Source organism: Phoenix dactylifera, chromosome 15, assembly GCF_051530095.1.
Source record: "Phoenix dactylifera cultivar Ajwa chromosome 15, Ajwa_hap1_PhDact_Kaust_v1.1, whole genome shotgun sequence".
Lineage (NCBI taxonomy): Eukaryota > Viridiplantae > Streptophyta > Magnoliopsida > Arecales > Arecaceae > Phoenix > Phoenix dactylifera.
Genome location: NC_143204.1, coordinates 18,251,403 through 18,376,351, shown reverse-complemented (window position 1 = coordinate 18,376,351; position 124,949 = coordinate 18,251,403). Strand labels below are relative to the sequence as shown.

The 124,949-nt window shown below is 39.6% G+C and overlaps 9 protein-coding genes and 2 long non-coding RNA genes across 15 annotated transcripts; 4 read left to right on the top strand and 7 right to left on the bottom strand.

The window, feature by feature from the left end:
- Positions 1 to 4,324: 4,324 nt before the first annotated feature.
- LOC103712549 (uncharacterized) lies at positions 4,325 to 5,926 on the top strand. Its single transcript, XM_008799100.5, has 5 exons — positions 4,325 to 4,540; positions 4,645 to 4,869; positions 5,075 to 5,293; positions 5,379 to 5,468; positions 5,573 to 5,926. Exons 1-5 carry the CDS (start codon positions 4,325 to 4,327, stop codon positions 5,786 to 5,788), a joined length of 966 nt encoding a protein of 321 aa, XP_008797322.1. The 3' UTR covers positions 5,789 to 5,926.
- A 1,126-nt stretch (positions 5,927 to 7,052) lies between these two features.
- LOC103712550 (uncharacterized) lies at positions 7,053 to 18,413 on the bottom strand. 2 transcript variants are annotated; one of them, XM_026806713.4, is made up of 4 exons: positions 17,499 to 18,413; positions 13,460 to 14,392; positions 7,492 to 7,568; positions 7,053 to 7,405 (listed from the first exon to the last, which is right to left on the bottom strand). In XM_026806713.4, the coding sequence occupies exons 2-4, from the start codon at positions 14,159 to 14,161 to the stop codon at positions 7,249 to 7,251; spliced, it is 936 nt and encodes a 311-aa protein (XP_026662514.2). In that variant the 5' UTR covers positions 14,162 to 14,392; positions 17,499 to 18,413; the 3' UTR covers positions 7,053 to 7,248. The 2 variants fall into 2 exon arrangements, with proteins under 2 accessions (XP_026662514.2, XP_088567789.1); XM_088711663.2 differs by lacking the exons at positions 7,053 to 7,405; positions 7,492 to 7,568 and having other exon boundaries at positions 7,940 to 14,392.
- Positions 18,414 to 18,547: 134 nt separating this feature from the next.
- LOC103704316 (WAT1-related protein At1g21890-like) lies at positions 18,548 to 20,837 on the bottom strand. The gene is made up of 7 exons (XM_039134164.3): positions 20,552 to 20,837; positions 20,158 to 20,220; positions 19,945 to 20,061; positions 19,626 to 19,863; positions 19,377 to 19,538; positions 19,107 to 19,258; positions 18,548 to 18,968 (listed from the first exon to the last, which is right to left on the bottom strand). The coding sequence occupies exons 1-7, from the start codon at positions 20,740 to 20,742 to the stop codon at positions 18,785 to 18,787; spliced, it is 1,107 nt and encodes a 368-aa protein (XP_038990092.3). The 5' UTR covers positions 20,743 to 20,837; the 3' UTR covers positions 18,548 to 18,784.
- A 9,093-nt stretch (positions 20,838 to 29,930) lies between these two features.
- On the bottom strand, positions 29,931 to 34,611 carry LOC103699148 (transmembrane emp24 domain-containing protein p24delta4-like). Its single transcript, XM_008781200.4, has 4 exons — positions 34,217 to 34,611; positions 30,481 to 30,690; positions 30,290 to 30,366; positions 29,931 to 30,203 (listed from the first exon to the last, which is right to left on the bottom strand). Exons 1-4 carry the CDS (start codon positions 34,442 to 34,444, stop codon positions 30,059 to 30,061), a joined length of 660 nt encoding a protein of 219 aa, XP_008779422.1. The 5' UTR covers positions 34,445 to 34,611; the 3' UTR covers positions 29,931 to 30,058.
- Positions 34,612 to 36,339: 1,728 nt separating this feature from the next.
- Positions 36,340 to 48,236, bottom strand: LOC120113329 (WAT1-related protein At1g21890-like). The gene is made up of 9 exons (XM_089927420.1): positions 47,231 to 48,236; positions 43,768 to 43,931; positions 43,385 to 43,447; positions 43,172 to 43,288; positions 42,941 to 43,093; positions 37,283 to 37,373; positions 37,031 to 37,192; positions 36,761 to 36,912; positions 36,340 to 36,622 (listed from the first exon to the last, which is right to left on the bottom strand). Exons 1-9 carry the CDS (start codon positions 47,735 to 47,737, stop codon positions 36,340 to 36,342), a joined length of 1,692 nt encoding a protein of 563 aa, XP_089783546.1. The 5' UTR covers positions 47,738 to 48,236.
- Positions 48,237 to 51,688: 3,452 nt separating this feature from the next.
- On the bottom strand, positions 51,689 to 56,371 carry LOC120113261 (transmembrane emp24 domain-containing protein p24delta4-like). The gene is made up of 4 exons (XM_039134163.3): positions 55,975 to 56,371; positions 52,239 to 52,448; positions 52,048 to 52,124; positions 51,689 to 51,961 (listed from the first exon to the last, which is right to left on the bottom strand). The coding sequence occupies exons 1-4, from the start codon at positions 56,200 to 56,202 to the stop codon at positions 51,817 to 51,819; spliced, it is 660 nt and encodes a 219-aa protein (XP_038990091.1). The 5' UTR covers positions 56,203 to 56,371; the 3' UTR covers positions 51,689 to 51,816.
- Positions 56,372 to 58,228: 1,857 nt separating this feature from the next.
- On the bottom strand, positions 58,229 to 60,143 carry LOC103704286 (WAT1-related protein At1g21890-like). Its single transcript, XM_089927437.1, has 7 exons — positions 59,986 to 60,143; positions 59,600 to 59,662; positions 59,385 to 59,501; positions 59,069 to 59,306; positions 58,817 to 58,978; positions 58,547 to 58,698; positions 58,229 to 58,408 (listed from the first exon to the last, which is right to left on the bottom strand). The coding sequence occupies exons 1-7, from the start codon at positions 60,129 to 60,131 to the stop codon at positions 58,243 to 58,245; spliced, it is 1,044 nt and encodes a 347-aa protein (XP_089783563.1). The 5' UTR covers positions 60,132 to 60,143; the 3' UTR covers positions 58,229 to 58,242.
- Positions 60,144 to 64,814: 4,671 nt separating this feature from the next.
- On the bottom strand, positions 64,815 to 71,696 carry LOC148699907 (growth-regulating factor 6-like). The gene is made up of 4 exons (XM_088711662.2): positions 71,069 to 71,696; positions 70,167 to 70,400; positions 69,332 to 69,653; positions 64,815 to 65,983 (listed from the first exon to the last, which is right to left on the bottom strand). Exons 1-4 carry the CDS (start codon positions 71,469 to 71,471, stop codon positions 65,101 to 65,103), a joined length of 1,842 nt encoding a protein of 613 aa, XP_088567788.1. The 5' UTR covers positions 71,472 to 71,696; the 3' UTR covers positions 64,815 to 65,100.
- Positions 71,697 to 92,027: 20,331 nt separating this feature from the next.
- Positions 92,028 to 98,497, top strand: LOC103704285 (Thioredoxin superfamily protein). 4 transcript variants are annotated; one of them, XM_039134162.3, is made up of 8 exons: positions 92,028 to 92,540; positions 93,523 to 93,569; positions 93,659 to 93,773; positions 94,539 to 94,583; positions 94,701 to 94,760; positions 94,897 to 94,992; positions 95,110 to 95,262; positions 98,032 to 98,497. In XM_039134162.3, exons 1-7 carry the CDS (start codon positions 92,253 to 92,255, stop codon positions 95,227 to 95,229), a joined length of 771 nt encoding a protein of 256 aa, XP_038990090.1. In that variant the 5' UTR covers positions 92,028 to 92,252; the 3' UTR covers positions 95,230 to 95,262; positions 98,032 to 98,497. The 4 variants fall into 4 exon arrangements, with proteins under 4 accessions (XP_038990090.1, XP_089783657.1, XP_089783656.1 ...); XM_089927531.1 differs by lacking the exon at positions 98,032 to 98,497 and adding an exon at positions 95,944 to 96,277 and having other exon boundaries at positions 92,053 to 92,540; positions 94,539 to 94,584; positions 94,663 to 94,760; XM_089927530.1 differs by having other exon boundaries at positions 92,054 to 92,540; positions 94,539 to 94,584; positions 94,663 to 94,760.
- Positions 98,498 to 103,174: 4,677 nt separating this feature from the next.
- On the top strand, positions 103,175 to 103,749 carry LOC149751255 (uncharacterized). Its single transcript, XR_016398499.1, has 2 exons — positions 103,175 to 103,388; positions 103,467 to 103,749. It is a non-coding gene; the product is annotated as an uncharacterized LOC149751255 (long non-coding RNA).
- A 2,266-nt stretch (positions 103,750 to 106,015) lies between these two features.
- Positions 106,016 to 124,326, top strand: LOC103704283 (uncharacterized). Its single transcript, XR_016398494.1, has 13 exons — positions 106,016 to 114,906; positions 114,998 to 115,033; positions 115,160 to 115,893; positions 115,977 to 116,469; positions 116,561 to 116,596; positions 116,723 to 118,032; positions 118,124 to 118,159; positions 118,286 to 119,593; positions 119,685 to 119,720; positions 119,847 to 120,042; positions 120,500 to 121,154; positions 121,246 to 121,281; positions 121,408 to 124,326. It is a non-coding gene; the product is annotated as an uncharacterized LOC103704283 (long non-coding RNA).
- The last annotated feature ends 623 nt before the right edge of the window (positions 124,327 to 124,949 follow it).

Here is a 124,949-nt window from a genome sequence, read left to right as displayed (position 1 = left end):
TTCACAATGTTCAAGGGTTCAGATCCTTAGTTCTCGACGTATAGTTTAGAAAATGAGACGAAAATGTGCTTTAGTTATGTTTAAATATCAAAACTCTTTTGATAGTTGAAAGATTCCAAGTTTTTTGTTGGTTTTTTTTAATTTTTTAAATGTGTATTTTGAAATTTTTAGAACAATTTCTGGATTCTTCTTTCATAATTATGGGGGAGACTTCAGAAATTCTGGCAATGTCATATTAGGCCAATTTAAAGCCAATTTATATCCATTTTTGGTTGAGACAAATGTTCTAGTACTTTGATTGAAATTAGGCAAGCTGTTCAGATCATGTCTTTACGAAATACAACAGTCTGCAATGAAGGGTACGTAACTCAAAAACTTATGAAATTTTGAAATATATGTAGAAGAACTTTGACATCATCAGCAGACCTTAAGAAACCATCATCACCTGTTATATTTTGTTGGACTCTTGAAACAATATAGTGGGAGGTTATTAATTTTGTTTGATGGCCTTTGGGTTATCTACATGTCTTGCTTCTCTCTGGTCTCCAGGAAGCTAAAACTATCATATCCAGCCATTGTCTATACATCTTTGATTTATTAGCACCATCAGCTGCAGTGATTTCCAAGATGCAGGTTGTCTTTGTTCCTTCCATAAAACCCACTTACTTTCACCTTTTCTTTTTAATTATGTTTTATAATCCAGTATTTTCATGGTCAGCTTATGCTGCCATCCAGTGTTCAAATTTCTAGAATTCATTTAGCTTGTTAGAAAATCCTTTTTACTGTTCTCCATGATTCATATGACGTACAGGGCACTCTGAAACTCATTTGGATCTTAGTGAAGATTCAGGGTTATCTCACTTGGTCACTCAGGTGGTTGCAAATTAAATTTGTAAATTTTCATCATCTGATATATTTTTTAGACTGAACTAAGTTATTCCTATTCTAGCAGAGGCTCCAAATAACCTTATTGATGAACTGGAACATGGTGAACTAGCTTATTGTGTCCTTAAGAGTTGGATGCTTCTCAAAAGTTTCCAAACAGGAATGAAGGTTTGGTACTAAAGAAGTATATAGTCAATAAATAGAAGTCACCTCATATAAGAAGAGGGCAGAAAATGCTGGGAGAAGTTCCCATGCGGAATAAGTTTCTTTTTCTTTCTCTTATTAGTTATTTTAATTTGATTCGACTTGAGAAATATTACTGCCAAATATGGATGTTTCTTCATGAAAATTGAGTTATTATGAAGGCCAATGATGATAAATTTGAGTACACATAGCCAATGAATAGTCACCCAATATAAGAAAAAAACCAAAACAGGCAAATGCCATGGGAAGCTTCGTCATAAGATAATCTTCTGTTTTTTGCCTCTTCTTACTTATTCCAAAATTGATGGGAATTGAGGAATATTACTGCTCTGTCTCATTACAAACGGTAAAGTTTATTATAGAGGCCAATGGCAATGAATGGAACATTTGTTCATGGGGGTTCTCAGACGTGTACCTTTGCATCCTAGCCAGCAGCCATTGGGTCAGATGCCCCACTTCCATTGGGTCATGGGGGTTCTTCAGGATGACAAGAATTAATTGTTTTTGGTGAGGCAAAAGTTCATGGATTTGATATTATCAGCATTGGATTTAACTATGAAGACAAGACCTTGTGGCTGTAAGAATGAATATTGCTAATATGCCGTATATTTTTCTTTAGTATGTGTTGCATAGTCATCAAGTTTTCTGAAAGGTTTTAAAGGAATCACATAATTGTAACTGTAATCTTTCAAGGAAACCTTTTGATTATTATGAACGTATAATTTACAGTCAATTCCAAAGTGTATATCAGCAATGAGAGAACAGGTCGTCCCAGTTCATTGTAGAATTTTGAGGAGGTAATCTTTGTAAAAACCCACGGGAACACATAAGACATCTATTGTGTTGGGAGCAGGTTCGAGATGTGATTAGGCAGAGGCAAGTAAACATGTTGTAGGTTAGAAAGGGTTTGTCATAGGTTTTGAGAGGGCTTGTTGATCTGATTCAAATTTGATTTGATTTGTAGATTTGTTTGACATTTTGTGACCAAATAGTAACTTGAACTTTATTACTGAGGCTGCTAAACATACCAGATTTGCGATGGACCAATTCAGAACCATGAAGGAAGCCACTGAGTCATAGATAGGACCTACTTGTGTTATGGCAATTGGTTACAATGGATTCCTCTGGTTATCTGAAGAATTAGTGAGGATAATAATTAGTGTGAAATTTGGTCTGGGGGCTTGAGTGCAGCATGAGCTTTAAACCATTTTCATGTTTGTTGAGTATGACTTGGGGAACATGGAACCCTACATGTTCTATTGTTGTCACACGCACCAGCATCAAGCATGGATGATGCGTATGAGGATCAGGATGAATGATCATTAGTTCAGGATTAAGATTTTTAAGATGAAAGCATTCCTGCTTGTAATTGTTACACTTACTATCGTTCCTCTTTTGAATAAAAAGGGAAAAGAAAGAGCTATGCTGAGGTTGGTTTGTTTGGCAAGAATATCTGAAGACATGTGGGAGATGGACAGAGTTGAATGTCTAATGGGAGCTTGTTTTATATAATAATATGTAATAGTAAATATTTCTTCTAAATCTCCAATTCCTTTCCTGTTTTTTTACAAATAACTAGTCCGGTTCTTCTAGTTTCTGTTTTAATCTAATCTGGTGTTGGTTAGTGTGGCTCAGAAGTCAGAAGTATATTGCATTTTAGTCCTGGGGCAATATATCTTGATATAATTTTCAAAGTTTGATTATAGTTTTCTGAGACTAAAGCAAATGAGTTATAACGATAGTTATTTGCCATCATAAATGTAACTGGAAGGGACATAGAACGTAAAAGATGCTGCGTTTTCAGGTCATGAACTATCCTTCTGAGCAGTTCACAAATTCAAATATTTCTCTGAGCCAGGGAGATTTGAAGTTTAAGTATGACTTTTATCTAATGTGTAATTACAAATTCAAATAATGGCTGTTATAATGAGATAATAGCTAAATAATTATCATCATGCAAACCTTCAGTGTGTATAATATGACAAGAACCATTGAGATGAAATTTTACTTTCAGATTGAAATACCTTCCGAGTTGATCTGTCATTCTCCAATTGGCCTTCACTTGACCTCCAGTGGGGGATTCTGAAGCCATATAAAAGGTTTAGACGACTCAGCTCCGACCACAAAGTATCTGTGAAAGGTTTTTCTATTTTGCAGCTTAAATAGAGACGGGAATTCTCACTATTTAAGTTACGGTACAGATGCTTAGGTGATTTCATATATCATTACCACCAGTGGTCTCATCTTTTTTTTTATTTTTTCTTTTTTGATAAACCAGGGTTCTCATCTATCAGTTCTAGCTACACATTTGCGGTCCTTAACTAACCTTCTATTGCTTCTTATCTGAAAAAAAAGTGACAAAAATCCAACATTCCAATGAGCATCTTTGTCGAATCATGTAACTAGTTAGTGGTTCTTGTGATGTATGTGGTCCATTCAAGAAGAAAAGTGCTCGATGAATCATCGATGCCATCAATCATACGATTGCTTGGAATATGTTTTGATAGATATTTTCTTTATTTAATATGTATTTGTTTATGATATATGAAATAATTAAGAGTTAATATAGAGTGGTTTTGTTTCATAAAAAACCAACATATTTTCAGAGGGAAAGTGGGATACACCAACTCCCATGCAATATGACCAGCCACATTGAGTGTTCGCCATACCATATCGCATTGTGGATGCTGCCCTTTCGGCATGATCTTGGAGCAGTGGTGGGACCAGACCAGGGATTCTGGCTTAGGTTTAACAGGGAATCATATGAACAAGAGTTGGCAAACCCTTGTTCAGCCAAAAGTTGGAAGGTGAGTAAAGCCATGGCGGCAGTCACTTGAGAGGAAAAAAAAAGGTAGAGCACAAGAAAAGGTATGACTAAAGGGAGGGGATCATACTCAGAGCTTACTTGGAACCCATGAAAGCCATCTCATCAAAACCCACATGACCCTCGTTTCCACACTAAAAGAAAACCCCAAAGGCCACCTCATATATATAAAATAAAAGAAAACCCCAAAGGCCACCTCATATATATAAAACAAAACACAAAACAGAAGAAGACCCTTCATTTTCCAATTGTTCTCTTAGCTCCAGAGCTTCCCCACCCTTTCCTTGTCGAATTCAATTAGTGGACCCAAAGCCAATGTCCCTTCCTTGGACTTCAAGGCATTGATAAGATACATGATTGTAAGACATATATCTAGTTCTACCACTCTGAAGTCCTCTCTGAGCTCTTTAGATGGCTCTCAGTTCCCGTTCATCGATCAGCCCGAGCTGCGAGAGTGCCTGCCAAGAAATCCATGCAAAATGGAATCAACTCAAATTTCTTGGTGAGACGCTGGCAAGCCGAACTCCAGCTGAGAGGCAACAAATCAAGGAGACGTATCGCGCCATGTATCACGAGGACCTCGTCGAACACCTTCATAAGGCCTGGATGGCCAACTCAAAGGATGAGGTTAGAATCAATCCATATCATACTAACATACCATTTCAGTTCAAATTTTCATCTTGGTCTTCACCAAACAGTCTTTTATCAACTTTCTTGCCACCTTTGTTCAGATGTTCGACATATTATACATGTGGATGCTCGAGCTTCACGAGCGTGACGCCATGGTGGCAAGGGATGCAGTGGAGCGCAGCAATGTTGATTACAAGGCCCTCATCGAGATGTACACTCGTCGGAAATCAAACCAGCTCTTCTTCATCAAACAAGCTTACCTTGCAAAGTTCAAGAGGCACCTGGACCAAGATATCATCTCTGAGCCACCCCACCCATGCCAAAGGGTAGGTTGATCAAGACCTTACTTACTGTTGCCATGAATTGAACACTAGCCTCTGGAGTGGACTTTGGGTGGAGAATAAGTTATAAGAATCTACTGAAACCTTTTTTTTTTGAGTAGAGCCTTCTTGCTTAGAATTCTGCTCCATGTTTGGCATCGCTTTGATGGAGAAATGCTTGGATAGAATGATTAACAAAAATGCTGCACAGATACTATTGGCTCTCGCTGCATCCCACAAGTCCCACCATGATGATGTCAGTCCACACATCGCCAAGTGCGATGCCAAGAGGCTGTATGAAGCTGGGAAGGGGAGCATGGGATCGATCGATGAATCTGCGATCCTTGAGATGTTCAGCAAGAGGAGCATCCCACAGCTGAAGCTGGCATTCTGCTGCTACAAACATATATATGGGCATGATTACACCAAGGTAAGCAGGTGCAGAAGCTTGCTTGTATTTGTTTAATCCATCACCATCCAGTTCTTAATCAGTCCTGTGGTCGTTTAATATCCAGACGCTCAAGAGAGAGAACAGTGGAGAATTTGAGGACTCGCTTAGAGTTGTGGTCTGCTGCATATATAATCCATCCAAGTACTACTCCAAGGTATTCTTCCATCCTTTTGTTCCATCATATCATCAGCTAAGTCAGAGACTTGGTGCATCAAAGTTTCCAGGTAATGGCTCTTTGTCTGTTGGTATGTTTTTTAGATGCTGCACACAAGCTTGAAGGAGGCAGATGCTGATAAAAGATTGCTGACAAGGATGATGCTGGGTAGTGCAGAAGTGGACATGGAAGAGGTGAAGTCTGCATTTTTAAAGAGATACAGGAAGAAGCTAGAGGATGCCATTTGTGAGAGTCTTCCAGATGGGGATTACAGAGACTTCCTTGTGGCTCTAACAAATGCTCCAATCTCTGCTTCTTGATTTCTGAGTTATGGGCATCATCTTCATGTAGAATCAGCCATATGGCTTACATGGTCAAAGGTTTCACAAGGTTACATTGTCCCAATTTCATCAATTTGAATACTGGACATCAGGAAACTATTATCAATATAAAGAAAATCTTATAATTTCAAAACAACAAGCAGAACTTAGGCCGAAGGACGAGATATATATTTTGCAGTTTTTATTAGTGTATAAGCTAATGTATGATCATGTAGGGGTAGAAATCGGGCATGTTGGATCAGGTTAGAAAATAAAATATCGAGCAACATGATTGGGACAGCTGACATGTCGATCTAGTGACCACCATTCATTTTGCTCATCTTACCACTAAAACTCTTGCAACCCAAAGTTCGAGTTCGGAAAGCAGATGTTTTATTTGGCTTTAACCCGCTATAACATGATTGTCTCGGCTGGAGAAGAACAGGTAGATCAGGTAGACTGTGGTTAGCATACAATATCATCTATCATCACAGTTAACGAGCATCAACAATCTGATAATTAAACTTGTAAAAATAATATAAGGACTAGTTCTTCCATAAATTGAACCATTGAGATATCTTGCTATCTAGGGCTATTAAATGTTATTGGGGTTGTAATCATTTGACTAGAGAGCATTTGTTGACCTTTTTCATCTAACATCCGTAAAGGTTATGATAATCAACTACAAGTTTCAAAAGAACTTAAAAAATCAATACACAATACAAATTTAAAGTTTCAACAAATAAAATTTTGAAATGACCATCAGGTTTAGAACAGCAAATGACATGGAACTGAATCTTGAGCATGGACTTATTAAGACAGAAATTTAATCTTGGAAGTGCTTCAGGGTTTAGGTGCTAATTGATATTTAAAATTGAAAGCGTTACTAATATACTTAGAAATAGAAAACAAATCTTAAAACCTTAGATTTAGATTCTAAAAGGATGCAAAATCGCTTACTTCTAAAGCTAATAAAATCTACAAGATCTACCATAAGCTCCTCCTCTTCTTCTTCTTGCTTCTCTCTCTAGATGACCCCGTATTCTTTCTTTTTCTTTTTTTTTTTTTTTTTTGGTGAAAACGACAATTCATATAGCTCTAACTTGAATACCCCCACATTCTTTCCTTCCTTTGCCCTACTTATAGGCAAGAAAGATAGCTTGGAAAGGAAGTGGGGCCTGCCAGGTTTGTCCTCATGCATAGATCAATTTCCTTCAGGGTCATTTGGTAGGGTAAGATTAGTTTGTCAGTGCCAAAACCCAAATACTCAGCAAGAAAGTTTTATAGACTAATCTTCAAAGCATGCCACTAAAAATGATGGTTAACATATGTATCAGAAAAAAATGATGCAAAATGATGTTCCAATCCTGTATATGAAAAGCTTGTAACATAAAAATTGACAACTTTCTTCTCAATCCCTCTCATTTCTGAAAGTAATGCTGCACAGTAGAATACATAAATCAGGTGCTGATCTTAATAAGTTTCTTCTTTTGGAAGAACCTCTTCAGATGCCACAACTGCAAAGCAGGGACAACGATGCAAACATCAAGGGACATAATACCGAACCATGCAACCCTAGCATTTGTTCTCTCACTCACTTCTCTCATTTCTGCTTCCCTGCATCCACAAAACAAAGGAACACTCAGGCATAAGCTATTCCATTCTTAACAAAGCAGATGGATTGCCAGCCAGGGTCAGTTTACCTGGCCTTAAGATATAACAGGTTCTCATGTATTGCCTCCACAGCAGCTTCTAATTTCCTTAGCTCAAGCTCGACACCCTAAATTTATCAAACCCACAAATCATATATAGTCACAAGAAGGATACATAACAATTGTAATGAAAGTGCCGCATTCTGGCCGGAGCAGTTGATTTTGTAGTTTCAAGAGTTCACCTCAATTTTTTGTTTCCTAGCAACTGAATCCCAGTCCTTTGCTGCAATACCAATCTTCCAGTCGAGGCTAACACTAGCACCTACACCTTTATCACCGCTATCTATCTATCCAGAAACATGCTAGGTATTTGCCAGCCTCTGTGGTTGTGAATGCAAACTGACCTACAGTAGCATTTTCTTGGTGATGAAGAGTGTTTTTTTTTTGCTAAAGCGGGCATTTCATACATCACGGATACGAATACACCCTATAGAATCAGAATACAAAAGGTCCCGAAGTGCTCCGGGCATCTCTCTCTCCCCAGCCCATAGAGTGCCTCCTGAGTGGCACGCTACGTACGCTGCCACCCAGTCGGCCACCCCATTGGCCTCACGATATACATGCATAGCCTGTAATCTAACACCCTCCCTCACAATCATCCAAATGTCGCGAAGAAAGGGATGAGCACCTCCATGACTACTCGGCCCCCTACGGATCCAGCTAATCACCGTGGCCGAGTCACCCTTTAGAAAAACTGAGCTTGCTCGGAGCACCCGCCGTGCGTAGGACAGGCCCACCTAGGCCGCTCGTAACTCTACCCCTAGAACCGAAGTATCAAAAATCTGACAGTCCCTTGCTGCCACCGCATCAGAACTTGGGCTCCTAATAACGAATCCGGCCCCTCCCCTCCTGCCACCATCTAGGACAAAGCCATCAAAATTGAGCTTGAGGAAGCTCGAGGGTGGGGGCTTCTAGGTAAAGAATACTCTATGTGGAACTGCCGAAGCAATGTGAGAGCCCCAGATGTCCCGAGTTGTCAAAAGTCTATGAGCTGACTCTACATGGATAATCTCTGCAGCCTGAGCACAAGCCCGTTCTATCACAAACCACAAGGACAGTCGATGCTCACCAAACACCCGGGCGTTTCTGGCCAGCCATATCTGATACGCTGTACAAGACGCCCTAATAGCCAATCTCCACATCTGAGGAACACTAGCCCAATGCCGAATCTCCTCCAGAAAAGTATCCCTCCCACTCCAGGTGTCCCCCAGGATCCCAATCATACTCCAGACACCTTTTGCCCACACACATTGGAATAGTACATGATCCACCGACTCGGCTACCCCACAATTCGGACATAAGGGGGAAAGGCTCATACCTCGTCTACTCAACACTGAGCATGTCGGTAAATGTTCCCAAGCCACCTTCCAGAGGAAGAGAGCAACCCTCTGGTGTAGCCCAAACCTCCACACCCAACCACAGCCTAGGCCCGGCTATGAACCCGGCTGAAGAACCCGGAAAACCTCGCCAATCCCAACACTGGCTCGACAGGTAGTGCTCCAAATTCTAACGTCTGGACCTGCGGATCCCGGAAGGGAAATCGCCCAAACCCGCTCTACGAGATGCTCTCCAAACAACTGACCCAGCCTATCGCCATCCCACTCCGCCTCCCCCGGCCTGACCAGGTCAGAAACCCGAAGTCCCGCCCCCGCCTCAGCACTGAGCATCATCGGCCATAGTCTCAAAGGAAGTGCATCCACCCATGGGTCTTCCATCACATCAACGCTTTGTCCGTCGCCGATCGGCTACCTCGAATGCGCCAGGGCCATAGGCACATACCTTCCAATCTCTTGCCACATAAAGGATCTCCTCAGGCGAGCTGTCGCCTTCCCCTCGAGTCCCGCTCGGCCGTACCTGGCTATCATGACCTGGCTCCAGTGACCGTGCGGCTCCAAGACAAACTATACCGCCCTCCGTGCCAAGAGAGCCTCGCATCGCACCAGAAGTGACTATTCCCCCAGCCCACCCTCACGTAGTGGCAGGCACACTCTCTCCCAGGCCACCAGGTGTATCCCATGGCCCCCTATAGGAGCCCCAAAGAAAGCTCCGCATAAGCCGCTCAATCCCCTCCAGCACGGTCTTCGGCATCGCTGTGTGAGCCATCAAATAAATAGGCATGGAGCACAGAACTGACCTGATCAACATCAATCTCCCCATCATAGAAAGTGATGATGCCCTCCATCCCTCTAATCTGCTCTGCACCCTCTCCAATAAAGTAGAGCACTCTGCCACCCATAACCTCCTTCCTGTGATGGGAACCCCAAGGTAAACCAAGGCCCCCGTCTGCTCCTGCATCCCTAGAATCGTCCTGATCTCCTGTCGCACTCTCCTCTCAGTGCTAGGACTGAAAAAGATGGCTGACTTTTGTAGATTGACCCTCTGCCTGGACATCACACAATACTCTATCAGCACTCCCTGGAGGGCTCTGGCATCCGTCGTCCTCGCTCTAGCGAGTAAGAGGCAGTCGTCTGCACCCGAGACTGGACTATAAGGTACTAGCTTCCGGTTCCCGCAAGCAGCATGCAAAGCACAGAAAAGCACATCAAAGCAAATAATAAATAAAAACGGGGACAGAGGCATCCCTGGCGAAGTCCCATAGTAGCACGGAAGAAGGGCGATGGCGTGCCGTTGACCAAAATGGAGAAGCTAGGCCCCTGCACATATCCTAGAATCCAGTCAATCCAAGTCTGGTGGAATCCAAAGCTCTCTAGTGCCCGTCGTAGAAAGTTCCACCGGATCTAATCATAGGCACGCTCCATGTCCAGTTTCACTGCCATCAAACATCGCCTCATCGAGGCTCGCTGCGGATCCCCCATCATTTCCTGAGCCAGCAAAATGTTGTCTGAGATAGTCCTCCCCCCACAAAGGCTTCCTGCTCCTGACTGATGATCCTCGGCATCAGGTCCTTCATTCTCCCCACCATGATCCTCGCCACCACCTTGTACAAGGTAGTGCACAAACTAATGGGTCAGTAGTGACTCGGCTCCGAAGCATCCTGACGCTTCGGTATCAATGTGATGAAGGTGGCCTTCCAATCATCTGTCATCCCCGTTCGGCTGAAATAAAGATGTACTGCCTCCACCACTACCCTCCAAATAATGCACCAATATCTACGAAAGAAGAATGGTGGAAAACCATCCGGTCCAGGGGCCTTATCCTCTGCAAGACTCCAAACCGCTCCTGCACCTCCATCTTTGACACTAGCCGAATCAAAGCTGTACTCTCGGTCTCATCAACTCTAATCTCCGACCGAAAAAGCAGACCCGTCTCATATATCCCACCATCCTCCGTCTACCTAGACCTGAAAAACTCAAATAATACCTGTCTAATTGCCGAATCCTCCTCCACTCGGTGGCCCACCCTGACCCTCAAAAAGCAGATCATATTCCTCTGCCTTCTGATGACTGTCGATCGGTGAAAGAAACTAGTGTTCCGGTCGCCATCCTTGACCCACTGGATCCTGGACTTTTATCTTCAAAAGATCTCCTGCTGGCGCAATAAGGAATGGTGGAAGGCTAGTGATCGCCGTAGGTCCGCCATATCGGCCTCCGTAAGCTCCTCTCCTCGATCCTCCCACCCCTGGGCGTCCAATATCACAGCTTCCACCTTCTCTAACCTCTGGAAAAGATTGCCGACAACCTCTTGGTTCCATCGACGAAGACGACGTTCAGTGAGCTCCAACTTGCGTGACACCCTCTGCATAGCATCACCCCGTACCGTCACACTTCACGCCTCCCTGACTACATCCCAAGATTAGGGATATGACAACTACAGCTTCTCGAAGCGAAAGGTGCTATGATGTACAGATCCCAACACTGTAGATATCAAGAGAGGGCAATGATCAGAAGCAATCCGAGCTAGATGACTAACCTGGTAAGCTGGAAAATGCTGGATCTAGTCCGGAGATACAATGGCCCTGTCAATCCGCTCCCACACTCTAGCTTGCCCAGATTGATTGTTGCACCAAGTGAAACGAGGTCCAGAGAAACCGAGGTCCACTAGCCCATTCCTCCCCAAAAACTTCCGAAACTTCCTTCTATCCACCGAATCAGAGTAAGCTCTTCCTCCTCTTTTCTCATCTGGGCATAAGATACAATTAAAATCACCCACCACCATGATCGGTACTCCTTGGGTCAACAAACTAGTCAACTCGCCCCAAAGTATTCTCCTTGCCCGGTATTCGGTGCTAGCATAAACCCCACATAGCACCTACGAGGGTTCATTTGGTTCTGAAATGACCATCATCACCTACTGAGAGCAATTGTAAAATATATCCATAGAAGCCATTCTCCGCTTCCACAACATCAGGATACCTCCAGATAAACCCCGAGACTCCACTGTAAAAGATTCACAATTACATGCCAACCGCCGCTGCACACGACGTAATCCATCTCCGGACACCCGTGTTTCACAAAGAAAGCAAATTTTAGGACTATGAAGCTGAACTAACCTCTTGAATGAGGAGGAAAAGAACGGTTTGGCCGCCCCCCGCAATTCCAAGCTAGCACCTTCATTTAGTGTTATTGGATGAGTTTGTGCCGACTCTCCTCGGGCTATCCAGTCCTAGTGCCGAATTAAGTTTTCCCACTCCTGGGGCCAATTCACCTCCCTGGATTGAAGCTCTCAACAAATCAACCACCCTCCCATGTTCCAGAATTGGTGATCCCTGTCTTGAGCCACCGAACACACCCCTCATCACCACCGCCCTGACTGGCAAGGGCGATCGTGTCACTATGAACGAGCTGCCCAGTTCCTCCAACTTTTCTTTCCTCCCAGCTGGGCATGATGCAGTGGCAGACAGAGTAGGTGGTCCTCTTGCTGAAGCCCCATCAGGGAGCCACGGGACCTCCTTCTCCTAGCCCAAATCCACCATCGTATCTCCATCCTGCTTCCTTCCCTTAGCTCGAGCCTGCCCGCCTTCTTCAGTCGCAGCCGCCGGCGACATCAACATCTCGCTGGACAGCTCCTTCCCGCTCAACGTGGCACCTCCAACATTCGGAGAATAGTAGCGAGCAGCGCCTTGGCACGAGCCTGCCCACCGTCTTCAACCGCTGCCGCCGACGCCGACAGCATCCCACACGACGGTTTCATTCCGCTCGACGAGGCACCGCCATTGTCCAGTGAAAGGGTAGGGAGCAAACCTGGTGAAGACCCCACAACACTGCTGACAGCATCACCGACCGTCCTCTGTCGAGTTGGGGCCCTCACCGGAGGTAGGGAGGCGCTCTGAAAGTGTCTCCTCCTTTCCTCCCTCCGACGTCTCTCCAAGCCATCGAAGAAGGAAGAAGACACTGTTCTGGGCCGGCCCACGCACGCTTTTCTCCGCCTCCAGCAACGGACTGGACTTTGTTGGGCTCCTGGCCCGCTTCATCGGACTTGGGCCCTAGCCTCGGGCCGACCCAGAGACCGCATGGTGGACTGGCCCTTCCAGGCCCGACTTCTAGCCCATCTCCCCACCTGAGTTCGGGGCCAATCCGGTCACCGCACCGAGTTGGGTGGACTCACCGTTCATGGCCACCGAGCCAACCACCTCCCCCTTCATCGGTGATCTTCGCCTAGCCAGCTTGGTTGGCTTTTGCCACCCGTCGGTATCCATGGGCGACTCAAGAGAACTCGACGCCACACAGAGGGAACTCGGCCCCGACTCAGGTGCCGGATGTGTTTGTGATGCCTTGCCCCTTGACTTGGTCATCTTCTTCGCCGGCTTGCTCGCCCTCGACTGTCGGATTCTGGATGTCGACAGCCACAGACCAAAAGGAAGCCGGCTCACCGCCACATCCCCCTCCTTCAACTCCAGTAACGAGGCCTGCTGAGCATAGTGGTCGCCCAGAGCTCCAGACATCACCGGATCTAGAGGAAAGGGGCAAGCTTCCTCTCCATGACCAAGGCAAGCACACTTGTAACAGAAGCCCGGTAGATTTTCATAGCGGAAGATTTGCCAATGCATATCAGAGCCTACCCGGATGAAGGTCCCCGATCGGATCGGCGCCCTCGCATCTAGCTCCACTTTGACTCGTGCAAAGCCTAGCATCCGGCCGAGATCTGTGATCTTGTCCAGTGCCAGGGGCCGGCCAGCCTTCACTGCGATGTTCCAAATCAAGCCTTTCGTCCAATACTCCATTGACAAGTTAGGTAGTTTAAGCCATACAACAAGCCGGCTGAGTTGCCTGTCATCCGGAACGAAGTTCGGTCGCCACCGCTCCATAGCGAGTAGCTGGCTGGCCACCAGCCATGGTCCGGCCTCCATGGCAGCTTCCCGATCACTCCCCGTCCGGAAGCGGAAAGCAAAGGTTTCATTCGACATCAGGAACTCCTCGACGTCATAATCGAGCTTCCCAACCACCCGCACCCGGCAAATCCACTCCACTGGCACCCGACAGCCCGCACTACGCACAATCACCATGGTGTCCCTCCACGCCGCTCTAGCCAGCTCCCCCTCCTCCGACGGTATCTCCACCACATCCATGAACCGCTGTTTCAGGGCCTCCAGTTCCACTTCCGAGATCTGATGATTTGTCCAAATCGGCGGCCTCGCCGTTCCCTTCGCCACCTCCGCCCACGTCCGGCCGGTTCTAGCCGCCTTCGGTTGAGGCCGCGCCGGCTTGTCACCCTGGCCCACCGCCTCTGTCTTCCCTGATTCAACCGGTCCCGATGACACCATTCGTGTAGCCCAGGTGTTCGATCAAATAAGCCACCAGTTGCATGAAGATTGACGCGCTAACCACTCGGCTCCCCACGCCAGCCTACATACCCCAGGTGTTTGGAGGAAGTCCCCACCCGCCGCACGAAGATTGTCGCACCTGGGCATGCATCCCAAGTCACTCTCTCTCTCTCTCCTCCCCCTCTGACACCAGCCTACCCTTTGAAGAGTGTTTCCATATGATGATGTCACCTGCAAAAGAAAGTTCAATCCATCAACGAGAAAGCCCAAGCACATCCAGAAAGTACCATCCCTCTATTCTGCTGAATAGATATAAATACATTCATCTACCATCACAATTGAGCAATTGCAGTTTGCTTATTCACGCCATAGTTAAAGCTGACCTGTCATGTCTCACCAAAACCAAAGGAGCTCATTCAGAAGTAAATAAAGAATGGACAAGCCTGTTTCGATTTGCATATAAAACATAGTAGGCGGTTAAACAAGCAGTAAACATGTGGGTAACTCCTGAGCAAGAATAAATAAACCACAGCACAACAGTTAGCAGACAGTAGTTCCATTAGTTTCTCTAACACTTTCAGGTACTTCATAGAGTTCCTAATGATCTGCCATGCATTTTCAGTCATGTTTCCCAGATGTTCACCTGCTGGGGGAAAAAGAATCGCATATCTTAAGAAACTCTGATTTGACTGGGGAGCCCACATCCTCAGTAAGGCAAAAACTTCATATTACTCTGCAACCTTTGCGATGAGACTTATTACTTCTAGTCTGAGAGCACACTGGTACATAAGAGAATGAATTGACTTTGGTACCAAGCCCGTAGCAGAGCAGTTTTTCTTTTTCGATTTTTTTTTTTTAATTTAAGGGTTTCTTTGCTCCATCCCCAGATACTTGGGCTCTATGAAAACTTACTGTTTTACGCTGCTCAACATAAAATTCCAAGTCCGCTACCAGTTTAAAATCAGATTATATAATTAGTTGATACATTTAATAAGATACAGGGTACACTTTACTCTTCAACCTTTGTGATGAGACTGATTACTACTAATGTGAGAGCATGCTGGTACACAAAAGTATGACATGAATTTGGTACTAAGGGTTTTTTTAAGTGCTTATATAATCAGTCGATACATAATAAAACACAGTCTGAAAATCATTCGTTTAAGTGGTAGATAAGGTGGGAACAATTTTGTGAAGAAGGATTATTTCAGATTGTGGGAAATAGCAAAGCAGACATGCATAAGTCTGATGAATGATTGACGAGCAGAAAAACTAGTTTTGGGTCCGTACATTGCACTTACCTCTTCCTAAAGGATATCAGCTTGAGATATTTCTTATTATGACAGGTTGAGCTCCAATGAAATTCTTTTCAATTTCATCAAAATGTGGTAACCTGGTCTTGATGAAAATTCGCTCGTTAATCATCATCATCACCCAAACCATTTTACATGAAATTGATTCACTATGGAGCATAACAGAATGGCTCCATGCTAGGATCAAGGATTTCTTTTTTTTTTTTATAACTACCAATTGGAAACCCAATGGCAACTCTCTTCATTATTGGTACACGTTTTCAAATCTAGACAATCTTAGGCTAGACTGGGGATTGCCAAGAAACCTCAGGACTGCATGGTTCGGGAGTTGGTTTAAACATATGCAACCAGGGAACAACCTTCTGAAATCCCCATAATTAAAAGATCTTAGACGAACACAAACAAGTTGACATTGTTTTTTTATTGGAAATTGCATTCATCTTCTAGAAAACAGAGTCACGGACCTAAGCAGCCTATTAAGCATCTTGCAAGAAACAACAGAGTAATATTAAGTATTACCAAGTAGCATGCATTCATATAATATGAATTCACATATCTGTCACTTAAAATTTGCATGATAATCTCAACATTGGTTTTCATATGATAAGGAAGCAAGCAAACTTGTCAAGTCATTTAGGTTGTCCTAGTTGGTAGAACCCCTTTGTAAGCACTATTTCCCCATATGGCCATCTTTCCATATCCCTGCTCCCGCACCTGCACCCACTTCTGGTAACTAAGAGGCAGACTGCATGGTGGCAACATGAATGCTTAAAGTTTACTTCCTCTCCTAAAGGGTTATCCATTATACTGTCAGGAATTGCATTGAGAAACTAATGGTTTAATCCTCCACACCATCTGAGTTCACTTAATTTCCAGAGTGTTAGCTCCCTCCTTTCCACTTGAGTTTCCTCTTGCCATAGAAACTACCCTAAATAAATACTGTCAAGAAAAAAAGTACTTGATAAATAAATTACAGTAACAACCCCCCTACAGGAACCAAACTTTAAGAACTCCCTGACTAAAAACCTTGAACTCTTGAAAAATCTTATGCGAATGCCCTTGAGAGCATGCTTGGATGCACAGGCAGAAACTACCAAAAAATTTAGGAAAGGTTAGGAATATAATGATGCTCTATGCAAATCCTACCAAAATGAATTACTATAGCATTTGTTATTTGGATGGTTGCATCACACACACAACAACAAAAAAAAAAATTCCCAGAGTCCGAAGTAGCAACCAGAAAATAGATCATACAAACAGATGACAGTTGGTCATTAAGACCACAAGTTGGGGTCTTTGGGTTTTAAAAATCGGCCTCTAAAGAAGCTGCTAGAGCGATTTGGGGCTGAAACTACTACACTAAGCTTTGCGCAAGATGACAGGAACAGAAGAAGAGGAAAAGTGATTGTGTGGACAGACTACCGACAGTGGTGTCTGGCAGTGGCAGCAGCTAACAGTGAATATGATAGTCAACAACAAAGACTAATGTGTTTTTCTTTGTTCTCTCCCTTAATTTCTTTTTTTTTAGATAGCTTGGAGTTAATGACACAGACACCACCTTCAACTACGGCTGTTGCTTCTGTAGCTGCAATTACCATTGCAGTGAGATGCATGATGATGAGGCTTTTGGATGCTATGACCAAGTTTCCCTAACAGATTGACAAGATTGGTTTCTAGGGAAACTCAGGCAGGATGATAGATTTTTTTTTTTTTTGGGTACAACGGTGGCTCACACACAACGGGTGTGAGTGCAGCCAGGATGATAGATCTTTAACCTAAGAAGAAACAACGGATTCTGGAATTTGTTGGATTTTATTACAAATGACATTAGAACTCAAGTTGGAATTTGTTTGACAAGAAATCATCAAACCATATTATACTAAAAGTCAAAGGTTAGGATAATTGATATTATGCATTCAGAGCATATGAGCTCCCTATTGTAACAGGAATTTGCGTTATCAACATTTAAACAAGTATTATGAGGTCAGATCAACATCTCAATCCAAAAAAACTCTAGCCCTCACCTAGGCTTTTCTGAAAATTATTTCCGTGCATCCTTTAGAAATCCTTCTCCACTTGATCTCTAGCCTTAGTGACAGCGTAGTCAGCGAGCACGACGACGTTGGGCTGGATCTCCTCCGACACGCCGGGCAGGTTCAAGCACAACGCCGTCGCGCCGGGCGGCAGCAGGGAGATGAGGAGAAGCACAGAGCACAGCAGCCGCGCCGCGGTGGGCGCAGCTCCTATTCGATTCCCGAGAGCAAGGGTTCGGCGGCGACCGGTCGAGCCGTAGACCTTTCTGCCTCCGGTCACCGGGGTGTGGCCACCGGTTCTCGGCGGACTGACGCAGGCTTCGGCGCCTGTGGACCCGAAGAATTCCAAAGGGTCCTGTGCGCTTGACCCAAACCAGAATAAATTGGAAATCCTAAGAACAAGAGCAGAGATGACAACCGGATTGGATCGGTTAAAATACTTATTACATCCTATATATGATAGATTAAAAATTTATAATCTAAATCTAACTTATTTATTAAATAAATAAAAAATAATGATCTGAATCTGATTATTTTATCGAACCGGTAATCTAGCTCGATTTATCACCGATTGGAAAAAGTTAAACTGAGTTAATTGTTAAGCATTTGCATGTTGAAGTCACTACTTGTCCCAAAAACTCAAACTGATAGAATATGATAAGTATATTTATATATTTTATATTTTCTTACATTAGCATCTTCTCTCGATCTATCATTTTTTAATGATTCAATAGGATTATTATAACCTCTAGTTTTGGAACGAATAATCGTTCACACCCTTCTAGTTTTGGATTGTATTTACATAAAATTGATAGAATTCTCCATTTAGATCGCTTTAGCAGAAAGCTTTTAGATCGGAATGTCTCTTAAAACTTAGCTCCCAGTTGAACATGGAAGAAGAGATTGTGCGTGGAAGAACACAATCACTTTGTAGACAAAATATACAATATTAATAAGAAAATTCTTTATCAAATATGTAATTGCAGATCAAATGTTAAACTATTTTTTTTTTTTGGCCTTCTGTGGAGAATTTTGGCATCAAGTCAAGCATATTTGGCAACCAATATATTACCAGGTGTATGGTGGCATCCTGCCATTTACAATTTATTACCCAAGATGCACTATAATTATGCTCACGCTAAAATCCATCACAAAGTTCCATAACCTCAAGTTGCATGAAACACTTATTTCAATCAAAAAAAAAAAAAACAGAGGGAGAGAGACAACCACGCATATATGCAAGCATGCTATTTTCCGAGAAAGGCTTGGTTCACTGCTCAAGGAATCTCCACAGTAGTGGCCTGGTTGTTACGACCAGATTTTCCAGCGTCGGCAATAGCCGTTGGCAACTCGAACTCTCCTTTCTTCTCACTGCCCTCGGAGGGCTGGTTCAAGTGATCCTTGCTCTTGCCCCATATAAGGGAGTAGAGGCCAATAACTATGACAGCTGCACCAATAACACTGCAAGTATCCAAAGGAAGAAGGACGTTAGCGTCTGTTCTACTTTTTCTTTTGCAATTTTTCTTTGCGTTTTTTCCGTGGTGATGCGACGAACTAAAGAAAAATATAGCTGTGGTTTCCGTGCATGTTTGTACCCACCTTCCCAGAGTGATCTCCTCTGCTAGAACGATAGAGCCCAAGACAGCTGTTACAATCATGCAAAGAGGGTTGAAAGCAGTGACAAAGACTGGCCCTCTCTCTTTCATCACTTTACCTTGCACGTAATATGCGACACCAGAGCAAAGCACCCCCTGTCAAAAGAGAGATTAAAAAAGTTCTAACGTATAATTAGCCAACTTGCATTCAAGGATTTCTTAGCTCAGTAGTACGTGCTTATTAAGATGAAAGACAAGATAGCAATCATCTTACAGAATAAACAACAGCGAGGAGTCGTGTGTCCCAACCGATGATCCAAGGCTTGGCACTGCCCCGTTCCGCCACAAGAGCAACCAGGCTACTCATCAGTGTTCCCATGAGGCATATCAAGGTGGTTAAGGTGAGCGCGGCAGGGTATGACTCTAGTGTATTCGACTGCACCAAAACAAGTTTGAAACTAATTAGCATTGATCTACCGTAGCCATGTTGCTAAATTTTCAGTTGTGAAATTCTATGTATTACTTGTAGGATGAAGAAACTAGACCAACAGAAGCAACCACCCAGCAGCATGAGGGTACCCTTGAGCGAGTTGCTGCCGTTCTGACTGACCGCAGTATTATGATGGCTTCGCCCTTTGGACCATACAAAATCTAACGATGGACCTTTGTATAATATCATGAGCAAAGCGCCTGCCACCGTAACGATAGTTCCCACAAGCTTTGCTTGGCTACGTCGTCGCCTTAGATTCATGTTCTCAATCCTAATCATGCAGCAAAGTACTATAATCGGTAAAGGATATAACTTATTTTAGATAACTAGCTAGTCTTGAACTATTCTTTACCTTAGAACAATGGCCAGTAGGAAGGTGATTGCAGGGAGGATGTTAAACAATGCGGAAGCGAAGCTTGCGGAGGTTAAGTTGGCCCCCACGTAGTAGAAGTTCTGGTCAAGCACAGGCCTGGCATGGAAGATAACAGTAGTGTCTAGCGGAGTGAGAGATGAAAAATAAGTGCATATTTAATTAACTGAGATCAAGGTAGAGGTAGATCCGTACTCAAGAAGTGCCAGCGCCATTGTTTTGAGGAAGATGGAGAGGGTCATCTTGGGTCTCACTTTCCTGTTGGGGAGAGAGAAGAAAGAGACATAATAATGTTTTTATTTGATTAGCTCCTAAATAGAGAATAAAAGAATTTATCATGCTATCTAGGTCTATGTGATCAATTCTCAATGTTGATATGGGCAAAATTGGAATAGGAAGACAGAACTAGCCGTTTATGTCTTCAAAATCTCTCCTCCACTTGAGAGATTGCCAAACAAGGAAATAATTGGCTTCTTCTCTCTTTTAGTCTATCACCGAAATTAAAATTTTATATTTTCTATTTGCATTTGTGAGAACTCGTGCAAGCATGTATTTAGCGTGCGCGTGAGAAAGAGAGAGATAGAGAGACCTCTCAAACCACAGGGCAAAAGGAGCGACGACAGCCACGGCGACGGCATTCCGATACACCACAAGCACATAGTGATTCATGCCGTGCTTGAGCGACGCCACTGAGATGACAAACATCCCAGCATACCCAAACTGCAAGAACACCATAGCCAAATATGGCTTGACCTTGCTCACCACCTCACCAAATGCCATACTGATCACAATATCTGTTTCAACTCTCCTGCCAACTCCCCCTCTCCTCCCTCTCTTGCCAACCCCACAAGAATGTAAGAGGACGGAAAGGATTGTCGGGATTTAAATAGAGAAAAGCCGAAGCAGCAGTGACTCCTGGACTACAAACACGTACGGAGATATTATCTTCTTTTTGGGGTTTAAAATTCTCTCTATTGGAGGTGAGGTGAGGCGTGCGGGGATGAAAGGCCTACCTAATGAAAACTGGGATTAGTGCTTGCTGATGCTGGGCTTTGGTGAGTGGCGCTTCATGTTTGGATTTCAACTGCGTGACAGGCCACATACATTTTTTACCACCTTTAAGATGGATATTGTGGAGGTGATATGTGATGGTGGCTTGCACAAAAGTACGCGCACAAACTTTTAAACAATGCCTAAGTGCATGTACGCATGAATGTTTGGTGCATTCTCGCGCGATTTTCGGGTCTACCTTGCAAACTTTGCCCCCAACTATAATGGGCAGGTCAATGATATTTACATCTAAAAATTAAGTGGCATACACCTTGGATCCCTCTCAGCAAGCAAATCTCCTGCCTCCTCTTTGTTTGTGCACTTTTGGAGGGTTGGCATGTCCATTCACTATCTATGATGAATAGGATTACGATGGTCCGGTCAGTGCTTACTTCTATCCCCATCTATTTATTAGCCAACTCCTTCATTCCAGTGTCGCTTTTGAGGACTCTTGAGCAGCTCTTTAGAAACTTTATTTGGGGGAGGAGGAATAGTAGAGGTGGTGTTCATCTGATGGCATGAGAGGTGGTGTGTCAGTCAACCAGGTTAGGAGGTTTGGGGGTGCAGTCATTGTTGGCCAGACGGGAGGCCTTAGCGGCACGTCATGCAGCTAGATTTGTGTTGGAGCCTGATTGTATGTGGTCCTCGCTGATGAGGGCCAAGCATGGAGCTTTGTTGCCCAGGGCACGAGCTGGCCGTCGCCATTCACCGGTCTGGAGGGAGATGTGTGCCAGAGCAGCTTTGGTGATTCCAGAGATTAGATGGGCTATTGGGGATGGGCGATCCATTAATGTTTTGGAGGATAGCTAGGTGATAGAGCAGCTGATCAGTCGCTTGCCGACCCTGGTGGACTCGGCAAGGTTGGCAGGATGCAGGGTCAGTGACTTGTTGGACCCAGATGGAGGTCGGTGGAGGGACGGGGTGGTCGGTTTGGCGAGCAGCTGGCAGAGGATATTGGCTCTACCGATTTCTGCCCGAGAGGAGTCAGACAGATTAGTATGGTTGCCATCAAGGCGGTCACGAGTGCGGGCCAGGGATCTCTACACACTGATCAGCAGGGAGCTAGTTAGGCAGATTGATGGAGGCTGGATTTGGAGGATGCGGATTCACCCGCGAGTGGCGCTCTTTATCTGAAAGGTAGCATAGGGGTGCCAACCGACCAGGAGCTTGCTTGCCAGGCGAAGTGTGCGAGTTACGCAGTATTGTGAGCTGCATATGGATATTGAGGAGACCAGTGACCATGTTCTTTTGCAGTGTCCCAGCGCCACTGAAATATGGAGGTGGGTTCTTGCGCTACTTCTCCACTCGGTGGAGCCTGCGCAGGATTTGATTCAGCTGCTGAGAGCTTTCGTGCGGAGTCCCAGTTCGGCTGTTGAGGAGATCCACAGAGCATACATGGCACACTATATTTGGCTAGACAGGAACGCCGGTATTTTCGAGGGCAGGAGGTCCTCACCGAGGTTGGTGGCAGATAGAGCCATGCTGCATGCGGGGGATGTCTCCGCTGCTACTGTCACGTTTTCCTCTAGGATGACTAGGGACATCTGGGGCACTCCTACCGCTGTCACAGCGCCTAGGTTCGCGTTTGCCTTTTGGGTGCTCTCATCCCTTGGTTATCTCAAAGTGAACTTCGATGGTAGTGTGTCGGCAGATGGTGAATCAGGAGGTGTTGGTTTCGTGATCAGAGACTATCTGGGCAGGTTGGTCGTAGCAGGTGGGCGTCGTACGCCAGGCCTTATAGTTGTTGGGACGGAGCTTCGGGCGGCCTGGGAGAGTTTATCTTATGCGAGGTAGGTTCTTCGTGCTGAGCGAGTGCATTTAGAGGGGGATTCTTCCTTGGTGCTTAATTGGATTCGGGGTGTGGACAAGTATGGGGACGGTCACCCACTCATCCGGGATATCAAGGGGTTGGTTTAGGAGATGTGCGATCCTCAGATTGCACATTTGTTCTGGGAGGCAAACAGGGCTACAGACTGGATTGCCTCCTTTATGGCTCGGCATTCTGGGGAGTTTTTTTGGACATCTGCAGCAGACATTCCCCCTCCCTTGTACTCTTTACTTTCTTATAACTTGGCTGGATGTACTAATTTAAAATGTCATTTTTCAAAAAAAAAAAAAAAAGAAAACACTTGGACACATTTCATCCATGAAAAAAAAATTATTTTCTTTTTTTATTTAATGGGAAACTTCTAAAGAAATCAATCCTCGCACTATTTAACAACATGCTTAACAATGTACGTAGCTCCAATAAAACCAACATTTTAATATTCGTTGTAGTTTTTGTTTTTTTTTTAAGATGCTAGCATTTATTCTTGTAGGTGAGGACATGGTGCACGGTGAACACTGTAGCTCCGGCGAGCAATTTATAAAGGGATGTAGATTTTCTATGCGTGTTTTGAGCCAAACACTATTAAGGATCATCCTTCTGTGTTGTTCAACCTTCACTGTATGGCTCACATATAGGTCTCCAGAACCCTATTGTAAATTTGGTGGTGATGCCATGTTAACCCTAACAAATCCTTATAAGTTACAAACTAACATCTTTATGTATTGATTTACATGCAAAGTCCACATCCTGTTCTTTGGGAACGTCATATGTTCTAGTTACTGATGTTTTAATTTTTGAGAAGTACGTGCTGAGAAATGTTATATATATATGTTGCAACAAATGGAAGGTGCATCTACCAGTGATCATGATGTTAAACTTGGAATGAAGCATCATCAGTCTTTGAAATAAAGAAGGCTAACTACTTGTATTGTCGGATGAAATAAAGATTTACCATTACGGTCATACCTTTGGTCATGATACTTTTTATCGGTTGAACTTATCTAATAAATGTGAAATCATCATAGCATGACTTTTAGTGGAAAATATTCTCTCTCTTGTATACATGTTTGGATGCTTTGCATGTTGATTCATTAATTAAATAATTCAAAATTTTAACATTTTAAGAATAACCCATATTGAATGTAAAACTCAACAAAAACCTACTTTGAACATCAATTTTTATCTTAGATACCTAAATAACTTGATCTCTTGAGAAAATAAAATTTAACTTTTATCTACATTATGAGACGCTTTCTCTTTACAAGATATCATGCAACATTCGCACAAAAAGATGCATCTAGATCAACATGATCCAATGCATTAGATCTAATGATAATTCTAAAGGATACAACTCTTTATGATTGGATACATTGTGGGGTGAAGAGATGCATCCAATAAAAAATTACATCTATTTACACTCATCTTTTCATATTTATAAATAGAGAACAAGCAAATTGAGTACTAAATGAATGAACTCAACTACGTCTCTTGAGCATTCGAGAAGGGAGGATTGAATCCATATAAACAAGGATTGGATGGAATTTTCTTCAATCTATTTTGCTGATTTTTATCGCATTTGGATTTGACTGGTTTGGGTTCAACCTTAATTCTTCTTTGCTAGAATAGACTTCAAAAAGAACACAAAGCGATTAGTTGTATGTAGAAAGTAAAGAACCATCAATTGTTTGCATCTAGATAGAACGAGTTCCATTATAAAGAGAATGCCTTCCATAAGATGCCCGATATCTATAACTTAATTTATTTTATTTGCTCTGTGCACAAAAAGCTATTTATTAAATAATCAAAAAAGAATACCAATATCAAATTAAGAGAGAGAATTTCCAACAGTTTCCCCATGTAAGGTTATTTGAGCACAACGAAATAAACAAGATGTCATGTTGAAGCCTGATCCTGCGAAATTTAACACCTCCACTCATACACAGCTGCGAACAAGCACAAGCCACAAAGGCATTTCCCAGCACAACTACACTGATTTTTCACAAACCATGCATAAAAGTACGTGGACAGGGCAGAGTAAAACGGAACAAAAAGATGAAAGAACAAATAAAGAACAGGATGGATAAAATTAACAAACTCAAAAACCAAAAGGTTCGCGTTCTTGAGTTGCAAACTTAAAACCAAAACCTACATTCCACAATCCCTGCTGCATTTCCTTTTCCTAAGCCTTCTCTGTCCTCTTTTGAGTAGTTCCTTCTTGTTCCTGTCTTCTTGTACTACTTGTTTCTCGGTCAGAAGCCTACAGTGAGGAGATGTTTGGGGGATCTACAAGGTTTGAGCCAAGGAGGTCATCACACAAGCTGCCAGTGCTGTCGTGAGCCTTGTGACTCCCTGACCTGGGGCTGCTCCCAGTGCTGCTAGACAGCGAGCCAAAGTTGGTCTTCTGCAGGACACCTGTTGGCGATGACTCTAGCTGAGGACTCGAATCCCAGCCATCTGTCAAGAGGTTTAGAGACGAAGTCGAGCAGTTCTTGCTTTGGTACTTCGGAGTGCTAGATGCATTCTTGCTTTGGTACTTTGGAGTGCTAGATGCATTGGTCAAGGCCTCCCCAAGAGGTCCAGCCATGGAGGCCTCCCAGGAGATAGGTGTCCAACTTGCCTGTCGCTGGGTCACCTCATTCAGAACACCTCCTATTCCTAGACCCATATGAATGGGATCGAAATCCCGGGATAACTTAAGGGGTGAAAGCGTAAGCTTTTCCTGGTTAGGAGAAGAGGATGACGACGAGAAGCCTGAGGAAGCCATAGGCATTGAAATGGAGAGTTGGGCTCTGTCAGATTGCATTTCCTCAACATCTGGCCACATGATGGTTGAGCAGTCGGACTGGTTTTTAGGCCAGTCATCCACGAAATGCCGAAGAGGATGGGATTGGGGTCGTTGCTCACTGAGTTTTGGAGTGGGTACAAAGCTGAAGTTGTGTGTGGAACTTCTTGAAGGATTGAGAATGATTTCGGTGGTAATGTGTGCGAAGTCTCCTCGGGATGAGGCTACTTTGAAGGGATCTTGCTGTTTAGAGATGGGAAGCAAGGTATTCATAGGTTTTGGGTTCCCAGAATTTAGTGCGGAGAGGGCCTGAGAGTCCTGCAGATGATCGTTTACATTTGCTTTGCTTATCAGCATCCTGCAGGAGACCAACAATCACTGGTAAGTACTTGAAAGGGGGGTCATGCAGTCCAGCTCAAAGGTTCATTTTTTTCAGGATAATTAGCCCATATATATTCACTACAATATCATAACTATTTGAAAGGCAATCAATAATTTCGCTACCATGCTAACATTGTACACAAAATACATGACTAGAATTATTTTGTTCATTGATCTTGGAATTTAGAAGAAGAATCTGAGGCTAGGGGCGGCTCAATAAATTTGGAGGCTTAAGGCAAACTCACCGGAATAGGCTTTTTTTTTAAATAATAATAATAATAAAAATTTATTAGTGCAAAATCCTTTTTGAGAGAGCAAGCATTTGTGCAACAAGGGGGAAAAAAAAGCTATATAGTTTCAGATGAGAGATAATGCATACGAGAAAGCGCAAGTTTGCAACTGCAAAGACATTCTCACTATATTCACATGAATTATCACAGAAAAGAAAATTAAGCAAATCAAACCAAAGCCATCCTTGGAAATGGAAGAGCTGCCCATTGAGGTATTTTCATGACAATGCTCAGATTTACAACCCTAGAAGAACGATAGCTTGCTAAAAGAAACCGACAGAAACAGACGCATAACACCTTGACGTTTTCTAGAATATAAATGTCCCATAAATACAATAATAATACAGATAAATTAGAAAAGAAATATTCAGCTGCCAGGTCGGGGTGGATCGGATTGGTTGGAATAGTTCTGTCCAATTGTGGGTTAAATTTTGATTCATTATAATTCCAATTATTAAGATTCTCGAACTCCATTCGCTCCAAATTAAGCACAAAATATTCCCATTTACAAAGGCCCTTGGGTAGTCCATTCATATTTTTTGGGGGCTTTTCTTATATTATATATACAGATAAAATGTTTTGTTTTGTTTTTTATGAAAATATAAGGACAAAATATTCATTTGAGGATTAGTCTGCGAAAGAACGGAACGATTCAAATAATGAATTCATTGATGATGTTGTCTCCTTCATGTTGTGTTAAAATACATTGTTCAAATATTTGACTTTTGATTTCTAACTCTCTCACCTTGAAGTAATTAAAAATTGGTGAATCACTTTTGGAAAGGTACGTATGATGCAGATTTTATAATCCCACCATATCTCTTTGTTTGCATGCACCTGATCATTTATAAATATTATACGAATACTTTAATTGGACACTCTGGAAAAAAATAAAAGAACTTTGTAGAGAGGTAAAATTGGTCATGAAAGTAAAACCAACGTAGATAGCACTTTATCTATTACGCAATGGAAAATAAATGATATCACATGTCAATGCAAAATGATACAAACATGCGTGCAGCAAAGCGGTTTAGAATAAACATAAAACAAATATTCAATTCTGCAATCCATCTCTCTCTCTCTCTCTATCTGCGAACGTCATGAACCATTTCGTCCACCGCTTGGTCTGATAGCTCTGATTGGAATCCAAACTCCACTAATCCAGGCTCTGAGAGTCTGAGACTTCATATCAGTACCATGGAAATTATAATAAAGAAGATAAAGAGTTAGTAGTGAGCCATATGTAAGGTGGACTAACTAGATAGCTTAGGCAATTAGACAAAGTATAGGCCAATTAAACTTAACAATTGCTCAAACTAGATTTATAATATATATGTGGCCATTTTTTTTTGATAAGACGGACGGATTAATATACATGTCTAATATAAATACATCCACTCAAGTTAAAAAAATAAAATACCGAACTGTCAATCTAATGACCACCACTCATTTTGCTCATCTTTTTTTTTTTTTTTTTTTTTTTGCTAAACCGGGCGATCTATACAACACGTGTACGGATACACCCAATAAAATCGGAAAACAAGACATTCCGGAGCTCCCGAGGCAGCTCCCCGTCCCCAGCCCATAAGGTGCTCCCGGCATGGTTGGCCACATACGTGGCCACCCAATCCGCAGCCCCATTAGCTTCTCGAAACACATGCTTCGCCTGGACCACCCCTCCGTCCCTCGTCATCAACCCGATATCGCGGACCAAGGGATGGTCGGCAGCACCGGCTCTCAGACCCCCCTGGATCCAACTAATGACCGTAGCCGAGTCACCCTCCAAGATGACAGATCTAGCTGAGAGCACATGCTGAGCGTGTCGAAGACCCGCCCAGGCAGCTCTCAGCTCCGCTCCAGGGACCGTACAGTCAAATACCTGACAGCCTCCTGCCGCCACAACCCTGGAGGTAGGGTCCCGAATAACAAAACCCGCTCCACCTATCGTGCCACCATCCAGCACGGACCCATCAAAATTGACTTTGAGGAAGCTTGGGGGTGGGGGCTCCCAGGTGAAAAACACCGTGTGAGAAGCTGCCGAGGCAGAAGGGGAGCCCCAGATATCCCGAGCTATCAAAAGTCCGTCTAAGGAGACAGCACAACTAAACTTTGCCGCCTGCGCCCGCGCGCTCTCCGCCACGAGCCTTGGCGACTTGCTCTGCTCACCAAAGGTTCGAGCATTCCTAGCCAGCCATATCTGGTATACTGTGCAGGTCGCTCTAACCGCCTCTTGGCGAGTCAATGGGTTACCCGACCACCCGCGAATAGTTCGTAAGAACTGGTCCCCATGGGTCCAACCATCCCATGGCAGCCCCGCCGCACACCACGCCGCCCTCGCCCATATGCACTGAAACAGTACATGGTCCACCGACTCCTCAGCTCTGCATGCCCCGCACTCTGAGGGCAACCTCAAACCCCGTTCGCTCAATACTGCTCTTGTCGGAAGCCGAACCCAAGCAACCTTCCATAAAAACAGTGCGACCCTCGGATGGAGGCCTAGGCGCCAGACCCAGGCACAATCCGGCCCTGGCTCATGCTCGAGTACCACTAGAAGTCTTGCAACCCAAAGTTCGAGTACGGAAAGCAGATGTTTTATTTTGCTTTAACCCGCTAAAACATGAATGTCTCGGCTGGAGAAGAAAAGGTAGATGGTAAGAATGTGCGCGTGTGCAAATTCCACATGCTGGCTAAGATTTGATTATATTTTGTCTTTCTTCGCGAATAAAATTGGAACAAGATCCTGCGCGGCTCCCACACAAGGATGATCTGAACTAATCAAGAAATATGGTCCAGACAAACTTATATTTTATATTTTATGTTGATCAGTTAGACTGTGGTCAGCATACAATATCATCTATCATCACAGTTAACAAACATGGACAATCTGATAATTAAACTTGTAAAAAAAGATAAGGACTAGTTCTTCCATGAATTGAACCATTGAGATATCTTGCTATCTAGGGCTATTAAATGTTATTGGGGTTGTGACCATTTGACTAGAGAGCATTTGTTGACCTTTTTCATCTAAAATCCGCAAAGGGGATGATAATCAACTACAAGTTTCAAAAGAACTTAAAAAATCAATACACAATACAAATTTAAAGTTTCAACAAATAAAATTTTGAAATGACCATCAGGTTTAGAACAGCAAATGACATCGAACTGAATCTTGAGTATGGACTCATTAAGACACAGAAACTTAATCTTGGAAGTGCTTCAGGGTTTAGGGTGCTAATTGATATTTAAAATTGAAAGCGTTACTAATATACTTAGAAATAGAAAACAAATCTTAAAACCTTAGATTTAGATTCTAAAAGGATGCAAAATCGCTTACTTCTAAAGCTAATTAAATCTACAAGACCTACCATAAGCTCCTCCTCTTCTTCTTGATTCTCTCTAGATGACCCCACATTCTTTCCTTCCTTTGCCCTACTTACAGGCAAGAAAGGTGGCTCTGAAAGGAAGCGGGGCCTGCCAGGTTTGTCCTCATGCATAGATCAATTTCCCTCAGGGTCACTTGGTAGGGTAAGATTAGTTTGTCAGTGCCAAAACCCAAATACTCAGCAAGAAAGTTTTAAAGACTAATCTTCAAAGCACGCCACTAAAAGTGATGCTTAACATATGTATCAGAAAAAAATGATGCAAAACGATGTTTCCATTCTGTATATGAAAAGCTTGTAACATAAAAATTGACAACTTTCTTCTCAATCCCTCTCATTTCCGAAAGTAATGTTGCGCAGTAGAATACATAAATCAGGTGCTGATCTAAATAAGTTTCTTCTTTTGGAAGAACCTCTTCAGATGCCACAACTGCAAAGCAGAGACAACGATGCAAACACCAAGGGACATAATACTGAACCATGCAACCCTAGCATTTGTTCTCTCACTCACTACTCTCATTTCTGCTTCCCTGCATCCACAAAACAAAGGAACACTCAGGCATAAGCTATTCCATTATTAACAAAGCAGATGGATTGCCAGCCAGGGTCAGTTTACCTGGCCTTGAGATATAACAGGTTCTCATGTATTGCCTCCACAGCAGCTTCTAATTTCCTTAGCTCAAGCTCAACACCCTAAATTTATCAAACCCACAAATCATATATAGTCACAAGAAGGATACGTAACAATTGTAATGAAAGGCCCGCATTCTGGCCAGAGCAGTTGATTTTGTAGTTTCAAGAGTTCACCTCAATTTTTTCTTTCCTAGCAACTGAATCCCAGTCCTTTGCTGCAATACCAATCTTCCAGTCGAGGCTAACACTTGCACCTACACCTTTATCACCACCATCCATCCAGAAACATGCTAGGTAGTTGCCAGCCTCTGTGGTTGTGAATGCAAACTGACCTACAGTAGCATTTTCTTGGTGATGAAGAGTGTTTCCATATGGTGATGTCACCTGCAAAAGAAATTTCAATCCATCAACGAGAAAAGCCCAAGCACATCCAGAAAGTACCATCCCACTATTCCGCTGAATAAATACATTCATCTACCATCACAATTGAGCAATTGCAGTTTGCTTATTCACGCCATAGTTAAAGCTGACCTGTCATGTCTCACCAAAACCAAATGAGCTCATTCAGAAGTAAATAAAGAATGGACAAGCCTGTTTCGATTTGCATATAAAACATAGTAGGCAGATCAGATGCAGAAATGAAAAAAGTTAGGGTTAAACAAGCAGTAAACATGCAGGTAACTCCTGAGCGAGAATAAATAAACCACAGCACAACAGTTAGCAGACAGTAGTTCCATTAGTTTCTCTAACACTTTCAGGTACTTCATAGAGTTCCTAATGATCTGCCATGCATTTTCAGTCATGTTTCCCAGATGTTCGCCTGCTGGGGGAAAAAGAATCACATATCTTAAGAAACTCTGATTTGATTTGGGAGCCCATATCCTTAGCAAGGCAAAAACTACAAATTACTCTGCAACCTTCGCGATGAGACTCATTACTTCTAATCTGAGAGCACACTGGTACATAAAAGAATGAAATGACTTTGGTACCAAGCCAGTAGCAGAGCAGTTTTTCTTTTTTGTTTTTTTTTATTTAAGGGTTTCTTTGCTCCATCCCCAGATACTTGGGCTCTATGAAAACTTACTGTTTTACTCTGCTCAACATAAAATTCCAAGTCCGCTACCAGTTTAAAATCAGATTATATAATTAGTTGATACATTTAATAAGATAGAGGGTACACTTTACTCTTCAACCTTAGTGATGAGATTGATTACTACTAATGTGAGAGCACACTGGTACACAAAAATATGAAATGAATTTGGTACTAAGGGTTTTTTTAGGTGCTTATATAATCAGTCGATACATAATAAAACACACTGTGAAAATCATTCGTTTAAGTGGTAGATAAGGTGGGAACAATTTTATGAAGAAGGATTATTTCAGATTGTGGGAAATAGCGAAGCAGACATGTATAAGTCAGATGAATGATTGACAAGCAGAAAAACTAGTTTTGGGTCCGTACATTGCACTTACCTCTTCCTAAAGGATATCAGGTCAAGACATTTCTTATTATGACAGGTTGAGCTCTAATGAGATCTTTTCAATTTCATCAAAATGAGGTTACCTGGTCTCGAGGAAAATTCGCTCGTTAATCATCATCATCACCCAAACCATTTTACATGAAATGGATTCACTATGGAGCATAACAAAATGGCTTCATGCTAGGATCAAGCATTTCTTTTTCGTTATCTTTTTTTTTTATAACTACCAATTGGAAACCCAATGGCAACTCTCTTGATAATTGGTACATGTTTTCAAATCTAGACAATCTTAGGCTAGACTGGGGACTGCCAAGAAACCTCAGGTCTGCATGGTGGGGTAGTTGGTTTAAACATATGCAAGCAGGAAACAACCTTCTGGAATCCCCATAATTAAAGGACCTTAGACGAACAAGGTGACATGGTTTTTTTTATTGGAAATTGCATTCATCTTCTAGAAAACAGAGTCAGGGACCTAAGCAGCCTATTAAGCATCTTGCAAGCAACAACAGAGTAATATCAAGTATTACCAAGTAGCATGCATTCATATAATATGAATTCATATATCTGTCACTTAAAATTCACATGATAATCTCAACATTGGTTTTCAAATTCTAAGGAAGCAAGCAAGCTTGTTAAGTCATTTAGGTTGTCCTAGTTGGTAGAACCCCTTTGTAAGCACTGTTTCCCCGTATGGCCATTTTTCCATATCCCTGCTCCCACACCTGCAGCCACTTCTGGTAACGAAGAGGCAGACTGCGTGGTGGCAACATGAATGCTTAAAGTTTACTTCCTCTCCTAAAGGGTTATCCATTATACTGTCAGGAATTGCGTTGAGAAACTAATGGCTTAATCCTCCGCACCATCTGAGTTCACTTAATTTCCAGAGTGTTAGCTCCATCCCGTCCACTGGAGTTTCCTCTTGCCATAGAAACTACCCTAAATAAATACTGATAAGGAAACAAAAAATTGATAAATAAATTACAGTAACAATCCCCCTACAGGAGCCAAAATTTAAGAACTCCTTGACTAAAAACCTTGAACTCTTGAAAAATGCCCTTGAGAGCATGCTTGGATGCACAGGCAGAAACTACCAAAAAATTTAGGAAAGGTAAGGAATATAATGATGTTCTATGCAAAGCCTACCAAAATGAATTACTATAGCATTTGTTATTTGGATGATTACATCACACACACAACAACAACAAAAAACTCCCACAGTCAGAAGTAGCAACCAGAAAATAGATCATACAAACAGGTAACAGTTGGTCATTGCGACCACAAGTTGGGGTCTTTGGGTTTTAAAAATCTGCCTCTAAAGAAGCTGCTATAGCGATTTGGGGATGAAACTACTACACTAAGCTTTGCGCAAGATGACAGGAACAGAAGAAGAGGAAAAGTGATTGTGTGGACAGACTACTGACAGTGGTGTCTGGCAGTGGCAGCAGCTAACAGTGAATATGATAGTCAACAACGAAGACTTATGTCCTTTTCTTTGTTCTCTCCCTTAATTTCTTTTTTTTCAGATAGCTTGGAGTTAATGACACAGACACGACCTTCAGCTGCGGCTGTTGCTGCTGTAGCTGCAATTATCATTGCAGTGAGATGCATGATGATGAGGCTTTTGGATGCTAAGACCAAATTTCCCCAACAAATTGACAAGATTGGTTTCCAGGAAAACTCAGGCAGGATGATAGATCTTTAACCTAAGAATTAGGGGCTAGGGTCTAGCCGAGAAGAAACAAAGGATTCTGGAATTTGTTGGATTGGAACTCAAGTTGGAATTTGTTTGACAAGAAATCATCATACCATATTATACTAAAAGCCAAAGGTTCAGATAATCGACATTATGTATTCAGAGCATATGAGTTCCCTATTGTAACAGGAATTTGCGCTATCAACATTTAAATAAGTATTGTGAGGTCAGATCAACATCACAATCCAAAAAAACTCTAGCCTTCACCCAGGCTTTTCTGAAAATTATTTCCATGCATCCTTTAAAAATCCTTCTCCACTTGATCTCTAGCCTCAGTGAAAAGTTTTAACAATTCATCAAGCACATAACGAAACTAAAATAACAAGACAAACCATATTCGTTTTCACCCTTGACCCTTCGACGCAGAGAATATTAATTATGAGAAATTTCATGAAACGAGAAGTAAATCAAGGTAAAACAAAATCCAAAAGCATAAAATAAGACGAGGAGGACGTCCCATCAAAATATTTGCCAAAGAACTCCCGTGCAACTTTGTGATCAAAATTCTTGCCCCTCGATGCATCGAAACCAAAGATTAACAAAAAAAAAGGGCCTAAACCCAATCAATCAGTCCAACAAACCAATAGAAATCACAGATCGAAAACCAGACACAAGAACCAATCTATTCTGTGGTCTCAAGGTAAGGGATTAATGGAAGATGAGGATCCGCAACTACCTTAACGGAGAGAGTGGGGATTCCGCGGGTGTGGTCCTCCGAGATGACGGCGTAGTCGGCGAGCACGACGACGTGGGGCTGGATCTCCTCCGACACGCACTTGGTCCCCGACGCGGGCAGGTTCAACCACACCGCCGTCGCGCCGGGCGGCAGCAGGGAGATGAGGAGAAGCACAGAGCACAGCAGCCGCGCCGCGGTGGGCCGCAGGATCATCGCACAGATCCGCATCGTCGACGTTCGCTCCCTACTCTTTCTCGCGTCTCCCACCAGATCTCTTCCTATTCGATTCCCGAGAGCAAGGGTTTCTGCCTTCGGTCACAAGGATGTGGCCACCGCTTTTCGGGAGAGGGATGCAGGCTTCGGCCCTTGTGGACTCGAAGAATTCCAAAGGGTCCTGTGTGCTTGACCCAAACCAGAATAAATTGGAAATCCTAAGCACGAGAGCAGAGATGACAACCGGATTGGATCGGTTAAAATACTTATTACATCCTATATATGATAGATTAAAAATTTATAATCTAAATCCAACTTATTTTTTAAATAAATAAATAATAATGATCTGAATCTAATTATTTTATAATCTAGCTCGATCTACCATGGATTGGAAAAGGTTAAACTGAGTTAGTTGTGAAGCATTGACACCCCTATTTTAGAGGCAACATTAGATTTGATTTGGGGCACTTGATGTATTCATCAAACGGTTGAAAGTAACACAAGTATTTAACAAATAATTGGCATCTTGTAATATTCATAAGAACTTGACTGCAAATTCCTTGTAAGACCCATTAGATTATCATCAAGATCTATTAGCGTCTTGCCCCGATCCGTTATTCTTTTAATGATTCAATAGGATTGATATAACCTCTAGTTTTGGAATAAGTAATCGTTCACACCCCTTAAACATATATGTTCTCATCATATGCTGCCTGAAAGAAAATTGATTGGTCTATATTTACTTAAAACTGATGGAATTCTCCATTCAGATTACTTTAGCAAGAAGCTTTTAGAGTGGAATGTCTCTCGAAGTATAGCTCCCACAGTCCCACTTGTACATGGAAGAAGATATTGTGCATGGAAAAACATAATCACTTTGTAGACAAAATATGTAATATTAATAAAAAATTGTTAATCAAATATGTAATTGCATATCAAATGTTAAACTTTTTTTTTCTTGCCTTTTATGGAGAATATTTGCATCAGGTCAAGCATATTTGGCAACCAATATGGCTCCGTTTAGTAGAGCTGTTGGCAGTAGAGTTTTTGGAAATCGAACTTTAGAAGTAGAGCTTTTATAAAAAGTTGTTTGCTGTTTGGTAACTATATTTCTAAAGTGTTATGAAACTTTAACATGTATTTGGTAAACAAACTGAGAAAGTACTTTTGGTATGACAAAATGACTATAAAGAATATTACATAGTATTATACAACAAAGTATAATAAAATATAATATATATTAATACATAAATATATAATATATTATAATATTAATATAATATTAATATAATATAGTAACATAATATTATATATTATAGCATAATAATTTAATATGATATTGAATTATTTAACATAACATATCAATATATTATGATATAATATAATATAATATTATATTTATAGTATAATACAATAATAAAGATATAAATATTTTAATTATTAGCGTAAATTAATTTTTCATCCTCTTGATAATTGTGGTATAATATAATATAATATTAAATTATTAACATAACATATTAATTTATTACGATATAATATAATATTATATTATATTTATAGTATAATACAATAATAAATATATAAAGAGATTTTTTGTGTAATTATTATATTTTATTATATATATTTTAGTCTAAAAAGAAAAAATTATTATAACTCCAAACAGCTTTTCAATAATTTTTAAAAGTGCTTTTTCAGAGAAGCTCCAAACCCAGAAAGCTAAAAGCTTCCCGAAAATTTTACCAAATATTTTTATTTTATCTAAAAGTACTTTTGGAGAGCCAAAATTTTTTTTTTTGCCCCTCTAAAATGTTTTGGCATCTTGCCATTTACAATTTATCACCAAAGATGCACCTGAATGCTCACGCTAAAATCCATCACAAAGTTCCATAACCTCAAGTTGCATGAAACACTTATTTCAATCCAAAAAAAACAGAGAGACAGCCACGCATATATGGAAAGCATGTTATTTTCCGAGAAAGGTTGGGTTCACAGCTCAAGGATTTCTGATGCAGCCGGGATCTCCACAGCAGTGGCCTGGTTGTTCGACCAGATTTTCCAGCATCGGCAATAGCCGTTGGCAACTCGAACTCTCCTTTCTTCTCACTGCTCTCGGAGTGCTGCTTCAAGTGATCCTTGCTCTTGCCCCATATAAGGGAGTAGAGGCCAATAACTATGACAGCTGCACCAATAACACTGCAAGTATCCAAAGGAAGAAGGACGTTAGCGTCTGTTCTACTTTTTCTTTTGCAATTTTTCTTTGCGTTTTTTCCGTGGTGATGCGACGAACTAAAGAAAAATATAGCTGTGGTTTCCATGCATGTACAAACCCACCTTCCCAGAGTGATCTCCTCTGCTAGAACGATAGAGCCCAAGACAGCTGTTACAATCATGCAAAGAGGGTTGAAAGCAGTGACAAAGACTGGCCCTCTCTCTTTCATCACTTTACCTTGCACGTAATATGCGACACCAGAGCAAAGCACCCCCTGTCAAAAGAGAGATTAAAAAAGTTCTAACGTATAATTAGCCAACTTGCATTCAAGGATTTCTTAGCTCAGTAGTACGTGATTATTAAGATCAAAGACAAGATAGCAATCATCTTACAGAATAAGCAGCAGCGAGGAGTCGCGTGTCCCAACCGATGATCCAAGGCTTGGCACTGCCCCGTTCCGCCACAAGAGCAACCAGGCTACTCATCAGTGCTCCCATGAGGCATATCAAGGTGGTTAAGGTGAGCTCGGCAGGGTATGACTCTAGTGTATTCGACTGCACCAAAACAAGTTTGAAACTAATTAGCATTGATCTACTGTAGCCATGCATGTTGCTAAATTTTCAGTAGTGAATTCCATGTATTACTTGCAAGATGTAGAAACTAGAGCAACAGAAGCAACCACCCAGTAGCATGAGGGTACCCTTGAGCGAGTTGCTGCCGTTCTGACCGACCGCAGTATTATGTGTTGGGATTGGGAGGTAACAATAAACAAGATAATTAAAGCACAACGGAATCAACAACTCTCCCACCTTGTGTAAACCTGTTAGAAAACAAACAACTAGAGCCAATCCACCTAATATATATATATCAAGGCATTCACAAATACTTAGCTGATCAGAAAAATAAAACACAAAAGGAACACCAAATTTTTACGTGGAAAACCTCCCCAATGTGGAGAGTAAAAACCACAGGACCGTAGTCCACCCAAAAACTTCCACTATCAACAAATAATGGGTATACAATCTGTTCTCTCTAGCCGAAACTAGAGGCATATATCACCACATAATCTCAAGAACAATATTCTTGGCAAACATCAATTATAAGAGAGAAAGATTGAGAAGATCTCACATAAACAGCAGCCACGTTTCTGAAAAATCTGACTGTGATAGAAGACTGCAAATGGCGATCACACCGTACAGATTGAAGAACCACGTGTTGTGAACCTGCTGTCCAAATTTCAGCTCGATCGGACCACGGATCACCTCCCGATCGTTGTTTGATCAATACTGCGCGCTGAATATCAATTCTGCATCTTCTCCCCTGCCTCCCTCTATTTTTAATTCGTGGAAGACGGCTCACATACCCTGCATTCTCAACATAAAAGGTTGCCCTAATGGGCCTCACGTTTTGGGCCAAAAATAGTCCAACCAAATAGGCTAAAACTAATTAATTTAGCCCACATTTGTTGGGCTAAGTCTCCTCCAACATAGGAGGGATAACCCAACAAATCTCCCCCTCCCGACTATGTAGAGGGATTCACCATCCCGGAGATCAATCGACATACCTCAAGCTTTTCTCTTGGCAAAGACTTCGTCAACATATCAGAACCATTGTCATCTATATGAATTTTTTCAAGTTCCAACAGCTTAGAACTCAGAACATCTCGAATCCAATGGTATATCACATCTATATGCTTCGATCTTGAATGAAAGGTAGAGTTTTTACCAAGATGGATAGCACTCTGATTATCACAATATAACACATAGTGCTCTTGCTTGAAACCAAGCTCCTCAATATATTTTTTCAACCATAGCAACTCTTTACATGATTCTGTTGCTGCAATGAACTCTGCTTCAGTGGTAGAAAGTGCAACACACTTCTGTAACTTTGATTGCCATGCCACGGCTCCTCCTGCAAAAGTAATTAGATAACCTGAAGTAGATCTGCGAGTATCAACATCTCCAGCCATATCTGCATCTGTGTAACCAACTAGCATAGGTTTCTCACATCCAAAGCTAAGTTTCAAACTGGACGTACCTCGAAGATATCTCATAATCCACTTCACTGCATTCCAATGCTCTCTTCCTGGATTTGAAAGAAAACGACTAACTGTGCCAACTGCATGAGCCATGTCTGGTCTTGTACACACCATTGCATACATCAAACTTCCTACCGCTGAAGAATATGGAACTTTCTGCATGTCTTTCTTTTCTTCATCTGTAGAAGGACACTGTTTAGTGCTCAATTTAAAGTGAGTAGCAAGAGGAGTACTAACCACTTTAGCTTTGTCCATATTAAACTTCTGAAGCACTTTCTCAATGTACTTTTCTTGTGACATGTACAACTTCTTAGCATCTCTGTCTCGATTAATCCTTATGCCAAGGATCTGTTTTGCTGACCCTAAGTCTTTCATAGCAAAAGACTTATTTAATTGCTTCTTCAACCTATCAATCCGAGAAGCATTCTTGCCAACAATCAACATGTCATCAACATAAAGTAACAAAATAATAAAATCATCATCATCAAATTTCTGCACAAAAACACAATGGTCAGAAATTGTCTTCTTGTAACCATGCTCCTCCATAACTGACTCAAATTTCTTGTACCATTGTCTCGGTGCCTGCTTTAAGCCATAAAGACTTTTCTTTAATCTGCATACATAATCCTCTTTTTTCTTTTCCTCGAAACCTTCTGGCTGCTCCATGTAAATTTCTTCCTCTAAGTCACCGTGAAGGAAAGCAGTCTTGACATCCATCTGCTCAATCTCTAGATCAAGACTAGCTGCTAAACCGAGAACAACTCGAATAGATGACATCTTCACAACTGGAGCAAATATTTCATTAAAATCAACACCTTTTCTTTGGCTGAATCCCTTGACAACCAATCTAGCTTTATACCGTGGACATGATGAGTGTTCTTCTTGCTTCACTCTGTACACCCACCTATTCTTCAAAGCTCTTTTGCCTTTAGGCAACTTTACTAACTCAAAGGTATGATTTTCATATAGTGACTTCATTTCATCCTTCATGGCCTCAATCCATTCTTTCTTGTGTTCATCTTCCATCGCTTCTTCATAATTTTCGGATTCTCCCCCGTCAGTAAGTAGCACATATTCATTAGTTGAATACCGTGTGGAAGGTTGTCTATTTCTATTAGACCTCCTAATTAGTTGAGCTGGAACATCTGGTTCTTGCAACTGATTATCAGCATCATTATTTGCTTCAGCCTGTATGGGAGCATTTTCATTCACATCAACTGCATCTGGCTGGTCATTCTGCAACTCATCAGCATTTTCTGGCACTGGTGTTGGTGCTATAGGAACTGGATCCAAGTCTATAATGTCATCACTATACTGTGGCTCTGTCTTATCTGCTTTCTTGTATGGTTTGATCTTCCATGAACACGACATCACGGCTTCTAATAAGCTTTTTGCTGACTGGATCATAAAACTTGTACCCAAAATTATCCTGACCATACCCTAAAAATATGCACTGTCTAGTTTTGGCATCAAGTTTGGACCTTTCATCTTTGAAAATATGCACAAATGCCTTGCATCCAAAGACATGAAGATGATCATAAGAAACATCTTTACCTGTCCACACTCTGTTTGGCACATCAAATTGCAAGGGAACACAAGGTGTGAGATTCAATACATGTACAACTGTACTCAAAGCCTCACCCCAAAAGGATCTTGGCAACCCTGCTTGTGAAAGCAAACATCTGACTCTCTCCACCAATGTCCTATTCATTCTTTCTGCCAAACCATTCAATTGAGGTGTCTTCGGAGGTGTTTTCTGATGCCGAATACCCTGTTCTCGACAATAATCATCAAATGGACCTGAGTATTCTCCTCCATTATCTGTTCGGATACATTTCAGCTTTCTCCCTGTTTCTCTCTCAACCGAGGCCTGAAACTGTTTGAAAACATCCAATACATGATCCTTTGTCTTTAAGGTGTAAACCCATATCTTTCTTGATTGATCATCAATGAATGTCACAAAATAACGAGCACCACCAAGTGTCATTGTCTTCATTGGACCACAAACATCTGAATGCACCAGATCAAGTGCATTTGGTTTTCTAGAAGGAGGGGATGCTTTGAAGGAAACTTTGTTCTGCTTACCTGCTAAACAGTGAGCACAATTTCTCAGATGAGTACTCTTCACTCCATGTAGTAGTCCTTTCTTAGCCAACATCGATAAGCCTTTCTCACTCATGTGACACAGTCTCTTGTGCCATAACTCAACTGTATCTTCATTCTCCACTGCATTGATAGTGGTTCTGGAGAGCCCTGTCTGTAACAAGTATAAAGTTGAGTACTTTTTACCTGTAGCCACAACCAAAGCTCCTTTAGTGAGCTTCCATCTACCATCAGAGAAAGTATTGCAGAATCCTTCATCATCAAGTCTACCCACAGAAAGTAGGTTGTAACGGATGTCGGGAATATGTTTCACATTTTTAAGAACCAACTTTGTGCCATTGTTGGTTTCTAAACAAATATCGCCTACACCGACAACTTTGGCTATGCCACTATCTTCCATTTTTACAACCCCAAAATCACCAGCTATATAGGTTGAAAAGAGATCCCTCCGTGATGTAGCATGAATAAAAGCACCACTGTCAACTACCCAGCTCATCTCATGACATGCAAGATTAACAACATCAACATCACAAGCAATAAGAAAGTTTTCAATAATGGAAACCTGATCTTTATCATTATCATCTTTCTTCTTATCTGTATCTTTGTTTTGCTTGTTTTCCCTCTTCAGCTTCCGACAATACTTCTTGATATGCCCCTTTCCACCACAATGATAACACTCAACATTAGCGAATTTATTGGACTTACTTCTGGTCTTGCCTCTGTACTTCGAATCTCTGCTTTTACTCCTCCCCCTCGTCTCAGTAACTAAGACATCTGACTGTGAAGAGGAACCCTGTGATTTTCGTCTCATCTCTTCATTCAGAATACTACTCTTAGCTAAATCCATTGAGATAACACCATTCGGGGCTGAGTTAGATAATGTTGTTCTCACTGTCTCCCACGAGTTCGGCAGAGTGCCTAGAAGCCATAATCCCTGTACCTCATCATCAAAATTGATACCCATTGTGGCCAATTGATTAATGATCCCTTGGAATGTATTCAAATGATCTGTCATAGGAGTTCCATCCTGATACCTCAAGGACATCATCTGCTTTATGATGAACAATTTATTATTTTCAGTTTTTCGGGCATACAATTGTTCAAGCTTGGTCCATAAACTGCGTGCATGTGTCTCTCCACTAATATGATTCAAAACATTGTCATCTACCCATTGCCTGATATATCCACACACTTGTCGATGGAGCAATTTCCACTCCTCTTCAGTTTTATCATCAGGTTTCATAGTAGAAAATACCGGTTGATGATAACCTTTCACATAAAGAAGATCTTCCATCTTTCCTTTCCATGTATGATAATTAGTACCATTCAGATTAATCATTCTAGCAGTATTTGTTTCCATTATTCACACAAGATAAAACAATTCAACAACCTCGCTCTGATACCACTTGTTGGAATTGGGAGGTAACAACAAACAAGATAATTAAAGCACAACGGAATCAACAACTCTCCCACCTTGTGTAAACCTGTTAGAAAACAAATAACTAGAGCCAATCCACCTAATATATATATATCAAGGCATTCACAAATACTTAGCTGATCAGAAAAATAAAATACAAAAGGAACACCAAATTTTTACGTGGAAAACCTCCCCAATGTGGAGAGTAAAAACCACGGGACCGTAGTCCACCCAAAAACTTCCACTATCAACAAATAATGGGTATACAATCTGTTCTCTCTAGCCGAAACTAGAGGCATATATCACCACATAATCTCAAGAACAATATTCTTGGCAAACATCAATTATAAGAGAGAAAGATTGAGAAGATCTCACATAAACAGTAGCCACATTTCTGAAAAATCTGACTGTGATAGAAGACTGCAAATGGCGATCACACCGTACAGATTGAAGAACCACGTGTTGCGAACTTGCTGTCCAAATTTCAGCTCGATCGGACCACGGATCACCTCCCGATCGTTGTTTGATCAATACTGCGCGCTGAATATCAATTCTGCATCTTCTCCCCTGCCTCCCTCTATTTTTAATTCGTGGAAGACGGCTCACATACCCTGCATTCTCAACATTAAAGGTTGCCCTAATGGGCCTCACGTTTTGGGCCAAAAATAGTCAAACCAAATAGGCTAAAACTAATTAATTTAGCCCACATTTGTTGGGCTAAGTCTCCTCCAACATCGGAGGGATAACCCAACATTATGATGGCTTCGCCCTTTGGACCATACAAAATCTAACACTGGACCTTTGTATAATATCATGAGCAAAGCGCCTGCCACTGTAACGATAGTTCCCACAAGCTTTGCTTGGCTGCGTCGCCGCCTTAGATTCATGGTCTCAATCCTAATCATGCAGCAAACTATATTAGGTAAAGGATATAACCTATTTTAGATAACTAGCTAGTCTTGAACTATTCTTTACCTTAGAACAATGGCCAGTAGGAAGGTGATTGCAGGGAGGATGTTAAACAATGCGGAAGCGAAGCTTGCGGAGGTTAAGTTGGCCCCCACGTAGTAGAAGTTCTGGTCAAGCACAGGCCTGGCATGGAAGATAATAGTATTGTCTAGCGGAGTGAGAGATGAAAAATAAGTGCATATTTAATTAACTGAGATCAAGGTAGAGGTAGATCAGTACTCAAGAAGTGCCAGCGCCATTGTTTTGAGGAAGATGGAGAGGGTCATCTTGGGTCTCACTTTCCTGTTGGGGAGAGAGAAGAAAGAGTCGTAATTATGTTTTTATTTGATTAGCTCTTAAATAGAGAATAAAAGAATTTATCATGCTATCTAGGTCATATGTGATCAATTCCCAATGTTGATATGGGCAAAATGGGAATAAGAAGACAGAACTAGCCGTTTATGTCTTCAAAATGTCTCCTTCAGTAGAGAGATTAATTGCAAATAGGAGATAATTGGCTCCTTCTCTCTTTTTAGTCTATCATGAAAATAAAAAATTTGCATTTGTGAGAACTCGTGCAAGCATGTATTTAATGTGTGTCTGAGAGAGAGATAGAGAGAGACCTCTCAAACCACATGGCAAAAGGAGCGACGGCAGCCACGGCAATGGCATTCCGATACACCACAAGCACGTAGTGATTCATGCCGCGCTTGAGCGACTCCACTGAGATGACAAACATCCCAGCATACCCAAACTGCAAGAACACCATAGCCAAATATGGCTTCACCTTGCTCGCCACCTCACTAAATGCCATACTGACCACAATATCTGTTTCAACTCTCCTGCCGACTCCCCCTCTCCTCCCTCTCTTGCCAACTCCACAAGAATGTAAGAGTTCCGAACGGATTGTCGAGATTTAAATAGAGAAAAGCGAAAGGCCCCGGGCCCACCGCAAATAAAGTTGGCAAGCGGCTATGAATAGTTAATGCAGCTATATACGATTTCCCACATGCGGCTGGGAAGGGGAAACGCCATTTGGTTGAAGACTTGAAGTACTGAATCTCAGCCACCGGGGTTTGTTACGCCAGATGCTGGAGATTTATCCTACAGAATCCTTCCTTCTTAATTGAAATTACTACCCGTCTCTCTAAGTCTCTGATCCGGGTATTGTTTGGGTTGTCCACAGTCCACAGATTTTAGCCATGGAATCCCCCTCATTCGGCTGCCAGAGTCTTAAAAATCCAATTTTTTTAATGCTTTCTTTCTTTGTCTTCTCTCAAATATATTATAGATTTGGAGGAATTGGATACCAGGGGCCGCTGAAGGAGAGAATAGTTTCATTTGAGGTCAGTAGGAGCATTTGGTTCTCACACCTTGTTTTTGACATTCAGGGTTGTCTTTTTGTCCTTCTTCTTGGCGTTCATATTATAAAGAATGGACCTTTTTTCTTATATTTGGTTTTTTTTGGAGAGTGTTGGGGTTTTTCCCGCTTTTCATCATGTTTTGAATTGAGTTGAGGCTGGCTTTTTTTTTTTTTGTTTTATCTTTGGACACGATTTAAGCATGGGCTGAAGATGAAACTATGAATTTACAACCGCAGAGCAGCAATGGTTTCAAGTTTGAAGTCGATTCTTTATCACTCTCTCTCCGGAAGTCCAAATTCTCAGACATCTTCTCGAAGTTTAGAATGGTTGTCGTCCGAGAGACCCGGGCAAATTTGTGTCGCACATGTCTCTTACTTCGAGCCTCTTCCACTGCAACAAAAGTACCCTATGCTGACGTTTATATACCGACGCACGGTAGAAACGTCGGTAATTTTGGCTCCAGCGCCAAAATTTACCGACGCTTCTAAGTAACTTTGGCAAATATTAAACTATGTCAACGTTGAAAAGTGTCGTGCAAAAAACGACGCTTAAGAAATTAGACGATACTTAAAAGCGTCGTTGGAAGCCCGAGCCTGCTTTCTAAAGTATCGGTGGAAACTTGGGCCATAAGACGACGCTTATAAGCGTCGTCGGAGGCCTCATCTTTTTCCTAACCCCATTTCAAATCCCTTTCAAACCCCTTCCCAGCCGCCATCATTGCCACTTCGCCCATCCGCGGAGGCAATAAGTGTAGCTCGTGGACTACGAGGTAGAGGAGGCATCACAGAGATTGCTGGAGGCGGCGGGGAGCAGCGACGGGACAGGAGAAAACCCTAACGGCTAAGATCTCGCAGTATTTCTTTGCCAGAGGAGGGTCTCTTCTTTGTTCGAAAAAAAGAGACGTGTTTTGAGAAGATAAAGGCGTCAGCGAGAAATTAGACGCTTCCGACGAAAATTAAAATATTATTGACAGTACCTATAACAATTGTTTCTGTTGAAAGAAGTTTTTTAAAATTAAAATTGATAAAACCTTATTTGCGGTCAACTATGTCATAAAAATGATTAAATGAATTAGCTTATAAGTTACAAACTAACATCTTTATGTATTGATTTACATGCAAAGTCCACATCCTGTTCTTTGGTAACATCATATGTTCTAGTTACTGATGTTTTAATTTTTGAGAAGGACGTGCTGAGAAATGTTATATATATATATATATATATATATATATATGTTGCAACAAATGGAAGGTGCATCTACCAGTGATCATGATGTTAAACTTAGAATGAAGCATCATCAGTCTTTGAAATAAAGAAGGCTAACTACTTGTATTGTTGAATGAAATAAAGATTTACCATTATGGTCATGCCTTTGGTCATGATATTTTTTGTCAGTTGAACTTATCTAATAAATGTTAAATCATCATATCATAACTTTTAGTGGAAAATATTCTCTCTCTTGTATACGCGTTTGGATGTTTTGCATGTTGATTTATCGATTAAATAATTTTAAATTTTGATATTTTAAGAATAGTCCCATATTGAATGTAATGTCTTAGATCTAATAATGATTTTAAGGATGATCGGATGGATTGTATGGTGAAAAAATGCATACAATAAAAAAATACATCTATTTACACTCATTTTTTTCATATTTATAAATAGAAAAAGAGCAAATTGAGTACTAACTGAATGAACTCAACTACGTTTTTAAGCAATTGAGAAGAGAGGATTGAATCCATTTAAAAAGAATACAAAGTGATTAGTTGTATCTAGAAAGTAAACCGCCATCGAGTTCTATTATAAAGAGAATGCCTTCCATAAGATGCCCGATATCTATAACTTAATTTATTTTATTTGCTCTGTGCACAAAAAGCTATTTATTAAATAATCAAAAAAGAATACCAATATCAAATTAAGAGAGAGAATTTCCAACAGTTTGCCCATGCAAGGTTATTTGAGCACAACGAAATAAACAAGATGTCATGTTGAAGCCTGATCCTGCGAAATTTAACACCTCCACTCATACACAGCTGCGAACAAGCACAAGCCACAAAGGCATTTCCCAGCAAAACTACACTGATTTTTCACAAACCATGCATAAAAGTACGTGGACAGGGCAGAGTAAAACGGAACAAAAAGATGAAAGAACAAATAAAGAACAGGATGGATAAAATTAACAAACTCAAAAACCAAAAGGTTCGTGTTCTTGAGTTGCAAACTTAAAACCAAAACCTACATTCCACAATCCCTGCTGCATTTCCTTTTCCTAAGCCTTCTCTGTCCTCTTTTGAGTAGTTCCTTCTTGTTCCTGTCTTCTTGTACTACTTGTTTCTCGGTCAGAAGCCTACAGTGAGGAGATGTTTGGGGGATCTACAAGGTTTGAGCCAAGGAGGTCATCACACAAGCTGCCAGTGCTGTCGTGAGCCTTGTGACTCCCTGCCCTGGGGCTGCTCCCAGTGCTGCTAGACAGCGAGCCAAAGTTGGTCTTCTGCAGGACACCTGTTGGCGATGACTCTAGCTGAGGACTCGAATCCCAGCCATCTGTCAAGAGGTTTAGAGACGATGACGAGCAGTTCTTGCTTTGGTACTTTGGAGTGCTAGATGCATTCTTGCTTTGATACTTTGGAGTGCTAGATGCATTGGTCAAGGCCTCCCCAAGAGGTCCAGCCATGGAGGCCTCCCAGGAGATAGGTGTCCAACTTGCCTGTCGCTGGGTCACCTCATTCAGAACACCTCCTATTCCTAGACCCATATGAATGGGATCGAAATCCCGGGATAACTTAAGGGGTGAAAGCGTAAGCTTTTCCTGGTTAGGAGAAGAGGATGACGATGAGAAGCCTGACGAAGCCATAGGCATTGAAATGGAGAGTTGGGCTCTGTCAGATTGCATTTCCTCAACATCTGGCCACATGATGGTTGAGCAGTCGGACTGGTTTTTAGGCCAGTCATCCACGAAATGCCGAAGAGGATGGGATTGGGGTCGTTGCTCACTGAGTTTTGGAGTGGGTACAAAGCTGAAGTTGTGTGTGGAACTTCTTGAAGGATTGAGAATGATTTCGGTGGTAATGTGTGCGAAGTCTCCTCGGGATGAGGCTACTTTGAAGGGATCTTGCTGTTTAGAGATGGGAAGCAAGGTATTCATAGGTTTTGGGTTCCCAGAATTTAGTGCGGAGAGGGCCTGAGAGTCCTGCAGATGATCGTTTACATTTGCTTTGCTTATCAGCATCCTGCAGGAGACCAACAATCACTGGTAAGTACTTGAAAGGGGGGTCATGCAGTCCAGCTCAAAGGTTCATTTTTTTCAGGATAATTAGCCCATATATATTCACTACAATATCATAACTATTTGAAAGGCAATCAATAATTTCGCTACCATGCTAACATTGTACACAAAATACATGACTAGAATTATTTTGTTCATTGATCTTGGAATTTAGAAGAAGAATCTGAGGCTAGGGGCGGCTCAATAAATTTGGAGGCTTAAGGCAAACTCACCGGAATAGGCTTTTTTTTTAAATAATAATAATAATAAAAATTTATTAGTGCAAAATCCTTTTTGAGAGAGCAAGCATTTGTGCAACAAGGGGGAAAAAAAAGCTATATAGTTTCAGATGAGAGATAATGCATACGAGAAAGCGCAAGTTTGCAACTGCAAAGACATTCTCACTATATTCACATGAATTATCACAGAAAAGAAAATTAAGCAAATCAAACCAAAGCCATCCTTGGAAATGGAAGAGCTGCCCATTGAGGTATTTTCATGACAATGCTCAGATTTACAACCCTAGAAGAACGATAGCTTGCTAAAAGAAACCGACAGAAACAGACGCATAACACCTTGACGTTTTCTAGAATATAAATGTCCCATAAATACAATAATAATACAGATAAATTAGAAAAGAAATATTCAGCTGCCAGGTCGGGGTGGATCGGATTGGTTGGAATAGTTCTGTCCAATTGTGGGTTAAATTTTGATTCATTATAATTCCAATTATTAAGATTCTCGAACTCCATTCGCTCCAAATTAAGCACAAAATATTCCCATTTACAAAGGCCCTTGGGTAGTCCATTCATATTTTTTGGGGGCTTTTCTTATATTATATATACAGATAAAATGTTTTGTTTTGTTTTTTATGAAAATATAAGGACAAAATATTCATTTGAGGATTAGTCTGCGAAAGAACGGAACGATTCAAATAATGAATTCATTGATGATGTTGTCTCCTTCATGTTGTGTTAAAATACATTGTTCAAATATTTGACTTTTGATTTCTAACTCTCTCACCTTGAAGTAATTAAAAATTGGTGAATCACTTTTGGAAAGGTACGTATGATGCAGATTTTATAATCCCACCATATCTCTTTGTTTGCATGCACCTGATCATTTATAAATATTATACGAATACTTTAATTGGACACTCTGGAAAAAAATAAAAGAACTTTGTAGAGAGGTAAAATTGGTCATGAAAGTAAAACCAACGTAGATAGCACTTTATCTATTACGCAATGGAAAATAAATGATATCACATGTCAATGCAAAATGATACAAACATGCGTGCAGCAAAGCGGTTTAGAATAAACATAAAACAAATATTCAATTCTGCAATCCATCTCTCTCTCTCTCTCTATCTGCGAACGTCATGAACCATTTCGTCCACCGCTTGGTCTGATAGCTCTGATTGGAATCCAAACTCCACTAATCCAGGCTCTGAGAGTCTGAGACTTCATATCAGTACCATGGAAATTATAATAAAGAAGATAAAGAGTTAGTAGTGAGCCATATGTAAGGTGGACTAACTAGATAGCTTAGGCAATTAGACAAAGTATAGGCCAATTAAACTTAACAATTGCTCAAACTAGATTTATAATATATATGTGGCCATTTTTTTTTGATAAGACGGACGGATTAATATACATGTCTAATATAAATACATCCACTCAAGTTAAAAAAATAAAATACCGAACTGTCAATCTAATGACCACCACTCATTTTGCTCATCTTTTTTTTTTTTTTTTTTTTTTTGCTAAACCGGGCGATCTATACAACACGTGTACGGATACACCCAATAAAATCGGAAAACAAAACATTCCGGAGCTCCCGAGGCAGCTCCCCGTCCCCAGCCCATAAGGTGCTCCCGGCATGGTTGGCCACATACGTGGCCACCCAATCCGCAGCCCCATTAGCTTCTCGAAACACATGCTTCGCCTGGACCACCCCTCCGTCCCTCGTCATCAACCCGATATCGCGGACCAAGGGATGGTCGGCAGCACCGGCTCTCAGACCCCCCTGGATCCAACTAATGACCGTAGCCGAGTCACCCTCCAAGATGACAGATCTAGTTGAGAGCACATGCTGAGCGTGTCGAAGACCCGCCCAGGCAGCTCTCAGCTCCGCTCCAGGGACCGTACAGTCAAGTACCTGACAGCCTCCTGCCGCCACAACCCTGGAGGTAGGGTCCCGAATAACAAAACCCGCTCCACCTATCGTGCCACCATCCAGCACGGACCCATCAAAATTGACTTTGAGGAAGCTTGGGGGTGGGGGCTCCCAGGTGAAAAACACCGTGTGAGAAGCTGCCGAGGCAGAAGGGGAGCCCCAGATATCCCGAGCTATCAAAAGTCCGTCTAAGGAGACAGCACAACTAAACTTTGCCGCCTGCGCCCGGGCGCTCTCCGCCACGAGCCTTGGCGACTTGCTCTGCTCACCAAAGGTTCGAGCATTCCTAGCCAGCCATATCTGGTATACTGTGCAGGTCGCTCTAACCGCCTCTTGGCGAGTCAATGGGTTACCCGACCACCCGCGAATAGTTCGTAAGAACTGGTCCCCATGGGTCCAACCATCCATTGGCAGCCCCGCCGCACACCACGCCGCCCTCGCCCATATGCACTGAAACAGTACATGGTCCACCGACTCCTCAGCTCCGCATGCCCCGCACTCTGAGGGCAACCTCAAACCCCGTTCGCTCAATACTGCTCTTGTCGGAAGCCGAACCCAAGCAACCTTCCATAAGAACAGTGCGACCCTCGGATGGAGGCCTAGGCGCCAGACCCAGGCACAATCCGGCCCTGGCTCATGCTCGAGTACCACTAGAAGTCTTGCAACCCAAAGTTCGAGTACGGAAAGCAGATGTTTTATTTTGCTTTAACCCGCTAAAACATGAATGTCTCGGCTGGAGAAGAAAAGGTAGATGGTAAGAATGTGCGCGTGTGCAAATTCCACATGCTGGCTAAGATTTGATTATATTTTGTCTTTCTTCGCGAATAAAATTGGAACAAGATCCTGCGCGGCTCCCACACAAGGATGATCTGAACTAATCAAGAAATATGGTCCAGACAAACTTATATTTTATATTTTATGTTGATCAGTTAGACTGTGGTCAGCATACAATATCATCTATCATCACAGTTAACAAACATGGACAATCTGATAATTAAACTTGTAAAAATAGATAAGGACTAGTTCTTCCATGAATTGAACCATTGAGATATCTTGCTATCTAGGGCTATTAAATGTTATTGGGGTTGTGACCATTTGACTAGAGAGCATTTGTTGACCTTTTTCATCTAAAATCCGCAAAGGGGATGATAATCAACTACAAGTTTCAAAAGAACTTAAAAAATCAATACACAATACAAATTTAAAGTTTCAACAAATAAAATTTTGAAATGACCATCAGGTTTAGAACAGCAAATGACATCGAACTGAATCTTGAGTATGGACTCATTAAGACACAGAAACTTAATCTTGGAAGTGCTTCAGGGTTTAGGGTGCTAATTGATATTTAAAATTGAAAGCGTTACTAATATACTTAGAAATAGAAAACAAATCTTAAAACCTTAGATTTAGATTCTAAAAGGATGCAAAATCGCTTACTTCTAAAGCTAATTAAATCTACAAGACCTACCATAAGCTCCTCCTCTTCTTCTTGATTCTCTCTAGATGACCCCACATTCTTTCCTTCCTTTGCCCTACTTACAGGCAAGAAAGGTGGCTCTGAAAGGAAGCGGGGCCTGCCAGGTTTGTCCTCATGCATAGATCAATTTCCCTCAGGGTCACTTGGTAGGGTAAGATTAGTTTGTCAGTGCCAAAACCCAAATACTCAGCAAGAAAGTTTTAAAGACTAATCTTCAAAGCACGCCACTAAAAGTGATGCTTAACATATGTATCAGAAAAAAATGATGCAAAACGATGTTTCCATTCTGTATATGAAAAGCTTGTAACATAAAAATTGACAACTTTCTTCTCAATCCCTCTCATTTCCGAAAGTAATGTTGCGCAGTAGAATACATAAATCAGGTGCTGATCTAAATAAGTTTCTTCTTTTGGAAGAACCTCTTCAGATGCCACAACTGCAAAGCAGAGACAACGATGCAAACACCAAGGGACATAATACTGAACCATGCAACCCTAGCATTTGTTCTCTCACTCACTACTCTCATTTCTGCTTCCCTGCATCCACAAAACAAAGGAACACTCAGGCATAAGCTATTCCATTATTAACAAAGCAGATGGATTGCCAGCCAGGGTCAGTTTACCTGGCCTTGAGATATAACAGGTTCTCATGTATTGCCTCCACAGCAGCTTCTAATTTCCTTAGCTCAAGCTCAACACCCTAAATTTATCAAACCCACAAATCATATATAGTCACAAGAAGGATACGTAACAATTGTAATGAAAGGCCCGCATTCTGGCCAGAGCAGTTGATTTTGTAGTTTCAAGAGTTCACCTCAATTTTTTCTTTCCTAGCAACTGAATCCCAGTCCTTTGCTGCAATACCAATCTTCCAGTCGAGGCTAACACTTGCACCTACACCTTTATCACCACCATCCATCCAGAAACATGCTAGGTAGTTGCCAGCCTCTGTGGTTGTGAATGCAAACTGACCTACAGTAGCATTTTCTTGGTGATGAAGAGTGTTTCCATATGGTGATGTCACCTGCAAAAGAAATTTCAATCCATCAACGAGAAAAGCCCAAGCACATCCAGAAAGTACCATCCCACTATTCCGCTGAATAAATACATTCATCTACCATCACAATTGAGCAATTGCAGTTTGCTTATTCACGCCATAGTTAAAGCTGACCTGTCATGTCTCACCAAAACCAAATGAGCTCATTCAGAAGTAAATAAAGAATGGACAAGCCTGTTTCGATTTGCATATAAAACATAGTAGGCAGATCAGATGCAGAAATGAAAAAAGTTAGGGTTAAACAAGCAGTAAACATGCAGGTAACTCCTGAGCGAGAATAAATAAACCACAGCACAACAGTTAGCAGACAGTAGTTCCATTAGTTTCTCTAACACTTTCAGGTACTTCATAGAGTTCCTAATGATCTGCCATGCATTTTCAGTCATGTTTCCCAGATGTTCGCCTGCTGGGGGAAAAAGAATCACATATCTTAAGAAACTCTGATTTGATTTGGGAGCCCATATCCTTAGCAAGGCAAAAACTACAAATTACTCTGCAACCTTCGCGATGAGACTCATTACTTCTAATCTGAGAGCACACTGGTACATAAAAGAATGAAATGACTTTGGTACCAAGCCAGTAGCAGAGCAGTTTTTCTTTTTTGTTTTTTTTTATTTAAGGGTTTCTTTGCTCCATCCCCAGATACTTGGGCTCTATGAAAACTTACTGTTTTACTCTGCTCAACATAAAATTCCAAGTCCGCTACCAGTTTAAAATCAGATTATATAATTAGTTGATACATTTAATAAGATAGAGGGTACACTTTACTCTTCAACCTTAGTGATGAGATTGATTACTACTAATGTGAGAGCACACTGGTACACAAAAATATGAAATGAATTTGGTACTAAGGGTTTTTTTAGGTGCTTATATAATCAGTCGATACATAATAAAACACACTGTGAAAATCATTCGTTTAAGTGGTAGATAAGGTGGGAACAATTTTATGAAGAAGGATTATTTCAGATTGTGGGAAATAGCGAAGCAGACATGTATAAGTCAGATGAATGATTGACAAGCAGAAAAACTAGTTTTGGGTCCGTACATTGCACTTACCTCTTCCTAAAGGATATCAGGTCAAGACATTTCTTATTATGACAGGTTGAGCTCTAATGAGATCTTTTCAATTTCATCAAAATGAGGTTACCTGGTCTCGAGGAAAATTCGCTCGTTAATCATCATCATCACCCAAACCATTTTACATGAAATGGATTCACTATGGAGCATAACAAAATGGCTTCATGCTAGGATCAAGCATTTCTTTTTCGTTATCTTTTTTTTTTATAACTACCAATTGGAAACCCAATGGCAACTCTCTTGATAATTGGTACATGTTTTCAAATCTAGACAATCTTAGGCTAGACTGGGGACTGCCAAGAAACCTCAGGTCTGCATGGTGGGGTAGTTGGTTTAAACATATGCAAGCAGGAAACAACCTTCTGGAATCCCCATAATTAAAGGACCTTAGACGAACAAGGTGACATGGTTTTTTTTATTGGAAATTGCATTCATCTTCTAGAAAACAGAGTCAGGGACCTAAGCAGCCTATTAAGCATCTTGCAAGCAACAACAGAGTAATATCAAGTATTACCAAGTAGCATGCATTCATATAATATGAATTCATATATCTGTCACTTAAAATTCACATGATAATCTCAACATTGGTTTTCAAATTCTAAGGAAGCAAGCAAGCTTGTTAAGTCATTTAGGTTGTCCTAGTTGGTAGAACCCCTTTGTAAGCACTGTTTCCCCGTATGGCCATTTTTCCATATCCCTGCTCCCACACCTGCAGCCACTTCTGGTAACGAAGAGGCAGACTGCGTGGTGGCAACATGAATGCTTAAAGTTTACTTCCTCTCCTAAAGGGTTATCCATTATACTGTCAGGAATTGCGTTGAGAAACTAATGGCTTAATCCTCCGCACCATCTGAGTTCACTTAATTTCCAGAGTGTTAGCTCCATCCCTTCCACTGGAGTTTCCTCTTGCCATAGAAACTACCCTAAATAAATACTGATAAGGAAACAAAAAATTGATAAATAAATTACAGTAACAATCCCCCTACAGGAGCCAAAATTTAAGAACTCCTTGACTAAAAACCTTGAACTCTTGAAAAATGCCCTTGAGAGCATGCTTGGATGCACAGGCAGAAACTACCAAAAAATTTAGGAAAGGTAAGGAATATAATGATGTTCTATGCAAAGCCTACCAAAATGAATTACTATAGCATTTGTTATTTGGATGATTACATCACACACACAACAACAACAAAAAACTCCCACAGTCAGAAGTAGCAACCAGAAAATAGATCATACAAACAGGTAACAGTTGGTCATTGCGAACACAAGTTGGGGTCTTTGGGTTTTAAAAATCTGCCTCTAAAGAAGCTGCTATAGCGATTTGGGGATGAAACTACTACACTAAGCTTTGCGCAAGATGACAGGAACAGAAGAAGAGGAAAAGTGATTGTGTGGACAGACTACTGACAGTGGTGTCTGGCAGTGGCAGCAGCTAACAGTGAATATGATAGTCAACAACGAAGACTTATGTCCTTTTCTTTGTTCTCTCCCTTAATTTCTTTTTTTTCAGATAGCTTGGAGTTAATGACACAGACACGACCTTCAGCTGCGGCTGTTGCTGCTGTAGCTGCAATTATCATTGCAGTGAGATGCATGATGATGAGGCTTTTGGATGCTAAGACCAAATTTCCCCAACAAATTGACAAGATTGGTTTCCAGGAAAACTCAGGCAGGATGATAGATCTTTAACCTAAGAATTAGGGGCTAGGGTCTAGCCGAGAAGAAACAAAGGATTCTGGAATTTGTTGGATTGGAACTCAAGTTGGAATTTGTTTGACAAGAAATCATCATACCATATTATACTAAAAGCCAAAGGTTCAGATAATCGACATTATGTATTCAGAGCATATGAGTTCCCTATTGTAACAGGAATTTGCGCTATCAACATTTAAATAAGTATTGTGAGGTCAGATCAACATCACAATCCAAAAAAACTCTAGCCTTCACCCAGGCTTTTCTGAAAATTATTTCCATGCATCCTTTAAAAATCCTTCTCCACTTGATCTCTAGCCTCAGTGAAAAGTTTTAACAATTCATCAAGCACATAACGAAACTAAAATAACAAGACAAACCATATTCGTTTTCACCCTTGACCCTTCGACGCAGAGAATATTAATTATGAGAAATTTCATGAAACGAGAAGTAAATCAAGGTAAAACAAAATCCAAAAGCATAAAATAAGACGAGGAGGACGTCCCATCAAAATATTTGCCAAAGAACTCCCGTGCAACTTTGTGATCAAAATTCTTGCCCCTCGATGCATCGAAACCAAAGATTAACAAAAAAAAAGGGCCTAAACCCAATCAATCAGTCCAACAAACCAATAGAAATCACAGATCGAAAACCAGACACAAGAACCAATCTATTCTGTGGTCTCAAGGTAAGGGATTAATGGAAGATGAGGATCCGCAACTACCTTAACGGAGAGAGTGGGGATTCCGCGGGTGTGGTCCTCCGAGATGACGGCGTAGTCGGCGAGCACGACGACGTGGGGCTGGATCTCCTCCGACACGCACTTGGTCCCCGACGCGGGCAGGTTCAACCACACCGCCGTCGCGCCGGGCGGCAGCAGGGAGATGAGGAGAAGCACAGAGCACAGCAGCCGCGCCGCGGTGGGCCGCAGGATCATCGCACAGATCCGCATCGTCGACGTTCGCTCCCTACTCTTTCTCGCGTCTCCCACCAGATCTCTTCCTATTCGATTCCCGAGAGCAAGGGTTTCTGCCTTCGGTCACAAGGATGTGGCCACCGCTTTTCGGGAGAGGGATGCAGGCTTCGGCCCTTGTGGACTCGAAGAATTCCAAAGGGTCCTGTGTGCTTGACCCAAACCAGAATAAATTGGAAATCCTAAGCACGAGCGCAGAGATGACAACCGGATTGGATCGGTTAAAATACTTATTACATCCTATATATGATAGATTAAAAATTTATAATCTAAATCTAACTTATTTATTAAATAAATAAATAAATAAATAATGATCTGAATCTAATTATTTTATCGAATAGGTAATCTAGCTCGATCTACCATGGATTGGAAAAGGTTAAACTGAGTTAGTTGTGAAGCATTGACACCCCTATTTTAGAGGCAACATTAGATTTGATTTGGGGCACTTGATGCATTCATCAAACGGTTGAAAGTAACATAAGTATTTAACAAATAATTGGTATCTTGTAGTATTCATAAGAACTTGACTGCAAATTCCTTGTAAGACCCATTAGATTCTCATCAAGATCTATTAGCGTCTTGCCCCGATCCATTATTCTTTTAATGATTCAATAGGATTGATATAACCTCTAGTTTTGGAATAAGTAATCGTTCACACCCCTTAAACATATATGTTCTCATCATACGCTGCCTGAAAGAAAATTGATTGGTCTATATTTACTTAAAACTGATGGAATTCTCCATTCAGATTACTTTAGCAAGAAGCTTTTAGAGTGGAATGTCTCTCGAAGTATAGCTCCCACAGTCCCACTTGTACATGGAAGAAGATATTGTGCATGGAAAAACATAATCACTTTGTAGACAAAATATGTAATATTAATAAAAAAAATTCTTTATCAAATATGTAATTGCATATCAAATGTTAAACTTTTTTTTTGCCTTTTATGGAGAATATTTGCATCAGGTCAAGCATATTTGGCAACCAATATGGCTCTGTTTAGTAGAGCTGTTGGCAGTAGAGTTTTTGGAAGTTAAACTTTGGAAGTAGAGCTTTTATAAAAAGTTGTTTGCTATTTGGTAATTATATTTATAAAGTGTTATGAAACTTTAACATGTGTTCGGCAAACAAACTAAGAAAGTACTTTTGGTATGACAAAATGACTATAAAGAATATTACATAGTATTATATAACAAAGTATAATAAAATATAATATATATTAATACATAAATATATAATATAGTATAATATTAATATAATATTATTATAATATAGCAACATAATATTATATATTATAGCATAATAATTTAATATAATATTAAATTATTTAACATAACATATCAATATATTATGATATAATGTAATATAATATTATATTTATAGTATAATACAATAATAAAGATATAAAATATTTTAATTATTAGCGTAAATTAATTTTTCATCCTCTTGATAATTGTGGTATAATATAATATAATATTAAATTATTAACATAACATATTAATTTATTACGATATAATATAATATTATATTATATTTATAGTATAATAAAATAATAAATATATAAAGGGATATTTTGTGTAATTATTATATTTTATTATATATATTTTAGTCTAAAAGGAAAAAAAATATTATAACTCCAAACAGCTTTTCAATAATTTCTAAAAGTGCTTTTTTAGAGAAGCTCCAAACCCAGAAAGTTAAAAGCTTTCCGAAAATTTTACCAAATATTTTTATTTTATCTAAAAGTACTTTTGGAGGGCCAAAAATTTTTTTTTGCCCCTCCAAAATTTTTTGGCATCTTGCCATTTACAATTTATCACCAAAGATGCACCTGAATGCTCACGCTAAAATCCATCACAAAGTTCCATAACCTCAAGTTGCATGAAACACTTATTTCAATCCAAAAAAAACAGAGAGACAGCCACGCATATATGGAAAGCATGTTATTTTCCGAGAAAGGTTGGGTTCACAGCTCAAGGATTTGTGATGCAGCCGGGATCTCCACAGCAGTGGCCTGGTTGTTACGACCAGATTTTCCAGCATCGGCAATAGCCGTTGGCAACTCCCGTTGGCAACTCGAACTCTCCTTTCTTCTCACTGCTCTCGGAGTGCTGCTTCAAGTGATCCTTGCTCTTGCCCCATATAAGGGAGTAGAGGCCAATAACTATGACAGCTGCACCAATAACACTGCAAGTATCCAAAGGAAGAAGGACGTTAGCGTCTGTTCTACCTTTTCTTTTGCAATTTTTCTTTGCGTTTTTTCCGTGGTGATGCGACGAACTAAAGAAAAATATAGCTGTGGTTTCCATGCATGTTTGTACCCACCTTCCCAGAGTGATCTCCTCTGCTAGAACGATAGAGCCCAAGACAGCTGTTACAATCATGCAAAGAGGGTTGAAAGCAGTGACAAAGACTGGCCCTCTCTCTTTCATCACTTTACCTTGCACGTAATATGCGACACCAGAGCAAAGCACCCCCTGTCAAAAGAGAGATTAGAGAAGTTCTAACGTATAATTAGCCAACTTGCATTCAAGGATTTCTTAGCTCAGTAGTACGTGCTTATTAAGATGAAAGACAAGATAGCAATCATCTTACAGAATAAACAACAGCGAGGAGTCGTGTGTCCCAACCGATGATCCAGGGCTTGGCACTGCCCCGTTCCGCCACAAGAGCAACCAGGCTACTCATCAGTGCTCCCATGAGGCATATCAAGGAGGTTAAGGTGAGCTCGGCAGGGTATGACTCTAGTGTATTCGACTGCACCAAAACAAGTTTGAAACTAATTAGCATTGATCTACCGTAGCCATGCATGTTGCTAAATTTTCAGTAGTGAATTCCATGTATTACTTGTAAGATGTAGAAACTAGAGCAACAGAAGCAACCACCCAGCAGCATGAGGGTACCCTTGAGCGAGTTGCTGCCGTTCTGACCGACCGCAGTATTATGATGGCTTCGCCCTTTGGACCATACAAAATCTAACACTGGACCTTTGTATAATATCATGAGCAAAGCGCCTGCCACTGTAACGATAGTTCCCACAAGCTTTGCTTGGCTGCGTCGCCGCCTTAGATTCATGGTCTCAATCCTAATCATGCAGCGAACTATATTAGGTAAAGGATATAACCTATTTTAGATAACTAGCTAGTCTTGAACTATTCTTTACCTTAGAACAATGGCCAGTAGGAAGGTGATTGCAGGGAGGATGTTAAACATTGCGGAAGCGAAGCTTGCGGAGGTTAAGTTACTCCCCACGTAGTAGAAGTTCTGGTCAAGCACAGGCCTGGCATGGAAGATAACAGTAGTGTCTAGTCAAATGAGATGAAAAATAAGTGCATATTTAATTAACTGAGATCAAGGTACGTAGAGGTAGATCAGTACTCAAGAAATGCCAACGCCATTATTTTGAGGAAGATGGAGAGGGTCATCTTGGGTCTCACTTTCCTGTTGGGGAGAGAGAAGAAAGAGACATAATTATGTTTTTATTTGATTAGCTCTTAAATAGAGAATAAAAGAATTTATCATGCTATCTAGGTGATCATATGTGATCAATTCCCAATGTTGATATGGGCAAAATAGGAATAAGAAGACAGGACTAGCCGTTTATGTCTTCAAAATCTCTCCTTCGGTAGAGAGATTAATTGCAACTAGGAGATAATTGGCTTCTTCTCTTTTTTTAGTCTATCATGAAAATAAAAAATTTGCATTTGTGAGAACTCGTGCAAGCATGTATTTAGTGTGTGTATGAGAGAGAGATAGAGAGAGACCTCTCAAACCACAGGGCAAAAGGAGAGACTGCAGCCACGGCAATGGCATTCCGATACACCACAAGCACGTAGTGATTCATGCCGCGCTTGAGCGACTCCACTGAGATGACAAACATCCCAGCATACCCAAACTGCAAGAACACCATAGCCAAATATGGCTTCACCTTGCTCGCCACCTCACTAAATGCCATACTGACCACAATATCTGTTTCAACTCTCCTGCCGACTCCCCCTCTCCTCCCTCTCTTGCCAACTCCACAAGAATGTAAGAGTACCGAACGGATTGTCGAGATTCAAATAGAGAAAAGCGAAAGGCCCCGGGCCCACCGCAAATAAAGTTGGCAAGCGGCTATGAATAGTTAATGCAGCTATATACGATTTCCCACATGCGGCTGGGAAGGGGAAACGCCATTTGGTTGAAGACTTGAAGTACTGAATCTCAGCCACCGGGGTTTGTTACGCCAGATGCTGGAGATTTATCCTACAGAATCCTTCCTTCTTAATTGAAATTACTACCCGTCTCTCTAAGTCTCTGATCCGGGTATTGTTTGGGTTGTCCACAGTCCACAGATTTTAGCCATGGAATCCCCCTCATTCGGCTGCCAGAGTCTTAAAAATCCAATTTTTTTAATGCTTTCTTTCTTTGTCTTCTCTCAAATATATTAGATTTGGAGGAATTGGATACCAGGGGCCGCTGAAGGAGAAAATAGTTTCATTTGAGTTCAGTAAGAGCATTTGGTTCTCACACCTTGTTTTTGACATTCAGGGTTGTCTTTTTGTTCTTCTTCTTGGCGTTCATATTATAAAGAATGGACCTTTTTTCTTATATTTGATTTTTTCTGGAGAGTTTTGGGGTTTTTCACGCTTTTCATCATGTTTTGAATTGAGTTGAGGCTGGCTTTTTTTTTTGTTTTATCTTTGGACACGATTTAAGCATGCATGGGCTGGAGATGAAACTATGAATTTACAACCGCAGAGCAGCAATGGTTTCAGGTTTGAAATCGATTCTATGTCATTCTCTCTCCAGAAGTCCAAATTCTCAGACATCTTCTCGAAGGTTAGAATGGTTGTCGTCCGAGAGACCCGGGCAAATTTGTCTCGCACATGTCTCTTACATCTCAGAGAACTAATTGACCAATGCCCTCACCGGCCTATCGAGGTGAAGGCCATCCAGCTGGCTAAACCTTTTCTGCATCATGATGACTTCCAGCCTCTTCCACTGCAACAAAAGTACCCTATGTTGACGTTTATATATCGAATTTTGGCTCCAGCGCCAAAATTTGCCGATGTTTCTAAGTAACTTTGGCAAATATTAAACTATGTTAACGCTGAAAAGTGTCGTGCAAAAAACGACGGTTAAGAAATTAGACGATACTTAAAAGCGTCGTTGGAAGCCCGAGCCCGCTTTCTAAAGTATCGGTGGAAACTTGGGCCATAAGACGACGCTTATAAGCGTCGTCGGAGGCCTCATCTTTTTCCTAACCCCATTTCAAATCCCTTTCAAACCCCTTCCCAGCCGCCATCATTGCCACTTCGCCCATCCGCGGAGGCAATAAGTGTGGCTCGTGGACTACGAGGTAGAGGAAGCGTCATAGAGATTGCTGGAGGTGGCGGGGAGCAGCGACGGGACAGGAGAAAATCCTAACGGCTAAGATCTCGCAGTATTTCTTTACCATAGGAGGGTCTCTTCTTTGTTCGAAAAAAGAGACGTGTTTTGAGAAGACAAAGGCGTCAACGAGAAATTAGACGCTTCCGACGAAAATTAAAATATTATTGACAGTACCTATAACAATTGTTTCTGTTGAAAGAAGTTTTTCAAAATTAAATTTGATAAAATCTTATTTGCGGTCAACTATGTCATAAAAATGATTAAATGAATTAGCTATATTATCGATTGAAAATAGTATTTTAACGAAACTTGAGTACAAAAATTTGATTAGTAATTTTGCATCTCAAAAAACTACATGAATTATTTTTAAATAAATTTTTTAAAGTATTTGTACTTATTAAAAAAATTATTATTAAATTTTTTTTTAGTGAGATCGTCTTAGCTAGGCCTTCAAATGCATTGAGCCGCCCATGCCCAGACTACAAACACATACAAGGAAATGCATCTTTCTTTTTGGGGTTTAAAATACATTTTTTAATGAAAACTGGGATTAGTGCATGCTGATGGTGGGCTTTGGTGAGTGGCGCTTCATGTTAGGATTTCAGCTGCTTGGTAGATCAATGACTTGGTATGTTGAAACAATGTTGGCTAATGAACCTAGGTTGAAGCCAATCCCTGATTGATTAATGGATCCTCAACTGCATTATGTGAAAAATATCGAAATGTCATTCAATTGTGCAACAATTTTCTTTATCAAAGAGTTAACAGATCCATATAAATATATAAAGAATTAAACCATAGTTTATTTTAAGGGTTTGCTTAGCAATCAAGAAGAAGCCATCATCATCCGTCGTCGCATGACAAATTAGTAATAATAAAAGCTTTCTATGAAATGGGTCATTGCTCAGTACAATGGTAAAAGGATTGGCTTTTCACAGGCGGAATGGCATGACTTCGAGCCTTGGTATGCTAGGTGTGGAGCAAAGGCAGGGAAAACCATTAGTGAGAACAATTTTCTTACCAACTTCTGAGCTCAAAGTCCAATTGTGCATGCTGCATCAAGCTTAAATCTTTAAAACTCTAGAAATAATAAAAAAATATACTCTTATCTATTTTACAGATACTCTATATACTCTATATATAGTTGGTCCTCTTACAAATATATGACAAAGTCGTGTGGGACCATAAATCCAAACTAGCTCTTCAAAACATTATCTATTCATTGCCCCTAAGTTCGTTCTTGGTTCCACCACTATATTCATCAATTTGATTAACTCTCTCTCTCTCTCTCTCTCTCTCTCTCTCTCTTATGCAGATGCAACAAGCATAGGAGTAGATCACAATATTATAAGTTTACTTATCTAAACACAGTGAATACACAATCAATAGCCACCATATGATAGGCATCTACGGGCAAGCCCTATCCATACATATATCCAAAATAATGTAATCTTTGGATTGTTCCGATTCCACCAGCAACAGTGTTGGATTTCTTATAGTCTATTTTCTCTGACTTGACTCAGCTTGACCTACATGACTCAGCGGTTAGAGGATCACTTTTACGCAGTGAAAGTCATTGGTTCAAATCTAATAGTAGGTAAAACCAGACAAATTTTCTTGAATAACTTATCTTATAATTGTCCTTCAAAATATTAAACAAATAAAATAATGCTTTAAAATAAACAAAATAAAAAGTACTTTTTGTGCATATTATTGACAAACTATGCTATATTTAAATCCACGCAATAATCTCCTTAGTTCCATCCAAAAGACTTTATTTTCTTTTTTTATTTAATGGGAAACTTCTAAAGAAATCAATCCTCGCACTATGTAACCAAGCATGCTTAATATTGGTCGTAGTTTTTGTTTTTTTTTTCTTAAGACGCTAGCATTTATTCTTGTAGTCGGGGACATGGTGCACTGCAAACACAGGGGCTCCGGTGAGCAATTTATAAAGGGATGTAGATTTTCTATGCGGAAATGTCAACTGCAGCTCTATAAGGCCAAGTGGTGCTTGTTTTGAGCCAAATTAACACTATTAAGGATCATGCTCCTGTGTTGTTCAACCTTTACTGTTATGGCTCATGGGTCTCGAGAACCCTATTATAAATTTGGTGGTGATGCCATGTTAACTCCGTGAAATCTTTATAAGTTACAAACTAACATCTTTATGTATTGATTTACATGCAAAGTCCACATCCTGTTCTTTGGGAACATCATATGTTCTAGTTACTGATGTTTTAATTTTTGAGAAGGACGTGCTGAGAAATGTTATATATATATGTTGCAACAAATGGAAGGTGCATCTACCAGTGATCATGATGTTAAACTTGGAATGAAGCATCATCAGTCTTTGAAATAAAGAAGGCTAACTACTTGTATTGTTGAATGAAATAAAGATTTACCATTATGGTCATGCCTTTGGTCATGATATTTTTTGTCAGTTGAACTTATCTAATAAATGTTGAATCATCATATCATAACTTTTAGTGGAAAATATTCTCTCTCTTGTATACGCGTTTGGATGTTTTGCATGTTGATTTATTGATTAAATAATTTTAAATTTTGATATTTTAAGACTAGTCCCATATTGAATGTAATGTCTTAGATCTAATAATGATTTTAAGGAACACAACTCTTGATGATTGGACGGATTGTATGGTGAAAAAAATGCATACAATAAAAAAATACATCTATTTACACTCATTTTTCCATATTTATAAATAGAAAAAGAGCAAATTGAGTACTAACTGAATGAACTCAACTACGTTTTTAAGCAATTGAGAAGAGAGGATTGAATCCATTTAAACAAGGATTGGATGGAATTTTCTTCGATCTATTTGCTGATTTTTGTCAGCATTTAGATTTGACTGATTTGGGTTCAATCTCCATCCATCTTTGTTTGAATGGACTTCAAAAAGAATACAAAGCGATTAGTTGTATCCAGAAAGTAAGCCGCCATCGAGTTCTATTATAAAGAGAATGCATTTCATAAGATTAACTTAATTTATTTTATTTGCTCTGTGCACCAAAAGCTATTTATTAAATAATCAATATAAAATACCAATATCAAATTAAGAGAGAGAATTTCCAACAGTTTCCCCATGTAAGGTTACTTGAGCACAACGAATTAAACAAGATGTCATGTTGAAGCCTGATCCTGCAAAATTTAACACCTCCACTCATACACGGCTGCGAACAAGCACAAGCCACAAAGACATTTCCCAGCACAACTATACTGATTTTTCACAAACCATGCATAAAAGTACGTGGACAGGGCAGAGTAAAACGGAACAAAAAGATGAAAGAACAAATAAAGAACAGGATGGATAAAATTAACAAACTCAAAAACCAAAAGGTTCTTGTTCTTGAGTTGCAAACTTAAAACCAAAACCTACATTCCTCAATCCCTGCTGCATTTCCTTTTCCTAAGCCTTCTCTGTCCTCTCTTGAGTAGTTCCTTCTTGTTCCCGTCTTCTTGTACTTCTTGTTTCTCGGTCAGAAGCCTACAGTGAGGAGATGTTTGGGGGCTCTACAAGGTTTGAGCCAAGGAGGTCATCACACAAGCTGCCAGTGCTGTCGTGAGCCTTGTGACTCGCTGCCCTGGGGCTGCTCCCAGTGCTGCTAGACAGCGAGCCAAAGTTGGTCTTCTGCAGGACACCTGTTGGCGATGACTCTAGCTGAGGACTCGAATCCCAGCCATCTGTCAAGAGGTTTAGAGACGATGACGAGCAGTTCTTGCTTTGGTACTTTGGAGTGCTAGATACATTCTTGCTTTGGTACTTTGGAGTGCTAGATGCATTGGTCAAGGCCTCCCCAAGAGGTCCAGCCATGGAGGCCTCCCAGGAGATAGGTGTCCAACTTGCCTGTCGCTGGGTCACCTCATTCAGAACACCTCCTATTCCTAGACCCATATGAATGGGATCGAAATCCCGGGATAACTTAAGGGGTGAAAGCGTAAGCTTTTCCTGGTTAGGAGAAGAGGATGACGATGAGAAGCCTGAGGAAGCCATAGGCATTGAAATGGAGAGTTGGGCTCTGTCAGATTGCATTTCCTCAACATCTGGCCACATGATGGTTGAGCAGTCGGACTGGTTTTTAGGCCAGTCAACCACGAAATGCCGAAGAGGATGGGATTGGGGTCGTTGCTCACTGAGTTTTGGAGTGGGTACAAAGCTGAAGTTGTGTGTGGAACTTCTTGAAGGATTGACAATGATTTCGGTGGTAATGTGTGTGAAGTCTCCTCGGGATGAGACTACTTTGAAGGGATCTTGCTTTTTAGAGATGGGAAGCAAGGTATTCATAGGTTTTGGGTTCCCAGAATTTAGTGCGGAGAGGCCCTGAGAGTCCTGCAGATGATCGTTTACATTTGCTTTGCTTATCAGCATCCTGCAGGAGACCAACAATCACTGGTAAGTACTTGAAAGGGGGGTCATGCAGTCCAGCTCAAAGGTTCATTTTTTCAGGATAATTAGCCCATATATATTCACTGCAATATCATAACTATTTGAAAGGCAATCAATAATTTCGCTACCATGGTAACATTGTACATAAAATACATGACTAGAATTATTTTGTTCATTGATCTTGGAATTTAGAAGAAGAATCTGAGGCAGTCATGATCTCTAAAGACTTGAAAATGCAATAGCATATTATCTTTTTCTTTTCTAAAGGAGAGCAAGTCACTGAAGTCATCAAGACCGCAGGTATGTATAATTGACTGAAGAAAAAGGGAACCCAGGCAATCTAAAAAAGATCTAATGCAATAGCTTAATTTAGTGGGCAAGCAATTACTTTTTACACATCCAAGTAGAACCTCTCAAATATCTGTCGTTCGAATTTCTGGATTAATTAGAAAATCCTTCAAGGACAGTCTACTTAAGCCAGGATTCTTTTTTTAAAAAATATTCAAAGGACTAGAAGACCTAGAAATCAAGCAATAATCTGAATAGTTTACTTCTACAAAGCATTATTTATTTTGAGTTAGTGAGTTTAGAGAGTCATAAATATGATGATGGAAATGCTAGTCATATAAAAATATCGAACTTAGAACTTGCTGTATATAGGTGAAACTATGGCTGTTAAATAAAAAGATGAAGCAAAGAAAACTCAACATGATTTCTTCTTGAGTACGGGTAAGATAACACTGTTTGAGACAGCTGCATGGAAACAGCTTAACAGTTGTAATCTATCAATGCCTGTTACGCACAAACCTAATTGCAGAGCAAACTATGTCATGATATAGGGAATGCAATAAATCATTTATTGCAAACATGAATAAACAGGGTAGTGTCATAATCATCCCTTTTTCTTATCTGGCATTGGGAATGCTGTGAAGAAGTGAAAAAATTATCATGTTGAAAATCATCATAAAGGCTTGCAACATTATCTTAAGCATGTGATGACTCGAAAGTATAATCACTTCATATGCAGACTGAAGCTTGCTGCTAAATTTGGTTTACAGAATCAGATGAAGTTTACAAATAATATGATTAAACTTGCTATCAATACGCCTCAACCATTTGTAGACAACTCCTTTACCCAGCTCATTAAGGCCAGTGATTGATATGTGTTCTTCAAACTGCAGCTTATTGCAGCAACCTCATTTCACCTTTATGATCATTACATCTTTATAAAGGAGAGGAACATAGTAGTTTCTCTTTCCTCAATTTTCCCTATATTGTTTGCATTTAAGTTTCTAATGTATAGCTGAAAACTATATGTAATCTAATTCTTTTTACAGAACCCCATCGACCCATAATAAATAGATTTATTCGATCCATAATTTATATTTTCAGGCCTTTTGGATATTTTAATTTAGGACCCATGAACATAATGCCCATCACTTCTGCCTTTTCCTTTGAATCTTTTGATGTGCAACGCTATTGCTATGACAGTTTTTTCTTTTTATTGTAATAGCTAGCATATTTAACATCCAGCATTGGCCTTAATCTGGTGTTACAACGAAGAACATAAGAGTTTGCTTTCAATACATATCAGCAAGTCAAATTTGTGAAGAAGAGGACCTGAAAATTTTCACCCATGTAGTAGATATTTTTTTCAATGAACTATATAAAAGTGAACTATTAAGTGTAACAGGTATAACTCCATATATCTTTCAGGCTAAATTTACCGTCTCATTTCCTTTTTTGTGCATGATTATGCCAAGTAAACATGGTAATGCTGGTTGTAACCATAAATAACATTCTGCTTTGGATTTCTATAAGATCAACATAAACGCTTGGACATCAACTGTTTGCCTATTACAATGTTTATAAGGATAACAAAGATGGTTCTTTATACATTTTACGAGATTGTTATAGCCGCAGAACTTCTTAATCATGTGACTGGTCGAGTTTCGGATGGAACTGAACGTCAAAATAACACTAGTTATAGCTATAATAAACATTGTTGAATTCCCAAATGATCAACTCAAAGTGGTTATGGCATTTTAACAACCATTTAGCTGTGACAGTTCTTAAAGAGATAATGAGGAAATAGTAAAGTCATCCAACAATCAAACTGCATCAACCTATGTTTGAAACCACACAGTCAATTCAACCTTATCTTCTGTTATCTAAGACAAAAACAAATTTAGAATAGTAATGGTTAAAAACAACATTATGTTATAACTTCTGACAGATCAAAAACAATTAAGTAACTTACTTCGAAACTTTCATTGTGCTAACTCTTTAAACAATAACAACAGCACTACTATTTGTATTTCTTACAAGCAACTAGAGAGGCCATTCTACAGGGTACTTGTGCTGGCACTTAACATGTTAGACTCATAGATGCATGCTGAGTTGTCATTAACTCGACCAATCAGATACAAGTGGCTATAGCCATATATAACAATAATTTTTTTTTCTCTTCAGTTGTTGGCATTATTGGGTCATGAATGTTTGATACAAAGGGAACTTGGGACAAGGCTGTGCAATATTCAAACAAATTCCCACATCATTCACATCATGTACCTTTAGCAGCACCACACATGCAACAATGTCAAATCCCAGAGTAACTTGATGAGAGACCGCCTACAAATGAATTGAGGGTACCAACCACTTGGCCAAGCATCAGTTGGTAGATGTTAGCTCTCTTAAATTCCTAAAGGTTAAGGAAATAATCTTTTGGTAGTTTATAATTGCCATTTTAACATCTACGATAACGACAGTAGACTATTATATGCTTCAAAAAAACAGTGAGCAATTGGTTAAACATGTTGACTAATTATCTTTTGGAGAGACTTGAGGATCTTCAAGACAACAATGATGATAATCACTAATGGCATGTTGGAAATGCCGGCAAGATTGGAAAGCATCTTTTGGCATGTTGCCTACCATTTAACTAGTATAATAATAACAACTTGATCATAATGAGAGCATTAAAATCATGCAATGATCAATATGTCATCTCACCATATTTTTGACAGACTTCACCTTCCATGAAATACTAGCTATAATGAACAAGCATCCAGTTAAAATATCTAAAGTAACAAAGGAAAGCACATTTGGCATTTCACAACCACTTAGATGTTTTAACAGTTTATTGCTGTTGACATATGCTTTTACAATGTTTATTATAACAATGCAGTCTAGTATTTGTCAAGTATTTCAAAAGGTAAAACCCTAAATGCTTTATAACAACAAAGGAAATCAGAGAAACCGTGAGTGCTTTTAGAAATTAAATAATGTGGATGTAAGGAGAACTAAATGATAGGCATTGATCTGATTCTACCTGTTGAGCGGTGCAGGGCAAGGATCGGCTGCATTCGACTGCTGCTGTGTAATGGTGAGGCTACTACATGATCTGCTGCCAGAAACAGCTGAAGCTGATTGTGAAGGAGGGATGATGGGCATAGCTTTAGCGGCATAGCCAGTATGGCCTTCCACATGCTTTCTTGAACGATGGCGGCCCCGGTTCATGTGTCGCTCGCAGTACTTCTGGTCAGCAACTGCATCCCTCGAGCACCGCCATTTTTTCCCGTCAGTTCGACGGCATCTACCAGGCTCTGGATCAACATTTCCAGAATATCCCATATGAAATGATCCCCATCCCACTGCAATAATCAGAATGTATACTAGAGAAATCAGTAACTATAACTATATTACCAGTGCTAACAAGGCAAAAAATGCACATCATCACATTTCAGATACAAAATTGAATCTTTATAAAACAAATCAGCAGGGAATCATAAAAAGTGAGTCGAAAAAATAGAGAATTTTTTTGGGAAACATAGAGCTTTTGGAAGGAAATCAAATCTTTTTAGGACAAAAAGACTAAATTCAAGATCAAACTTGGAATGATTTAAGAACAAAGGACCAGAACTAGCTTGCATAATAAAAAAATACTGCTAAAATAGAAATGGACACAGATCTCCAACAAGAGTAAGAGAAGAAAAGGAGGATATTTATCATTTGTTCTGTATCTAAAAATATCATAGAGACTAATGAAGTTCTGGTTTCAATCAAAAATAAGCCTATGTTGAAATACTAAATGAATAGATGCCAGCAAATCTACTCTTTATACTTATATTCTAACTTTTGCTTTTATGGAAGATAGAGAGCCTTACATGGACTGAAACCAAAAGATCCAGATGAGATGGGAGAAAACCCAGATGGGTTGAGGCTTCTTCTGATTGAAATGAGCAAGCTAGGTGGTATAGGCACATTTGCATCAATGTACTTGTAGATCAATGCCTGGTGCTCCAACTCCATCCACTGGGATGGAGTGAAGGGCCCCCTCATCCTTGACAAAACCCCATTCATGTTCACATTTGAGCCTCCAGAATCCCAGCCTGAAACACCTAAAACAAAACGGAGAAGAGAGATAAGGAAAAGATAAGACAGGATTCAAGCCATATCAAATAAGGCATAGAGGAGGCAACAAGGTAAACGAAAGGGAATGGGAGAAAATCATGAAAAAATTGGAATAAAAAACAACAGAGCCCTCAAAGAAGGCCCGGCAGAGAGGGGCATAACCCCATAACTTGCGTGCAATATTTAAGGAGGCACATCAAGCAGGATAAATATCAAAAACAAAAACAGAAATAAAAGAGCCCATTTTGCCATCCTTTGTCCTTCGAACAACAACTACAAGAAAAGAAAAGGGAAAAAAAATCAATAGGTCTTGGTGCATTACTGCATTTGCTCCTTCCTATTGATCTTTATGTCCCCATTTGCGTTAACCCATCACCCCAAAATCACACCTTTGAAGACAAGACACAACCAAGAGGCCGAAAGAAAGGTAAAGAATCCAACTTTTCTTCTCGAGAAGACCTAAAACCAAAGATCAAAAATGCCATGAAAAGACCCCCCTTTCAATCAATACTGGAATCAAACAGACCACCTAATAACAAACCCCTTTCATACTTAAAGGCCCACACAAACCCCAAAGCCAACACCAAAAACCCACCTTCCTGGACCGAGAAATCCAACATTGCCCAAGACAACCATAATGGGAGCGTTATTATACCTGCATTCCTGAGATAAGAAGGTGTTGAAGAAGATGATGATGGGTGATGGTAGTAAGGTAAGGTCTCATCACTGGCGAGCACGATGGCATCCGGCTTGGAGGATGGTGATGATGAGAAGCTGAGCATTTGCTCCCTCTCAGGGAAGAGGGAGTGGGAGTTGGATCGATGGAGGAAGGCAGCTCCCCTGGTGATGCTTGGTGCCAACATTGCCTCAGTCCTTGCCATCTTGGAGAACCGCCATTCATTCTCCTCAAACCCACCAGACCTCCCACTTGAGCAAAAGACCCCCCTTTGCTTGAGTTCAGAGTCAGAGGAGACCCGGGGAGAGGAGAAAGGACCACCAAACTCAGAAGAGGCACCACTCACCAGCCCTTCCATGCCCACCACCCCACCTATGTCCATTTCCTCCACCACCCGCCTCACTCTTACCGTATGGAAAGAGAAGCAAGGAGTGATGAGGTGAGCTCATGAGAGAAAAGGATGCAGCGGGAGGAGGAGGAGGAGGAGAGTGGCAGTGGGAGGAGGAGCATTTTAAGGTGAGAAGGGAGGAGTGAAGGTTTTGCTTTGCGCTTGAGTTCAGAAAACCAGCCTGGCTTTCCTTTAGGGGGTGTTTTCAGTCTTGAGACTAGGGACTTCGGAGTACGGGTTGGTGGGAGGAATGTGTGCGCGCGCGTGCGTGCGTGCGTGCGTGCGTGCGTGTGTGTGTGAGAGAGAGAGAGAGAGAGAGTTTGCTCACGCATGGGATCCTACAAAATATTGGCTAGTTACACAACACATTAAAAGTTCAAGTGGATGGATTACAGAAATTAATTTTAGTGTATATAATGTGATATTCACCATATATATAGGGAAAGAAGAAGGCATTTTTAGTATAACAAAATTAATGTTTAGGAGGGCAGTGGGTACGGCTCATGACAACGTTGCATGGTTTTAGGTTTATTGAGCTGATTCTTCCACGTTACTTCAGTGTGGGTGCACTTGGGGTGGGTCTGGAGATGTGATTCCAGACCAGCTTTGGGTGGGTGTATTGCCTCCCTTGGAGAAAAGCTGTAAAGGCTTTTTCAGGGCCCCCTGGAAGCCAGCAGGAGGTATTGATTAGGTGGTTATGAGGTTTCGTATATTTCTCCCTTGGTAGCTTCTCTCTCTTTTGTTTGTATTGCTGGGGAGAATAGAGCTGGCCCACTCGCCATTTACCACCTTGCAAGCTCGGTCGGTTATTTTTATGTATTTCCATCTCTCTCTCTCTCTCCCCCCCCCCCCCCCCCCTCCCTACTTTCTCTCTCATTATAACCTTATGGGAGAGGCTAAAAATGGAAAAAAAAATCAGATATGAATCAAATTGTCCAATATCCATACCTACCCTATCATTAAAAATTTTATACCCATACCCGCCTCAGGTCGGATCGAGATAAAACAAATCGAATCAGGTCACATAAGAAACTCATCATGCAAAAATTATAAAATAATTATAATTTTAGAAGGAGGGATTTTGATTAAGGGTATATCGGATCGGGTTCAGGGCGAGGCATACCATCACCCGCACCCGACCAAACCAACTTCGGATATTTTACACCCTAGAATGGAAATAGGTTGAGTAAAACCCATCCCATTCATGTTGGGTTGGATCAGATATCCGGTGGCACACACCAAATCTTGCACCCCATTAGAACCTAATCTCTGGGCCCACTTTCCGGTATCCCCACGAGAGGAACGCATATTTGACCCTCTTCTTTCATAGTTTCGTGGGACATATGGCATGTCCTGCATTAAATTTCAATTGCGTCAACAAAATCAAGCTCTCTTGTCATCTTGCTGGCTTTCACACACATCTCCTTCCATAGTCTGCAAATTGACCTTCGCACATCCATGATGTGTTGTCCATCTCCTAAGCTATTGTTGATTAGCCCGTGAGAGAAAAAAGTTTTCTTTTCATCCTCTTTCTTAGTATTGTAATTTAGATTCCTTGTGCAAAAAGATTACGACATGCCTCCAGTATAGAACTCATGCAGCACTCAGCCAGCCAACCAACAAATAAACACTCCTCTTCACTTAGAAGAGGTTCAACGTGCAAAAATGATAGTGGTATCCTCACGGACCTCACCTTGTCCTTTAAAAAAGATATTTAGAACTTTGAGATCATATACAAAAACACTATTGTATATCTATTACAAATTTTTGAGTACATCATGAAATATAACAAAGCCGCGCTGGAAATAAAGAATTTCACTAAATCTGCATAAGCTAATTCATTCTATAAACCATCCACCTTTAAGTTTTTCCATTAATTACATTTATTTATGGGCTTCAGAGATTGTCGATACTAACCGATCATCAAATAGCATCTTTGAGCCATGCATAAAGAGATTGGTGACAGCGTGCCGTGACAAAAAATTGTGATAGTGTGGAATCATAAATAATAGAAATGATTAATTTTCAGTGCAGTTTCTAGGTCAACAAACACAAGTTACAAAAGCTACTAAGTTTGTAATTTAGATAAGACCATATGATACCATAACAATTAATTTCGAGTTCAGGAATTTAGATTAAGTTTGATTTCATTATTATTATTTCAAGCTCAATTTAAGGTTGATTTCAAATAAAGCCAAATATAAGCTTGCTTGATGGGCTTCAAAATTCTATAAAAACTTTAGGCATAAAAGAGCTAATCAAGGTGATAGCGCTCAAGTGAGATTGAAGGCTAGTTTCTTTTGTGTTCTAATTTTTCTTTTCAAATCTAATTCAAAAATGCTCCTTTGTTATTTTCTATAGTGGCAATTATGTTGTATAAACATGCTAACAACAGAAAGAGAGATGGCGATATATGCATATGAACAATCTAGGAGAGCAACGGTGAAAATAAAATTTTATGGCATATATATATAAGGGAAAGAACTTTACTTTAAATTTCTTATTGTAATATAACATTAAACTTCTTCTATTTCTCAAAAACGATTTATAGGTAACGACAAAATAGTCATAACAAAAATTTAATAATTTTCTTCGTAAAAAGATTTTAGTGGCAAGAATAAAATTTTGTCACCAATTAGTGAATTTTATCTTCTCTCCACAATTTTGTTTGGTGCTAGAGACTGTGGTATCACTTTTTAATGAGGACTACTAAGATATTATAACTTAAGTTATCATTTTGTGATGAGATTTTTTTCATTGATTCAGAAGATAATATAAAACTTGTAATTTGTGATAGTTATTAATCGTTATCGCGAGTTGAACTATTTTCATGGCAGAAATTATTGCTATCATGAATATATTATCATAATAAAATATTTCTCTTGTAATATATATTATTTCCATTATAATATCAATTTTTTTAGGTAATTCAACATTAACTAGTTATTTGAATCAGCTTTTTTTTTTTTTTTTTTTGACGGATTCTTCATATAATGTGCGTACGAATATACCTAAGAAAATCAAAAAACACAAGCTCGCGGAGTGCCAGTGGCAACTCCCCCTCTCCTGACCACAGGGTGTATTCTGAGTGGTGAGCCATGTAGGCAGCCACCCCGTTGACCTCTCTGAATATATGCTTGGCCTCGAAAGCCACCCCATCCCGCATCATCATCCCTATGTCTCGGATCAGAGGATGGTTTGTGCTCTCACTACTCAAACCCTTCTGAATCCACCCAATGATCGTGGCCGAATCGCCCTCTAGGATGATCGAACCGGCCTGCAGCACCTGCCGCGCATGGCGAAGACCTGCCCAGGCAGCTCGCAACTCCGCCCCCGAAACTGATGTGTCAAACAACTGGCAGCTGCCCGCTGCCACTACCCTGGAGTGCGAGTCCCGTATAATAAAGCCTGCACAGCCCCGCGTACCTCCATCCAGCATCGACCCGTCAAAGTTGATCTTGAGGAAGCTCGGGGGTAGGGGCTCCCAGATGAAAAACACTGTCCGAGGAACTGCCTGAGCAGAGAGGGAACCCTAGGTGTCCTGAGCTATCAAAGGTATATCTGAAGGGAGGGTGGGTCTGAACTCCATTGCCTATACTCGAGCGGTCTCCGCAACAAACATCGATAACATCCTGCGCTCGCCGAAGATGCGAGCATTCCTTGCTAGCCAGATGTGATGGGCTGTGCAAGTCATTTTGATGGCCTCCTGACATGTCGAAAGACTAGCCAACCACTGTTATATCATTGGAATCAGCTTTCTCACGTGGGGAATTGCACCATCGCATCACGGCCCACACCAAAACCAAGAGTTGGCATGATGCTGATGGTTAGTTCGGACTTTGGCATGGGTTTTATTATGCAAAAAGTGACGCATAAAAAAAACACACCACTCTTTAGGTTCCGCCTAAAATAGCAAACCCAATGGCACCCATGGTACTAGAATAAGCGGTCCCACCACGAGTCGGTCATGTGCACGGGCCGCCAATTTTGAATTGGAAGTCTAATTTCTATATCGGCAAGTGGCGGGTCCAGCTCTTCCCCTCACGTGCCGTCGACACCAATTTGCTTTTCCTTTGTATTGTTCTAAGCTTACTTGAGCTTTGTTTTGACCAACGTTTTAGCATGTTTTGGTCAAAACTAAGATTGGATACTAATGAGAGGATTTATCGGGAAAGGTATGAAGATGATTCAACTCCTTTTTTAGGGTTCAGGCATGAAGGAATGATCCGCACCATTGGTTCGTGCAGTAGCTGCTGCGAGAAGATGAAAGAGAAGTTTCGAAGTGCCCCGTGATACATGGGGGGCATGATTGCGAAAGAAGATCAATTATTCCTTCACACCAAAGATACAGCCCAAACCCCTTGTTTAACAGCCATGGTCTCAGGGGTCCTCTTCTCTATTTGAATAATTAAAATATACAGTTTACTCTACCCTCTTTAGTCTCTCCACGCTTAAAAAAGAAAGAAAGAGCAACTAAGCTTTTGACGTCCATGGGTGTCATTATCCATCTTTTTCCCAACTATGTTTCCATGTATGCTTTTGTCTCCCACCCCATCTCGCTTTCGTGTGCACCGGCACAAAGGCTTCTTCTGCTTCCCTTTTCCTTTAAACGAGCAACATATGGGGTTTGCTACTAAAATACGCTAAGCATACCATAAATTACCATATGTGATCTTTACAAGTTGTTGCAAAACATCATCTATGCAAGACAAGCCACTCCATTCACCTAGTGAAATAATGCGGAATTGAAAAAGAACTTGGCTTAATGCCATTTTTATGTGAAAGATCTATCATTTGCATCTAAATTCCACTGTTCAGATTTCATATAACCATTCCAGTATTGCACAGCTCTAAAATGCGATTACTTCGTGACCGATTAAAATTTGCATTATGGGGAGTTGCAATTCAAGGATGCAGCAGCATTACTTCGTGACCGATTGAATTATTTGGTTGGACTATACCGCCATTGTGCATGATTATAATCTGCATCGTCATATCTAATTACTTTTAATCAAAAGGTAGACACTCCAATAAGCTACCAATTTTCCGCTAACAGAGTTCGTCAAAACCTAAAACTACTCCTAAATCTTCTTATAAACTTTAAGCATTGGACGTTCATGGCTCTCATTTAAGCTAAATCAATGCATAGCGACGAATACCATGTGTAATTCATTTCGAAAGAGGTATGTGATGCTTAATTTCTTAATATGCACGGCAATGTAGATTATTGGATAAGTCATTGATCATCAGAGCATTGTTTTCGGGTAAAAAATAGATATAGAAACTAACACAAAGAAGAAATTGACAACTAAATGACTAGAGGAAGCTAAGCATGAGTCTTCAAATTAATGACCTACCGACATCAACCACTCACTTGCTGTTTGGAAAATACTTTTCATGTCAAACAAAAAAAAAATGAAGTTCTTGTGCCTGTTCCTTGACAACTCACACCCAACAAGGCTATTTAGACCCCAATTCCTTTCCTACTTAAGAGTCATAGGCCGTAAAAGCAACTCATTTAAAGAGTCTTAATGTTTCACAGCAAATACAGTGAACCTTGTTTGGGGTAATGCTTCTGCTGCTCATCAATTTCCAGATGGTTTTTCATCATAAATTAGGTGGGGAGTATATGGTCAAGGTTGATAGGTGCTGTAGAAGAGAGGGAGAGGGAGGTTACATTTACTAGAGCAGTGGAAATGAGTGTAGGGGCTCTTAAAAGGCATTACAAAGGATAAGCGGTCAGGTGTGGTCCTGCTTGTGGATCTTTGAGAATGTTGGAAATAATACACATACCATGTGGTGTGGCATGCACATAGGGAGACATGCTTGTGGCCCATAGTGGATTTATCCCACACGCAAACACAGAGGGAGGGAGAGAGAGAGAGAGGACTTCTTAAATATGGTGGGTGGGGTAGGTAAAGCGGAGGGGTATGCTTTTGTAGTAAATCAATTTAAACCATTGGGTGAAATTTTCCTATGCAAATTTTGTTTTGTGTCTAGCCTATTAAAGGATCGGTCGAGTTTGTATTCGATAAAAATATTTTAATTGGATTGGATTTGGATATGATTTTTTTTTTATGGCTTTAACTTCTTCTCATTATAGCTTTTTTTCTTATTTCTGATGAGGTACTGATCAGATTAATTATAATTTAATTTTTTTAAAAAAAATAAATGATCATTTAAAATATTGATCTGAATGTTCATTAACTAATTTTTTTTTTAACAAAATACCATGAGTCAATAACAAAGTTTTAGTTGACTTATTACATATTGTATAGGGAGTGCCTAATATCAAGTGGGCTCGAAAATTCATTGGTGAGGTCACTAGATTATATCATCTAGGGAGGGCCTCCTTGCACTTTTAGGTTTTGAAGCACCATCTCTTTTCTTCAAAAAACTCACTTAACCTACTTAATGGATAAATATAGAGAGCCAATTTTTTCAATTTCCTCCTCTTCCATTTCGCTCTCTTGTCTCCATTTTTATCTCTTCTTTTGCACACTAGCATGTTTTCGACAATGTCGAGAACTTCACTAACAAGCCATAACCTATTTGTTCAGCTACTCATCGGCGCCTCCTCTTCTTTATTATCCTTCTTCTCTTCCTAGCTATCAAATCTCAAGACTTGATTCATTTGAACTTAAAGTCTTTTTTAGTTGTCGATGGCCTTTCACTTCCAGCATAATCCTTATGCTATTGAGGATGATACCATATGTAACGGGATGAGCTCATTACTAAAACCTGAGAAGGTACATAAGAACTAGAATGAATGAGCTGTTAAGAAGGCTCAGGTATGTATTGCCTGGAAAGCTCAGATAGGTGTATATTTAAGAATTGTTAGGCATGTATCAGCATACCAGAAAAGCTCAGATATGTACCAAATGGACATGTAGCATTTTATTAGAAAATGGATGATGAAAATATTGTATTATCTCACTTGAGATTTGTATAAATAGTGCATGAGATATGTTTCGATAATATAGAATGTATTCATAATTATTAGGCCACCCTCAGGTCAACCACCAACTAAGATGCTGGTGCTAGGGTTTCTTTTGTCGAAGCCCAAGCATCAAGCTTTCCCTCCAATCCATCATTCTGCATGTTGTTGTGAAGAAGGGGAGCAAAATCACTTGGTATCTCCTTTTGTAGGCTAGATTGGAGGTAGATCTAATCAGATCGAATTGTTCGAGCCAGATCTTGCTGAGATCAACACTCTTGGTGGAGGTGGTGGTGGATCGGAAGGAAAATATTTCATATTTCGTACAGATTTGGACAATAACAATAGTGGTGGTGGTGATGGAAGAGAAAGAGATAGAGTATTTAGACAATGAGATAGAAAATGAGTGAAAGTTCGAAGGAGAGAGCAGCAATGATGCTACAAAGGGGAGGGTGGAGGCCATCGATACCTTCTTTCATTCGTCTCTTTCGTTTTTGTTTCTTTTAACTCTTTTCTCTTCATCCACATTAGTTAGTGAGAGTCCATTATAGAATTTTTAATTTGCCTTATATGTGTTTTAAGAACCATAAGATTGAATACATGGCATGCCAAAAAAAAGACTCCCAGATGATAAACTCTCATGGCCTCCACCAGAGGAATTTCATCCATCTACCTGGTTGATCTGGAATCCCTCGTTTCAACGGCCATAAGTGATTCATATCCGACAGTCGGGAAACCGATACATAATCATCCTGGTGTCTTCATCCGTGTCTTCCAAAAAGGTCCATCAATCAGTGACCACAACAAAAAGGATCCATCAATCATACGGCCGATAATCTCCTCCCTGCTTCCGCGGGTCCGGAGTGGACCCCACGGAAACAAAGGCGGAGGATCATGTCCTGACCGAGGAACCCAACAGCTAAGGTATGAATATGATAGGAAAACGTGTCAAATAGTATACCGTGCATGTGTCCCCTTTTTTTTTTTTTTTCCTTTGACAAAATGGGTAAAGGGAGGAAGGGATGAGCCCACCCCGCATAGCAGCTCCCGTCCTGTCAGGAGAATATTCGATACAGATGGATACCGTTTTACTCACACCTTCCCCATCCGAAGGTGAATACGTCACACCTGGCACCACCAAGCTATAGGTGGAAGGAAAGCATAACCGCCAACGAGCCAATCGGGCGTAGGGTATCCGATCCTCAAATTTAATCGATGCCCACGCGTTTCGAACCCGGACAACTCGGATGGAATTATCGCCCCCTTACCATCAGGCTACCACGTTGGTGGCCCGTACACGTGTCCATAACATGCCTCGTGAACCACAAGCTGATGATCAGCGGTGAGGGGACTGCTGGGCTCCGAGTGCACGACCTCCTCATGCCTGGGGAGGCAGAGTGGGATGATGACAAGCTGGGTCAGTTATGCGGGTAGCACTTAGCAGAGTGGGTACGGGCTCTCCCCGTCCCGAGATCAGCAGGTCCAGATGTTAGGGTATGGAACACCACTTGTACGGCCAGTGCCAGAGTTGGTGATGTTTCTCGGGTTATTCAGCAGGAGTCGGAGCTGGGTAGGGACTGTGGCTGGGTATGGAGGTTTGGGCTACACTAGAGGGTTGCATTATTCCTCTGGAAGGTAGCCTGGGACCGTCTGCCGACGAGCTTGGCGCTGAGCCGACGTGGAGTTAGCATTCCTCCTTTGTGCCAGTATTATGAGGTAGACGAGTCGGTGGACCACGCACTATTCCAGTGTGTCTAGGCGAGGAGGGCTTGGAGGCTGTCCGGAATTTCGGAGGTAGCATGGAGCCGGAGGGATTATTTTCTGGAGGAGGTCCGACGTTGGTGCAGTTCCCCCCAGATGCATTCTGTGGCTATTAGGGCGTCCTGCATAGCTTATTAGGTATGGATGGCCAGGAACGCCCGAGTTTTCGATGAGCCTAGCCTGTCCCCACGGTTCGTGATGGAGCGGGCGCAGGCACAGGCAGCAGAGTTCCTTCATGCATGTCTGAATCATAGACCTTTGATAGCTCGGGACACCTAGGGCCCCCATGTTGCTTCGGCAGCTTCTCACACGGTGTTTTTCACCTGGGAGCCCCCACCCCCAAGCTTCCTTAAGGTCAATTTTGATGGCTCGGTCCTGGACGGAGGTAGGAGGGGAGGAGCAGATTTTGTTATCAGGGGTCCGAGCTCCAGCATGGTGGCAGCAGGGGGTCGTTAGATCTTTGACACCTCGGTCCTAGGGGCAGAGCTGCGGGCGGCTTGGATGGGGTTACGGTATGCACGACATGTACTTCAGGCGAGCTCCATCCTCCTGAAGGGTGACTCGGCCATGGTGATCAGCTGGATCCGGAGGGGCTCTCACAGAGATGGAGGGGACCATCCTTTGCTCCGTGATATATGGTTGATGGTGAGGGAGGGGTTTACTTTTCATGCTATGCATATATATCGTGAGGCAAACAAGGCGGCGGACTGGGTGGCGGCGTATGTTGCGAGCCACTCAGGTGGCACCCTATGGGTTGGCGAGGATGATTTGCTCGGTGCATTCTGGGACCTTTTGTTTGCAGATTCTGCTGGGTGTATTCGTACCCATGTAGTATGAAATGCCCGTTTTTAGCCAAACAAAAAAAAAAAACCACAAGCTGATAGAATGGTATTTTGCAAATACACCCTTGTCAAATCTTGAAACGTATGTATACATTATAAAAAAGTATTTTTACACTTTCCGTTGGTAGTTTATCGGTTGTTTTAAGAAATAGTTATATTTTTTCTTCTTTAAGAAAATTGAGAGGCTAAAGTCTGGAGCATGGGTTTTGTTAAAAAAGAAAGTATCTATAATGAGTGGTCAGGGATGATAATAACTCAACACAAAAAGAATTAGATATTAAAATTATTTATAAGTTTAGATACCGACTATACATAATCAATTAATTAGTTAATTTTTATTTTAATGAAAAAGAGAGAAAGCATAGAGATTTTGGAAGAGAGCAATATTTATAAAAGAAAAAAAAATATCTTGAAATTCTTACTCTTATAAACTTTAAAATTTCAAAAAATATATTTTATATTGTCTTAAATTAAGTCATAATATAATCTATATTATAGCAGCTTGCAATCTAGTTTGATATTGTTCCTATATTTTGTTTTTATTTTCAAATATTCAAGAAAGAAAATAAATTAGATAGAACAAAATATATAATAAATTTCTTTTATTTTTCAAATTGTTTGTGAAAACTTTTGTATTTTTTTTTGGTAACTAAAATCTTTAGTATTTTTGGAAGTGAAAATTTTATAGTTTCAAAAATCGTAAAAATAAAACAACAAATCGTAGAAGTTTTGTGCAAATGCTATCTTCTTTTTTTTGAAAAAATTACAAAAATTGTCTTGAGGTTTATGTTTATTACACTTATGTTTAATAGTTTGTAAAATCTACACTTATACCCCATTAAATTAATAGCATTACTGAATCTATTTACTTTATGTGAAAAGTCAAAATTGTCTCTAAGTGATGAGTAAATTACAAACCTCTTTGAAATTAGATTTAAATTATACTTGCATCTAATAGTTCGAAAAACCCATGCTTATCCTCATGTGGTTTATTTTTGTTCAACACTTTAACTTATAACTTAACAGAATGTTAGCCAAACTGTTAATTTAAATGAAACCTAAATATCACATCAAAAAATTTAAAAAATTAACCAAACTAACCTTAATTGATACAACATCCACCCAAAGAGAACAGCCGCGAGACGCCATGGATCTGGAGCTTGATCTTCATGAATCATTAAAAAAGAGCTATGTGCCAAAGAGATGGCAATTTAAATCTCTCAGAAAAGTGGATGCCTTTTGAACTTTTCTACTGCATGAAACTAGCATCAAGAGTTTTGCTGCTTGAGCTAGCTTGTCTGTAGTCCAAATCAGGCTATAGAACCGCAATTGATGCACTTCAAAAAAGAAGAGTTCTCACATACAATAGTGATTTGGATTTTTTTGATGACAACCTGCTAGAGCTATCATTGTTTCGTATGTAGACATAAAAATCCTCATCCACAGCCACAATATTAGAAAATTATATCTACGGTATTCGACAAGTAGAACTTATAATCAGTAAATAATACACTGGCATCCCTGATCTCTGTGACGTGGTGGGTGGAAAATATAGAATTAAATTTGATCAGAAAGGATACGTGTTGCTTGATGCTAGTTGGGAAGGATGCTCATTGCCGGATGCCGGTCGGAAAGGAAGCTTGTTGTCGCTCGCTTGTTCGGAAGAGACATTCGTGGTTGGGTCACGAAGCAAGAAAGAAACCTTAATTGCTCAATCTCGAAGAAAAGATGATTTTTGAAGACAGAATACTTCGAAGAGATCCGTAGATTGAGAAAGTAAAATAGGAGTCTTATTTTTTTTATAGAAATAAATTTATTTTCTTATAATAGATAAATGGTTTCACAAAGGCTATCAATTTATCTAGGTGTCAGTATAGATTTTACAAAATATTAGATATAAGCGTAATAAACATAAACCATAAGCAATTTTTATATTTTTATATTTTTTTATGTCCTTAGGTGGTTGTTATGTCATGTAAAGTTATTTTAGTTATTTTCAAAAAATTTTCTGACATGATATTTGGATCCCGTTAAAAGTTAACGGTTTGACTAATATTTTTTCCTCAGCTAGTATTGGATAAAAATAAACCTCAGAAGGACAAGTATAGAATTTTCATATTATTAGGTTTAAATATATATATATTTTTTTTGAGAGGGGAGAGAGAGAGGGTATTAAGGTGCAAATGCTATCTTCAACATTATTATCCATATGATATCTCACTAATTTGTCAAAAAAATAAAAAAAAACCGCATAGGCCCTTAACTACAAGATAAATATAATTATGTACCTTTTTTTTGCGCTAATTCAGCATACAAGCTACAAACGGGAGGCGCCAGTCTGCGATGTATTTGTCATATTATTTTTTGTCTATATTTTCTCTACGGTGGGAATCCACAATTTCACCTTCTGTTGAGGGTCCCTCGGGAAAATACGTCCAAAGGTCTTCTTTTTTTTTTTTGCTGAAATAATACGTCCAAAGGTCTTGGCCCCCTCGTGGCGGGCATGATGCCGGGCCCCACGCCAGCGGAAACTGCTCGCGCGTCACGTCGTGCCCCGTGATGACACGTATGAGTGACACAGACTTGAGTCATTTGCAGAGTACCAGTGTTCCTTATTATCCCAAAATTTTGAGTTTCCTCCTTGCATGGATTTTGAGTACTTCCTGCTGCTGGCTTGGCTTAATATTACCGTAACAGTTTACATGTTGCAAATATTTTGAAATATTAGCATGGATTGATTATTTCTAGGCTGTCACGTATCATTAAATTCTTTTTAAATCTTATTCAATTTAATTTACATGTGGTCGAGATTTATTCATCAGCCAATTACTAAACCTTGAGTTAAGGTTGTTATATTTTTACTTATATTTTCAACTAAGCAGCACAAGTTGTGAGCTAGACAAATGTGCCCAAGCCCCGGGTATGATATATTCTCAAGCCTTTTGACACCCCTCCAAAAACCAAAAGTTTTCATAAAAAAATTAGGGCCAATTTTAGTCTTATTTTTGTGTCTGAAATCTTATGAGTACATTTTTTTCTGCCTATTATATTATCATGTACTTTCATTGCTATAATTTTAAATATTATGGGATGAGATCGTCCCCATTTTTTTTTTGTAAAACGAGACACACTGCCCTGATGCTTGAAGAGCAAGATATCCCATGCCGATACTTGAAATAGTATCTTATACAGACATTCCCTGATACGTCCCACCATGGTTTCAAACCATATCTACTGTATCATCATAATTATAATTGTATTGTGAATTTTGCAATTATACAAGTGTTGTATGTTTTTTTTTCCTTTTTAAACTAGAGCGAGAAGAAATCTAGTCGAAAATTAGACGAGAGCGTGAGTTAGATCCATGCCATTAGTATGCATCTTGAATGATTTTACTAACTATATTGGCATCCTTATATAAATATCCTATATTGTAGTCACAAATTTGACATAACAAATTCTTGCAAAAAATCAAAAAAATTATATAGACATGATGTAGACTTTAGTGACAACAAATATAAACAATAGCATATAGCCACCAACAGCAACATTAACAAAGGTTGCAGCGTCAATGATGTATGGCACAAAGCTATTTTTTGAAAATTTTGTTAACAATCTACAAATAGATCATAAAATTTGGGAACAATTGGATACATATTTGTTATTTTGGCTATTTAAGATTAATTTGGTCATAAAATCTGCAAATAATTAGATACTTATCCATTGTTTGATTATTTGAAAATAATTTGAACAGTCATTTGGTCATGCTTAAATAATAATCAAGGAAATATTATTACCATGCTCATTAGGCCACCCTCTGAAACTTATTGTTGTAATTTTAGGATAGCAAGCTTTGAAGAAGAAGGGTGCTGAGTCCCAATACAACCCACCGGCCTTTTGTGCCTTGGGAAGTGAATGGCTTGGGAGACCCCTTGTTTGTTAGGGCTGCTCATGTTCCAAGTGCTTGGCTTGGGGCACAATGATTAAAGAGGGAAAGTGAAAGGAAGTGAGGGAAACGAGGGGAAAGTGTGGATAGGTGAGCCATGGGGTCAAGGGGGACATTAAAAAAACAAAAGAATCCTGTGTTTTTTTCCATGTTCTCCAAGCACACAAATTCCAGCTACTGAGGCCCAGTTCCAAGGTGATAGATACCTTGCTCAGAGTATCAATATATATATATATATATATATATATGGATCCATAGATAAATTTACTTCCTTTTCCGTTTACCAATGTGTATGTGGAAAACGTTCCTAACCTTGTGTCCATTGTCTGATGAGGGTGGACCCTGTTCCTCATAGAACAGCATCAAGATGGTTGTTTGGACTAGCAGTTGGTCCTTGTTAGGTATGCGCCCTAACTTTACTCATTAATTCCACACACTACTATGATCTCTGTTTTGCATGCTAGGCTTTTATCATGATAATGTATATATTTATATACATATATATAATCTTTTATGTGTTAAAATGTATTTTATGAAAAAATATTTGTTTTCCATGACCAATTTTTCCATCTCTGGCTAGCTAGCTGACTTTATGTGCTGTCTATATCATAATTTGAAAATAATGATCCTGTGGATCGCACACACATATACACACATGGATGCTTCAAAATTTCTTAAGAAAGGATGTTGATGCAAGATTTAAACCTTAGATGAACAACGAAGTCAAGCTCTAAGCGGAGTAGAACCGGGTAAAATATGAGTTGCATAAATAAAACACTTTCTTAATATTTGTAGTCTTTCGTTTTCATGCAGATCTTAGCTTGCATGTCTAAACTTGTTTTTGTTTGCTGTATAAAATTCTGGTTATAATTTATGGGTCAATATGCAACAAGTTTGGTCTAACTTCATCATAATCCAAGGCTATGATTGGTACCCAAGTCGGCTAAATTTTTTTAGTAAGACCAGTCAACCTAATAGCTCCAAGTACTCTGAGATCTGGATGTGATGGAGCCAAACAGATCATTTGTAATGTTAGATATGATTAATAAAATGCTTGCCTTCCTTGTCTTCCTCTTTGTTTTGAGATCTTGGGTCCAACTACTTTCTGTGTTCCCCTTTATCTCCCTTCTGTTAGTCTTCACCTTCTTCTTACTTTGTGATGTGGTGGTGGTTCCAAGTTCCACATTCTAGAGTATTTATTATTCCAAAAGCCAACACCACCATCCCCCATGCACATCTTTGCCTTTGGTCTTTACTTTCCAAGTTGTTGTGTGGAGTCTCTTCTGGCCACTTGCTTGGGTGGAATTATGTGTGGATGCATGTGTGTTAGGGAAGAACACAAGGTTTAAAATGATGCCTCTGTTGCCTTTTTTTCACTTTGTAGATCTGAGGTCCACATAATCTACTACAAAAGTATCACGGGGAGGCCAGAATTGGAAGAACACAAAGGCTTACAGTTTGATGGATTGAGAACATAGATTCAAGCCGATTTCTAATTGGTTTGCCCAAGTGGGCTATATTAATCTCATAATTTTTATGTCCGAAATCAAATGATTAGTGGGTTGGATGTGAATCCTTGTTAGTTTAGATCCATAATTGCATTGTATTTGGGTAGGAGAAAGCTGTTCTCTTCTTTGCTCTTGAAAGTACCCTAATTCGGAGTGATCAAATAGCGGCAGCTAATTCCATCTACAGGATATATGAGTCACTATTTTGCGGTCTTTTTCAAAAACTATAGGGCGACATTCTTGGCAACATGAATTATATGCAAGCTCGTACCCTTCTTAATGAGAAATTATGCCCTACCCTAGGTGCACCACATTACCAGTGCATCGTATGAACAATCCAAGGCGAAGTGAGATGGTCAACAATCCTGTGGGCTTCATTCATCATGCAGCTCACTTCGTCTCGGATTGCTCCTATAGATACCGAAATTGTTTCCCCTTCTCACTTCGTCTTAGATTGTTCCTATGATATACCTAGATTGTTATACCCCTTTTCTTGTCTGGGATTGTTCCTATATTGCTGACGTGGTGCGCCTGGTACAAAGTATATACTCCTTCCTATTTTTAATACATTATTTTTGTCCTTTAAGCCAAGCAAATAGACTACCAAAAAAAAAAAAACATATTTCACTACATCATTTATTACCAAACCAATGCTAGCTACTCTCTAGTTTTGGATGTAGCTACATTGGTTATCGCAATTTGTTCGAAATATGCTCTGCCCCCAGCATCAAATCGTCATCAATCTTGACACTCTTTCCTTGATGTTGGGAAAACACAGAAATCATGAATAATAAGAAGAATCATTCCCCCAAACTGATGAAGGCTTCGTAGGTAGCACTCGGCTATCATGGCGAGTGCAGGCATCAAAGAAGAGAACAAAAGAGAAGTCTTGCTTGTGAGATTGGTGGGAACCCAATGGACGGTGTATTATTTATTTTACACATTCCTAGGGAGACATCAAGATGCCACCCACGCATCATGCCTTAGAAAAACGAAGGGTATAATCTATACCATGTCTTATAACTTGCTACTCTTTAACTACCACCCTATTTTTATATCCTATTATGAAAGCTCGTTTCTCGTTAACCAAGGCCATAAGCATGCCTTAGCCCACATGCCCAGGGTGGAAATCTTGATTAGTTAAATGATTAATGACGATGCTAAATCGAATATTTAAAGGATGAAAAGCATAGCTACATGTTCTCCAAGTTGGGTTTTGTGCAATAAATTACCTAAATCCGTATACAAACATATACTTAAATGGAAAAGATTGTCGCGCAAGCTATTATTAACTAGTAATATGAATACCGTATCGACCGCATGGATTTTCTTATCTTAATTAACGCTAGATCCAAATCTTACAACAACAACATCAGATAGGAAGAAGGAAAAACAAGCGCAAGAAGAGACTGTGATTCAGCAAAAGAGGAATATATTCTATTGCAGAAGAAGTACTATGAGTTTAAATTAGTTGCATGATTCATCTTCTTAAAATCTTTACATAAATTCGCCCTCGTAGATGCAATTTCTAGACTTTGGAGTCTCTTTAAGAACCTTCGAGACTGCGTTTGGAAGTGGAATAAAAAATCAAAAGTAGATAGGTTCAATGAAATAATTTTGAGAGGAAAAGAGGGTTAAATTATTCCACCATTTCAATGAAGTAAGTTATTCTTAGCATTAGCGGACGGAGGAGAAAAAAATAGAGCATTTATGATGTATCAATTTTCTGAAACATCGGTTATGCTTTCATGAAAAATGGTTTATTCTATATGCTCGAATAAGTGGATTAAGTAACTTTTATTCCTTCTTATTTCGTTTTGAAAACATATCTTAATGGTTTATTCCAATTGATCGTGTCCCAAGTTTTGCCCAGAATCTTAGACATACTTAATAAGATGGTCCTCACATTAGGTTTTCTTTCTTTACGCTGTAAATTTTTGTGCTAGAGACTAGATCACATTTTTAATAGCTGATTCAGCCGAAGAAGTCAGATTGATGATCCTTAATGGAAAATTCCAAGCCGTATTTTATATATATATGTATTAGAAAAATCAGTGCCACTATATCTCAAGGAGATTTATGAAATTTCCAGAAGTAGGAATTGTTTAATTGAAGGAGTTGAGAATGATGACACCTCGTCGTGTCTCTCCATGTCCAATTGGAAGGCAAACAATGGAGCTAATCCTAAAGTAGGTAAGCATGTGGCTCGGCCCAAGGGCTAGAATGTCTGGCTAGGGATAGCCCAACAAACAAAAAAGAGCGATCAAATTTAGCCTGCAGGCCGGCCCATATGCAGCCCAATTGGTATAGCCTTAGTCTATTGTATGCCGCTGGGCCATCAACTATTACTCAACTATTACTCTCGTCCGTGAGCTTTGGATAGGATCAGCTCATAATTTAGCCACAAGAAAAAGCCGATTTTTACTTTCCTTTAAAAAAGACTGACTACTTTTATTTTAAAACATTCAGATTATAATTAGATAAAAATCAAGGGCCTATTTAGTGTTGCTTAATTTTGATTTTGATTTTTGCTTTGAATTATTTAAGGAAAAAAAGGAATTCAACGGAGCTAATATGCATCATGAAATCCTTATTTTTTAAAATTATTTATAAAATTTTAAAAGCTTTGGATAATAAAAAAATATTATTATTAAGAAATAAATATAAAAGTATATAACTATAGAAAATTTGAAAAAAAAATCATATTTTGGATCTCAATTTGCAGACAGTATGCTGTTACTTTGTGAAGAAGAATAAATAAAAAAGAACAACCATGCTGAACAAGCGCCAGAGACTCTTAAAATATTCCACCATCTTCTCCAAATTTTTACCAACACCGGTACATTACAAATAACAATATCCAAATTTTTATATAGTACTAGAAGGCTGACGAAGTTTGGTAAGACCAACTAAGTTTGGCACAATCAATCATAAACCAATCAAGGTGAAGTTTGGTAAGGCCGATTAAATTTGACACAATCAGTCTTTATGGAGGCCGACTATGTTTGGCACAATCAGTAGTCCTCCAATGATTCTAATATTCTCCTTCAAACTCAAGGTGGTAAAGTGGATACCAATTTGAGTTTAGAAATAAGAGATCGAAAGATGCTAAGAGAATGAGCTTTTGGTGAAGACGTCCCCAACGAGGACAGATCTCAAAGAGAGCAACCGAAGCTCAATGATGTTCATAAACGAAAGCATCATAGAAGAAGAGTAAGAGACTTTGAACTGGATGATGAAGGAGTCAGGGCAACAAATAATTAAAGCCAGAGATTGAGGACTAGGGCGACGGTATGCAAATGTACGCCTCTATGATTGAGAGCGGGACTGTGCATGCCAAGTTTATCTTCGCCAAGCTTCTGATGGTACGATGTAGCGCGCTGCTCACGCATGATCAACAGTGAAAACGCGCCCACCAAGTTTACCTTTGGAAAGCTTTTGACGGTACGGTGTGACGCACTGCTCCATGCTTCACACTTGCTGAGTTTACCTTCGCCAAGCTTCTGACAGTATGGTGTGGCGCGTTGCTCCATGCTTCGTGCCTGTCGAGTTCACCTTTGCCAAGCTTCTGACTGTATGGTATGGCGCGTTGTTGCTGAAGTTTGGAGCAGCACCGTGCTTGCCAAGTTTTTTTTCGCCAAGCTTCTGACGAGACGGTGTAACGCGCTCTGCCACTGCCTCCATGGAGGAACAGGAGCACCGGAAGCGGGTGCTCAAGGAGCTTAACTCCCTCATCACTAGAGGAATAGGAGCACTGAAAGTGGGTGCTCAAGGAGCTTAACTCCCTCATCACTAAAGGAACAGGAGCACTGAAGTGGGTGCTCATGAAGCTTAACTCCCTCATCTCCGGCGGAATAGGAGCACCGAAAGCGGGTGCTCAGGGAGTTTAACTCCCTCATCTCGAGAGGAATATGAGCACCGAAAGTGGGTGCTCGAGGAGCTTAACTTCCTCATTTCAAGAGGAATAGGAGCACCGAAAGTGGGTGCTCGGAGAGCTTAACTCCCTCATCTTTGTAGGAGCAGGATCACCGAAAGCAGGTGCTTAGAGAGCTTAACTTCCTTATCTCCAGAAAAAATAGGGGCACCGAAAGTGAGTGCTCTAGGAGCTTAGCTCCCTCAGACGGAAGCACCATTAAAAGATCTCTCTTAGACCTTGCAGTAGATGCATGGTAGCATCCTGCGATGCGTGAGTGCGAGGGTCCTCTCGAACTGGCTCCATCGCTGCTCTAGCGTGCCACTGTAGTCCACGAACATGTGGATGAGGCCCGGGGAGATTCCGGCTTGGGCCCTTTCCACGGGACTCATCTCGCTGCTGGTGTTGCTGCGGAGCAGGACATGAGGATCTCATAGTAGCCGAGCCTGATGGCCATGAGACCAAACTAGGCAGTGTTCTGGAAGCAGCGGAGCTCCAGGGTGAAGTCGGGGAGGCCGATGGTGTGGTGGAGGATCCAGTTGGTGCCGTAGTCGTTGGAGTTGGGGCCGCCGACGATGCAGATGAGGACAGCGGCGGCGGAGGCGACCACGAACGGTGACGCGACGTGGGATCAAGGCCGCAAACGGCGAATGCGATGTCGCTCCTCTCCTCCTTGCTCGGGCTGGTCGGCGATGGGAATGCAGGCAGCGGCGCCACGGGGCTCCTCTCCCCCTTGGTCGTGGCCGTTCCCTTCCTCCACAGGAGTCTCTGCAAACAGGGAAACCCACTCGGGAAGGGGGGAAAAGAAGGTATTCTCGACTTGGACGAAGACAACTGGAACCCAAAACCCCTCGTGAGCCCCCCACGTGACGAAGTTCGGCAAAGTTTGACACAATCAATCACAAACCAATAAAGATAAAATTTGATAACATCAATTAAATTTGGCATAATCAATCAACTATATTTGCCATAATAAATGATCCTACAATAATTCTAACATCCAACATGAGAAATGAAATGATGATAGCTACTTGACCATTTTTGGTTGGATTAGAAAAAAAAGACAAATAAATAAATTACTTAACATATATTATCACTCATCATATGTAACAAAAATGATAAAAAATAATAACAAATAATAATATTATTTGCTCATATTAATTACAAGTACTAGCATTGCAGCATTATTATTATTATAGTCATAGCAATCGTCGTTATTCCTATTACTACCATTATTATTATTAATATTATTATTATTTATAAAAATATTTTTAAATATTGAATTTTACATAAATATTTTTTAAAAATTAATATTTGTACACATATTCGAGTAAAAAACTTGTTTTGCTATCCTAATTTTTTTTATCTTTATTTTTGTATATGTACCTATATCATTTAATGTTATTAAAAAATTAACAGTTTTAAATTAAAAGAACTAAAATATTGTTGATAGACGTAAAAAAATATTTAAGATGATCACAGTGAAAAAAATAATTTCAAAATTTTATTTTATTTTAAATTAAAATAAAATAGTTTTTATTATCAGTATTAAAAGAATTATTATATTTGGAATATTTATAAAAAAATAATATTTTATAGGGATATAGAAATAAATATAAATTTTTTAAAAATATCCATGTATATTTAAATTTCTAAGTATTCGTTTTTTTTTTTTTTCGCTGCACGCCTGGTGCTGGCGGGCATCCCGCCGGTCTCTCCTCAACCACAGACCTCGCTCTCACTCTTCTTGTTCTTCTTCTCACCTTCCGCCGTGCCCGGAAAACGGGAGACCAAAAAAAGCGTTCATTAAATTCAATTAAATCAATTGGTTAAGTTAGGCCTTTTCGCTCTTCCCCGAATTAAATTAAATGGCGACCCTCTCCCTCTCTTCCTCCTTATCCCCTTCGCCTCGTTCCTTCCTGCCCTTCTCTTCTCCTCCACAACCCTCTACCCTCCCCATCTCCCACCTTCGCCGCCGTCTCCTCCCGCCGGTGATCCGGCGAACGGACTCGATGGGCTCCGCTCCCTCCGCTGTCAGGGCTTCTCCCACGTCCGGCTTCGACTCGACCGCCGTCGACGCTCTCGGCGATGTCAGCATCCTCGTCGCGTCCACCGGGGAGTCCGTCTTATTTAGGGATCTGTGGGATCAGAACGAGGTCAAACCCTCCCTCCTCCTAATTGTTTCCCTTTTTCTCTCCTTCAATTTTTTTTCATATTCTACTCGTACGGTGATTTTGTGATTGGAAATTTTGATTCGAGACAGTATTACTGTAAACTGCATGGGTTGGTGGAATTCGAGTCTTTTGGAAATGTACGAATTGATTACTCCATCGAATTCCAGGGAGGGAGTACTCTTTAGGAAGTTTTTGAGGAACAAATCAAGGAAAAGCCTCTGATTTTACCCTAGGAAAAAGAAAGAAAAGCCTCTGACTGTAACTTATATATATATATATATATATATATATATATATAAAAGAAAACGTGGAGGAAAATCCACCCGATTTATTAAAAGAGAAATAAATCAAACAAAAGTGAGTGTTTTTTGGCTGGTTTCCAATTTTTTGTTTGTGATGAAACATTCTAAAAAATATTTGGTGATATTAGCTATGCTACATGCAAAACAAAAGTGAGTGTTTCGTTCCTGGTTTCCAATTTTTTGTGAAACATTCTAGAAAATATTTTCACATTTTACTGAAGAATTTGACATTGTATATGAGAATGTTTGTGCATAACATAAGTGTGGCAGAGATAACTTGACATCGAGTGGAAATATTAGAAAGTATAGAACTATAACTTTAGTCTAAATGTAAGTTTAGGAGTAGAGTGGACCAAGTATAAAGCAAGGTAATACTACATTGAAGTTGTTTAATGTTTCACAAAGGAACCAGAAAGAATGCACCAGAGGGGGCTCCTGTACTTGGTTGAAGTATATGAAAATGTGAAGAATGACCACAAAAAGATTTTTGATGTTAACTGTTAGAAAGAATTATATAAAGCACGTCATGACGGTTTGCTTATTTCCCTTATCTATGATCTGTTTCATAAAATGTAACCCAAAAATAATATACAAGTCTTTTTCTTTATTGTTCCTTTGTATCATTATCTTGATACTCTTTCTGCAACTAAATGGTTTACCAGGGAATGGCTGTGGTTGCACTTCTGAGGCATTTTGGGTGTTTTTGCTGGTGAGAGGGTAATCACTAGTAGAAAAGGATTATTGTTCTTTTTTATCAGAACATGACCATAATTCCTTTCCTTTGTTCATATTCTTAAGCTGGGAACTTGCTTCTGTTCTGAAAGATGCAAAACCAAGATTTGACTCAGCTGGTGTTAAACTAATTGCAGTCGGTGTTGGCACTCCTGACAAAGCTCGTATTCTTGCTGACCGGGTATTCATCCTCCTAGTTTTATAATTTTTTAGAGTTAAGTTTAATGTGATAAACATGCAGAACATGGATTTTTTAGCTTATACACTTGAGGTACCGTGGCATGCTTTTTCCTTGTGGTGACTAGAACCGAGCCATTTGATTGGTTATTTTAGATGACTCCATCTCTCAATAATGTTGGTTGAATTTTTAGCGGACGTGGTTGGGTGTTGAGGCATTGCTGTTTGTAACAATAATGGCTTTCCAAGAGGTGGTAAACTTACCAAGTAACGTCTTGTTGTTTGGCATCAACTTGTTCTAAATCTCATGAGAACTTGGAAATGGCTTGGTTTTTCCTAGACAGTTTCTTCAGTGGATGCAATTTCCCTCCAAGACTGTTTTCTGTAAATCAAATGCGGCCATAGCATATGCTTAAATCCAATAGCAGAAAACGCAGTCCTGCTCACTTTCTTATTTTAGGCGTCTAATCAAATTTGCATATATCATCAACCAATTCTATTACTTGATCATAAGTTTGCAGTGATTATCTCATGATTCATCCTTTCTAAATTGGGGAAGCATGAATTTTTGAATTGCTGATAGTCTACATTCTGGCATGTAAATTCTAATAATAGTTGGTCTGGGATCTTTTTCCCATCTCTTTCCTCTCAGATGAGAAACTTTTATTATGAAACTTCTATTTATCATTGTCAAGAAAGGAAAGCCACCTATAGGAATTGATGCACTAGTTTCTGTGTTAGTTGATATCTAAGTCTTTGCATTATGCAGCTACCATTTCCACTGGATTGCCTCTATGCAGACCCAGACCGCAAGGTGATGAGTCATGCTATAATTCCTATTTATTTTGCCTGAATTTCCATGGGCAAAGGCTCCCATACCTTAATTTTTCTGGCATATGATGTTTTGGGCCTATATCATGGTATTTTTCAGGCATATGATGTTTTGGGCCTATATTATGGTTTGAGACGTACCTTTTTCAATCCAGCCAGTGTAAGTATTATTTTTGTTCTCAAAATTGCATTATCTATATAATTTGCGCTGATGAAGGAAAAACAAAATCAATTTAATATCCACGATGTTATTTACATACTTCTTTCTCTTTTTTTTCCTGACTTTCATGTAACAGGCCAAAGTGTTTTCAAGATTTGATTCTCTCAAGAAAGCAGTAAGGAACTATACAATTACAGCCACTCCAGATGATAAGGCCAGTGTCTTACAACAGGTCATATTTTTTCTGTTCTCTATGCTCAAGAGGCTTTATCATTAACATCCAATCTTGCTAATTAGTTGATTACTTCACAATTCCAAATTCCTCAATTAAATTGTCTTTTTTTATTAGGGTGGTATGTTTGTATTCAAAGGGAAGCAGTTGTTATATGCAAGAAAAGATGAAGGGACAGGTGATCATGCACCTTTAGATGAAATCTTTGATGTCTGCTGCAAGGTTCCAGTTGCATGACTCTAGTTTGCTGATTATAAATATGTATAGTTGGTAAGTCATCAAGTGATATGGCTTTTGTTTTCTTGGTGCAGGCGATATGTCTCTTGTTATTTACATTAAAGAGTACTTACTCTTACAATTAGTCATATTTAATAATTGTTTAGAATCAGCCATAGCTTGATAATCTGAGAAATGCTTTAACTGTGTCATTGTGAACTTGACTATGCACATACCTGGCACACACGGTTATGTTTCAAGTATTATTGTCAGTTTGCAGGTCAGAATTTTTCATATTTACCGAACCATGCAAACTAAGACTTGGCATCTACTAACTATTTCCATCTTATGGTATTCTACTTAAATATAAAAATGCATTGCTTGACATGGACTGTGTCTCTATCTCTGTCTGGATGCTGGAACTGGCTGCTTTTGTAGAGAAGGAAATCCTAAACATTTTCTGTAGGTCATACTAATGTTCTTAGGATTGCATCACATTATGCATGGAGAACTTTTTGATGGGAAGGGTTCACATGATTGTAGAGCTTCAACAGGTGTTCCTCTACATTTTTATCATACATGAGATATCATATGGTTGATTCAGCATTTTTTTTTTATTACTGCTATTTGATGCAACATCAGGAGCATGGAGAACAGAAAGTGGAAAATATTATGTGTCTTTGAGTGCATGCTTTGTATCATAGTTTTTTTCTTCATGTTGTTGTACATTTTTAGGCACAAGGGAAGGAGCTTCTTCTTTTAGGTAGCTGATTGATTCCAAAAGCAGCCAGGAATTGTGCAGCTAGTGGAACTGTCAGATTCTCAATGTTGGAGGTCAGGAGGGAAATTCAAGAACTTTCGTGATGGAACACTAATGAATTGTTTTCAATCAAATTCGTTTACCTTTTCATAAATAATTGGTTGTTCAATTGGCAATCAGTGATTGAATTGTAAGCATTTAAAATATGAGGAATGGGGACTGGGTCTCAGGTCTAAATTGTATATTGTGTGATCTGGGATAGGAAATGGTGTGGCTTTTTTCTTCATAAAAAAATTGTCATTTTGCCCATTCTTTGTGGATGCACTTCAACCACATTAGGAATGTTGAAAGATTTGCTAGGGTCTGTGGGATCAATATGAATTGATTGGTGGCTAAATAGGGTCCATTTAGACTACCTTCAGATGTTTCTGCTTCTTTTTTAAGTCTTCTGTAGCACAAATTTACTAGTTGTTGAGGAACAGATGTAGCTGCATATAGGTTTTGTTTTGTTTCTGTTTCTTCTTCTTGGTCGTGATGCTACTTATACTCATTTTATTTGTAATAGTTATTACTATATAACCATGCTTGACATAATGGGACGATACCTGTTTGCCTTGGGTGAAAACTGAAATTGAAAAATGGATTATATAGAAATTTTATTAAATGATATTGTATAGTATTCAAACATAATTATCAAGATATTTTAACGATGCAGTAATTTTGACATGTTGGTGAACATTGGTCTACTTAAGCAGTATGACAATACCATGCACATCTAAGAGCTTTTGGTTAATGCATGTTAATACTTTTAACGGGAAAATTTCAAATAGTCCTTTGGACTACTATGGACTAATTTCACATATACCGAATTTTCTATTTATTTATAAGGGTGGGAATTCATTTCCCCCTCCTTGAACAAAAGATGGGCAAGAGTTATTCTATTCATTTCAAGAGTCATTTTATTCATTTGCAGTTTTACCCAATCCATGTTGATTTGCAGCTTCCTGACCATTCTCTAGCTTTCAATCCACTTGTTGAAGTTCATCTGTAAAGATTGGATATGACTTCTCAATCATGGATGTCCCTCAATTTTCTTTTTCATGTTACACAGTACACGTATTTGGTTAAGGCTCTCTTCTTAAGCTTTCAAACATGTGTCCTCTGGTTGCACAGAACCTTCATTTTCCTTTGTTTTGATTGAATTCTTAAAGAACTGTTTGACACTTGATAACCAGCTAAAGGAAATTCCTCTCTCTCTCTCTCTCTCTCTCATGATTTAGTGCTCACTACGAATGTCCTTTGTACTCAATGCAATAAGTTGCACATCTCAGTATTGACATTATTGATGTGCCTGAAATCGAGACCAAGGAATTGGAATAGGTTCACAGGGGTGTCTGGATCCCTAAGTTAATGTCTTCTTTCAGAAGAATAATTTTTCACTATTTATTTAGGCGTCCTGCAAGGTGTAATAACTGTTCTTATGGTTATGGCATACCTATTAATATGCATCATGTCATTTTCATTTTCCTTGGAGATCATTGTCTAATATATCACTGAGAATCTGTATTTCCCAAATATAATAAAAAAATTAAAATAGCTTCATTAGGTTCTTCCCAAAGATATTAATGTTGCTTAGCAAGTTCACATGCATAACTCAATACTGGGCGTAGACAAACTAAGGATTATATTTCCTAGATATATATTTCCTAGACCATACTCTTTGCATATCTTGAATGTGCGAAGTGTGTTGTTGACCTCTGCAGAGCTCCTAGGTATATTTTTTAGGAGTAATATGCTCTCTATGTCAATTTATCAACTTAAATGCCAGATCCTTCACGTGCAGACTTGTATTATTCATTTATTTATTTATTTTTACCATGTGATTAGCAAACCTTTTGTAAGAATGTGGTTTTATCAGACTGTTACTGTCTTCTAGATTCCCACTGAGTAGATTAAAATTCATCATGAGAAGTTCTTAGTTACATGGCCTTTGTGAAAATTTGTCAGCCTGGGGACCAAATCTTTTAACTTGTTGTTGTTGGAATACGTTCGTATTTTTCCAGGTTATGAAGGACAAGTAAATCGGAAGCCTAGTGGCATGCTGATTATTTGCCTGTTGTTCCATAAGCATCGGCTTTAGGGCGAAAAGAATGCAACATCTTGGCAGCTGATTATAAATACATTAAGATGGTTGGAGTTCTTGATGGTGTTGCTTGTGATGAATATTTTTAAGTAGATTTGAATTATTGCTAGTGGGTACGATGACTGCAAAAGCTTCAATTTCCCATATGTATTTTACTAATGGTTCCTTTGTACGAACTTCATATGGGAACATGCGATGTTACATTGGAGAGCATTTACTTGTAATGTGAGGTATGAGGTCCTCTCTCTGTTTGTAAAAAGACACTGCCTGAACACTGGGAGAGGTGGTCTTTGTTGTGTTCAATCGCTATCTGGAGCATGTAAATATGTGGATTCTTACTATTGTTTTAAGGCAGTGATACTCGTATAAGGTTACTTGTTGGTGAACTTTTGTATTAATATTTTATCTATTTTAATTCTGATAGGACTTGTATTCAGGAATTATATTTCAGATTGGCTGTAATCTGACGTGTAGGATGCGTGTGAGGGATAGATGGGGATAGTTTTAGCTTCTAACGGATAGGTGTATTTGCAATGTACTTTGTCATGGAATAAATTACTCCAATCTATATGAAAGAATAGTTTAATCCAAGTTAGATAGAAAAAAGTAGCTCTACCAATGTTTGAAAATGCGGTTGGAGGCTATAATTGGTATATGGGGAATAAAGAAGCTTTTGTTCTTTTTAAACCCTTCTCCGACCTGCAACTAAATGCAGGATCTACGTGAGGTGTATTCGTATTAGAAGGCTTGTTTATAAGGGAACAGAAAGAGAGCCCCGTAGTTCATTTAAGACCCGACCTTTAGTGGGGTTCAACATGGATGTAATCGAATGGGTTTTGGTAATGCTGCTAGAAATTATTACCAGTAACTTTGGTTCCAAGTCCTGCATGCATCATTTTAAAATTTATTATCTCAATAAATTATTGAGGATTTGGTAGATTCCAGGTTCAACTCATGCTCATCCTGACTTAAGTCCGAAATATTCAGCTTAAGCTTCAAACTAAGCAGGTCAGATATGAGACCAACAAATTTGGATCCCAAAGTTAAAGGGCAGTGCTTGCTTTCTGGCTGGCTGCGAACTCTCAACCGATTGTCCATGAGCAAGTTTTAACTGAAAAAATATGGAATTCCAAGTTAATTGTTTTTCTCGTGTGTGCGCGTGTGCATGCACCTGTGCGTATATGTGTGTCGGTGTTAGTTTCAGCTGAGCTGGACTGAATGGAACCAGTTTTAGCTGAAGCTTCCTTGACTGATGAGATTTCTAGTTTTAGTGGGCTGCTTGAGATTTTACATTGGTGATAGATTGTAAATAATGACATATTATTGAACTTTATTAGCTATATAATAAATTGTATGTAGTATTGCTGGAAGCATACAATAATATGAGCCATTTATTTAGATTGAGAACCTATAGATACTTTAAAGTAATCAGTTTTATCCAACTAAAAAAAAGCTTTGATATTTTAGTTCTGCTATGCATAGGTTGAGGATAATTTGATTTTTTAATGTAATTAGTTCAGATGGATGAAATGGACATGTCCCCTAAACTAATAGGCAATATGTACATGCTATTACTTCTAATGTTGCATTAGTATGCCAGGCAGGGTTGTTCGTAGCCTCCCTTACATCTGCCTGACATGGGCTTAAACTACTTTGAGATGTATAAGATAAATTTTTGCTAATTGGTTGGTATGCTTTTGAGATGAGCTGATTTGAGCTTGATCTGGGATAAATAAAATTGAGCATCAAAGGGACTGTCTGAAAGAAGATTAAGTATTTTCCAAAGAAGTCACGAAATTTGACAATTTGCTGGATATATGACTCTATGATAAAGGGAATAGGTGGCCCCATCTCAAGAATTTTTGGTTTATACCTCTTTTATAAAGGTGGAATTGGAAATCGAGGGGATTGAGGTGAATGCAAGAGGAAGAGACCTGGTTGATGCATCAGCCAAGAAGGATTTGGGTTCTGGTGGTTGTCAGCTTGTTGGGTTATCATTTTTTGCACAATTCATCTAATGCAGTCTTAAAATCATATCATCCTAGTGAAAAATGGGCCTGAAAACGGTACTAAGTTGTGTCTATAAAGCTTTGAATTGCAGTAATGTTAAAGCCCATCCTTGGCTGGTATAAATCCAAGTGTAGTTCCCAATAACCATTTGCTGGACCTGTCCTCTGAGCTTGCATCTAGGACCTAACTTTTTTTAAAACCTTGTTGGTTCTATGAAACTGTTGGGTTGACCAATTGGCTAACAAGCATACATTGGTAACCATACAACTGTTTTTCCAAGCAATAGGGTATCTTTTTGAAAGATACATCTTACATGTTAAAGCACATGATATGCTAAAATAGTTCAAACCACCATTTGCAAACACCTTATGTTTTTTTGAAGACAATATCATTTATAGTATTTCCGTTATGTTATATATATTCAATTAGAAATTTAATTTGACAAGCATGGAGTTGATGAAGAGACTTTATGATTTTTATTTAATAATGAATATAAGAAAGTCATTGGACTTACTCAATATAACTAAGACATCCCCATGAATGCTACTTCACCATGGTTTCTGATTTAGGGGATATTTGAATGTGCCAGTTCAAGGAGTCAGCTAAACTAATCTAAGTACATTGAACATCTGATTAGTCACAGAATGCATTAGGTGTTGTGTGCTAGTTCTTTGCGATGACATGGAAGATGTCAACAAGGAGGCATTGCACAATGCAATCTAGGGAAAGATGGAGGAAGGGCATGTTCCTTGTATTTGGAGGCTGTTTCTATTTATCAGCAAATTACTGCAAGGTGTGATAAGCATGACCCTATTCTGCAATTTTTATATCTTAGGTTATTGATCAGCTGTTTAAGGAAATGTTCTACATTTTTACTCTACTGTGGATAATTGATTTGTTGATCTGCCATCAGGAGAACTTTTACATGGTAGAGGACCATATATGTCTAGATTACTAGGTATGATAACTTATTGCTTTTTTGCTCTAAAAAAATCTACCTTTAGAGTCTTTTTCCTTATTTATGTAAAACTATAATGCAATTTCTTGAACGATAATGTTTTCTGGGTTTTGTCTATTATCAAAGAGATTAATGTTTAATCCAATTTAAGAAGATGACTTCATTTATGCGATTGTAACTGAATATTTTAAAAATATGTGTTCATTGCTACAAGCATATATAAATTGTTCAGACTAAGAAAATTTATCTAGCTTAGCTTTTTATGTATCCTTCAACTACTTTGTTCATCTTCTTGTGCCACTATCTCAGACCAAGCAAATCTCTGGTCATTGTAAGCGTGATACTTTAAACGATACTACAAAATCATTATCCTCACCTTTTCCCAGAGAAGATTTTAACATGACTATTATCACTTAAAAAGATGCCTGGGAAGGTGGAAACATATTTGCATAAAATTCAGTTGGTTTGTTGTATAAATGCATCCTTTTGAGTTCCTTGGCAGGTCAACTAGATGTTTAGGGATGTATGTTTTTGGCTGAAATATGAGACATCGTATATCACTTGGGAGCAAATACAAATTTGTGACAAGTCGTTATTAGGCAATCTGCAGTATTTTTTTTTTTTAATGTGCCACGAGGATACTGTTTTTTTTTGTTTTTGCTGTTTTCCAAATACATGATCATCTTTATTTCTGTGCAAGTTTCATGGTTTTGTTCTCACTGCTGTGCACTTGGACTTATGCTACTGTATTGATTGCCTTCACAGCTCGAGTTAGCTCAATACCAATAGTTGATGACAGTGACTCTCTGCTGGATACATATTCAAGAAGGTATCTTATGCTTCAATTTATTGTATGGATGGAATGCTTCGGTTCCTTTTTTTAACCAAAAAAAACCTTTATTATGCCGTGCACAGTGATATTACAGCTTTGGCTAAAGACAGCTTATTCACATATTCACCTTGATGAAATGAGTATTCACCAGGTAAAGACTGATATTCTTTTTGTCTAACCTTGGGGAGAAGTGCATTTGGTTGATGGTTCTAACTTGTTATCCATAAAATGGTTAATTTTTAATGGGTTTTATAATGTATTTTCTTTATCAGGCCAGCAATATTAAGGCTCTGTAGCATATAGATATTTTGTGGTAGTAGCGTAAGTGTCATTAGTGAAAGGTACAATTATTTGACAGCCACCTTCAAGTTCTCTACACTTGGCGAATTCACTGAAGTAGGTGGTGTTCTTGTACAGTTAGGATCAACACTGCATGTCCTGGTGTACCACCTATATATGGACCGGTGAAAATTTTTCGTGCAAGAATAATTAGATCATATACCCCTTGTAGTTTTAGAGGGTTATGGCTACAACTGAGGAGCTCTCATGACATTTTCTGAAAGTCTAAGGGATTCTTTAGGCACTTTATTCTGTTTGTTTATTAGTTTTTGTAAATTTCATCTGAAGAATGGGCCAATCATGTGACTTTACTAAGTTATTAGCCATCTATATTCTTTTCTATAGGGCAAAACTGCACCTAGATTTACTGTTATCTTACGTTTGGTCCTCATTGATGGAAAATTTATTCCATTTTTTGTTTAGTCCCTGGCGTGTGAATTAGTGTATAAATCAGGTATATAGAAAGAGGCTTAACTTTTCGATGATCGACATGAGGGACTGGACATAAAATGGCTTAGGGCTAGTTGTCAAATGGCAGTCAGACTAAGGACCAGGTGTGAAGTTCCCTTGTTTTGGATGGTCGGTCGACTTGCTAATATGTCATATGAAATTTTGTCATTTGGTTTTTAACCAGTCATTTGAATGCTGAAATGAGCAATTAAAAATACTTGAGTTTGTGTAAAGTTTAGAAGTCTTATTTTGTGATCCAGAACTAAGCCCATATTACGTTATGTTAGTTTTAATTTGAATAGGATTTTATTTAGGTCTGTTTTTCAATTTCTGTACTTTGTAAACCTTCAGATCCACCCTCCTGTGTTGAGTTTCCTTACCTCATCGTTTGTGGCTCTCAACTTCTGCACAACAAATGCTTGAGAACATGTTGTATGAAGAAAATAATTTAACTAAAACGCCAAGGAGGACTTTCTTTTCTTTATCTTCTGAATCTATGGTGGCATCTTGCCAACCATGCATGAAATGAATGAAAATTTTAACTATTCCGTTTGTCTCTGGTAAATTCAAGCACTGCAACTTGGACAAGATGCAAGTGCTCCATTTGGATTCTTTAACGGGCAGCGAAGCCAGATGTGTCTTCGTTCTGATACTCTGCAGCAAGTGATGGAGCGATTGACAAATCCTGGTAATATTTTGTCTTTATAAAGTTCTAGTTTCTCAGTTGCAATCTCATTCTTGATATCCTCCTCCTGCTTGATTTTAGGGGTCCGGCGTGTTATCATTGTGGAAGCGGGAACCAAGCGTGTAGTTATTTCTCTGAGTGATGTATTCAGATTCTTGCTTGGCTGGCCTCAAGTATCACCAAGTAACTTCTAGTTTATACTGGCTTGTGAGCACGTTATTCTTCGCCTACCGTCTCTATTGGGCAAATGGAATCATTTCTTCTTCTTCTTTTTTCTTTTTTTCCTCCTTTTAATTTAATAGGCGTCATTGGGTTAGAGCCTGGTGTTTGTTGAGAAGACCACAAATGGTCTGTAAATGAGGAATTTTCTCTTAACCCTGTTTTCCATAATTATTGTTTCTGTATGTGCTTTTCCTGGCTTGGATGGTTAACTAGACCACAGATCCAAAGATATGTGTGCTAATAAAGGAATGCCATTAGCAGGAAAAAAGTGGGGAAGATAAGAAAGTGGGAGATGAGACAAATTTGATGTCACTCAGGTGCTGCAAGTGAGAGTGGCAGGCGAGGTCATGCCCTTCAGGGGAACAGCAGCTACCGTCTTCCATATATATCGCAGAGGCTGGGGCCGAGGAAAGGGAGCAACCTCGTAATCTAGCTCGAGTAATTTCCCTGGGGCAACAGGACTTGGCCTTTTTGCCAAGCAGGGTCTGAGTTTGCATCAGGCTGGATTAGTCTTTTTGTAACAGAGACAGCGTTCATGCATCACCAGCCTTCGCAAAGTACATTTATGGTCATCGATGGGTGCATCATCTCTTTTTCTCTCTCTCTCGGTCTTCCACCATTACTACCTAGTTCCACTTGTTGTCTGAGCATTCTGAAACTTGCCTCCTGTTGAATACATGAATTTGGCTGGGGTTTTGCCAATAAAAAAAACTGCATCTATTATGTTCTCATTTAATTGTCGGTATCTGATTCTCTTTTGCGGGTAGCAGCTATTATTTCTGGGGACCTAAATTTACACTTCTTCTACGATTGGAGATTCGGCGTTGACATTGACAAATGCAAAATAAATTACTCGATCATCCATTTAGATATGCTTGTGTTTGAAGCTAGATTAGATAAATGATTGGAAGCTAAAGGAGCTCAGCTCTTTGAGAAGTCATGAACAATAACTGTAATGATGTTTTCCCACCTGTCGTCTGAAAAATAGTTTAGATTTTGAACGAGGTCTTAGAATTCAGTTCAAAGTTTGAAATTTTGACCTATTTGGAATTTGGTACCGCATGATATAAGTGATCCTACATTGGAGAACATAAAGAGAACATAAGGGAATAAGTGGTGGTGGTGAGGCAGTCGACGTCGAGGCTTTTTTCGAGAGGGCTAGAAGAATGTATGATGGGATGAATTGGAACCAGCCTCTTATGTGGAAAAATATTTGATGACTCTAATGGCAAACTGCCATCTTTTGTAGTTGAAGGGTAAACCCAGAGTTTGGGTCAGGGAAGGCTGTGGCTAGTAGAGATCGGCAAAGATGCTACAAAAGATGTGTTTGGTTAATAAATGTAAGGGTGTGTTTGGTTCGCTATCGGTATCAAAATCAAAATGGATTGGAATGAAAATTGGAATAGTCATATTGGTCAATGAGTTTTATTCGTGACTGGAATTGGAATGGAATTCGAACATTAGGAGATTGAGTTTTGGGGGATTGGGGAACAATTTCTATTTTTCTTTAGAATCGGAATAGGAATGGACTCTGTTCGATCAAACGACTGGAATAAAAGTTACTTATTCCCAGTCTTATTTCAGAGCTCAACTTTTTTCAACCAAATATGCCTTAAAATCAGATGCAAGAATTTTGCCTAAAAGTTCAAACAAACCTCAATCAAAAACTGTTATGCTGCTTTCAGTCGCGAATAGTCTTACAGTTTAAGTGATGGCTCGGTAAATCATTAAAAGAATAATATGCCTATGTACATTTGGAAAAAAAATACAGAAAACTTTACAATAAAAATAAGTGCCGGTAGAATGATGTTTTGTACTTTTGTTTCATGAGTCAACTTACTTCCAGCTCCTGAATATGTCCACAAAATCCTAAATGCTATTTTGCAACATTCACTAACATTGTATCTTTTTGGAATCTCTTCCTATGATGTCTTTTTAAAACCAAAAAATTTCTTAGGCTTTACTGCAGATGTTAGGTCTATGATGGGCATCAAGAAACAGAAATGTAAATGGCAAAGATCAACCTATCAGACTAATACTTCCGCTAGTCACCTCTCTGGAATTGTGTTTTTTTTTTTATCATTTTAATAATATTACAAGTTGCCACTTTTGATCCAACTTTTTTTTATTGTTATTTTTTTAAAAAAAATCCATGCACCAAATTGCAAGGCAGCCCATAGTTTTGATTACCTTGGCTACGTGAGTCTGGACGAGTCTGAAATCCGGGACCAAACTGACTCATGCGCGTGCGGTGGACGCAGTCCTAATCCAACACCGACCAAGAGATTAAAACCTGTCCCACCGCCTCGAGAAACCAATCCAACCCATCTAATCGTTGCTTCTCTCTTACCCGTTCAATCTCCACCGTTCCTCCTTCACCGTTTCGTCTATAAATAGCAGGAGACCTCGGATTCCCGAAGACTCGTCCGGGGTGGTGTAGGTTGCCCGGTGGGCTTCGCTCCGGTGAGTAATTTTATCGCTGAGTTTTGGGTTATCATCGGTCGACCGAGCGCTTAAGGGTTTCTTGCTGCATTTTGAGTTATCGTGCGCTTAAGGGTTTCTTTCTGTTTCGTGGATTGATCTCGAATTCTTGACAAATTCGTCAATTATTTTCTCTTCTTCAAGGGTTACCGTTGGACCCTTGGTAGTTGATTCGTTGGATTTTGTTTATCTTTGCCGGTTGCAGTTGATTTAGAATGATTAGGTTTCTTCATGAATCCATCCTACGTTTTACAGAATTTGGAAATATTGGTTCTTCTTCGCGGGTTTCCGTTCCGGCTTTTGGTGGCTGATTCGTTGGATTTCTTTCATTCTAGGCTGGAGGAGTTGATTTGGGGTGATCATTGTTTAATGTCCTGCGTTTTACAGAATCTGGAATTATTGGTTCTTCTTCGTGGATTTCCGTTCCGGCATTTGGTGGCTGATACGTTGGATTTCTTTCATCCTAGGCTGGTGCAGATGATTTGGGGGGATTATTGTTTCTTGATGAATACGTTTTACAGAATCTGGAATTATTGGTTCTTTTTCGTGGGTTTCCGTTCCAGCCTTTGGTGGCTGATTCGTTGGATTTGTTTCATCCTAGGCTGGAGCAGTTGATTTGGGGAGATTATTGTTTCTTGATGAATCCATCCTGCATTTTACAGAATCTGGAATTGTTGGTTCTTTTTCGAGGGTTCCATTTGATCTTCGGCTGTCGGGTTGGTCCCTTGCTAGGGTTTCTTGCTGAATTTGTCCTGCCCTTTTCGGATATGGAATCATTTGTTCTTCTTTCGAGGGTTTCTGTTCTATCTGTGGTGGTTTATTCGCTGGATTTGGGTTGTCGTTGGATGAAAGTGAAACACTTTGTGAGGTATTCAACTCATGCTTCTCAGATTTTGGAATTTATTGTTCTTCTTCGAGGATTTCTAGTTCTTGGTTCAGTTAATTGAGGATTTCAGGGGTGGTTTCGGGTTGATTGTCGAATCTATTGTTCTCTTTGATTCAATTAGTGTTCTTAAGAGTTGGCTAGATATATATTTTGGCTAAGCATTGCCGGTCTTATATGGTTCTGTGGATTCCTTGTGTTCGGTTGGTGCATGAATCCTCTCATTTGATATTGTCATTTATGGTTGGAGAGGCATCGTAGTGGTTTCATTAAGCAGCCAGAAAGTGGTTCTAGTTTTGATGTATTTGGCCATGGTTTTCGAGCTTCAGGTGATGAGAATACCAGGTGCTACAGAGGCTGGAGTTAAGATTGATTTCTCATAGGGTGGCTTCTCCACTTGATTGTGATATGCATCTTAATTTATGTTCATGTAGTGTGATTTGGCCAATCTAGTTTGTGGCAATGTGCGATCCTATTTTGCAAAGATGTGTCGTTCGGCTGTCACATCTCTTCAGTATTTTGTGATTTGTTGTTGTTGCCGGAGGGATTGTGTTTATGAGGAGTTAGCATTAATTTTACCATAGGCTTTTGTGATAGTGGTGATGAGTATCGTATTATATTTCCTTCTATTCTTTGCTGTCTGGGGTTTTCAGAACTTGTTTACCGGTGACATTTGCATGCATTTTTGGTAGTTGCTTGTTTTATATGGTGGTCTGCTTGTGTCCTTTGGCATAAGTGGCTGCACTTTTGCTGGGTTGTTGGTTGCTATATACTGTTTCCAATCACTTCTTGAAGCATTCCCAAGTTTGATGTGGATCTTCTGCTGCACGTCAAGCAAGCAATTAGAGTTTGCATGGCAACCCTTTTTTTCACTTGGATATTTTTTCATGCATTCATTTATATATCTGTGTACCTATTTATCTTTGTTATTTATATTTATTTTATTTGGTTTAATGTTGTTCATTCAGGTCATGAGAGATTCTTCTTGTTTAGTGATGCCCCTGTATAGAGTACTTTGCAAGGTGGTTCGTATTTGAATTGCTTTATTCTGTCATTCTTATTTAATTATAGGTTTCATTATTTGCCAATTGGCTCATATGTTTCACTTCCATCTTGTTTAGAAATTTATGGTTGGGTTAGTGATTCTGATATATGAAGTGCCATTTTTTTCGTATTCTTGATGAGGTAGATGTCAATTATTACTTGTTGCCGTTACTCAGGGGCTACATTGGTGGGATAATCGATAAGGCAAGTTTCCATCAATTTTGTAAAGGACTTGTTCTTTGAGTTATGGTTTTTCTGCATTTGATAGCGATTCTAATTGTGTAAATCAGCTTTTTTTTTTGAACATTTTTTTTAGGATGGATGTTCGTTGCTTTCTGTATTATTATTGCAGTCTTGCAACCAAGTTTCTTGGAGGTTCTTGGAGGCACTTTTTCGTGGGGGTTCTGAGGCTATTTTACCTCTTGTTTTCCATACATATGGTTGTCTACTTCCAGGTTTCTTGCTGTTTCGTAGTTAATTCATCGCATTTTGAGTTCTTGTCGGTCGATGCGCTTGATGTGGAGTGATCTCGAATTTTCGATGAATTCGTCAATTATTTTCTCTTCTTCAAGGGTTTCTGTTGGACCTTTGGTAGTTGATTCGTTGGATTTTGTTCATCTTTGCCGGTTGTAGTTGATTTGGAATGATTAGGTTTCTTCATGAATCCATCCAACGTTTTACAGAAACTGGAATTATTGGTTCTTTTTTGTGGGTTTCCGTTCCGGCCTTTGGAGGTTGATTCGTTGGATTTCTTTCACCCTTGGCTGGAGCAGTTGATTTTGGGGGATTATTGTTTCTTGATGAGTCTGTCCTGTGTTTTACAGAATCTGGAATTGTTGGTTCTTCTTCGAGGGTTCCATTTGATCTTCGGCTGTCGGGTTGGTCCCTTGCTAGGGTTTCTTGATAAATTTGTCCTGCGCTTTTCGGATCTGGAATCATTTGTGCTTCTTTCGAGGGAGGTTTCTGTTCTATCTTTGGTGGTTTATTTGCTGGATTTGGGTTGTCTTTGGTTGAAACACTTTGTGAGGTATTCAACTCATGCTTCTCAGATTTTGGAATTTATTGTTCTTCGAGGATTTGCAGTTCTTGGTTCGGTTAATTGAGGATTGCGGGGGTAGATTCGGGTTGATTGGCACATCTGTTGTGCTCTTTGATTCTATTAGTGTTCTTAAGAGTTGGCTGGAATTTTCTTTTGGTTTAGCATTATTTATCATATGATTAAATAGACAGCTTCTTTTTTCCCTGGTTCTATGGATTCCATGTGTTCGGTTGGCGCACGATTCCTTTCTTTTGATATTATCATATATGGTTGAAGAGGCATCATAGTGGTATCATTAAGCAGCCTGAAAGTGGTTCTAGTTTTGATGTATTTGACCATGGTTTTCGAGCTTCAGCTGATGAGAATACCAAGTGCTGCAGAGGCTGGAGTTAAGATTGATTTCTCATAAAGGGGCTTCTCCACTTGATTGTGATATGTATCTTAATTTTTGTTCATGTAGTGCGATTTGGCCAATCTAGTTTGTGGCAATATGCGATCCTATTTTGCAAAGATGTGTCCTTCAGCTGTCTCATCTCCTCAGTATTTTGTGATTTGTTGTTGTTGCCGGAGGGATTGTGTTTATGAGGAGTTAACATTAATTTTACCATGGGCTTTTGCGATATTCGTGATGAGTATCGTATTGTATTTCCTTCTATTCTTCGCTGCCTGGAGTTTTCAGAACTTGCTTAACGGTGACATTTACATCCTTTTTCGGCAGTTGCTTCTATTATATGGTGGTCTGCTGCTGAAGATTGTGTACTTTGGCATAAGTGGCTGCACTTTTGTTGGGTTGTTGGTTGCTATATAATGTATCCAATCACTTCAAGCAAGCAATTAGAGTTTGATGTGTATGTTTTCATCTTCTGCCGCACCTCAAACAAGCAATTAGAGTTTGAATGGCAACCCTTTTTTTCATCTCTTGGATATTTTTTCATTCATTCATTTATATATTTGTGTACCTATTTATCTTTGTTATTTCTATATATTTTATTTAGTTTAAGGTTGTTTATTCAGGTTATGAGAGATTATTCTTGTTTAGGGATGCCCCGGTATTGAGTACTTTGCAAGGTGGTTCGTATTTGAATTGCTTTATTCTGTCGTGCTTATTTAATTGTAGGTTTCATTATTTAGCAATTGGCGCAGATGTTTCCCTTCCATCTTGTTTAGAAATTTATGGTTGGGATAGTGATTCTGATTGTGTTTCTGATACATGGTGTCATTTTATTCATACTCCTGATGAGGTAGATGTCAATTATTACTTGTTGCAGTTACTCAGGGGCTACATTGGTTGGGATAATTTAAGGCAAGGTACCATAAATATCGTAAAGGACTTGTTTTTTGAGTTATGGTTTTTCTCGATTTGATAGCGATTCTATTTGTGTAAATCAACATTTTTTATGAACATTTTGTTTAGGATGGATGTTCGTTGCTTTCTGTATTATTATTGCAATCTTGCAGCCATGTTTCTTGGAGGTTCTTGGATGCACTTTTTTGTGGGGGATCTGAGGTTTTTATTATCTCTTGTTTTCCATATGTATGGTTGTCTCTATTTGCTGACTTTTATCTTCTCAATAGTATGTTATTTAGGATCAGATTTGAACCTAAATTGTCATCAGAATTAATGTGCTATAGATCGTCAATGTTTGCGAGAGATGATTTGTATAGAGGCGGTCGCTCGCCTTTGGTGGTATTATTGATCGTATTGATAATCTTTTTTCCTTTAGCCTTGCTTGTCAGAATGTGTTAATCATCACTCCTGCTGTTACAACTTTTCATGGTCTTGCACTTCTGGTGAAACTTAAGGGTTTCTTGATATTTTGTGGTTAATTCGTCGGATTTTGAGTTATTGTCGGTCGATGCACTTGCCTTGGAGTGATCTCGAATTCTTGATGAATTCATCAATTATTTGCTCTTCTTCAAAGGTTTCTGTTTGATTCGTAGGATTTTGTTTATCTTTGCCTGTTGGAGTTGATTTGGAATGATTAGGTTTCTTCATGAATCCATCCTACGTTTTACAATTCTGGAATTATTGGTTCTTTTTCGTGCGTTTCCGTTCCGGCATTTGGTGGCTGATACGTTGGATTTCTTTCATCCTAGGCCGGTGCAAATGATTTGGGGGGGATTATTGTTTCTTGATGAATACGTTTTACAGAATCGGGAATTATCGGTTCTTTTTCGTAGGTTTCCCGTTCCGTCCTTTGGTGGCTAATTTGTTGGATTTGTTTCATCCCTAGGCTGGAGCAGTTGATTTCGGGGGATTATTGTTTGTTGATGAATCCATCCTGCACTTTACAGAATCTGGAATTGTTGGTTCTTCTTTGAGGTTTCCGTTTACAGAATCCGTCCTTTGGTTCTTCTTTGGATTTCGGGGGATTATTTAATTGTAGATTTCATTATTTGGCAATTGGCTCATATGTTTCACTTCCATCTTGTTTAGAAATTTATGGTTGGGATAGTGATTCTGATAGCGATTCTGATATATCAGGTGCCATTTTTTATTCGTACTCTTGATGAGTTAGATGGCAATTATTACTTGTTCTTGCAGTTACTCAGGGACTACATTGGTTGTTATAATCGTTAAGGCAAGGTACCATTAATTTTGTGAAGGACTTGTTCTTTGAGTTATGGTTTTTCTGCATTTGATAGCGAGTCTAATTGTGTAAATCTGCAATTTGATAGCCTAAAAATAGTTCTAGTTTTGATGTATTTTACCATGGTTTTCGAGCTTCAGTTGATGAGAATACCAAGTACTGCAGAGGCTGGAGTTAAGATTGATTTCTCATGAGGGGGCTTCTCCACTTGATTGTGATATGTATCTTAATTTTTGTTCATGTAGTGTGATTTGGCCAATCTAGTTTGTGGCAAGCAGACTCAACAGATCATAGCTTGGAAACAAGACTTAGAAAAGGCACTGAGCAAACACCGGTGTATATGCGATCCTATTTTGCAAAGAAGATGTGTCCTTCAGCTGTCTCATCTCTTCAGTATTTTGTGATTTGTTGTTGCCAGGGGGATTGTGTTTATGAGGAGCTAACATTAATTTTACCATAGGCTTTTGCGATATTCGTGATGAGTACCGTATTGTATTTCCTTCTATTCTTCACTGCCTGGAGTTTTCAGAACTTGTTTGCCGGTGACATTTACATCCTTTTTCGGCAGTTGCTTCTATTATATGGTGGTCTGCTGCTGAAGATTGTGTACTTTGGCATAAGTGGCTGCACTTTTGTTGGGTTATTGGTGGCTATATACTGTTTCCAATCAATTCTTGAAGCATGCCCAAGTTTAATGTGTATGTCTTCATCTTCTGCTGCAACTCAAGCAAGCAACTAGAGTTTGAATGCAACCCTTTTTTACACCTCTTGGATATTTTTTCATTCGTTCATTTGTATATTTGTGTACCTATTTATTTTTGTTATTTATATATATTTTATTTATTTTAAGGTTGTTCAATCAGGTTATGAGAGATTCTTCTTGTTTAGTGATGCCCCTGTATAGAGTACTTTGCAAGGTTGTTCGTATTTGAATTGCTTTATTCTGTCATGCCTATTTAATTGCAGGTTGCATTATTTGGCAATTGGCTCATATGTTTCACTTCCATCTTGTTTAGAAATTTTGTGATGCCCCTGTATAAAGTACTTTGCAAGACTTGGTTCATATTCGTATTGCTTTATTCTGTCATTCTTTTTTGCATTTAGGTTTCATTATTTAGCGGTTGGCTCACATGTTTCACTTTCATCTTGTTTAGAATGGTTCCTGTAATGGATGATTCACCAAGGGGTTATTATTTGCCAAATCAATGATATGGAGGATTGTGCCATTGATAGTGGTTAGATTTATACTTATTGCTAATTAATTTTTTTAATTGTAGTTGTTACTTGTCCTGTTGCTCTCTTTCCAAGAGATTGTATTACTGGACATATTCCTTCAATTTTTTTGTGTAGTTGGTAGGTTTTGTTAATGTTGATTTCTTATCTACTGATATTTTCCCTGGCCTCCTTGTTCATTAGTGATCAAACTTGTTTTCATGGGTTGCTGACATTTGGTAGGACATGATGATGGATGGGGTTTTTTCATACTCGATAGCGATTTAGATTTTGTCAATTAGTATTAGTCGTTCCTTGTAGACGTTATATTGAGGATTGCATTGATCTATTTCTTTTTATTTTTGCAGTCTTGTGGGAGGTTCTGTTTGAGGCACTTTTAATTCAGGGAGTTTTATCTAACATATTCTATTTTAACGATTTTAAATAATACCTGCATATATCTATGTCTTCCATGCCCATTATTCGGAGATTGGAATTAAAGACCATGATTTATCGATGCTTGAAAGAGATGATTTTGTACAGAGGGGGTCAAGGTATGCTGAACCGACCCAGTGCCGACAGGCACCGGTACGGTACAGCATATAAAAACGATTCCGTACTTGTACCGGTGCGATCCAGGCTGGTTCGCAATGCCCCAAAATCATTTTACCCGCGTGTCCACGCGTGGGGCAGTTAACTGTGCCTGCGGCCGATTCTTAAGCTGGGAATCGTGCCCGCGCGAGGGGTGGCACGCCCACGAGGGCTGCCAGCCCGCGTGGGCTATTTAATGCTATAGAGTGGCATTTATGGTATGCTGTACCGGTTGGTACCGGACGTACCGTATCCGTATCGATGGGTACCGGTATCGGTACGCTAGTGTCGGTACGTTTGGCATACCGCATACCGTACTGTACCGTCACTCGGTACGCCTATGCTAGTGTGGCACCGGTACGGGATTTGGTACAGGTACGACGAACCTTGGTGGCATTAAATGCCATTCTGTGGCATTTGTTTTTTATTTTTTTGCTTTTTTTTTTCCTCTCCTTTTTAGATATTTTCTCTCCTTTTTAATTAACAACTTGCTCTTTTTATAAATGTTGTCTTGTCGTATAATCTGTTAATAGGTTGATGATGTTTGGAGTCGGAGGATATGATATTTGCGAAGGTGATATGTCTAACTTGGTAGCATTTTAGGTTATACCTGTTGGTCTGTTTTCTCGAATATATTCTGTTTGGTAACTAGTGTCTATTCTGCTACTATTTGTCTTGGAAGATGTTTTGGTTGAGATGACTCTGTCACGAGGTTTGAAACATTCTTTTTTACCTTCATTTTGTTTTAAGTCATTTTTTCTTGGAAGTATGTTTCACACTTGTTGACCATTGCATTCTTGATGGCCTGTTTTCTATTCAGTGGATGGAATTGAAGGCCAGACGATGACAGGAGTTAAGGCCATAGGTTTCAATGCTTGGGAGAGTACTTGCATAGAGTAGGTTTCAACTTTCTCTCTTCAACTTGTTTTTTATATGCATTGTTGTTAACTTCTTCTGACTTTTGTCTTCTCAATTGTCCTAGACTTGAAATCTAACTTGTTAGTGGACATACGGCACTAGGTTGTCAATATTTGGGAGAGATGTTTTGTATACAGTATTAATGATTATATTAGCAAGTATTTTTTTTGATCCTTGTTAATCAGGATATAAGTATATCATCACATTTCTGGATGGTGTAATCTTTTTGAAGGGTGCATTTTGCACGCCATAGTGATTTAGGTTTGCATTGACTAGCTTTCCTTTCTCTCATGGATGTTCTCCCATGGATAAATGTTGATCAACACCTTGTTACTGTTGCAGCTTTGATGAAGTTTTTCCTCATGGGGGTTCTGAAATGTTCTTTTTAATTTGGCTCTTATAAACTCTTTCCTTTTAAAATACTCTGGCGTTCTACTTTCTTGTTCTTAACCAGAAATCAGACTTACATACCAAGCTGTGATCAGATTTAGGATGTGTTGTCATTCTGGAAAGAATATTACAGATATGAGTTGTATGGAGGTTGTTTCTCACATTTTTCTCAATTCCCTTTTTTCTTCCTTGTTTTCACTAGTGATGGTAGAAACTAATTGTAATTTTTTTGCTGTTGCAGTTTTTAAAAGGCTTGCATTAGTGGAGACACTACATCGTGAGTAGCATGTTGAATGGTGTTCTAGCTTTTTTCTTCTTAAAAAAAAATTTCTAGTAACTGTGTTTGAATGAATTATGTCATCATCCTGGTGATCCTTTTCTTGTCACCTTGTTTGTGTTTCAGTCTGGTCTCGCGCAATGGGTTGATGATATTTGGTGGATATGATTTTAATGAGGGGTTTTTTCACCTTCGCGAGTGATTTGGCTTTTTCAATTAGAATTACTTTTGCCTTCTTGTTGTTTTATTGAGGATTATGTTGATCTTTTTCTTGTTATTTTTGCAGTCTTGCGAGAGGTTTCATTTGAGGCACTTTTAATTCAGGTTCTATCTTAATACCGTTTTAACTCAACACTTCTAAGTAATTCTTGTTCCCATGGTTTTTTGTTAGTCAGTGGTTGAACTAATGACTATGGATTATTGATCTTCGGAAGCGAATTTATATAGAGGTGGTTTTACATCTTCGATAGTGATTTTGATGTATGAAGTTTCTATGCTCTTGATGAGGTATATGCCAGTTATTACTCATTTTTCGGTTATGTCTAACTTGGTTGCATTTTAGGTTATACCTGTTGGTCTGCTTTCTCGAATATATTCTGTTTAGTAACCATTGTCTATTCTACTAGTATTTTAGTCTTGGAAGATGTTTTGGTTGAGATAACTCTGTCACGAGGTTTGAAACATTCTTTTTTACCTTCATTTTTTTTAAGTCACTTTTTCTTGGAAGTATGTTTCACCCTTGTTGACCATTGCATTCTTGATGGCCTGTTTTCTATTCGGTGGATGGAATTGAAGGCCAGATGATGACAGGAGTTAAGGCCAAAAGGTTCAATGCTTGGGAGAGTACTTGCATAGAGGAGGTTTCAACTCTCTCTCTTCAACTCGTTTTTTATATGCACTGTTGTTAACTTCTTGCTGACTTTTGTCTTCTCAATTGTCCTAGGCTTGAAATCTCACTTGTCAGTGGACGTACGGCACTAAGTTGTCAATATTTGGGAGAGATGTTTTGTATATAGTATTAATGATTATATTAGCAGGTATTTTTTTTGATCCTTGTTAATCAGGATATATGTATATCATCACATTTCTGGATGGTGTAATCTTTTTGAAGGGTGCATTTTGCATGCGATAATGATTTAGGTTTGCATTGACTAACCTTCCTTTCTCTCATGGATGTTCTACCATGGGTAAATGTTGATCAACACCTTGTTATTGTTGCAGCTTTGATGAAGTTTTTATTGGATAAAGTTCTTGCTCATGGGGGTTCTGAAATTTTTCTTTTCAATTTGGCTCTTATAAACTCTTTCCTTTTAAAATACTCTGTCGTTCTACTTTCTTGTTCTTAACCAGAAATCAGACTTACATACCAAGCTGTGATCAGATTTAGGATGTGTTGTCATTCTGGAAAGAATATTACAGATATGAGTTGTATGGAGGTTGTTTCTCACATTTTTCTCAATTCCCTTTTTTCTTCCTTGTTTTCACTAGTGATGGTAGAAACTAATTGTAATTTTTTTGCTGTTGCAGTTTTTAAAAGGCTTGCATTAGTGGAGACACTACATCGTGAGTAGCATGTTGAATGGTGTTCTAGCTTTTTTCTTCTAAAAAAAAAATTTCTAGTAACTGTGTTTGAATGAATTATGTCATCATCCTGGTGATCCTTTTCTTGTCACCTTGTTTGTGTTTCAGTCTGGTCTCGCGCAATGGGTTGATGATATTTGGTGGATATGATTTTAATGAGGGGTTTTTTCACCTTCGGGAGTGATTTGGCTTTTTCAATTAGAATTACTTTTGCCTTCTTGTTGTTTTATTGAGGATTATGTTGATCTTTTTCTTGTTATTTTTGCAGTCTTGCGAGAGGTTTCATTTGAGGCACTTTTAATTCAGGTTCTATCTTAATACCGTTTTAACTCAACACTTCTAAGTAATTCTTGTTCCCATGGTTTTTTGTTAGTCAGTGGTTGAACTAATGACTATGGATTATTGATCTTCGGAAGCGAATTTATATAGAGGTGGTTTTACATCTTCGATAGTGATTTTGATGTATGAAGTTTCTATGCTCTTGATGAGGTATATGCCAGTTATTACTCATTTTTCGGTTATGTCTAACTTGGTTGCATTTTAGGTTATACCTGTTGGTCTGCTTTCTCGAATATATTCTGTTTAGTAACCAATGTCTATTCTACTACTATTTTAGTCTTGGAAGATGTTTTGGTTGAGATAACTCTGTCACGAGGTTTGAAACATTCTTTTTTACCTTCATTTTTTTTTAAGTCACTTTTTCTTGGAAGTATGTTTCACCCTTGTTGACCATTGCATTCTTGATGGCCTGTTTTCTATTCAGTGGATGGAATTGAAGGCCAGACGATGACAGGAGTTAAGGCCAAAAGGTTCAATGCTTGGGAGAGTACTTGCATAGAGGAGGTTTCAACTCTCTCTCTTCAACTCGTTTTTTATATGCACTGTTGTTAACTTCTTGCTGACTTTTGTCTTCTCAATTGTCCTAGACTTGAAATCTCACTTGTCAGTGGACGTACGGCACTAAGTTGTCAATATTTGGGAGAGATGTTTTGTATATAGTATTAATGATTATATTAGCAGGTATTTTTTTTGATCCTTGTTAATCAGGATATATGTATATCATCACATTTCTGGATGGTGTAATCTTTTTGAAGGGTGCATTTTGCATGCGATAATGATTTAGGTTTGCATTGACTAACCTTCCTTTCTCTCATGGATGTTCTACCATGGGTAAATGTTGATCAACACCTTGTTATTGTTGCAGCTTTGATGAAGTTTTTATTGGATAAAGTTCTTGCTCATGGGGGTTCTGAAATGTTCTTTTTAATTTGGCTCTTATAAACTCTTTCCTTTTAAAATACTCTGTCGTTCTACTTTCTTGTTCTTAACCAGAAATCAGACTTGCATACCAAGCTGTGATCAGATTTAGGATGTGTTGTCATTCTGGAAAGAATATTACAGATATGAGTTGTATGGAGGTTGTTTCTCACATTTTTCTCAATTCCCTTTTTTCTTCCTTGTTTTCACTAGTGATGGTAGAACCTAATTGTAATTTTTTTGCTGTTGCAGTTTTTAAAAGGCTTGCATTAGTGGAGACACTACATCGTGAGTAGCATGTTGAATGGTGTTCTAGCTTTTTTCTTCTAAAAAAAAGATTTCTAGTAACTGTGTTTGAATGAATTATGTCATCATCCTGGTGATCCTTTTCTTGTCACCTTGTTTGTGTTTCAGTCTGGTCTCGCGCAATGGGTTGATGATATTTGGTGGATATGATTTTAATGAGGGGTTTTTTCACCTTCGCGAGTGATTTGGCTTTTTCAATTAGAATTACTTTTGCCTTCTTGTTGTTTTATTGAGGATTATGTTGATCTTTTTCTTGTTATTTTTGCAGTCTTGCGAGAGGTTTCATTTGAGGCTTTTAATTCAGGTTCTATCTTAATACCGTTTTAACTCAACACTTCTAAGTAATTCTTGTTCCCATGGTTTTTTGTTAGTCAGTGGTTGAACTAATGACTATGGATTATTGATCTTCGGAAGCGAATTTATATAGAGGTGGTTTTACATCTTCGATAGTGATTTTGATGTTTGAAGTTTCTATGCTCTTGATGAGGTATATGCCAGTTATTACTCATTTTTCGGTTATGTCTAACTTGGTTGCATTTTAGGTTATACTTGTTGGTCTGCTTTCTCGAATATATTCTGTTTAGTAACCATTGTCTATTCTACTACTATTTTAGTCTTGGAAGATGTTTTGGTTGAGATAACTCTGTCACGAGGTTTGAAACATTCTTTTTTACCTTCATTTTTTTTTAAGTCACTTTTTCTTGGAAGTATGTTTCACCCTTGTTGACCATTGCATTCTTGATGGCCTGTTTTCTATTCAGTGGATGGAATTGAAGGCCAGACGATGACAGGAGTTAAGGCCAAAAGGTTCAATGCTTGGGAGAGTACTTGCATAGAGGAGGTTTCAACTCTCTCTCTTCAACTCGTTTTTTATATGCACTGTTGTTAACTTCTTGCTGACTTTTGTCTTCTCAATTGTCCTAGACTTGAAATCTCACTTGTCAGTGGACGTACGGCACTAAGTTGTCAATATTTGGGAGAGATGTTTTGTATATAGTATTAATGATTATATTAGCAGGTATTTTTTTTGATCCTTGTTAATCAGGATATATGTATATCATCACATTTCTGGATGGTGTAATCTTTTTGAAGGGTGCATTTTGCATGCGATAATGATTTAGGTTTGCATTGACTAACCTTCCTTTCTCTCATGGATGTTCTACCATGGGTAAATGTTGATCAACACCTTGTTATTGTTGCAGCTTTGATGAAGTTTTTATTGGATAAAGTTCTTGCTCATGGGGGTTCTGAAATGTTCTTTTTAATTTGGCTCTTATAAACTCTTTCCTTTTAAAATACTCTGTCGTTCTACTTTCTTGTTCTTAACCAGAAATCAGACTTGCATACCAAGCTGTGATCAGATTTAGGATGTGTTGTCATTCTGGAAAGAATATTACAGATATGAGTTGTATGGAGGTTGTTTCTCACATTTTTCTCAATTCCCTTTTTTCTTCCTTGTTTTCACTAGTGATGGTAGAACCTAATTGTAATTTTTTTGCTGTTGCAGTTTTTAAAAGGCTTGCATTAGTGGAGACACTACATCGTGAGTAGCATGTTGAATGGTGTTCTAGCTTTTTTCTTCTAAAAAAAAGATTTCTAGTAACTGTGTTTGAATGAATTATGTCATCATCCTGGTGATCCTTTTCTTGTCACCTTGTTTGTGTTTCAGTCTGGTCTCGCGCAATGGGTTGATGATATTTGGTGGATATGATTTTAATGAGGGGTTTTTTCACCTTCGCGAGTGATTTGGCTTTTTCAATTAGAATTACTTTTGCCTTCTTGTTGTTTTATTGAGGATTATGTTGATCTTTTTCTTGTTATTTTTGCAGTCTTGCGAGAGGTTTCATTTGAGGCTTTTAATTCAGGTTCTATCTTAATACCGTTTTAACTCAACACTTCTAAGTAATTCTTGTTCCCATGGTTTTTTGTTAGTCAGTGGTTGAACTAATGACTATGGCTTATTGATCTTCGGAAGCGAATTTATATAGAGGTGGTTTTACATCTTCGATAGTGATTTTGATGTTTGAAGTTTCTATGCTCTTGATGAGGTATATGCCAGTTATTACTCATTTTTCGGTTATGTCTAACTTGGTTGCATTTTAGGTTATACTTGTTGGTCTGCTTTCTCGAATATATTCTGTTTAGTAACCATTGTCTATTCTACTACTATTTTAGTCTTGGAAGATGTTTTGGTTGAGATAACTCTGTCACGAGGTTTGAAACATTCTTTTTTACCTTCATTTTTTTTTAAGTCACTTTTTCTTGGAAGTATGTTTCACCCTTGTTGACCATTGCATTCTTGATGGCCTGTTTTCTATTCAGTGGATGGAATTGAAGGCCAGACGATGACAGGAGTTAAGGCCAAAAGGTTCAATGCTTGGGAGAGTACTTGCATAGAGGAGGTTTCAACTCTCTCTCTTCAACTCGTTTTTTATATGCACTGTTGTTAACTTCTTGCTGACTTTTGTCTTCTCAATTGTCCTAGACTTGAAATCTCACTTGTCAGTGGACGTACGGCACTAAGTTGTCAATATTTGGGAGAGATGTTTTGTATATAGTATTAATGATTATATTAGCAGGTATTTTTTTTGATCCTTGTTAATCAGGATATATGTATATCATCACATTTCTGGATGGTGTAATCTTTTTGAAGGGTGCATTTTGCATGCGATAATGATTTAGGTTTGCATTGACTAACCTTCCTTTCTCTCATGGATGTTCTACCATGGGTAAATGTTGATCAACACCTTGTTATTGTTGCAGCTTTGATGAAGTTTTTATTGGATAAAGTTCTTGCTCATGGGGGTTCTGAAATGTTCTTTTTAATTTGGCTCTTATAAACTCTTTCCTTTTAAAATACTCTGTCGTTCTACTTTCTTGTTCTTAACCAGAAATCAGACTTGCATACCAAGCTGTGATCAGATTTAGGATGTGTTGTCATTCTGGAAAGAATATTACAGATATGAGTTGTATGGAGGTTGTTTCTCACATTTTTCTCAATTCCCTTTTTTCTTCCTTGTTTTCACTAGTGATGGTAGAACCTAATTGTAATTTTTTTGCTGTTGCAGTTTTTAAAAGGCTTGCATTAGTGGAGACACTACATCGTGAGTAGCATGTTGAATGGTGTTCTAGCTTTTTTCTTCTAAAAAAAAAATTTCTAGTAACTGTGTTTGAATGAATTATGTCATCATCCTGGTGATCCTTTTCTTGTCACCTTGTTTGTGTTTCAGTCTGGTCTCGCGCAATGGGTTGATGATATTTGGTGGATATGATTTTAATGAGGGGTTTTTTCACCTTCGCGAGTGATTTGGCTTTTTCAATTAGCATTACTTTTGCCTTCTTGTTGTTTTATTGAGGATTTTGTTGATCATTCTCATGTTATTTTCGCAGGCTTGCGAGAAGATTCATTTGAGGCACTTTTAATTCAGGTTCTATCGTAATACTGTTTTAACTCGACACTTCTAAATAATTCTTGTTCTCGTGGTTTTTTATTAGTCAGTGATTGAACTAAAGACCACGGATTATTGATCTTCGAAAGCGAATTTATATAGAGGTGGTTTTACATCTTCGATAGTGATTTTGATGTATGAAGTTTCTATGCTCTTGATGAGGTATATGCCAGTTATTACTCATTTTTCGGTTATGTCTAACTTGGTAGCATTTTAGGTTATACCTGTTGGTCTGCTTTCTCGAATATATTCTGTTTAGTAACTAGTGTCTGTTCTACTACTATTTTAGTCTTGGAAGATGTTTTGGTTGAGATGACTCTGTCACGTGGTTTGAAACATTCTTTTTTACCTTCATTTTTTTTAAGTCATTTTTTCTTGGAAGTATGTTTCACCCTTGTTGACCATTGCATTCTTGATGGCCTGTTTTCTATTCAGTGGATGGAATTGAAGGCCAGACGATGACAGGAGTTAAGGCCATAGGTTTCAATGCTTGGGTGAGTACTTGCATAGAGGAGGTTTCAACTTTCTCTCTTCAACTCATTTTTTATATGCACTGTTGTTTACTACTTGCTGACTTTTGTCTTCTCAATTGTCCTAGACTTGAAATCTCACTTGTCAGTGGACGTACGGCACTAGGTTGTCAGTATTTGGGAGAGATGTTTTGTATATAGTATTAATGATTATATTAGCAGGTATTTTTTTTGATCCTTGTTAATCAGGATATATGTATATCATCACATTTCTGGATGGTGTAATCTTTTTGAAGGGTGCATTTTGCACGCGATAATTATTTAGGTTTGCATTGACTAACCTTCCTTTCTCTCATGGATGTTCTACCATGGGTAAATGTTGATCAACACCTTGTTATTGTTGCAGCTTTGATGAAGTTTTTATTGGATAAAGTTCTTGCTCAAGGGGGTCCTGAAATGTTCTTTTTAATTTGGCTCTTAAACTCTTTTCTTTTAAAATACTGTCATTCTAATTGCTTGTACTTAACCAGAAATCAGACTTAAATACCAAGCTGTGATCAGATTTAGGATGTGTTGTCATTCTGGGAAGAATATTACAGATATGAGTTGCATGGAGGGTGTTTCTCACTTTTTTCTCAATTCCTTTATTTTTTCCTTGTTTTCACTTGTGATGGTAGATGCTAATTGTAATTCCATTCCTGTTGCAGTTTTTAGAAGGCTTGCATTAGTGGAGACACTTCATCGCGAGTAGCGTGTTGAATGGTGTTCTAGCTTTTTTCTTCTAAAAAAAAAACTTCTAGTAACTGTGTTTGAATGAATTATGTCGTCTGATCCTTTTCCTGTCACCTTGTTTGTGTTTCAGTCTGGTCTCGCGCAATGGGCTGATGATATTTGGTGGATACAATTTTAATGAGGGGGTTTTTCACCTTTGCGAGTGATTTGGCTTTTTCAATTAGCATTACTTTTGCCTTCTTGTTGTTTTATTGAGGATTTTGTTGATCATTCTCATGTTATTTTCGCAGGCTTGCGAGAAGATTCATTTGAGGCACTTTTAATTCAGGTTCTATCTTAATACTGTTTTAACTCGACACTTCTTAATAATTCTTGTTCTCGTGGTTTTTTATTAGTCAGTGATTGAACTAAAGACCACGGATTATTGATCTTCGAAAGCGAATTTATATAGAGGTGGTTTTACATCTTCGATAGTGATTTTGATGTATGAAGTTTCTATGCTCTTGATGAGGTATATGCCCGTTATTACTCATTTTTCGGTTATTCAAGGGCTATATTGGTTGAGACAAAGGATGGATTACCATCAGTTGTGTAAAATACTTTCTTTGAGATGATGGTGTTTTTGCACTTAATAGTTACTCTAATTGTGTAAATGAGCATTCTTTAACGAACATTTTGCGTATGATAATTGTTTGTTACCACCGTATTATTATTGTAATCTTGCAGCAAGGTTTGTTGGAGGCACTTTTCAAGGGGACCTAATGTTATTTTTACCTCTTGCTTTCTGTACATGTGGTTGTCACCATTTGCTGACTGTTGTATTCTCATTGTCTGCCTTTTTGTTATCAGAAACTAAGATGTTAGGGGATGAAGGTGTTAGATTGTTAATGTTTGTGAGAGACGACTTTTAGAGGGATTGGCTCACATATGGTACGATTATTAATTGTATTAATAGTCTTCCCCCTAGCTTTAATCATGACTCCTGTTGTTACAGCTTTTCATGGGCTTGCATTGGTGGGGGAATCTTCTGGTGTACGAGGTTCACTGCCGGAGATCGTCGCGTCCCATAGAAGTACCGCTGTGCCCCGACTTCCCCGCATCTGCCACCGATCTCTCTGTGACCGGTCGCCGGAAGTGATCGATGCCGCCGGGAGACCGTGGCCAGACGCCCCTCCGTCACCACCCCGTCGACTGTGGCGCCGCCGCAGCCCTCCCCCACAGCCGCCGCCGTGAGGAACGGCCTGCCCTCCCGAACTGTCGGGAGGTTGAAGAAGTCAAGAGTAACGAGTAAGCGCTAAACTCGTCACCCACAACCCGATAACTCGGGTCCGAAAAAAAAAACGGGCACGTGAACTACACGTGCTGATGGTAATGGGTATCGGAGCTGGTTGCGCCCGAAAATCCGAACCCGATAGCCCGAACCCGTAACGGTTCAAAAAAAAAGTTAAAAAAAAAGAAAAAAGCTTTACACAACTGCACGTGCGTGCAAAAAAGAAAAGAGAAAAAAAGAAAAAAAAACCCCTTGCTTGTTCATCTTTCCCAATCGGCCGCCCCTCGCCGCGTCTCCGCCTAGCTGCACCGCCGCGCGACATCTCCTTCGGATGCCGCCTCCTCGCGGTCGACTGCAGACAATCGAAGCCGACCGCCATAGAGCCCCGACGATGCCCTCCCCGCCGATCCGCGCCGCCTGCGCACGCGTCGTCGCATCGTCATCAAGGCCGAGCTCTGCCGCCTCACCTCCCCTTCCGGCCGCATCCACAACTCGTCCACGGCCGCCCTTCCGCCGCACCCGACCCCCCTCCATCCAATTCCCCTTTGCCATCCCCAAACCCCTCCCATCTCCTTTATCTCCGATCCCCTTCTTTCGGCCGAAGTCTCACTCGATTCCCCCTCTTCTGCACACAACCCACTTTCCCCCACTCATCTAACTCCTCGGGCCAACAGGGCCAAACCCGACACCACAGAAACCCCCCCACCCTCTCTACTCTGCGGTCCAAATCCAACAGGCCCAACTGCAGCAACCCACCTGCGGCCCGGCAGACTCATCAGGCCCGCCCACTGTTTCAAAGTCCAATCCACAGGCTCTCCTCTTCATTACACGGGCCCAACTGCAACCATAGG

Excerpts from the sequence above, each read along its gene's own strand:
- LOC103712549 (XM_008799100.5), top strand. The coding sequence starts at position 4,325 with ATGGCTCTCAGTTCCCGTTCATCGATCAGCCCGAGCTGCGAGAGTGCC. Across the intron at positions 4,870-5,074 it reads CACCCCACCCATGCCAAAGG|ATACTATTGGCTCTCGCTGC; the intron begins GTAGGTTGATCA and ends AATGCTGCACAG. Across the intron at positions 5,469-5,572 it reads CATCCAAGTACTACTCCAAG|ATGCTGCACACAAGCTTGAA; the intron begins GTATTCTTCCAT and ends TATGTTTTTTAG.
- LOC103712550 (XM_088711663.2), bottom strand. The coding sequence starts at position 14,161 with ATGGTGTCATCGGGACCGGTTGAATCAGGGAAGACAGAGGCGGTGGGC.
- LOC103704316 (XM_039134164.3), bottom strand. The coding sequence starts at position 20,742 with ATGGCATTTGGTGAGGTGGTGAGCAAGGTCAAGCCATATTTGGCTATG. Across the intron at positions 19,864-19,944 it reads CTACTGGCCATTGTTCTAAG|GATTGAGAACATGAATCTAA; the intron begins GTAAAGAATAGT and ends CTGCATGATTAG. Across the intron at positions 19,259-19,376 it reads TCCTCGCTGTTGTTTATTCT|GGGGTGCTTTGCTCTGGTGT; the intron begins GTAAGATGATTG and ends CTCTTTTGACAG.
- LOC103699148 (XM_008781200.4), bottom strand. The coding sequence starts at position 34,444 with ATGCGGATCTGTGCGATGATCCTGCGGCCCACCGCGGCGCGGCTGCTG. Across the intron at positions 30,691-34,216 it reads TCCCCACTCTCTCCGTTAAG|GTGACATCACCATATGGAAA; the intron begins GTAGTTGCGGAT and ends TTTCTTTTGCAG. Across the intron at positions 30,204-30,289 it reads CTGTTATATCTCAAGGCCAG|GGAAGCAGAAATGAGAGTAG; the intron begins GTAAACTGACCC and ends TTGTGGATGCAG.
- LOC120113329 (XM_089927420.1), bottom strand. The coding sequence starts at position 47,737 with ATGCTGATAAGCAAAGCAAATGTAAACGATCATCTGCAGGACTCTCAG. Across the intron at positions 43,289-43,384 it reads ATGGCGCTGGCACTTCTTGA|GCCTGTGCTTGACCAGAACT; the intron begins GTACTGATCTAC and ends CTTCCATGCCAG. Across the intron at positions 36,913-37,030 it reads TCCTCGCTGCTGCTTATTCT|GGGGTGCTTTGCTCTGGTGT; the intron begins GTAAGATGATTG and ends CTCTTTTGACAG.
- LOC120113261 (XM_039134163.3), bottom strand. The coding sequence starts at position 56,202 with ATGCGGATCTGTGCGATGATCCTGCGGCCCACCGCGGCGCGGCTGCTG. Across the intron at positions 52,449-55,974 it reads TCCCCACTCTCTCCGTTAAG|GTGACATCACCATATGGAAA; the intron begins GTAGTTGCGGAT and ends TTTCTTTTGCAG. Across the intron at positions 51,962-52,047 it reads CTGTTATATCTCAAGGCCAG|GGAAGCAGAAATGAGAGTAG; the intron begins GTAAACTGACCC and ends TTGTGGATGCAG.
- LOC103704286 (XM_089927437.1), bottom strand. The coding sequence starts at position 60,131 with ATGGTGTTCTTGCAGTTTGGGTATGCTGGGATGTTTGTCATCTCAGTG. Across the intron at positions 59,307-59,384 it reads CTACTGGCCATTGTTCTAAG|GATTGAGACCATGAATCTAA; the intron begins GTAAAGAATAGT and ends CTGCATGATTAG. Across the intron at positions 58,699-58,816 it reads TCCTCGCTGTTGTTTATTCT|GGGGTGCTTTGCTCTGGTGT; the intron begins GTAAGATGATTG and ends CTCTTTTGACAG.
- LOC148699907 (XM_088711662.2), bottom strand. The coding sequence starts at position 71,471 with ATGGACATAGGTGGGGTGGTGGGCATGGAAGGGCTGGTGAGTGGTGCC. Across the intron at positions 70,401-71,068 it reads TTCTTATCTCAGGAATGCAG|GTGTTTCAGGCTGGGATTCT; the intron begins GTATAATAACGC and ends GTTTTGTTTTAG. Across the intron at positions 69,654-70,166 it reads ATCTTTTGGTTTCAGTCCAT|TGGGATGGGGATCATTTCAT; the intron begins GTAAGGCTCTCT and ends TGATTATTGCAG.
- LOC103704285 (XM_089927530.1), top strand. The coding sequence starts at position 92,253 with ATGGCGACCCTCTCCCTCTCTTCCTCCTTATCCCCTTCGCCTCGTTCC. Across the intron at positions 93,570-93,658 it reads CATTTTGGGTGTTTTTGCTG|CTGGGAACTTGCTTCTGTTC; the intron begins GTGAGAGGGTAA and ends CATATTCTTAAG. Across the intron at positions 94,993-95,109 it reads AGGCCAGTGTCTTACAACAG|GGTGGTATGTTTGTATTCAA; the intron begins GTCATATTTTTT and ends TTTTTTTATTAG.